Genomic DNA, 144,179 nt, shown 5'->3' on the forward strand with positions numbered 1-144,179 from the left:
TGTCTTTTATACTGATAACAAGTTCAAACAGGTGCCATTAATACAGGTAACAAGTGGAGGACAGAGGAGCCTCTTAAAGAAGAAGTTACAGGTCTGTGAGAGCCAGAAACCTTGCTTGTTTGTAGGTGACCAAATACTTATTTTCCACCATAATTTGCAAATAAATTCATAAAAAATCCTACCATGTGATTTTCTGGATTTTTTTTCCTCAATTTGTCTGTCATAGGTGACGTGTACCTATGATGAAAATTACAGGCCTCTTTCATCTTTTTAAGTGGGAGAACTTGCACAATTGGTGGCTGACTAAATACTTTTTTTCCCCACTGTAGGTGTTTTTAATGAAGGATGTCATTGTAAAATGTAATGTCCATTTTGTTCCCATACAGTTGCGGTTTGAAATGTCCATTTTTGAATCCGTTGTACGTACCATTTTGAGGTTTCATCAAGGTACACACCTTTTACCACTGGTATTTTGACAATTCTACCATCAATCAATCAATCAATGAAGTGGATCTATAAAGCCCTTTTTACATCAACAGATGTCACAAAGTGCTATGCAGAAACCCAGCCTAAAACCCCAAACGGCAAGCGATGCAGATGTAGAAACGCGGTGGCTAGGAAAAACTCCCTAGAAAGGCACAAACCTAGAGAACAACCAGGCTCTGAGGGGTGCCCAGTGCCCTTCTGCCTGTGCCGGGTGGAGATTACAACAGTACGTGGCCATTAAGGGCACATTTCTCTCCAAGATGTTCCAACGTTCATAGAAGACCAGCAGGGTCAAATAATAAGCACAGTGGTTGTAGAGGTTGCAACAGGTCAGTCAGTACAGTCGGTACATCAGGAGTAAATGTCACTTGGCTTTTCATAGGCGGCCATTTAGAGGTTGAAATAGCAGCAGGTGCGGTACAGATTTCTATTGGGAACTGTTGAAAAAAGGCGCACCTACAACATTAATGGGTTAAAGGAAAAATGACCAAAGTAATATACAGTGGGGAAAAAAAGTATTTAGTCAGCCACCAATTGTGCAAGTTCTCCCACTTAAAAAGATGAGAGAGGCCTGTAATTTTCATCATAGGTACACGTCAACTATGACAGACAAAATGAGATTTTTTTCTCCAGAAAATCACATTGTAGGATTTTTAATACATTTATTTGCAAATTATGGTGGAAAATAAGTATTTGGTCAATAACAAAAGTTTCTCAATACTTTGTTATATACCCTTTGTTGGCAATGACACAGGTCAAACATTTTCTGTAAGTCTTCACAAGGTTTTCACACACTGTTGCTGGTATTTTGGCCCATTCCTCCATGCAGATCTCCTCCAGAGCAGTGATGTTTTGGGGCTGTCGCTGGGCAACACGGACTTTCAACTCCCTCCAAAGATTTTCTATGGGGTTGAGATCTGGAGACTGGCTAGGCCACTCCAGGACCTTGAAATGCTTCTTACGAAGCCACTCCTTTGTTGCCCGGGCGGTGTGTTTGGGATCATTGTCATTGTCAAGACCCAGCCATGTTTCATCTTCAATGCCCTTGCTGATGGAAGGAGGTTTTCACTCAAAGTCTCACGATACATGGCCCCATTCATTCTTTCCTTTACACGGATCAGTCGTCCTGGTCCCTTTGCAGAAAAACAGCCCCAAAGCATGATGTTTCCACCCCCATGCTTCACAGTAGGTATGGTGTTCTTTGGATGCAACTCAGCATTCTTTGTCCTACAAACACGACGAGTTGAGTTTTTACCAAAAACTTCTATATTGGTTTCATCTGACAATATGACATTCTCCCAATCCTCTTCTGGATCATCCAAATGCACTCTAGCAAACTTCAGACGGGTCTGGACATGTACTGGCTTAAGCAGGGGGACACGTCTGGCACTGCAGGATTTGAGTCCCTGGCGGCGTAGTGTGTTACTGATGGTAGGCTTTGTTACTTTGGTCCCAGCTCTCTGCAGGTCATTCACTAAGTCCCCCGTGTGGTTCTGGGATTTTTGCTCACCGTTCTTGTGATCATTTTGACCCCACGGGGTGAGATCTTGCGTGGAGCCCCAGATCGAGGGAGATTATCAGTGGTCTTGTATGTCTTCCATTTCCTAATAATTTCTCCCACCGTTGATTTCTTCAAACCAAGCTGCTTACCTATTGCAGATTCAGTCTTCCCAGCCTGGTGCAGGTCTACAATTTTGTTTCTGGTGTCCTTTGACAGCTCTTTGGTCTTGGCCATAGTGGAGTTTGGAGTGTGACTGTTTGAGGTTGTGGACAGGTGTCTTTTATACTGATAACAAGTTCAAACAGGTGCCATTAATACAGGTAACGAGTGGAGGACAGAGGAGCCTCTTAAAGAAGAAGTTACAGGTCTGTGAGAGCCAGAAATCTTGCTTGTTCGTAGGTGACCAAATACTTATTTTCCACCATAATTTGCAAATAAATTCATTAAAAATCCTACAATGTGATTGTCTGGATATTTTTTTCTCAATTTGTCTGTCATAGTTGACATGTACCTATAATGAAAATTACAGGCCTCTCATCTTTTTAAGTGGGAGAACTTGCACAATTGGTGGCTGACTAAATACTTTTTTTCCCCACTGTAATAATAATAATATATAATATGCCATTTAGCAGACGCTTTTATCCAAAGCGACTTACAGTCATGCGTGCATACATTATTCGTTTTTTTTTGGTGTATGGGTGGTCCCGGGGATCGAACCCACTACCTTAGCGTTACAAGCGCCATGCTCTACCAGCTGAGCTACAGAGGACTGTAGGTGGCATCCATCAGCAGTGCTCGTGAACAGAGAAATGTTATAGGAACAAACGAGTAAAAGTGTTTAGATTATTGGGGTTGTTCAATGTTTTGGCATTGTAGTTTGAAAAATATCCCACAGTGCAAACACAAGCTATTTGAGCCTCCATTTCCGTAGGTATCCATGGTTACTATGAGAATATTTTGTTCCCCGTGACGTCTATGGGGTTGAAGCTCCATTGTATCTCTCGTAAGTAGTGGTTCTGCCCACAGAGATCCTATACTAGTTAGTGTTGTAGTTCCTATTTCTACGGTTTTGCCTACCTGCAGCAATCAGGATTTACCTGCAGTGTTGATTGCAAATCCGTAATTTCTCATCTCATAATAACAGATGTTTTGCAAACCGTTGATGTTTAAATAAATGGATTCCCGGTGTCCGGATACCTTTTCTCTTAAGGGATCTGATTGAGTGAATCCAAAGTAAAAAAATGTGAAAATTTTTCTGACTTGGTCTAAATACATAATAGGATGAATCATTCAGGTAAAATAACACAATGTCTATTTGAGTTGAATCAACGTAATATAATCATTTTTTACCTCTCATCTTTACTCTATGTATTGGACCACATCTAAACAACTTACTCAAGCTTATCTACTCATAAAAACAAGCAAAAAGATCTACTCAATAATACGACGTGTGCTTTTGTTGACTGTAATATCTTGAGTACATTCCACAAAGTCATTTTTTACAGTATATCTAAAGACACGTTTGTTGTGGTGATGCACTCTTTCTTTGACGTTGAACTTGCATTGAACAGACAAATCCATTTCGTTACAACCCTTTTGTAGTATGACTTAGGAATATTTGTTGATGATCCTAATGTCTATGCTTGAATAGTGATTGGTTGTTGGTGAAATATTGCTGAGAACCCATCGTTTCCTGGCCTTTTTTCACTATTGAGCAATTTTGAAACATTTGTTTTGCTATTGGATTCATAATGGTGACCTGGGACACGTAATTAGTGAAAACCAGAGTTCTGCAGTTGCCATTAAAGCGATCGAACCAAGTCATCCTAATAGGCTAGTATTAGCCTAAAGCAGGGTTTCCCAAACTCGGGGCACGTTTTGGGAATTTTTGCCCTAGCACTACACAGCTGCTTCAAATAATAAACTCATCATCATCAAGCTGGAGTATTAGAATCAGCTGTGGAGTGCTAGGGCAAAACGCAAAACGCGCACCCCTTGGGGACCCCAGGACCGCGTTTGGGAAACGCTGGCCTAAAGAGAAAATACTGAAAGGGAATCACCATGATGTGCAGTACCCACATTTAACCACAAGATGGCCTCCGTGCTCCACTGTAAAGTGTTGGCCTCTGCATGAGTCTCTCAGCAGCACTGCAACATGGGACTTTCAAAGTAAGTTGGCATGCAATGTTTTTTCTGGACTGCATGCAAGGCTATTATTACACACAACTAATAGTGTCAATTATTCATCTGAACACAAATGTTGTTACTATTCGGCCTATATTATCACTCGTTTCTTTTCCCCCTCCTTTGTAAAGCATTTTACTGTGCTACTATAGTTCAAAGGAAGTGGATGATAACAGATGGTTGTGTATATACACACACACACACACACACACACACAAACATTGAAGCTAGACTTCAGGCAACTAAAAGGTGCAATACGTAGCTTTTAGACGTGTTAGTGAACAACATACATGGTGGCTAATGTAGAGGTGCGTGTATACATGGAACAATTGTGCCTTTTTGATGGAAATATGGAGGGGGCTCTTAAAAGAGCCTTTGGGGGATTTTCGAGTTAAGGTCATCGTCATTTATGCGCGCTCTCCGCGAATACGGCGGGCCAGCTGAATGTCCTTGGGCATGATGGTCACCCGCTTGGCGTGGATGGCGCACAGGTTGGTGTCCTCGAACAGGCCGACCAGGTAAGCCTCGCTAGCCTCCTGCAGGGCCATCACGGCGGAGCTCTGGAAGCGCAGGTCGGTCTTGAAATCCTGGGCGATTTCTCTAACCAGGTGCTGGAAGGGCAGCTTGCGGATGAGTAGCTCAGTGGACTTCTGGTAACGACGGATCTCTCTCAGAGCCACGGTGCCGGGCCTGTAACGGGGAGGCTCTCCTGCGCGCAGCCTTGGCGGCGAGCTGCATCATGTATGCTTTGCCACGGGTGGATTTGCGAGCGGTTTGCTTGGTTCTGGCCATGGCGCTAGCTTCCTTCTTAGACAGTCGGAGTATAGCCTCGAAATGCCCATGTGAAATGTATAAAGCCGGCAGTGGCATCTGCTGATTGGACACCATCTCCCCACCACCCCGATTGGCCCGTTACGGAGGCCTCCTCTGGCGGCTATCGGAAGGGATGCTTTGCTTCTCTTTTTTTTGGACCGCGCGCCCAAAACAATACACTGCGCGCCCATAAAACACACTGTACGCCAAAAAACAATACACTTTGCGTGCGCCCGCAATAATACACTGCGCGCCCAAAACAATAGATCACTGCCGGCCTTTACACGCAATAATAGTCGCCAAAGTCAAGAGTGAAATCTTGTGTTATAATTTAATGCTAGCCTGCTATGGCAAACGAGGCCAATAGTAAACTGCGCGGATGCAACTGCACACTGCGCGCAGGCAAAAGCACAATGTGCGCGCAAAAGTACACTGCCGGCCCTTTATGCGCAATAATAGTCGCTGAAGTCAAGAGTGAAATCTTGTGTTATAATTTAATGCTAGCCTGCTATGGCAAACGAGGCCAATAGTACACTGCGCGGATGCAACTGCACACTGCGCGAAGGCAAAAGCACATTGTGCGCGCAAAAGTACACTGCCGGCCCTTTATGCGCAATAATAGTCGCTGAAGTCAAGAGTGAAATCTTATGTTCTAATCTAATGCCAGCCTGCTATGGCAAACGATGCCAATAGTCCACTGCGCGCAGGCATTAGGACACTGCCGCGCGATAATATTCGCCAAAGTCAAGAGTAAAATATTTTGTTCTAATCACCACATGTTCAGTAATGGCATTTCCCCCTTTATTCAAATTACAACCTCTCACTTTCAGTTATTTGAAATGAAATAATCTCTCAAATATCACTATATCTAAAACAAGCCATAGAAAGTTGGTTGCAATTTCAATTAAATCATCCAGAAACGACAGAACAAACTCAAATACACTAATAGGAGAAAATATATATTTATTGATATTGTATGTTGTATAGCCTTACTTGTTGGTATCTCAGACGATCAGAACCTTAATAATAATCACCATACTTACTTCACATAGCACGGACATATAGTAGACTACTGACACTCACTCCTATGGAATGGGTATGGGGACTGGACACGCCGGGACCCAGACCCTACTGTTGTCGATCGCACATATTAATGTCGTGTTCAGGGTGCTATCAGAGTTATCGGAAATACCTAGTTCCGACTGGGAAGTTTCACTTGAATGACCCTCCAAGTAGGAATTACAAGTGAGAAATAGTGAAAATGTTGTTGCCAATCTTATTGGTTTAAGAATTGTTCCGACTTCAAAACCACTTGAACACAATCATGTGGGAGTTACAACTTCCCATTTTCCACGAGAATGTGAAGTTGGCATAATACAGCATTCAAGTGCTAGTCGGTACTAGGAAACGGACATTTCTGACTTGCTAACTGGTTGAACGCGTTACAATAGCCTAAGTATATAATATGATTGACATAACCACAATAGAAAGGCCTTGGAAGTGCCATAAGTGAAAGCCGACATATTTCATTATTTTTACATTAACCTCTTTAACATGTATTAAATGAATAATGAAGAAAATTGTGTAATTTAGACTCTACGAAATATGAAATGCATTATGAAGAAAATCGTGTACTGTTGCCTACACGGAAAAGGGGCCTTTCTGACCAAAAGTGCACCAGTATCCCAAAGTATTAATCGAAATCAAGCATAGAAAACAGCGTTAGCATTAATAAAACAATATTTCCCACAAATTAAGTTGCACGTAAATGTGTGTATTTTCTCACAAATGATGTTCAGAAAATCTCAAACAGTACATAGGCATACAACTACAATGTTTGAAACATTATTAAATAAAGACAACATTTCTGTATATTCATAACGTTTAATTAGCCATAATAAAGAAAATAAAGAAAAATAGGCTATCCGTTTATGGTTGTTGTGTGTTAAATTGCTGTCTTTTCGCACGAATTAAGTAGCACATAAATTTGTGTCTTTTCACACAGAAACGCACGAAATCTGCTGAAATACATTATGCTACCTGTGGTTTTCTCGAGCACGGTTATATGTCAGACATTTAAACGGCGACGGATAGGGGAAAGCAAACCCCGTATTGAGTCAATACTGTCATCGATTGGTAAACATAATCCTTAACGTAAATATCCCAGGTTAGTACACAACGATTTTCCTTACAGTTAGTGAATAGATATATATATATATATATTTTTTATACTGGCCCCCCGTGGGAATCAAACCCAAAACCCTGGCATTGCAAACGCCATGCTCTATCAACTGAGCTACATCCCTGCCGGCCATTCCCTTCCCTACCCTGGACGACGCTGGGCCAATTGTGCGCCGCTCATGAGTCTCCAGGTCGCGGCTGGCTGCAACAGAGCCTGGATTCAAACCAGGATCTCTAGTGGCACAGTTAGCACTGCAAAGCAGTGCCTTAGACCACTGCGCCACTCAGGAGCTACAGCGGTAGGGGAGGGAATGGCCGGCAGGGAGGTAGCTCAGTTGGTAGAGAATGGCGTTTGCAACGCCAGGGTTGTGGGTTCGATTCCCACGGGGGTCAGTATGAAAAAAAAGAATAATGTATGCACTAACTGTAAGTCGCTCTGGATAAGAGCGTCTGCTAAATAATGTAAAATGTAAATGTTGTTCTGTCACCGTGGAGTTACACACATACACAGTTTATCGGCTGCCTCATTCTAGTTCTGCCTGGTAAAAAAAAGTATAAACGTTTGGAAATGTGTGTTACTTGTGCTTAGTTATTTATTATTATTATTTTATTTGATAAGTACTTGAATTTACCTGAATTATTTTAATTTCAGCTATTTTGTAATTCATTTTCATTTATTTTTATTAAAATGGATGAACTATAATTTGCCTAAAGATGATTATTTTGTATTTTTGTCTGTCTGATTGTTGTCTTGTGTTAAAAAATAAACTCAAGTATCTCAACAGTTACTCAGTACTTGAGTAGTTTTTTCACCAAGTACTTTTTTACTCTTACTCAAGTAATTATTTGGATGACTACTTTTTACTTTTACTTGAGTCATATTATTCTGAAGTAACAGTATTTTTACTTGAGTACAATTTTTGGCTACTCTACCCACATAAGCCAAGCTTACCTCCCGCCAGAGAGACACATCCTCAACCTCTGACTCTGAATGAATTCAACCGTGCTGAATACAGCAACGCATGCGCGGAGCCTTCCTGATTTGGCCATGCGACTTTGACTATTGTAGATAATCCATTTGGATTGATGCCTTTTATTTCAACGCCTCAGGCAAGTAAAACGTGCAATACGTAGCTTTTAGACAGGTTAGTTAACAACATACATGGTGAGAAATGTAGACGTGCGCGTATATAATAATAATATGCCATTTAGCAGACGCTTTTATCCAAAGCGATTTACAGTCATGTGCGCATACATGTTTACGTATGGGTGGTCCCAGGGATGGAACCCACTACCCTGGCGTTACAAGCGCCATGCTCTACCAATTGAGCTACAGAGGACCACGTATAAATAGATCAATTATGCCTTTTTGATGGAAATATTGAGGTGGGATTTTGGAGATCAGTTCATATTTTACGCGCGCTCTCTGCAAATAAGGCGGGCCAGCTCGATGTCCTAGGGCACGATATGCACCCTCTTTGCGTGGATGGCACACAGTTTGGTGTCCTCAAACAGACCGACCAGGTAAGCCTCGCTGGCCTCCTGCAGGGCCATCCTGGCGGAGCTCTGGAAGCGCAGGTCGGTCTTGAAGAACAGGGCGATTTTTCTCCCCAGGTGCTGGAAGGGCACATTGCGGATGAGCAGCTCAGTGGAGCTTTGGTAATGACGGATCTCTCTGAGACACGGTGCCGGGCCTGTAACGGGGAGGCTCTCCTGCGCGCAGCCTTGGCGGCGAGCTGCATCCTGTAGGCTTTGCCACGGGTGGATTTGCGAGCGGTTTGCTTGGTTCTGGCCATGGCGCTAGCTTCCTTCTTAGACAGTCGGAGTATAGCCTCGAAATGCCCATGTGAAATGTATAAAGCCGGCAGTGGCATCTGCTGATTGGACACCATCTCCCCACCACCCCGATTGGCCCGTTACGGAGGCCGCCTCTGTCGGCTATCAAAAGGGATGCTTTGCTTCTCTTTTTTTTTGACCGCGCACCCAAAACAGTACACTGCGCGCCCAAAACAATACACTGCGCGCCCATAAAACACACTGTACGGCAAAAAACAATACACTTTGCGTGCGCCCGCAATAATACAATTCGCACCCAAAACAATAGTTCACTGCCGGCCTTTACACGCAATAATAGTCGCCAAAGTCAAGAGTGAAATCTTGTGTTATAATTTAATGCTAGCCTGCTATGGCAAACGAGGCCAATAGTACACTGCGCGGATGCAACTGCACACTGCGCGCAGGCAAAAGCACAATGTGCGCGCAAAAGTACACTGCCGGCCCTTTATGCGCAATAATAGTCGCTGAAGTCAAGAGTGAAATCTTGTGTTATAATTTAATGCTAGCCTGCTATGGCAAACGAGGCCAATAGTACACTGCGCGGATGCAACTGCACACTGCGCGCAGGCAAAAGCACATTGTGCGCGCAAAAGTACACTGCCGGCCCTTTATGCGCAATAATAGTCGCTGAAGTCAAGAGTGAAATCTTATGTTCTAATCTAATGCCAGCCTGCTATGGCAAACGATGCCAATAGTCCACTGCGCGCAGGCATTAGGACACTGCCGCAGGATAATATTCGCCAAAGTCAAGAGTAAAATATTTTGTTCTAATCACCACATGTTCAGTAATGGCATTTCCCCCCTTTATTCAAATTACAACCTCTCACTTTCAGTTATTCGAAATGAAATAATCTCTCAAATATCACTATATCTAAAACAAGCCATAGAAAGTTGGTTGCAATTTCAATTAAATCATCCAGAAACGACAGAACAAACTCAAATACACTAATAGGAGAAAATATATATTTATTGATATTGTATGTTGTATAGCCTTACTTGTTGGTATCTCAGACGATCAGAACCTTAATAATAATCACCATACTTACTTCACATAGCACGGACATATAGTAGACTACTGACACTCACTCCTATGGAATGGGTATGGGGACTGGACACGCCGGGACCCAGACCCTACTGTTGTCGATCACACATATTAATGTCGTGTTCAGGGTGCTATCAGAGTTATCGGAAATACCTAGTTCCGACTGGGAAGTTTCACTTGAATGACCCTCCAAGTAGGAATTACAATTGAGAAATAGTGAAAATGTTGTTGCCAATCTTATTGGTTTAAGAATTGTTCCGACTTCAAAACCACTTGAACACAATCATGTGGGAGTTACAACTTCCCATTTTCCACGAGAATGTGAAGTTGGCATAATACAGCATTCAAGTGCTAGTCGGTACTAGGAAACGGACATTTCTGACTTGCTAACTGGTTGAGCAGCGTTACAATAGCCTAAGTATATAATATGATTGACATAACCACAATAGAAAGGCCTTGGAAGTGCCATAAGTGAAAGCCGACATATTTCATTATTTTTACATTAACCTCTTTAACATGTATTAAATGAATAATGAAGAAAATTGTGTAATTTAGACTCTACGAAATATGAAATGCATTATGAAGAAAATCGTGTACTGTTGTCTACACGGAAAAGGGGCCTTTCTGACCAAAAGTGCACCAGTATCCCAAAGTATTAATCGAAATCAAGCATAGAAAACAGCTTTAGCATTAATAAAACAATTTTTCCCACGAATTAAGTTGCACGTAAATGTGTGTATTTTCTCACAAATTATGTTCAGAAAATCTCAAACAGTACATAGGCATACAACTACAATGTTTGAAACATTATTAAATAAAGACAACATTTCTGTAAATTCATAACGTTTAATTAGCCATAATAAAGAAAATAAAGAAAAATAGGCTATCCGTTTATGGTTGTTGTGTGTTAAATTGCTGTCTTTTCGCACGAATTAAGTAGCACATAAATTAGTGTCTTTTCACACAGAAACGCACGAAATCTGCTGAAATACATTATGCTACCTGTGGTTTTCTCGAGCATGGTTATATGTCAGACATTTAAACGGCGACGGATAGGGGAAACTAAACCCCGTATTGAGTCAATACTGTCATCGATTGGTAAACATAATCCTTAACGTAAATATCCCAGGTTAGTACACAACGATTTTCCTTACAGTTAGTGAATAGATATATATATATATATATATTTTTTTATACTGGTCCCCCGTGGGAATCAAACCCACAACCCTGGCATAGCAAACGCCATGCTCTATCAACTGAGCTACATCCCTGCCGGCCATTCCCTTCCCTACCCTGGACGACGCTGGGCCAATTATGCACCGCTCATGAGTCTTCAGGTCGCGGCTGGCTGCAACAGAGCCTGGATTCAAACCAGGATCTCTAGTGGCACAGTTAGCACTGCAAAGCAGTGCCTTAGACCACTGCGCCACTCAGGAGCTACAGCGGTAAGGGAGGGAATGGCCGGCAGGGAGGTAGCTCAGTTGGTAGAGCATGGCGTTTGCAACGCCAGGGTTGTGGGTTCGATTCCCACGGGGGGCCAGTATGAAAAAAAAAGAATAATGTATGCACTAACTGTAAGTCGCTCTGGATAAGAGCGTCTGCTAAATAATGTAAAATGTAAATGTTGTTCTGTCACCGTGGAGTTACACACATACACAGGTTATGGGCTGCCTCATTCTAGTTCTGCCTGGTAAAAAAAAGTATAAACGTTTGGAAATGTGTGTTGCTTAGTTATTTATTATTATTATTTTATTTGATAAGTACTTGAATTTACCTGAATTATTTTAATTTAAGCTATTTTGTAATTCATTTTCATTTATTTTTATTAAAATGGATGAACTATAATTTGCCTAAAGATGATTATTTTGTATTTTTGTCTGTCTGATTGTTGTCTTGTGTTAAAAAATAAACTCAAGTATCTCAACAGTTACTCAGTACTTGAGTACTTTTTTACTCTTACTCAAGTAATTATTTGGATGACTACTTTTTACTTTTACTTGAGTCATATTATTCTGAAGTAACAGTATTTTTACTTGAGTACAATTTTTGGCTACTCTACCCACATAAGCCAAGCTTACCTCGCGCCAGAGAGACACATCCTCAACCTCTGACTCTGAATGCATTCAACCGTGCTGAATACAGCAACGCATGCGCGGAGCCTTCCTGATTTGGCCATGCGACTTTGACTATTGTAGATAATCCATTTGGATTGATGCCTTTTATTTCAACGCCTCAGGCAAGTAAAACGTGCAATAGGTAGATTTTAGACAGGTTAGTTAACAACATACATGGTGAGAAATGTAGACGTGCGCGTATATAATAATAATATGCCATTTAGCAGACGCTTTTATCCAAAGCGATTTACAGTCATGTGCGCATACTTGTTTACGTATGGGTGGTCCCAGGGATGGAACCCACTACCCTGGCGTTACAAGCGCCATGCTCTACCAATTGAGCTACAGAGGACCACTTATAAATAGATCAATTATGCCTTTTTGATGGAAATATTGAGGTGGGATTTTGGAGATCAGTTCATATTTTACGCGCGCTCTCTGCAAATAAGGCGGGCCAGCTCGATGTCCTAGGGCACGATATGCACCCTCTTTGCGTGGATGGCACACAGTTTGGTGTCCTCAAACAGACCGACCAGGTAAGCCTCGCTGGCCTACTGCAGGGCCATCACGGCGGAGCTCTGGAAGCGCAGGTCGGTCTTGAAGAACAGGGCGATTTTTCTCCCCAGGCGCTGGAAGGGCACATTGCGGATGAGCAGCTCAGTTGAGCTTTGGTAACGACGGATCTCTCTGAGACACGGTGCCGGGCCTGTAACGGGGAGGCTCTCCTGCGCGCAGCCTTGGCGGCGAGCTGCATCCTGTAGGCTTTGCCACGGGTGGATTTGCGAGCGGTTTGCTCTGTTCTGGCCATGGCGCTAGCTTCCTTCTTAGACAGTCGGAGTATAGCCTCGAAATGTCCATGTGAAATGTATAAAGCCGGCAGTGGCATCTGCTGATTGGACACCATCTCCCCACCACCCCGATTGGCCCGTTACGGAGGCCTCCTCTGTCCGCTATCGGAAGGGATGCTTTGCTTCTCTTTTTTTTTGACCGCGCACCCAAAACAGTACACTGCGCGCCCAAAACAATACACTGCGCTCCCATAAAACACACTGTACGCCAAAAAACAATACACTTTGCGTGCGCCCGCAATAATACACTGCGCGCCCAAAACAATAGATCACTGCCGGACTTTACACGCAATAATAGTCGCCAAAGTCAAGAGTGAAATCTTGTGTTATAATTTAATGCTAGCCTGCTATGGCAAACGAGGCCAATAGTACACTGCGCGGATGCAACTGCACACTGCGCGCAGGCAAAAGCACAATGTGCGCGCAAAAGTACACTGCCGGCCCTTTATGCGCAATAATAGTCGCTGAAGTCAAGAGTGAAATCTTGTGTTATAATTTAATGCTAGCCTGCTATGGCAAACGAGGCCAATAGTACACTGCGCGGATGCAACTGCACACTGCGCGCAGGCAAAAGCACAATGTGCGCGCAAAAGTACACTGCCGGCCCTTTATGCGCAATAATAGTCGCTGAAGTCAAGAGTGAAATCTTATGTTCTAATCTAATGCCAGCCTGCTATGGCAAACGATGCCAATAGTCCACTGCGCGCAGGCATTAGGACACTGCCGCGCGATAATATTCGCCAAGGTCAAGAGTGAAATCTTTTGTTCTAATCACCACATGTTCAGTAATGGCATTTCCCCCCTTTATTCAAATTACAACCTCTCACTTTCAGTTATTTGAAATGAAATAATCTCTCAAATATCACTATATCTAAAACAAGCCATAGAAAGTTGGTTGCAATTTCAATTAAATCATCCAGAAACGACAGAACAAACTCAAATACACTAATAGGAGAAAATATATATGTATTGATATTGTATGTTGTATAGCCTTACTTGTTGGTATCTCAGACGACCAGAACCTTAATAATAATCACCATACTTACTTCACATAGCACGGACATATAGTAGACTACTGACACTCACTCCTATGGAATGGGTATGGGGACTGGACACGCCGGGACCCAGACCCTACTGTTGTCGATCACACATATTAATGTCGTGTTCAGGGTGCTATCAGAGTTATCGGAAATACCTAGTTCCGACTGGGAAGTTTCACTTGAATGACCCTCCAAGTAGGAATTACAAGTGAGAAATAGTGAAAATGTTGTTGCCAATCTTATTGGTTTAAGAATTGTTCCGACTTCAAAACCAATTGAACACAATCATGTGGGAGTTACAACTTCCCATTTTCCACGAGAATGTGAAGTTGGCATAATACAGCATTCAAGTGCTAGTCGGTACCAAGAAACGGACATTTCTGACTTGCTAACTGGTTGAACGTGTTACAACAAGTGTATAATATGATTGACATAACCATAATAGAAAGGCCTTGGAAGTGCCATAAGTGAAAGCCGACATTTCATTATTTTTACATTAACCTCTTTAACATGTATTAAATGAATTATGAAGAAAATTGTGTAATTTAGACTCTACGAAATATGAAATGCATTATGAAGAAAATCGTGTACTGTTGCCTACACGGAAAAGGGGCCTTTCTGACCAAAAGTGCACCAGTATCCCAAAGTATTAAAGTATTAATCGAAATCAAGCATAGAAAACAGCGTTAACATTAATAAGGGTGGCAGGTAGCTTAGTGGGTAAGAGCGTTGTGCCAGTAACCGAAAGGTCGCTGGTTCTAGTCCCCGGGCCGACTAGGTGAAAAATCTGTCGATGTGCCCTTAAGCAACGCACTTAACCCTAAATGCTCCTGTAAGTCGCTCTGGATAAGAGCATCTGCTAAAATGTAAATGTAATTTTAAAAAAAATCCCACGTAAATGTGTGTATTTTCTCACAAATTATGTTCAGAAAATCTCAAACAGTACATAGGCATACAACTACAATGTTTGAAACATTATTAAATAAAGACAACATTTATGTATATTCACAACTATAATAAAGAAAAATAGGCTATCCGTTTATGCTTGTTGTGTGTAGCTTACTGGTTAAATTGGTGTCTTTTCGCACGAATTAAGTAGCACATAAATTCGTGTCTTTTCACACAGAAACGCACGAAATCTGCTGAAATACATTACGCTACCTGTGGCTTTCTCGAGCACGGTTATATGTCAGACATTTGAACGGCTACGGATAGCGGAAAGCAAACCCCGTATTGAGTCAATACTGTCATCTATTGGTAAACATAACCCTTAACGTAAATATCCCAGGTTAGTACACAACGATTTTCCTTGCATGTTTTGATAGGTCCTGCAGGACATCACCCCCTTCATCTTCCTGGAATAAAAAAATCACACACAAACACAGACATTCTTTCAATGTTGGGAACACATTTTACATAAACATTTAAATCAAGATGGATTACGAGATGCCCAGGCTGATGCGCAAAGGCAACTATGCCGAGCGTGTGGGTGCTGTCGCACCAGTCTACCTGGCTGCCGTGCTCGAGTGCCTGACTGCTGAGATCCTGGAGTTGGCCGGAGACATTGCCCGTGCAAACAAGAAGCCTCACATTACACTGATTAACTCTATAGTATTATCCCAGTTTACGGTCTTGCCTACACCTAGCGAACAGTTTTTTAATTGATATGAAAAATAAATATTCCATTTGATTTGGAACAGCAAGCCAGACAAAATTAAACGGGCCTATTTATAAAATGAATATCAATAGAGAGGACAGAATTGATTAAATATTTTAAGCTTGGACCTACCACTAAAAGCTTCAGTCATACAAAAGTTATACTTAAATCCGAACTGGTTCTCTAGAAATGTGTAAGACTGTCTCACCACGTTCAATAAATGGCATTTCCCCCCTTTATTCAGATTACAACCTCTCACTTTCAGTTATTTGAAATGAAATCAATTCTCAAATATCACTATATCTAAAACAAGCCATATAAAGTTGGATGCAATTTCAATTTAATCATCCAGAAACGACAGAACAAACTCAAATACACTAATAGAAAAATACATATGTCTTGATATTGGATAGCCTACTTGTTTGTATCTCAGACGACCAGAACCTTAATAATAATCACCATACTTACTTCACAAACAATAATTATACTAGCTGCCTGCACGTAGCACAGACATATCACTGTAAACCCGAATAAGTAAGCAGAACTTTAAGAAAGTGAGGCAATCCGTTGCCACAGTTCTTGAGTTCATAAACTCAAACATTTGAGTATATCATTGCTTATATATTTGGAGTTCATGATAAATGTAATTTTTAATTATAATTCAATTAAATTTACTGATTAAGCCAACTCAAACATTTTCAGTTTATGCTACTCAGAATATTTATTCATCTTTCTCATTGCAATATCTCAAGAGAACTTAATAATTTCAAGCATGAAAATGAAACATAAATATCCTGAGTTAACTTAACATTTATTCGTTTTTTCAATCAATCTTCTGATTACCCATAACTCAAAAACATAGACTTGTTACAACTCAAAATCATTTACCACCAAACTTAAAATATTTGTGGCAACTGATTGCCTTAAAAATAATAAGTACTCTTGACTTAAAGGTCAAACAAAAAAACATCATCTATTCAGATGTTTAGTATAAACTTTTCTTGCCCAGTCTTTTAGCAAAAAAATATGAAATAAAAAAACATTAATAAAAATAACAATTAACAAGTCTACTTCTGGGCATTTTGTTTATACTTTAAGATGAACTATGTAATAGTAGAACATATTCAAACTCAGAAAAGCTAAAATTACATTAAGAAAATATCATCATATCACAAATAGCTTATAAACTGTTAATACAACATTACCAGGACGGCATCAGCAAGTCTTGGGTGGTGACCAAACATTTGTTTAGAAAGATTATTTGCCCACACCTGTGCCTTTTAGCACAAAATGAAACAATCTATTTAATAATAATAGTAATATAACAATAATAGTAATACAAATAATTAAGAATTAAAAATATAATTAAATAAACAATTACAAAGGCACACTTTTGGCCATCTGGTTGTAAACTTGCAGTGCAGCAATATATAAACAAATTGCTTGTAAATTCTTCACAACTAAAACGGCTAAAATTTCAAAACGGTACATTAACATGTACAAAGGCAGTGTTTAGCCTTCCTTTGGCTATCTGGTTCAAATCTAGCAACTTCAGGGTGCACTGTATAGTTTTAGAAAATTAATTCAAACTCGAAAAGCAAAATTAATAATATTAATAAGACAATAAAAATTATTTAACCATTTCCATAACTGAATAAACATCCCATCCTCAGAAGAAAATAAAGTCCCTATAACACTGTTTCCAACTAGAAAGGTAGCTACTTTACTAAAGTAAAGTAGCCTGAAACTTTGAGGACAGTTTATTTATTTATGAAAATGTATCAATGAAGAGCTTTCCTTTCTGATAAAAATGTACTTCCCAAAGCTATATAGTACACCTTTTAAAAACAAAATGCCATAGTGTATAAATATGGAGGATATATTTATTTATAATTAAAATTGAAAGTCCAAAGAGAAAAAGAAGCATGATCAAATTAATAGTATTATTTTACTACGCTACTAGGAAAAATCATGCCATAATAAAATGTATGATGTAAAAGCTTAAAATGGAAATACTTCAATTAAAATCTAAAATATAATTGTTTTATTTTAGCCTTTCCCCTTTATAATTTTCAATTTGACATTTTATCTTTTGAATTTTACGTTTTACATTTGACATTGACATTTTCAGATTCACCTTTTACATTTTGATTTAAGCTTTTCATTTAGAAGTGACAGGTGTCAATTTAAATGAGGAGGCATGGCCCAACGGCTGGTGGGAGGGTCTGAAACGACTTCCAGCTGACAGTTGAAGCTTTGCATTTTAAATTTGACTTTTTAAATTTAATTATGGCATGATTTTTCCTAGTAGTGTAGTAAAATAATAATATTTTTAATTTGATCTCGCTTCGTTTTCCCTTTGGCCTTTCAATTTGAATTATGAATAAAAATATCCTCCATATATAAACACTTAATTCAACCCTGAATTTCAGTTTAACAACAATTAAATGTACATTAAAACGTACAAAGACAGTGTGTACTTTGTGCCATTTGGCTGAAAACCCGTTGAGTAGAGCAGCAACTTTAACATAAACAGTTGAACAGTATTCAACATGGACCTGACATGACATATTCTCATTATGGACTATGCTCTAACAGAGTGAGCCATCAGAATCCAAACACTCCTTTTTGGATCTTCAGTTACACATACAACATCAGCTCATTTTTAAGATTCTGCAGCTTGGGTGACAGGTTAGAGTCATCAAGACCAAGTAAGATTTTCTGTGTGAACTCAAAAGTGTTTGTCAGTCCCTTGGGATGGCTGAGATGTAGTGCATAAATCAGGCCGAACATTACCAGGAAGGCATCAGCAAGACTGGGGAGATTGACAACCGCATCACCCTCTAGGACGACAGAGACTCTCACTGGGTGGTAGTGAACTGGGCTTGTGGCATCATCACTGACTGTTGTAAGGAGGACCACTGATGCATCCCACAGGTCTGGCTCATCCATATCATCCTTTAAAAAATGAAAGGGAGAACATATACTAATCACATTTACTGAAACTATGGCTGTGGCAATTTTGATTACAGTTGGATGTAGGGGTGGAACGGTACATGTATTTGTATTGAACCGAAATGGTACGGGCGTCTCGGTACGGTACATGAATTTACACGGAGAATACACAGTATAAAAATAAATAAAACTTGAGTGCAAATTAATTAATGTAATGCGGAACTACTGTTAGACAAGCGGTTCTTTAGGGACACCTAATCTGTAGCCCTGCCCTTAGCTCTGAAGCTCCCGAGCCCCGCCTACATGTCGAGTCAGTCAGTCCAGTCCAAATGAAGAGTCCACATGAAGCGAACTAGTCCCTTCCAAATACAACCAAACACGGACGTAGCTGTATCCCTTCTCGCCTCGACCACAAATGGCCTCCAGGCCCGTTTGATTCGCTGTTTGCTCCGGTATTAGCTGTTAGCTTCGCCGTTAGCGTGTGAAGCTAACACCAAAACTCACATCATCCCCTGTCACCTGCAGCTGGCCTTCTGTAACGACGAGGACCCAACATCCGGGCGGTGCTACTCCCCAAGAAGACCGAGAATGCCGTCAAAGCCAAGTAAATTCACTACTGCGGCTTCAACTTGACTACTCAACCCCCAAAGGCTATTTAAGTGCCAACCAATTGAATGGGTGTATACACAAAGAACCAGACACCTGGATAGTTCCCGTTGAGGTTCCCCCCGGAAGAGAAATTGTTTCTGACTGCAACAGTGAGCCCTACAACATCTTAATTATATCAACCCCCCCTCCACTAAGCACCCCAGTTATTTTAGGGACACATATCACTTCTTAGAAAATATCAAACACATAGCTGTTCCCTCCCAAACATATACACATATATACAGTATCTCACAAAAGTGAGTACACCCCTCACATTTTTGTAAATATTTGAGTATATCTTTTCATGTGACAACACTGAAGAAATGACACTTTGCTACATTGTAGAGTAGTGAATGTACAGCTTGAATAACAGTGTACCTTTGCTGTCCCCTCAAAATAACTCAACACACAGCCATTAATGTCTAAACCGCTGGCAACAAAAGTGAGTACACCCCTAAGTGAAAATGTTCACTCGTTAGTGTTACAAGGTCTCAGGTGTGAATGGGGAGCAGGTGTGTTAAAATGTGGTGTCATCGCTCTCACACTCCCTCATACTGGTCACTGGAAGTTCAACATGGCACCTCATGGCAAAGAACTTTGAGGATCTGAAAAAAAGAATTGTTGCTCTACATAAAGATGGCCTGGGCTATAAGAAGATTGCCAAGACCCTGAAACTGAGCTGCAGCACGGTGGCCAAGACCATACAGCGGTTTAACAGGACAGGTTCCACTCAGAACAGGCCTCACCATGGTCGACCAAAGAAGTTGAGTGAACGTGCTCAGCGTCATATCCAGAGGTTGTCTTTGGGAAATAGACGTATGAGTGCTGCCAGCATTGCTGCAGCGGTTGAAGGGGTCGGGGTCAGCCTGTCAGTGCTCAGACCATACACTGCACCAAATTGGTCTGCATGGCTGTCGTCCCAGAAGGAAGCCTCTTCTAAAGATGATGCACAAGAAAGACCGCAAACAGTTTGCTGAAGACAAGCAGACTAAGGACATGGATTACTGGAACCATGTCCTGTGGTCTGATGAGACCAAGATAAACTTATTTGGTTCAGATAGTGTCAAGCGTGTGTGGCGGCAACCAGGTGAGGAGTACAAAGACAAGTGTCTTGCCTACAGTCAAACATGGTGGTGGGAGTGTCATGGTCTGGGGCTGCATGAGTGCTGCCGGCACTGGGGAGCTACAGTTCATTGAGGGAACCATTACTGCCAACATGTACTGTGACATACTGAAGCAGAGCATGATCCCCTCCCTTCGGAGACTGAGCCGCAGGGCAGTATTCCAACATGATAACGACCCCAAACACACCTCAAAGACGACCACTGCCTTGCTAAAGAAGCTGAGGGTAAAGGTGATGGACTGGCCAAGCATGTCTCCAGACCTAAACCCTATTGAGTATCTGTGGGGCATCCTCAAACGGAAGGTGAAGGAGTGCAAGGTCTCTAACATCCACCAGCTCCGTGATGTCGTCATGGCGGAGTGGAAGAGGACTCCAGTGGCAACCTGTGAAGCTCTGGTGAACTCCATGCCCAAGAGGGTTAAGGCAGTGCTGGAAAATGATGGTGGCCACACAAAATATTGACACTTTGGGCCCAATTTGGACATTTTCACTTAGGGGTGTACTCACTTTTGTTGCCAGCGATTTAGACATTAATGGCTGTGTGTTGTGTTATTTTGAGGGGACAGCAAATTTACACTGTTATACAAGCTGTACACTCAATACTTTACATTGTAGCAAAGTGTAATTTCTTCAGTGATGTCGCATGAAAAGATATACTCAAATATTTACAAAAATGTGAGGGGTGTACTCACTTTTGTGAGATACTGTGTGTGTGTGTGTGTGTGTGTGTGTATATATATATATATATATATATATATATATACACACACACACACAGTGGGGGAAAAAAAATATTTAGTCAGCCACCAACTGTGCAAGTTCTCCCACTTAAAAAGATGAGAGAGGCCTGTAATTTTCATCATAGGTCAACTATGACAGAGAAAATTAGAAGGAAAAAAAATCCAGAAAATCACATTGTAGGATTTTTAATGAATTTATTTGCAAATTATGGTGGAAAATAAGTATTTGGTCAATAACAAAAGTTACTCAATACTTTGTTATATACCCTTTGTTGGCAATGACACAGGTCAAACGTTTTCTGTAAGTCTTCACAAGGTTTTCACACACTGTTGCTGGTATTTTGGCCCATTCCTCCATGCAGATCTCCTGTAGAGCAGTGATGTTTTGGGGCTGTCGCTGGGCAACACGGACTTTCAACTCCCTCCAAAGATTTTCTATGGGGTTGAGATCTGGAGACTGGCTAGGCCACTCCAGGACCTTGAAATGCTTCTTACGAAGCCACTCCTTTGTTGCCCGGGCGGTGTGTTTGGGATCATTGTCATGCTGAAAGACCCAGCCACGTTTCATCTTCAATGCCCTTGCTGATGGAAGGAGGTTTTCACTCAAAATCTCACGATACATGGCCCCATTCATTCTTTCCTTTACACGGATCAGTCGTCCTGGTCCCTTTGCAGAAAAACAGCCCCAAAGCATGATGTTTCCACCCCCATGCTTCACAGTAGGTATGGTGTTCTTTGGATGCAACTCAGCATTCTTTGTCCTCCAAACACGACAAGTTGAGTTTTTACCAAAAAGTTATATTTTGGTTTCATCTGACCATATGACATTCTCCCAATCCTCTTCTGGATCATCCAAATGCACTCTAGCAAACTTCAGACGGGCCTGGACATGTACTGGCTTAAGCAGGGGGACACGTCTGGCACTGCAGGATTTGAGTCCCCGGCGGCGTAGTGTGTTACTGATGGTAGGCTTTGTTACTTTGGTCCCAGCTCTCTGCAGGTCATTCACTAGGTCCCCCGTGTGGTTCTGGGATTTTTGCTCACCGTTCTTGTGATCAGTTTGACCCCACGGGGTGAGATCTTGCGTGGAGCCCCAGATCGAGGGAGATTATCAGTGGTCTTGTATGTCTTCCATTTCATAATAATTGCTCCCACAGTTGATTTCTTCAAACCAAGCTGCTTACCTATTGCAGATTCAGTCTTCCCAGCCTGGTGCAGGTCTACAATTTTGTTTCTGGTTCCTTTGACAGCTCTTTGGTCTTGGCCATAGTGGAGTTTGGAGTGTGACTGTTTTGAGGTTGTGGACAGGTGTCTTTTATACTGATAACAAGTTCAAACAGGTGCCATTAATACAGGTAACGAGTGGAGGACAGGGGAGCCTCTTAAAGAAGAAGTTACAGGTCTGTGAGAGCCAGAAATCTTGCTTGTTTGTAGGTGACCAAATACTTATTTTCCACCATAATTTGCAAATAAATTCATAAAAAATCCTACAATGTGATTTTCTGGAAACAAATTTCTCAATTTGTCTGTCATAGTTGACGTGTATGATGAAAATTACAGATTTTTTTTTATCCACAGAGGGTTCTCCCCAACAAACTGGCAAAGTACACAGACTTACTAGAGAACCACAGAAAGCGTAAGTCCTCCTCTTCCAGTGATACTCTTGTGAAAAATGCAAAAATCACAGCCTTCGCTGCCGCAGGACGGGTAACACAAGCAACGCTTGACAAGCTGGTGCTACATTTTGTATGTGAGGCCAACCAACCATTTTCTGTGGTTGAGACGCCATCCTTCAAGACTTTGATAGAAACCTTGCAACCTCAAACAGTAATGACAAGGAAAACGTTATGCACAAGAATACAAGAAGCTGCAAAACACAAGAAGAGCATAATCATCAAAAAGCTGAGTGCTGTGAACTATGTTGCTACCACAACAGACTGCTGGTCTGCCAGACAACGTAGCTACTTAGGTGTCACCTGTCACTGGATAGACAACACCTCACTGGAGAGGCACTCCGCTGCATTGGCTTGTAGACCTGTCAAAGGCTCGCACACGTTTGATGTCCGTGCTGCTGCATTAGAGGAAATACATTCTGAGTACCACATCAGGGAAAAAGTGACCATGGCGACAACAGACAGTGGCTCAAACTTCCTGAAGGCCTTTCGATTATATGGTGAGGAGAAAAAGGAGGAAGCCATCAATGTACAAGAGGAGAGTGACTCCACCCTTGATGATGCAACAGAAGATCAGAGTGAGTCAGAGGTGGAGTGTCAAGATGTGTCTGCTATTCTGGATGACAACACAGGCCTTGAGTACCAACTTCCAAGGCACCAAAAGTGTGCATGCCATCTCCTCAATCTTATATCCACAGTTGATGCCACTGCTGCAGGAGGAGCTGCAAACGAAACCTACAAGAGGCTGTCTCGGACTGCTTTTGCAAAGTGTCATGCTCTTTGGAATAAAACCAGCAGGTCAACCATGGCTCATGAAACAGTGGAACGTGAATGCAAGCTGCTGTTTCTCCGACCCAATCAGACACGCTGGAGCTCCCTGTTCCTCGCTGTAGAAATGATTGTGCGCATTCACCGAGAGCAAGGAGAACAAGCAATTCGCAATGTCTGCACAGCATTAAAGATAAAGATGTAAGTTGACAAAATGTATATTTTGTTTTAAAAGAATAATAAAAAATAAATAAGCCTTGCTGATTAATGGGTGATTCCACTTGTCTCAAGTAACTAAGTTTTCTTTGCATGGTGGTGTGACAATTGTGGATGACTTGAATGAAATCATTTAACTAATTTATTTTATTTTTATTTATTTGTGCATTTAACATGTACAATGCATAATAAACACATTGTACCAGAAATAGCTATAAGTAATTTTTTTATCGTTACATCTTTTATAGGTTCAATCCAGCTGAAATTGGGTTTTTGGTCGAGTATGCTGCTGTGATGAAGCCTGTTGCCATGGTCCTTAATATCCTCCAAGGGGAATCATCTGTGCATATGGGCCTCCTGCTGCCAACACCTTACCAGTTGCGGGACAAGCTGAAGAGGTTGGAGTCAACTTGCAAAATGTGTACACCTCTTGTTCACGCCCTGCAGCAAGGGATCCAGAAACGTTTTGGAGACGTCATGAAAGAGCCTGAGCTGATTGCAGCAGCAATACTCCTACCAAGATTCAGAACATCCTGGACCACAGAGGAGAACATCTTAAATGCTGGTAAATATAATTGTTTATCAATTCAAATGTGAACCAGTAGACATTGACCTATATAACTCTGTATAATATTACTGTAATTTAGGATTATAGTGTGTCAGTGACAAACCACAGGGTGGCAATATAGTTAGAAGCTCAGGTAGCTTTTAATGTCAAACATCAGCAGCTTGACAGCCTATACAGTAGAAGGGTAAGAATAATGTGCAGACTTAATTCGTTTGAAAAACGATTTATCTTGCCCTAAAACCCACAGGCCTTGACTACATCAGAAATCACCTCAACACCGACTTGGATGATGTCACCAGCGCAAACAGCGGCCTCTCTGATGAAGACGACTTCTTTGCATCCATGGAGTTGGGAAAATCACAAGTAGGAGAGCTGGAGAGGTACCTTTCATGTCTGTCCCCTGCAGGTATGGATCTACTCCACACCTTTCCTCGCATCAAGAAGCTGTCACTCAAAGTCAACACAGGTCTTCCTGCATCTGCAGCCTGTGAGAGACTTTTCAGTCATGCAGGACTCCTGTTCACTGCTAAACGATCACAGCTTCACAGCAAGAACCTTGAGAGCCAGCTACTGTTGAAGCTTAATAGTGACATCACTGAGCGATTCTTTGGTGAAATAGTTTGTTTCTGCATGTTTTGACACACACAAACTCCCAGTGGGGCCTTCAATATAAAAGGGTTTTCATGTTACTGTGCCAAAGAGTTCCTGGAGTGTTGACTGAAGTCAACCAGTCAAAGGGCCAGTGTCAGCCTAAAGGTTAGAATATTGCCAAATCTGTTGTCTGTCTGTGGGAGTCTAGATGGGGGAAGCTGCTCCTCTCTCAGCTGCTTTTGAGCAAAGCGTGTAATCCCCTTAACTGTGTAATGGTTGTGCTAGAGAGCACAGAGCTATTAATGTATAACTCCATTGTAAAGACACATCATACATGCTTTATGCTGCTTATCTTGGGGGGGTTACAAGCGCCGTAGCTCAGCTGGTAGAGCACGGCGCTTGTAACGCCAAGGTAGTGGGTTCGATCCCCGGGACCACCCATACACAAAAAAAAATGTATACACGCATGACTGTAAGTCGCTTTGGATAAAAGCGTCTGCTAAATGGCATATTATTATTATTATTATTATTAAGTGTGACTTTTTTTTTGCTGACTTTTCTTGTTAGATATTGGAGCTGGAAGTAAACATAATGCCCCATCTACAACTACATCACTCTCCTCTGATGCCTTTTAGAGAACATGCATTCAGCTTAATTTGTGTTCTGGGATACTAGGCCTGCAATATTGTTTTATTTGGCCATCTATCATGGACTGGTGCTTTTTCAGTTGATGTGTATTGCTGCTCTTTTCCTCTGCTCAGTGAGATGTGCAGTGTGGCCTAATCACAGATCAGAGTATTAATTTCTAGGCACACAGAAAAAGGGCTGTTGCTTGCCATGCAATACAAAGGTACTGAGTAGGCCTAATCAACACCTATTGATTATTTTATGTTGACCGCTTCCTTCTGGTGTGCAGTTTTCTGTTCAGCATACCTGGTATGAAATGTTTGTGTTTCCTTCTGTTGTTCTGTCACTGTGGAGACACACACATACACAGTTTATGAGAGTTTATGGGCTGCCTCATTCTAGTTCTGCCTGGTAAAAAATAGTATAAAGGTTTGGAAATGTGTGTTACTTGTGCTTATTTTTTTATTATTATTATTTTATTTGATAAGTACTTGAATTTACGGAATTATTTTAATTTAAGCTATTTTGTAATTCATTTTAATTTATTTTATTGTTGGATGAACTATAATTTGCCTAAAGATGATTATTTTGTATTTTTGTCTGTCTGATTGTTGCCTTGTGTTAAAAAATAAACTCAAGTAACTCAACAGTTACTCAGTACTTGAGTAGTTTTTTCACCAAGTACTTTTTTTACTCTTACTCAAGTAATTATTTGGATGACTACTTTTACTTTTACTTGAGTCATATTTGTTATATCTAGCCTAGCTGTAGAAGAACGGACATCTGCACAGTTTCACATTGTACATCACTCTGTCGTTTAATGACATGTGCCACACATTCTGACAACCCATTCATCCGTAAAGCAGCACACTGTCGTAAACCATAACAACGTACAGTACGACGTACAGCACGTCGTACCATACATAACATTTCCCCCCCTTTCCAAAACCAGGGACTGGTACCATATATAAAATGTCCATAGGGCAAGAACCTAGAGTGATACCTGTAAGAAATAAACATTAACCCTTAAACGGATGGACTCTCCAAACTAGCCAGTTCAGTCCATTAACCTGGAGGTTGACTAAGACACCTAACGGAGCCTAAGAATGAAAAGAGGTTAGGTAGTCCCTCAGATAAGCAGGGCGAGTTCGTGCCCGCATAGGCCTTTCTTCATCCGCCACCGCTTGTGGATCTGGCCCTTGGGGAGCCCACAGAGGCTGGGGCTCGGGTGGTAGTGGTGGAGGAGGTCCATCCGGTGGCGTCTCTGGCCTGCATGTCTGTTTTGTGTGCCTTTGTGTTCCTCGAGGGGCAGGGACTTTTCTGAGGCGGCTGACGTGCCAGCGTGATCCATTGCTCATCATGAAATATGGCGGGCCCCAGTTGTCGACTGACCTGCAAGGGGTCCGACCTGAATGAGGGCATTTTGTTGCACTGCTGAGGCCGTCGGGCTCGGACCCAGTCTGACACTTGGATGATCGACAACTTCGAGCTAGTAGCAGGGGCCGAACGACACACTCACTTTCGCAAAGTGATTGTATTTTGAACAGTTCTTGCATATTTTCCCACGGGCTGGGCAGTTTGAAGCCCTTGAATTGTGAGAGCTAGCCCCACAGTTGCCACAGCTACTTCTGTTGGTTTGTCTGTGTGCCTGCTGCACGGGCATGCCGGTGTCTGTGTCCATGCAGCTATCGACGTGGGAGGGCGTGCGCAGCGCGTGATCGTTGTAGTGCGCCTGCTCGGGCTGAAGCTGCTGTGTGAGAATGGCTGGGGGCCGAGTGTATGCTGCAGAGCTGTCTGTTAGCATTGAAGAGCATTCCAACGCCGCTTCAACCTGGAGTGCTATTTAATAGCTCCATCTAGTTGTAAATTATCCGATTCCAAAAGCAGTTTCTCCCATGTCTTTTCACATAACGTCCCCTCTATCAACTGATCCCTGATGATCTCGTCCTGAAGTGTCCCGTAGTTACAAGAGCTAGCCAAATCCCTCAGATTTTCCACGTAGCTTTGAATGGACTCACCCGGCCGTTGGTGTCTCTTCCGTAGCTGGTAGCGTCGCTCTTTCCCGGCGAAGTGGTTGGAAATGTAGACGTGCGCGTATATAATAATAATATGCCATTTAGCAGACGCTTTTATCCAAAGCGATTTACAGTCATGTGCGCATACATGTTTACGTATGGGTGGTCCCAGGGATGGAGCCCACTACCCTGGCGTTACAAGCGCCATGCTCTAGCAATTGAGCTACAGAGGACCACGTATAAATAGATCAATTGTGCCTTTTTGATGGAAATATTGAGGTGGGATTTTGGAGATCAGTTCATAATTTACGCGCGCTCTCTGCAAATAAGGCGGGCCAGCTCGATGTCCTAGGGCACGATATGCACCCTCTTTGCGTGGATGGCACACAGTTTGGTGTCCTCAAACAGACCGACCAGGTAAGCCTCGCTGGCCTCCTGCAGGGCCATCACGGCGGAGCTCTGGAAGCGCAGGTCGGTCTTGAAGAACAGGGCGATTTTTCTCCCCATGCGCTGGAAGGGCACATTGCGGATGAGCAGCTCAGTGGAGCTTTGGTAACGACGGATCTCTCTGAGACACGGTGCCGGGCCTGTAACGGGGAGGCTCTCCTGCGCGCAGCCATGGCGGCGAGCTGCATCCTGTAGGCTTTGCCACGGGTGGATTTGCGAGCGGTTTGCTTGGTTCTGGCCATGGCGCTAGCTTCCTTCTTAGACAGTCGGAGTATAGCCTCGAAATGCCCATGTGAAATGTATAAAGCCGGCAGTGGCATCTGCTGATTGGACACCATCTCCCCACCACCCCGATTGGCCCGTTACGGAGGCCTCCTCTGGCGGCTATCGGAAGGGATGCTTTGCTTCTCTTTTTTTTTGACCGCGCACCCAAAACAGTACACTGCGCGCCCAAAACAATACACTGCGCGCCCATAAAACACACTGTACGCCAAAAAACAATACACTTTGCGTGCGCCCGCAATAATACACTGCGCGCCCAAAACAATAGATCACTGCCGGCCTTTACACGCAATAATTGTCGCCAAAGTCAAGAGTGAAATATTGTGTTATAATTTAATGCTAGCCTGCTATGGCAAACGAGGCCAATAGTACACTGCGCGGATGCAACTGCACACTGCGCGCAGGCAAAAGCACATTGTGCGCGCAAAAGTACACTGCCGGCCTTTTATGCGCAATAATAGTCGCTGAAGTCAAGAGTGAAATCTTATGTTCTAATCTAATGCCAGCCTGCTATGGCAAACGATGCCAATAGTCCACTGCGCGCAGGCATTAGGACACTGCCGGGCGATAATATTCGCCAAAGTCAAGAGTGAAATATTTTGTTCTAATCACCACATGTTCAGTAATGGCATTTCCCCCCTTTATTCAAATTCCAACCTCTCACTTTCAGTTATTTGAAATGAAATAATCTCTCAAATATCACTATATCTAAAACAAGCCATAGAAAGTTGGTTGCAATTTCAATTAAATCATCCAGAAACGACAGAACAAACTCAAATACACTAATAGGAGAAAATATATATTTATTGATATTGTATGTTGTATAGCCTTACTTGTTGGTATCTCAGACGACCAGAACCTTAATAATAATCACCATACTTACTTCACATAGCACGGACATATAGTAGACTACTGACACTCACTCCTATGGAATGGGTATGGGGACTGGACACGCCGGGACCCAGACCCTACTGTTGTCGATCACACATATTAATGTCGTGTTCTGGGTGCTATCAGAGTTATCGGAAATACCTAGTTCCTACTGGGAAGTTTCACTTGAATGACCCTCCAAGTAGGAATTACAAGTGAGAAATAGTGAAAATGTTGTTGCCAATCTTATTGGTTTAAGAATTGTTCCGACTTCAAAACCACTTGAACACAATCATGTGGGAGTTACAACTTCCCATTTTCCACGAGAATGTGAAGTTGGCATAATACAGCATTCAAGTGCTAGTCGGTACTAGGAAACGGACATTTCTGACTTGCTAACTGGTTTAACGCGTTACAATAGCCTAAGTATATAATATGATTGACATAACCACAATAGAAAGGCCTTGGAAGCCGACATGTTTCATTATTTTTACATTAACCTCTTTAACATGTATTAAATGAATAATGAAGAAATTTGTGTAATTTAGACTCTACGAAATATGAAATGCATTATGAAGAAAATCGTGTACTGTTGCCTACACGGAAAAGGGGCCTTTCTGACCAAAAGTGCACCAGTATCCCAAAGTATTAATCGAAATCAAGCATAGAAAACAGCGTTAGCATTAATAAAACAATTTTTCCCACGAAATAACTTGCACGTAAATGTGTGTATTTTCTCACAAATGATGTTCAGAAAATCTCAAACAGTACATAGGCATACAACTACAATGTTTGAAACATTATTAAATAAAGACAACATTTCTGTATATTCATAACGTTCAATTAGCCATAATAAAGAAAATAAAGAAAAATAGGCTATCCGTTTATGGTTGTTGTGTGTTGAATTGGTGTCTTTTCGCACGAATTTAGTAGCACATAAATTTGTGTCTTTTCACACAGAAACGCACGAAATCTGCTGAAAAACATTATGCTACCTGTGGTTTTCTCGAGCACGGTTATATGTCAGACATTTAAAAGGCGACGGATAGGGGAAAGCAAACCCCGTATTGAGTCAATACTGTCATCCATTGGTAAACATAATCCTTAACGTAAATTTCCCAGGTTAGTACACAACGATTTTCCTTACAGTTAGTGAATACATATATATTTTTTATAATGGCCACCCGTGGGAATCAAACCCACAACCCTGGCGTTGCAAACGCCATGCTCTATCAACTGAGCTACATCCCTGCCGGCCATTCCCTTCCCTACCCTGTACGAATTGTGAACCGCTCATGAGTCTCCAGGTCGCGGCAGGCTGCAACAGAGCCTGGATTCGAACCAGGATCTCTAGTGGCACAGTTAGCACTGCAAAGCAGTGCCTTAGACCACTGCGCCACTCAGGAGCTACAGCGGTAGGGGAGGGAATGGCCGGCAGGGAGGTAGCTCAGTTGGTAGAGCATGGCGTTTGCAACGCCAGGGTTGTGGGTTCGATTCCCACGGGGGGCCAGTATGAAAAAAAAGAAGAATAATGTATACACTAACTGTAAGTCGCTCTGGATAAGAGTGTCTCCTAAATCATGTAAAATGTAAATGTTGTTCAATCACCGTGGAATTACACACATACACAGTTTATGGGCTGCCTCATTCTAGTTCTGCCTAGTAAAAAAAAGTATAAACGTTTGGAAATGTGTGTTACTTGTGCTTAGTTATTTATTATTATTATTTTATTTGATAAGTACTTGAATTTACCTGAATTATTTTAATTTAAGCTATTTTGTAATTCATTTTCATTTATTTAATTAATTGGATGAACTATAATTTGCCTAAAGATGATTATTTTGTATTTTTGTCTGTCTGATTGTTGTCTTGTGTTAAAAAATAAACTCAAGTAACTCAACAGTTACTCAGTACTTGAGTAGTTTTTTCACCAAGTACTTTTTTTACTCTTACTCAAGTAATTATTTGGATGACTACATTTTACTTTTACTTGAGTCATATTATTCTGAAGTAAAAGTATTTTTACTTGAGTACAATTTTTGCCTACTCTACCCACCTCTGTATGTACAGTGGGGAGAACAAGTATTTGATATACTGCCGATTTTGCAGGTTTTCCTACTTACAGAGCATGTAGAGGTTAGTACACAACGATTTTCCTTACATGTTGTGCTAGGTCCTGCAGGACATCACCCCCTTCATCTTGCTGGAAAAAAAATAACACAAACACAGACATTCTTTCAATGTTGGGAACAAATTTTACATGAACATTTAAATCAAGATGGATTACGAGATGCCCAGCCTGATGCGCAAAGGCAACTATGCCGAGCGTGTGGGCGCTGTCGCACCAGTCTACCTGGCTGCCGTGCTCGAGTGCCTGACTGCTGAGATCCTGGAGTTGGTCGGAGACATTGCCCGTGCAAACAAGAAGCCTCACATCATTCCCCATTACCTACTCCCCAAGAAGACCGTCAAAGCCAAGTAAATTCGCTACTGCGGCTTCAACTTGACAACTCAACCTCCAAAGGCTATTTTAAGAGCCAACCAATTGAGTGGGTGTATACACAATTATGTCGACTATTTCTTACATACATTGCACTATATCATGTTCCCACATGAGGCCATGAATGAACAATAACACCTACTAGGCCTCGTTTGCCATAGCAGGCAAGCATTAGATTAGAACACAAGATTTCACTCTGGACTTTGGAGACTAATATTCCGCATAAAGGGCCGTCAGTGTGCTGTTGCGCGCGCACAGTGTGCTTTTGCCGGTGCGCAGTGTGTAGTTGTGTGCAGGCAGTGTACAATTGGCCTCGTTTGCCATAACAGGCTAGCATTAAAATACAACACAAGATTTCACTCTTGACTTTGACAACTATTATTGCGCGCAAAGGGCCAGCAGTGTGCTATTGTACGCACGCGCTTAGTGGACTATTGTTTTGGGCGCCCAGTGTATTGTGTTGGGCGCGCGGTCCTAAAAAAAAGAAGCAAAGCATCCCTTCCGATAGCCGACAGAGGAGGCCTCCGTAACGGGCCAATCGGGGTGGTGGGGAGATGGTGTCCAATCAGCAGATGCCACTGCCGGCTTTATACATTTCACATGGGCATTTCGAGGCTGTACTCCGACTGCAAATCCACCCTTGGCAAAGCCTACAGGAAGCAGCTCAACGCCAAGTCTGTGCGCAGGAGCGCCTCCCAGTTACAGGCCCGGCACCGTGTCTCAGAGAGATCCGTTGTTACCAAAGGGCCACTGAGCTGCTCATCCGCATTGTGCCCTTCCAGCGCCTGTGGAGAAAAATCGCCGACCTGCGCTTCCAGAGCTCCACTGTGATGGCCCTGCAGGAGGCTAGCGAGACTTACCTGGTCGGTCTGTTCGAGGACACCAAACTGTGTGCCATCCACGCAAAGAGGGTGACCATCGTGTCCTAGGACATCCAGCTGGCCCGCCTTATTTGCAGAGAACGCGCGTAAATTATGACTTGATCTCCAAAATCCCACCTCCATATTTCCATCAAAAAGGCACAATTGATATATTTATTCGTGGTCCTCTGTAGCTAAATTGGTAGAGCATGGCGCTTGTAACGCCAGGGTAGTGGGTTCGATCCCCGGGACGTAAAAATGTATGCGCACATGACTGTATGTCGCTTTGGATAAAAGCGTCTGTTAAATGGCTTATTATATACGCGCACCTCTACATTTCTCACCATGTATGTTGTTAACTAACCCGTCTAAAAGCTACGTATTGCACATTTTACTTGCCTGAGGCGTTGAAATAAAAGGCACCTGCTGGACCAGAAGTCATGTGGCCAACACTCTGCTTAAAATCATTAAGAGCTATAAGGAGTCCATCAACTAACTGGTCAGTCAAGTCATATAGGGAGGGATTTCATGGCCACCTGCTGGAGCAGAAGTAATGTTTGCCAACAATGGCCTTAAAATCATTAGGAGCTATAAGGAATAAGTCAACTCATCATTCAAGTAATATAGGGAGGGATCTTAGCACCACCTGCTGGATCAGAAGTACTCTTCACCGTAGGCTCAGAGAGCCATCATCTCTCACCCGGTGCAATTTTCATAAGTATGTGGTAAAAAAAAATACAACAACAGCTCATCATATAGGCAGTGGTTTCAAAACTCTAAGCACATGTTCAAGTAGAGCACACCAAATCATACAGGTACTTGTTCACCACACTGAATCAGTGTTTAATCTAGAAATACATGCTTCGCATTGCAATACATGTTCTTGTAAAGTCATTGCTTTCCACAATGCAATGCTCACATCACTTTCCGTGTGATATTGTTGTTCATTTGTTCAAATGTATTTGACTATGACCTAATCCGACTGCACTGAATTCATAATCACTTCACGGTTTGGTGTTAACCTACCGATTTTCAACTGCTTTGCCTACTGCAGATTAGGAACACTGTCATGAAAATGTATGGTTGGGAAGTCTAAAATGAGGGTAACTCCCCTTAAGGTAAATGTCTGTGTCTGAGTGGCAAAAAAACAACAATGTTTTATAACATATTAGATATGTGCATACTGGCTGTTCTTAGGCAAACGCATTTAGAAGGGAAAGAAGTGGAACCAATTAATACTTTTCTTGCTCTTCAATCAAAACAAAACCTTCACAAAGTGGTGCGTTTTGCCCCAAAATGACCCCTGAGCATTAGTGTGTTCTCATTTGTCAGTAATTGACCCTGACATACTCCCTTTAAATTGTAATATTTTACTCAAATATATCCTGTAATGTACTACTATTATGATGATGACTATTATGATTTTACTTCACGGTAAGTAGAGCAAAATGCTGATATTGACAAGATCAGAGACTCGTTCGTTCCTTTTTTCAAATTCCCCGACAGTAGATGGCGCTGATGAGCGCCACTGAACCATATGCGCTGCACCCCGTAGTTAGTGACAGAAGAAGAGATACTATTGCTGCGAAAGACAACAGGAGTTGAAACGGTCACTACCTCAAGAAGTCTGATAATAAGCTGAGCTGAGACTAGGTATGTAACAATGAAATGTCGTCCAATTGAGTACTCACTCTCTTAAACTTTAAATCTTGAAATACATTATTTGTTTGTGCGTGTGAACATGATTTAGTGTGGTGAATGTATTCCAAAGAATTTAACATAAATACAGGAAATGATGCGCAAAAATCAGCCGCTTTTGCAAGTCAAATCTATGCTGGACAAATGTGCATTATCGTAATGACAGTTTTTTGATTACATGTTTTGTCTGCGCATTTGTTGGGTCGTATGTGACGGATGGTTAGCGAGCTCTCGTTTGGCCATGTGTTACTAGCTAACGTAGCCTAGACTAGCTAGCTAGCTAACTTGTAGCTAATTTCCCCCTAACCTCTGACACTCTCTAGCGGTTGGAGGACTAAATCACCTCGAGCTCAACATTTTAAAATGGAACTGGAAAATAATGGTACGTTTTGCTGCTAACGACACCCTTCTAACTAGCTGACCACCGATTTTAAGTGCAATTTGTGTAAGTGAAGTTAGGTTTTGAGTGTTTTGAAAAAAGTGATATGTACACATTTTGTGGAACACGCTGCATATTGTAAAATTCGACTGCGCGACAGACCACACATCATTTAATATCCAACTTTTTACCTCTGAAATATAGCTAACGGATTTTCTAATGTTACTAGCTTAGTTGCTAAATGTTGATAGAACTGCTAAGACAGCAAAAAGGAAAGAAATTGTAAGCGTTAGATAATACATATCACGAAAACAGTAGAATGTTGTCAAGCTTTATCATATCAAAATTGGGAGTCCTCTGACGGAGGCCTTTTGCACAATCTGCAAAAATGTATTTGGAACTTTGAACCATTAACTTTTTGACACCTATCACTGTTGGTTATGTTTCATCTTACAACAGCTACATAGAGGTAGTATTTAGTCAAATTGTACAATGTATGCATCAATATTAAACTAATTGGGACACTAATTTTCATTACAGATAACATCAAACAAAAAACGTGGGTACACTTTCAGTTATTGTGAAAACTTTCATCACCTTTCAATGCCTTAGCTCTGAAATGTAAATGTTTATACATATTCAGATATCTTTCTAAAATGTGTATAGTATGCCAAGTTATTTATCTACATGTATTAACACCACAGCACGGAGAAAGTCAAGAGGAAGCAGTGGAGTGAGGTGGACATGTTCCATGCCATGGAGGACTGCGGGGCAGGGATGGCTATTCGCCAGGCTGCCAAGGTTAGGCATCTTTTGTTTTTAGGAGATTACCAGGTGACCCGTGGTTGTTGCAGTGGACCACCCACATTGCTTGCACCAGAGGATGAAAATTATCTGGTGCAGTACTGTATCTACTGCGCCAGCCATGGGTTCCCCTTCACCAGACAGAGGCTGATGAAATACGCCGACAAAATATGCAGGTATTTGGTGTTCTCTGTATTTATGTATGTAGACTGGTGGACTGACTGTTCTCAATGTGTGTGATGTAAATGTGGATGTGTATGATGATGCCAAAACAAACATTTTCATCCTGGATGGACAATTACAGTGGGGGAAAAAAGTATTTAGTCAGCCACCAATTGTGCAAGTTCTCCCACTTAAAAAGATGAGAGGCCTGTCATTTTCATCATAGGTACACGTCAACTATGACAGACAAATTGAGATTTTTTTTCTCCAGAAAATCACATTGTAGGATTTTTAATGAATTTATTTGCAAATTATGGTGGAAAATAAGTATTTGGTTCTTGTATTTCTGGTTCTCACAGACCTGTAACTTCTTCTTTAAGAGGCTCCTCTGTCCTCCACTCGTTACCTGTATTAATGGCACCTGTTTGAACTTGTTATCAGTATAAAAGACACCTGTCCACAACCTCAAACAGTCACACTCCAAACTCCACTATGGCCAAGACCAAAGAGCTGTCAAAGGACACCAGAAACAAAATTGTAGACCTGCACCAGGCTGGGAAGACTGAATCTGCAATAGGTAAGCAGCTTGTTTTGAAGAAATCAACTGTGGGAGCAATTATTAGGAAATGGAAGACATAGAAGACCACTGATAATCTCCCTCGATCTGGGGCTCCACGCAAGATCTCACCCCGTGGGGTCAAAATGATCACAAGAACGGTGAGCAAAAATCCCAGAACCACACGGGGGGACCTAGTGAATGACCTGCAGAGAGCTGGGACCAAAGTAACAAAGCCTACCATCAGTAACACACTACGCCGCCAGGGACTCAAATCCTGCAGTGCCAGATGTGTCCCCACCTTGTGAAGACTTACAGAAAACTTTTGACCTGTGTCATTGCCAACAAAGGGTATATAAAAGTATTGAGTAACTTTTGTAATTGACCAAATACTTTTTTTCCACCATAATTTGCAAATAAATTCATTAAAAATCCTACAATGTGATTTTCAGGATTTTTTTTCTCATTTTGTCTGTCATAGTTGACGTGTACCTATGATGAAAATTACAGGCCTCTCATCTTTTTAAGTGGGAGAACTTGCACAAATGGTGGCTGACTAAACACTTTTTCCCCCCACTGTATATATTCTATTCTATTGTAGGTTTCGGCACCCAGGGGAAACAATCCCGCCACTGGGGAAGCGGTGGTGGGAAATGTTCAGGAGGAGGCACATGATCCTGAGCATGAGGAGGCCGGACACCCAGGACAGGGTGAGTGCAGAGTGTGCCACACGTCCGACGATGGACACCTTCTTCGCTTCTTATGAGAAGCACTTGGAGGAGAGTGGGTTGAAGGAGAAACCCAGACAAATCTATAACTGCGATGAGTCTGGGTTTCGTAGCGACCAGAGCAGGCACAAAGTGCTGGCTCCCCGGGGCGCAAAACACGTGTACCAGCAGGCTCCTGGGACCAAGGAGCACATCACAGTGCTGGCCTGCTTCAACGCAGCTGGGGAGGACGTTTCCCGGTGGCCACTACACACTGGTAGCCCCCCCCCCAAGCCTTGGCTAGCAGTGGCTACATTGACAGGGACCTGTTCAGGAAGTGGTTTCTGCACTTCTTTAAGCATGCAGTGAAGGAGCGCCCTCTCCTTCTCCTCTTCAATGGGCACAAGAGCCACATGGACCCGGAGGTGCTCGCGGTGGCACTAAGGGAAGGGGTTATACTTCTTTGTCTTCCACCACACTGCACCCATGTCCTGCAGCCGCTGGACGTGGCACACTTTGGTCCTTTAAAGGCTGAGTTCTCCAAGGTAGCTGGAGACCTTAGCCATTTTGACCACTCCTACATGGTAAACAAATCAGAATTTGCCAGAGTATTCCGCTACCCGTACCAGCGATGCAAGGACATGCGCTATGTGGTGGAAGGGTTTAAGAAGTGTGGCCTCTTCCCTTTTTGACCCTTCAGCCATTGAAGGGTCCCGTTTAATGTTGTCTCGGTCCCTACTGAGTCCCACCACCGCCTCTCCTGGATCCAGCAGCACTGTGCCATCCATCAGCGCCTCCTCCCCAGCGACCACAGGAGGACCCTCAGCCCCATCTCCAGTCCCAGTCCCTGCTCCAGTCCCAGGCCTAGCTCTAGAAGAGCACCCCCTAATAGAGGGTGGGCTGATAGCGAAGGACCTGGGGCACATCCTTACTGTCCTGAAGTATCGGCTGGACCGATACAGAAGAGTCCCTGTGGTCGCCACGTGCCTCACCGGGGAGGAATACACGCGCCAGTGGCAGGAGAGGGGTGAGAAGGAGAGGGCAGAGGAGAAAGAGCGTCGGGCAGCCCTCAGAACACAGAGGGCACAGGAGAGGGCTGCCTGGATGAGACCATTGGCGCCATCGCCTCTGCAGGACCCCTGCTGGAACCACTCCTGACAGCTGTATCACCACTGCCAGTGCCTCCCAGTGTGCAACACCTGTAGGAGCCGCCGCAGTCCCCAGCTGCAGAAGGCCACGTGCCTACTCTCCCGGCCACACCGTCGTCGGCCCCTCAACCCCACCATTACAAACACCAGCTCCTCCAAGCCATCGTCGGCGGTTTTGTCCATCACCACCACGATGCACACCACCCACCCTGTCTGTCACCGCCAACACGGCCTCCTCTGGACCAACTGCCTCCTCAGTCTCCGCTGGTCACACCACCATAGCAGCCTCGTCTGGTGTCCCTGGCCCCCTGCAATTTGAATACTGCCACCTCCACAGGTAAACACGTTAAATTACGAACAAATGACTGTTTGTTATCTGTTTTATAAAAGAGCAATGTAAACAAAAAAATCTATCTTTACATATCTACAGTACATAGCACCAGCCCTCAAGTCATCTCCACCTCCTCCAAAACCTCTGCAGCTTCCTATCGATGTAAAAAAGTTGAAAAGGTTTTCATGAAACATGCTCTGTCTAACAGTACTTTTTCACAAACTGCAGCACAGAAAAGGAAGAGAAAAGCTCCACCGGTCACGCCACCCATGGCACCACTCTCAGGTACTTCATCTGTTTTTCTCTCTCTCTTTTATAAAAGAAGACCACCTGCTGTTCTCGCTGTGGGGAGCATGATCCGCCTGCAAGCTCCTCTCAGGAGTGTAGATCCGAGGTACCATGGTTGTGCTGTGACTTCTGTCTGCACTGGTTCCACTGCAGGTGTGTGCAGTGGGATCAAGAGGTAGCGGTGGAGCTGGATTATTTTTGTGATTTTTGTGACAATATAAGGATGGAGGTTGAGATTTAATTGTTTGTTTTGTTTGTGGTCATATGAAATTATTTATTCGTACAAATAAATAAATGTCTAAAATATATATATATATATACTGCTCAAAATAATAAAGGGAACACTTAAACAACACAATGTAACTCCAAGTCAATCACACTTCTGTGAAATCAAACTTTCCTTGTAGGAAGCAACACTGATTGACAATAAATGTCACATGCTGTTGTGCAAATGGAATAGACAACAGGTGGAAATGATAGGCAATTAGCAAGACACCCCCAATAAAGCACTGGTTCTGCAGGTGGTGACCACAGACCACTTCTCAGTTCCTATGCTTCCTGGCTGATGTTTTGGTCACTTTTGAATGCTGGCAGTGCTTTCACTCTAGTGGTAGCATGAAACGGAGTCTACAACCCACACAATTGGCTCAGGTAGTGCAGCTCATCCAGGATGGCACATCAATGCGAGCTGTGGCAAGAAGGTTTGCTGTGTCTGTCAACGTAGTGTCCAGAGCATTGAGGCGCTACCAGGAGACAGGCCAGTACATCAGGAGACGTGGAGGAGGCCGTAGGAGGGCAACAACCCAGCAGCAGGACCGCTACCTCCGCCTTTGTGCAAGGAGGAGCAGGAGGAGCACTGCCAGAGCCCTGCAAAATGACCTCCAGCAGGCCACAAATGTGCATGTGTCTGCTCAAACGGTCAGAAACAGACTCCATGAGGGTGGTATGAGGGCCTGACGTCCACAGGTGGGTGTTGTGCTTACAGCCCAACACCGTGCAGGACGTTTGGCATTCGCCAGAGAACACCAAGATTAGCAAATTCGCCACTGGCGCCCTGTGCTCTTCACAGATGAAAGCAGGTTCACACTGAGCACATGTGACAGACGTGACAGAGTCTGGAGATGCCGTGGAGAACGTTCTGCTGCCTGCAACATCCTCCAGCATGACCGGTTTGGCGGTGGGTCAGTCATGGTGTGGGGTGGCATTTCTTTGTGGGGCCGCACAGCCCTCCATGTGCTCGCCAGAGGTAGCCTGAATGCCATTAGGTACCGAGATGAGATCCTCAGACTCCTTGTGAGACCATATGCTGGTGCGGTTGGCCCTGGATTCCTCCTAATGCAAGACAATGCTAGACCTCATGTGGCTGGAGTGTGTCAGCAGTTCCTGCAAGAGGAAGGCATTGATGCTATGGACTGGCCCGCCCGTTCCCCAGACCTGAATCCAATTGAGCACATCTGGGACATCATGTCTCGCTCCTTCCACCAACGCCACATTGCACCACAGACTGTCCAGGAGTTGGCGGATGCTTTAGTCCAGGTCTGGGAGGAGATCCCTCAGGAGACCATCCGCCACCTCATCAGGAGCATGCCCAGGCGTTGTAGGGAGGTCATACAGGCACGTGGAGGCCACACACACTACTGAGCCTCATTTTGACTTGTTTTAAGGACATTACATCAAAGTTGGATCAGCCTGTAGTGTGGTTTTCCACTTTAATTTTGAGGGTGACTCCACATCCAGACCTCCATGGGTTGATACATTTGATTTCCATTGATAATTTTTGTGTGATTTTGTTGTCAGCACATTCAACTATGTAAAGAAAAAAGTATTTAATAAGATTATTTCATTCATTCAGATCTAGGATGTGTTATTTTAGTGTTCCCTTTATTTTTTTGAGCAGTGTATTGTGAAATTGTTAGATATTACTACACCCGCAATAACATCTGCTGAACACGTGTATGTGACCAATAACATTTGATTTGATTTGATTTAGACAGCTGTCAGTACAGAAGATTGCATCAGGCGCTACACAGGAAGTCGTTGGGTTGGCAGAGCTTAAAAGCGGAAGTGGACGTGCATAAACGGAACTAGGGTATAATCAGAAAACAATGTCTCTGGATTGTCCCTCAGCAGCTTTTGTTTGTGATGCTGTATAGCATGTTCAAAGTTATTTTCTGCTGGGAGATCAAATGGAATGGGCCAAGCTCCTGACATTGTTATTTTTTAGAATTTGAGCATTGATGGATGCAACTTTTTAAATAATGCACTTTTATAATGAAAATAAAGCTTTTAAAATGTGTAATTTAGTGAAATGAACACCACACATCAATTACAATGTCCAGAAAATCCTACCTCGCCTTTATGTGCTTTTTTGTTTGTTAGTTTGTTTGTTTCCTTTTCAATGACTTGTACTTTCTTTCCTTTAGAAATCCTCCAGAAATCCCCCATATTAATTCATTTTTCTGTTGGTTTTATCCTCTCTTTTTCCTCCTTCTCGTTGTCCTTATGTCCTAGTTTCTCAATCCTGCCCTTGTTGCTTCTTGCCAGATGATCAAGATGACTTAGTAGACTAGCTAGCTTTCAGAGCCAGGTTGATAAATCTCTCAAAATCTCTCAAAGAAAAAACATCTACTGATATCTCCAGATGTGGAGAACACAGCAATGCACATTTAGGTTCTTCCTCTTCTATGACATCATGGCGGTCCGCAAACCAACGTTTACAATGCATGCCTCCACCTACTGTGCTGGAATGTACGATCAATCATGATCTGCCCAATTCTGTACTACCATGAAAATAAAATTCTAAACCAAATAAATCCCTAACTTCTACCACAGCCTATCCCCCCCAAGAAACCCTCCCCAACCCCATTAAACTTTATTTATATCATGCTGAAACACTCCACCCTTAGGATTGTTCAGCATGTCAACAACAGTTACCCCAAATATTTATTTCGCCATCTCCACAATAACCTTCAACCTGGCTTTTCTCTAACATTGAAACTAAGAAACTTCAGCATCACTGATAAGCTTTCTCTTCTTTGACCCTCTTTCCTACTGATAAACCTTTTGGCCTCAATCACTCTGCCTCCCTTCACATTTTCTTTAATATCATCTGTGTACATAGATATTGGGACCCCAGTGATGACTCCTCTCAATCTAGCATAAGCACCAGGGACATGGCTTTTAATCTTCTTCTTATTAAGCTTTTCCATTTTCAGAATCTTCTCTTGCTGAGCCTGGCTACCACACAATATTAACAATCTACAATTTCCAATAAACCAAGCTAATTTAATTTCATCAAGCTCTTTCTCTACGGCATTAGTTAGTCGGATAGGGTGTAAGTGAGGCCCTGTGGTCTCATCAAACACTATCACCACTGTTGCTTCACCAACTTGTTCTCCATTTCCTCCATACTACTCACCACCATTTCCAACCTTTTGGTTTTCCCCTAGCATTACACAGCTGATTCAAATGATACAACTCATCATCAAGCTTTGATTATTTTAATCAGCTGTGTAGTGCGAGGGCAAAAACCAAAACGTGCCCCAGGACCGAGTTTGGGACACCCTGTTCTAGGGGGGGTCATTCCTAGTTTGCCGTGCCTTTTGGACCTCATAACGTTTGGGGAAAAAATTATATACATTTTTTAAATTATTTTAGTATTCTATCAGAAAAAGGACATGTTTGACTTTCAGAAAAATATATTGGTCAAGCTCAGGCACTTACTGTTTTTTTAGGTGCATTTTTCAACCTGTTAGGTGCATAATCCTAACAGTGTGGCAATTTTGAGACCAAATTAGCCATAGCTGTGAGTGAGCAAGATTTAGCTAGCATAATAATGAACACTTGAACAGGATTTTAACTTCTCTATCAAACATATTTTAACATTTGGATTATTTTTTTTAAAATCTCTAATTTAGCCTAACATGGTGGAAATGTATGAGTGGGACATACAGATTAACAACATGAAACATGGAAAAATAGATAAAACTGAGTGTTTATATGTATGTACCTTTGCACCATTGTTTTCCCACTAAAGATATTATGACACTTCCTGGATGTGGTGTCATTTTAGAAAGGGGTTATTTTCTAAAACAGAGAATTACAACAAACTAACAGTGTGGGAAGTGATATTGATAAGAGATAATTTAACTAGGACTATAAAATAATGAAGAAATTTATATTTTAAGGCTTATATATTTCTCTTGGAATTTGATGAATAACACCTGGGGACATGGCAAAAACGCCTACATCCACACACAAAAAAAGTGTTCAAAATGCATACAATTCCCTTTCATTATCCATATTTTTTTGTTTTTAAGGTAAAGGACACTGGATCTTCTATTTAAAGCCTTTTGGAATCCACATTTTACACCAATAGCACTTGCTTGTCCTTAAGGGTGTGTTCCTATATTCACTCTGGTGTGCCAGAGTGCGCTCTGGGCGTTCATAAATTGAGAGGGTTTTCAGATTGTTCGTTTGTAAATTCAGAGCGGTTCACTTTTGGAGTGTTCAGAGCCACACTGGACGCTCTGGCCAAGGAGTCGGTTTGATCCGTGCGTTCTGACCTCATAATGGCTGTCAAGCACCCAAGCTAACTGGCTAACTTGCTAGTTACTTCCAGACACAAATGAGAGAACAGCTCACTCTGATCATTTTACTCGCCCTAGCAGAGCTGGATAAGCTGTTTGCATGTTATTTAGAGCGTTGGTGACTATAACTGTGCTGCTGGCAACGATGTAATTGTTTTTTTTGCCGACGTTACTGACATCAGTTATTCTGCGCTCTGGCTAATTTACGAACGCATCCTAATTTATCATGAAAATTATTGTATTTTTTAGATTACTTTGGTTTATTTACGCAATATATTATTCATCAATCATCATTCAATGTCCTGCACACACAGATAATTCATGAACATGCTATTCGACTTTAGGTTCAACACTAGTGTATTTTGTCCTTACTAGGGAACCGTAGGCATTTGTCTTCACTCTCCACTACGATCTGCGGTTTGTGCTATCTGAGGTGAGATAAGCACCGGTGGGCAGCTTAGCAGTGTGAACTATGGAGCAGATAAATGATATCCAGGTCATTCCGTGCACCAGCTCCAAATATCTGAAACCATTCAGGGTGCACTATAGCCAGGTGAGTCCAACTAGCGTTATATCATCCAGTCTGAATTCCGGACACATTCATTTCTATTGCTAGTATCCCAACCCCCATTCATTTAGCCATTGCTTTATTGTGCAGCATCAACGGCGTAACCTTCATAAAAAAACGGTGCACCATATTTCAGTGATAATTATCGACTTTTCTATCTTTATTAAATGTGCATCGCCACTGCCACCGAAAATGTACTCTTAGCATAAAATGTAGATATTGTCTCAAGAGCACATGCTTTACATTAACGTTAGCTAGCTAGCAACCTAGCTAAGTAGCTGGCTAGCTTGCTGGAAATGTAGAACCTGATGCCTAGCTACAATATCTACATTTCTGTGGTTGTTGCAAGTTGAGTGCTAGCTTGCCAAGGCATGTGATGTCATACCTTGTTGAGATGTGTCAAAGGAGAGATGGCATTGCTAGTTTGATAGTGACTTTATGAGGTCAGATGTTGAGTTTCAGTATGAAAATGTATGCACTCACTAACTGTAAGTCGCTCTGGATAAGAGCGTCTGCTAAATGACTAAAATGTAAAAATGTTGAGCATTTGGGTGCTGTGCTGAATTTGCAAACCTATTTTACTTTCAGTGATATATTTGGATATAACCAGGGAACTCACACAAGTCCACTTATGAATGGAAACCACCAGTATTTTATGGTCTACAAATCATCTTATTGAATATTTAATCTAAAGGGCAGCTAACAATGTAACGTTAGCTAGCTAAATTCCCTCGGGGGATAAAATGCATGTTAGGATAGCTTTCTAGGTAGCTATATTAATTCCACTAGTAACTGTACTCTTAGGGTACAGTAGCTATTTGTTTGGAAGATGGATACACTTGAACTAATTACCAATAGCAATGTGATGTTCAAGATGACCGTATTTTTGTGGTTGATTGTATGTTCGTTGATTAGGCAATAGTTCTGTTCACATGCAAATAGGCGATGCATATTTGACTACTTATAATAACACAATTGGAACCAGGTGAAAAATAATAATAATTGGAACCAGATTTTGCAGTCGTTGCCATTCTTGAATTAGGCTGTTACCACTTTCTGGATCGAAAGTTATGCTCAGGTCAATCAATGACATGTAGGCTTCTAGAGTCTGGCCTATTGCCTCTCTCCTTTGACACTTTCCTTCTAGAAATGCGGAATTGTTCTGCTGTGATTTCTTTGGCAGTGAGACCCTTTGTGGCGGGCAACGTTTTATCACATTCAGTCAACCTTTCCTGAGATAATGACATTTCTCCTTCTGTGGATTTTATAAAGGGCATTACACGCTGTTTTGGCAGGAGGGCACCTGTAGATGTTTCAGTCCCAATAGTTCTCCCCCGTCTGGGCTTGTGGTCCTGGCATTTCTCAATATGCTGTAACGCTTCCTGTCATTGTGTAGAAGTGTTCTGCTTCTCAGACCCATTGTTGCTCTTTAGGTGTTTGAGTCATAGGCTTAATGACCACTGTTGAGCCCTATTGGTATGGCATTCCTGGTTTTCTTCCCTTTGCTTATAACAGTCATCCTTTGTGTTATAGCAGAGACTTGATACTTGAAGTAGGGTGTTAGGGGACAAAATGAAACTTTGGTTCTGGTGTTATACTTTGTATTGTTATATAGAAACTTCTCATGAACACAAACAACTTTTTATTTCACGAGGATAGGACTTACCATTGCTGAGATCTTATTTTCAAGTTATCGGAAAATATCAAAAGGTCGCGGACAGGTCAATGTTAATCCTAGTCAATCATTTCACCAAATCACCTGTCTGGATTCTTAAATTCAACACGTTTTGTCCAAATATCTCAAGATAGGGTGGTCATATTGTTATTAAATTCATTCAAATTAAAGTACAATTTAAATAAAAATGCTATATTATGCAAATTAGGCAGTCCTCTGTAGCTCAGCTGGTAGAGCACGGCGTTTGTAACGCCAAGGTAGTGGGTTCGATCCCCGGGACCACCCATACACAAAAATGTATGCACGCATGACTGTAAGTCGCTTTGGATAAAAGCGTCTGCTAAATGGCATATTATTATATTATTATATTATTATTATAATTACAAAAATGTAAGTGCAATAATTTGAGGTATTCATGCTTTATGCAAAACGGAGTTTGTAACAATTTATTAAATTAGAGATAAAAAAAAGTATGCAAATGATATACTTAATATGCTAATTAGTCTGTACGGAATAAAAAAAAAAAAAACATTAATTTAAAGTAAGGTGGTCTTATTATTAACACATTGATGAGTAAGGTGCCGCCCGTGTGTTCATGCGCGCACACACACACCAGGGGTAGTATCAGTGTACATATAATTGGCAGGGCTCTAGAAGCACCTTTTTTACAAGGAGCCCGTGGGTTTCCGTTAGCCGGTCATAACCGTCTTTTGGTCGTAAAAAGAAATAATAGAAAAGCAGATAAATAAAATTGGCACAAGCCAAGTGTCCGGTAGGAGGAGAAAAATCCCATTGTGAAATAATGCTTTTTAGCCTATTAAATGATGGAAATACCAGTTGATGTAAATACAATTGACCGGTTATGCTTATCGGTCTATGGGTTCATTTGCATAATTTAGTGGAATGAAATTGGCGTGTGTGTATATTCGTTATGTGTCTTATCAGACGCGCACAGCATACAGATACAGAGCCTTTGAGCAGAAAATCATTGCTCAACAATTCTAAATGCAATAGTGTGTTAAAATAGTTTTTTGTCCATGATTAAAAATAGCTGAGAACGAGAGACTGAAAAACAGCTTCTATCGCAAGGCCATCAGACTGTTAAATAGCCATCAATTGCCGGCTACCACCCGGTTACCCAACCCTGCACCTTAAAGGCTGCGCTATTTACATATACATGGAATCACTGGCCACTTTAATAATGGAACTCTAGTCACTTTAATCATGTTTACATACTGCTTTACTCATCTCATATGTACAGTTGAAGTCGGAAGTTTACATACACTAAGGTTGGAGTCATTAAAACTCGTTTTACAACCACTCCACAATTTTTTTTTTAACAAACTACAGTTTTGGCAAGTCGGTTAGGACATCTACTTTGTGCATGACACAAGTAATTTTTCCAACAATTGTTTACAGACAGATTATTTCACTTATAATTCACTGTATCACAATTCCAGTGGGTCAGAAGTTTACATACACTAAGTTGACTGTGCCTTTAAACAGCTTGGGAAATTCCAGAAAATTATGTCATGGCTTTAGAAGCTTCTGATAGGCTAATTGACATCATTTGAGTCAATTGGAGGTGTACCTGTGGATGTATTTCAAGGCCTACCTTCAATCTCAGTGCCTCTTTGCTTGACATCATGGGAAAATCAAAAGAAATCAGCCAAGACCTCAGGTAAATAACTGTAGGCCTCCACAAGTCTGGTTCCTCATTGGGAGCAACTTCCAAACGTCTGAACAACTTCCAAACATGTTCATCTGTACAAACAATAGTACGCAAGTATAAACACCATGGGACCAAGCAGCCGTCATACCGCTCAGGAAGGAGACACGTTCTGTCTCCTAGAGATGAACTTACTTTGGTGCGAAAAGTGTGAAGATGCTGGAGGAAACAGGTACAAAATTATCTATATCCACAGTAAAACGAGTCCTATATCGACATAACCTGAAAGGCCGCTCAGCAAGGAAGAAGCCACTGCTCCAAAACCGCCATAAAAAAGCCAGACTACGGTTTGCTACTGCACATGGGGACGAAGATCGTACTTTTTGGAGAAATGTCTTCTGGTCTGATGAAACAAAAATAGAACTGTTTGCCCATAATGACCATCGATATGTATGGAGGAAAAAGGGTGTGGCTTGCAAGCCGAAGAACACCATCCCAACCGTGAAGCACGGGGGTGGCAGCATCATGCTGTGGGGGTGCTTTGCTGCAGGAGGGACTGGTGCACTTCACAAAATAGATGGCATCACGAGGAAGGAAAATGATGTGGATATATTGAAGCAACATCTCAAGACATCAGTCAGGAAGTTAAAGCTTGGTCGCAAATGGGTCTTCCAAATGGACAATGGACCCCAAGCATACTTCCAAAGTTGTGGCAAAATGGTTTAAGGACAACAAAGTCAAGGTATTGGAGTGGCCATCACAAAGCCCTGACCTCAATCCAATAGAACATTTGTGGGTAGAACTGAAAAGGCGTGTGCGAGCAAGGAGGCCTACAAACCTGACTCAGTTACACCAGCTCTGTCAGGAGGAATGGGCCAAAATTCACCCAACTTATTATGGGAAGCTTGTGGAAGGCTACCTGAAACATTTGACCCAAGTTAAACAGTTTTAAAGGCAATGCTACCAACTACTAATTGAGTGTATGTAAACTTCTGACTTTACTAGGATTAAAATGTCAGGAATTGTGAAAAACTGAGTTTAAATGTATTTGGCTAAGGTGTATGTAAACTTCCGACTTCAACTGTATTTTTAGTTCTCAACAGGTAATTGAAACGCTCTTCCCATTTGCCATTCAAATGCATAGGTAACGAAAGGCAGGTTTCAGCGCATCACACACCACTTTGCAATGAGCTGGATGTTGTATGCATTTTGAAAACCATAGCAACTTAATTGTTTGAAACCTGAACGTTTTTAATACATATTATGAGGCATGTTTTACCTTGCTTCAAAGTAGTCTAGGCAAAATCCGACCATATCCGTGGAGGCAATTGTTTTATAAAAACGTCCATATGCCATTGAAACCAGTAGCCTATTTCTCTCATGTTCTATTGGTTTTTCAACTTTCTTTCATTATCCGGTAGTCAAATGCACATTCGCACGTAGCCTACTGCCTTGTGTGCATTGCTGCGCTAATATCAACCCTGGAGGACAAGAACACCAGCCTAAACGACACTGTTGAAAAAATTAAGTCTGATCGAAAAACTCGAACAACTTAAATACCAGGAAAATTACAGTGGGAGAAATATACTTTGGATCAGAGGGGTTCCCGAAATCCACATAAATACGGGAGATTGTGTGAAATACATTTTACGCAACCTATTTGATAACACACCGGAGGATGTTAACAACATGACCATCGAGAGAACACATCGGACACTGACGATACTGCGCCCAGGACCAGCCCCACACAAGCCCCGGCCTATCCTGGTGAAATTCTTACGATACACTGACAGGGAGAAGGTCCGGCTGAGCCAAAGAGCTTAGGACCTTTCACTGGAAAGGGACCAAGATGGAGTTTTTCCCTGACTTTTCCAAGGAGGTTCTGGACAAGAGATGCGGTCACGGAGGTGAGGCATATGTGCATGAAACGGGGACTGAAATACTCATTGCAATATCCCGCCGTGTTCTGGGTTACCGTGAGAGGATCACTACGTCGTTTCACAGACCCAAAGGAGGCAAAGAAGTGTGTCATGGACGTCAATGAGGCTGAACAAATTGAGTAGTGTGGTAGGCTATGGAAGATCCGCATGGTGGCAGTGGTTCATCACGGATGGACAACCATTTTTCTCTAAGGTGATCGAACCTCCCATGTTGTGAGTAACAGTCTCATTGAGTGTTTATGCTACGAATGCTGCCTATAATTTATCTTCCTGGTTTACAGTTGACATCATTATAGTACTAGATTAAACAGGAATATAGTCCAAGCATATAATTCTGTATTATGGTTATAGTGGGGATAAACATATATTATTTTAAGTTTTCACCCTAATAACAGCAATAGTGGGTCAATATAGGCCATAACAGGCGTGTTTGTGCCATACGTGATGGGCACCACCCAAAGTGTTAGTCAGCTTATTTTATTTTATCATTATTATGACCTATACCGTTCTCCCGTTTGTGTTTGACCTCAGTTTACATCCTTGTCTTTTGGAATTAGACCGTTCATGTATCAGTCTACATGAGAAAGGTAATCTCTTCTCTTTGCGGGAATAATGATCAGCCAAACAAAAACACTCAGACGTGATTAGGCTCCAAGAGACCCACCTGCTGGAAAAGGATGCTCCTAGGGTGGGAGACAGATGGTTGGGCAGTGCTTACCATAATACATTCAACCAAAAAAAAAGAGGTGTCCCTATTTTATTTTCCAAAAGTATACAAGTGGAAAAAGAGTTTAAGGACAAAGCGGGACGAATCTGGATTTTACTTGTAAAGATTTCAGGACAAAACATAATATTGGGAAATATTTATGCTCCAAATGAGGAGGACCCAGACTTCTTCCTCAACTTAACAAAATAATACTGGATTTCGGTGATTTTCGTCTGGTACTAGGGGGGGATTATAATCAGGTCCCTGATGCTTTTTTAGGTAAATCCAAAACGGGTCTAACCAGGACCTCAAAAACTCAAGAAGCAATTAAAACACTGTGTAAAGATGCTGGTCTTTATGATATATAGAGATTGATCAACCCAACCGCTCGTGATTACGCATTATTTTCAAATAGGCACACTGTTTATTCACGCATCGACTACTTTCTGATCTCACACTCTCATAGATAAAGTGGGTGCTTGCATTGTGGGCACGTTAGCTATGACAGATCATGCTTCCATTGATCTGACTGTTGGAATTGGAGCAGAAAGATAATTTTTTTTAAAAAAAAGACAGTGCGAAACAGGTACATGTCTGGGAAGCTTTTAAAGCTTACATACGCGGAGTAATGATACAACAATCAGCTACTCTTAAGAAACTAGATAAATTGATAAACTTGAAACAGAGCTCAAAACGCTGGAGAGGGAATATTGGTCCAATTCTAACACGAGCTGAATACTTTATTCAGTAAAAAAGCTGAATATTCACTGTACAGACTGAAGCAGAGATGGTACAAATCAGGTGAAAAGGCAGGAAAACTGTTGGCCAGTCAATTGAAATCTAAACAGATCTGCAAGTAGGTGGAATCTGAAATAAGACAGGCAAGCTTATTACCAATCATAAAGAAATTAACAATATATTTCGAGACTATCAGTAGCTTTATACTTCAGACGGTCCTTTAGATATGCAGAAAGCAGAGGCATTCTTTCAGAATTTTAACCTTCCTAAACTAACAGAGGAAGACAGGAATTGACCGAAACTGTAAGACAAGCACCAAGTGGTAAAACTGCAGGGTTGGATGGGATACCCAGTGATTTCTATAAAAGGTTTGCAGAGCAGCTTAGCCTAGAAATATTGAAAACATTTAACACATCGATTGACACAGGTGAGCGCCCACCTTCTATGAGTGATGCAGTAATCACCCTAATCCTCAAAAAGGGAAAGGATCCCCATGAGTGTGGGAGCTACTGTCCAATTTCTTTGATAAATTGTGATGGAAAATTCTTTACAAAACTTCTGGCTATGAGGGTAAATCATATCATTAAGAAAATCATAAATCCAGACCAGGTGTGATTTGTAAAAGGCAGAACTTCATCTGATAATCTTAGACGCCTATTGCATGTCATCTGGAAGGCAAAATATTTGGATACTTCAGTGGCAGCCTTATTTCTATTTTTTTATTTTTTTTTATTTCACCTTTATTTAACCAGGTAAGCCAGTTGAGAACAGGTTCTCATTTACAACTGCGACCTGGCCAAGACAAAGCAAAGTAGTGCAACAAAAACAACAACAACACAGAGTTACATATGGGGTAAAAAAAAACATAAAGTCAGAAATACAACAGAAAATATATATACAGTGTGTGCAAATGTAGCAAGTTATGGAGGTAAGGCAATAAATAGGCTATAGTGCAGAATAATTACAATAGTATTAACACTGGAATGCTAGATGTGCAAGAGATTATGTGCAAATAGAGATACTGGGGTGCAAAAGAGCAAATTAAATAACAATATAGGGATGAGGTAGTTGGGTGGGCTAATTTCAGATGGGCTGTGTACAGGTGCAGTGATCGGTAAGGTGCTCTGACAACTGATGCTTAAAGTTATTGAGGGAGATAAGAGTCTCCAGCTTCAGAGATTTTTGCAATTCGTTCCAGTCATTGGCAGCAGAGAACTGGAAGGAATGGCGGCCAAAGGAGGTGTTGGCTTTGGGAATGACCAGTGAGATATACCTGCTGGAGCGCAGACTACGGGTGGGTGCTGCTATGGTGACCAATGAGCTAAGATAAGGCGGGGATTTGCCTAGCAGTGATTTATAGATGGCCTGGAGCCAGTGGGTTTGACGACGAACATGTAGTGAGGACCAGCCAACAAGAGCGTACAGGTCACAGTGGTGGGTAGTGTATGGGGCTTTGGAGACAAAACGGATGGCACTGTGATAGACTACATCCAATTTGCTGAGTAGAGTGTTGGAGGCTATTTTATAAATGACATCGCCGAAGTCAAGGATCGGTAGGATAGTCAGTTTTACGAGGGCATGTTTGGCAGCATGAGTGAAGGAGGCTTTGTTGCGAAATAGGAAGCCGATTCTAGATTTAACTTTGGATTGGAGATTCTTTATGTGAGTCTGGAAGTTGAGTTTACAGTCTAACCAGACACCTAGATATTTGTAGTTGTCCACATACTCTAGGTCAGACCCGTCGAGAGTGGTGATTCTAGTCGGGGTGGGCGGGTGCTAGCAGCGTTCGATTGAAAAGCATGCATTTAGTTTTACTAGTGTTTAAGAGCAGTTGAAGGCTACTGAAGGATTGTTGTATGGCATTGAAGCTCGTTTGGAGGTTTGTTAACACAGTGTCCAATGAAGGGCCAGATGTATACAAAATGGTGTCGTCTGCGTAGAGGTGGATCTGAGAGTCACCAGCAGCAAGAGCGACATCATTGATATACACGGAGAAAAGTGTCGGCCCAAGAATTGAACCCTGTGGCACCCCTAGATGCAGATAAAGCCTTTGATATGGTGGGCTGGGACTACCTGCATTATACTATAAATACATTTGGATTTGGACAGGGCTTTCAGAATATTATTAAATTTATGTACAACGACCCCAAACCCATAGTAGTCACTAACGGACTACGATAATCTTAATTTTCTGTAGGACGAGGCACGAGACAAGGTGACTGTCTCTCGCCCCTCCTATTTCTTATAGCATTCGAATCATTAGCCGAAGCCATTAGGCTGCATCAGTCAATCAAAGGGGTTAATATGGGAGGTAAGGAGAATAAACGACTGCTTTATGCAGACGACATATTACTATTCATGTCAGATCCCCAACTATCCATACCGCCTTTACCGGACCTAGTAAATGCATTCTCAGAGATATCGGGCTATAAAGTAAACTGGACCAAATCTGAAGTAATGCCCCTGTCAAAACATTGTCTGAGAAATGACCTCCTCAGCTGGAGGTTTCAATGGGTCCCTAAAAACTTGAGGTACCTGGGGATCGCTTTAAATCCTGGTCTAGAGAACATGATTTCTGAAAACCTTGACCCACTACTGAACAAAATTCAACTCCAGTTTAAGAGCTTGGATAAGCTACAAATCTCATTATGGGGTATGATACAGGTTATAAAGATGGTCATAGCATCTAAACTGAATTACGTTATCAGCATGTTACCACTATCCATACCTGTCTATACTTTTAAATCCATGGACAAAATTATTACTGTGTTTGTTTGGGCTGGTAAAAGGGCCAGGATGAAACTAGCGTGATTACAGGCAAAGACTGAGAAGGGAGGAATAAAGCTCCTTAACATGCAATTATATCAAGAAGCCTTTGTAGCTGCCCAAATAGGCTCTCTCTTTGTTGAGAACTCGACTAGGCCAATTTGGGTGGACATAGAAGAGGAATTTAATGCCCCATTCGGAGCATCATGGGCGGCAGGTAGCTTAGTGGTTAAGAGCGTTGTACCAGTAACTGAAAGGTCGCTGGTTCTAATCCCCAAGCCGACTAGGTGAAAAATCTGTCGATGTGCCCTTGAGCAAGGCACTTAACCCTAATTGCTCCTGTAAGTCGCTCTGGATAAGAGCGTCTGCTAAATGACCAATTTATAATTTATTTTTATTATCAGATTATTTGAGTCAACAAAAGGTGGGACTGCAGAATCCAATAATGTCCCATACTAAAATGATATGGAGCCAGATTCATAAGAGAGAGAGATCTTCACCTTTCTTGACAAGGTCTGCTTCGTTATGGAACAACCCTAAATTGAAAATAGGGGGACACATGGTTTTCTGGAAAGATTGGTATAAAAGGGGGATGAAGAACATTGGTTGTCTGTATCAAGAAAACACTTTTACCTCTTTTGAAGAACTAAGGTCCAAGTGTAATTGACTGAAACAATACTTTTGGAGGCATCTCCAGCTTAGAGATTGTATTTTTAAGGTAGGACAAAACAACAACAAATTCCCAGTACATTCCGATATAAGTGTTAAGATAGAAATCCTATGCAAATTATCACATACCGCAGGGCTTTTATATAGCCACCTTTTATAGGTGCATTTAATGGAACTTGTAAGGGCCTCAAGGCCTATATGGGAAAAAGACTTGGAGGTAACATTTGGAGAGGAGGAATGGAATATAATAGTACAACAGATGCTCCTCCCTATGAGAGATGCCCTGTCCAAGCTGATTCAATTTAAAGTGTTCAATAGGATTTATTGGACTCCCCTGAGGTTGAGATAGAATCCAACCTATGCTGGCGATGTCAGTCAAATACAGGTGACATGATCCATATGTTCTGTAACTGTCCAAGCTTGCATACCTTTTGGCAGAAGGTAATGGAAAATATTGGGGATATTCTGGGTACCACTAAACTAGCAAATCTTACTGAATATCACTTAGGATATTGATAGACTGAGAAGCTCATGTTTAAACTGGCTAAAAGTTGCTCTAACCACAGCCAAAAATAGTAATATTGAGACACTGGAGGGAGAAGGACCCTCCCTCATATAAGGAATGGTATGTAGCCTTGGCAGAAACCGCTTCATATTAAATATTGATTTATGGTAAACTCGATACCTTTTCTGACATCTGGGGACATTTTCTCTCAGAGATAGAAAGTGAAAACAACATGTAATGGTCTGATAGACTACAGACATACATAGACGACTGGTAGGGGTAGTTTTTGTTTGTTTAGTTTTTAGTTGTGGGTGAAAATGAAACGTTTGTTTCCTTTTCCATCTTTATTGTGTGTGCGGTGCACTCGGGGGGTGTTCATGCCCCTTGACTATTTCTGCATTTTGTTGCATTGCAGCCTTGTTCTAGAATGGAGTAGGTTGTTTTATATTTGGACCGTTATGGAGTGGGGCTGTGGCGTGAGGGTCTCTGTGCTTTCCGGGTGCACTGTATATTCGTCTCAAGTTATTGTTTAATGCCAAATGTAATTCAATTGCATTGTTGTTATATCGTGAAAGGAAACTATAATTACAAAAAAAATAAGAAATAGTTTATCAACATTTTAAGCTAATTGTTCTGGTCTTTTGCATCAGATTAATTGCTTTAAAAAAAATATGTAGCCTATGCCTACTGGTTGTATGAATTTGGGATCTATCGTCTCACAACTGTCCCAGAGTCTGTTTGGGCTATTTCTTTCTCGACAAGCTGACCAATAGAATAGTTAAACTTTTCTACTATGGGGGATAGTAGATTGACATACAGTGGGGAGAACAAGTATTTGATACACTGCCGATTTTGCAGGTTTTCCTACTTACAAAGCATGTAGAGGTCTGTAATTTTTATCATAGATACACTTCAACTGTGAGAGACGGAATCTAAAACAAAAATCCAGAAAATCACATTGTATGATTTTTAAGTAATTAATTTGCATTTTATTGCATGACATACAGTGGGTGAGAAAAGTATTTAGTCAGCCACCAATTGTGCAAGGTCTCCCACTTAAAAAGGTGAGAGAGGCCTGTAATTTTCATCATAGGTACACGTCAACTATGACAGACAAATTGAGAATTTTTTTTCCAGAAAATCACATTGTAGGATCTTTAATGAATTTATTTGCAAATTATGGTGGAAAATAAGTATTTGGTCACCTACAAACAAGCAAGATTTCTGGCTCTCACAGACCTGTAACTTCTTCTTTGAGGCTCCTCTGTCCTCCACTCGTTACCTGTATTAATGGCACCTGTTTGAACTTGTTATCAGTATAAAAGACACCTGTCCACAACCTCAAACAGTCACACTCCAAACTCCACTATGGCCAAGACCAAAGAGCTGTCAAAGGACACCAGAAACAAAATTGTAGACCTGCACCAGGCTGGGAAGACTGAATCTGCAATAGGTAAGCAGCTTGGTTTGAAGAAATCAACTGTGGGAGCAATTATTAGGAAATGGAAGACATACAAGACCCTCGATCTGGGGCTCCACGCAAGATCTCACCCCGTGGGGTCAAAATGATCACAAGAACGGTGAGCAAAAATCCCAGAACCACACGGGGGGACCTAGTGAATGACCTGCAGAGAACTGGGACCAAAGTAACAAAGCCTACCATCAGTAACACACTACGCCGCCAGGGACTCAAATCCTGCAGTGCCAGACGTGTACCCCTGCTTAAGCCAGTACATGTCCAGGCCCGTCTGAAGTTTGCTAGAGTGCATTTGGATGATCCAGAAGAGGATTGGGAGAATGTCATATGGTCAGATGAAACCAAAATATAACTTTTTGGTAAAAACTCAACTCGTCGTGTTTGGAGGACAAAGAATGCTGAGTTGCATCCAAAGAACACCATACCTACTGTGAAGCATGGGGGTGGAAACATAATTCTTTGGAGCTCTTTTTCTGTAAAGGGACCAGGACGACTGATCCGTGTAAAGGAAAGAATGAATGGGGCCATGTATCGTGAGATTTTGAGTGAAAACCTCCTTCCATCAGCAAGGGCATTGAAGATGAAATGTGGCTGGGTCTTTCAGCATGACAATGATCCCAAACACACCGCCCGGCAACGAAGGAGTGGCTTCGTAAGAAGCATTTCAAGGTCCTGGAGTGGCCTAGCCAGTCTCCAGATCTCAACCCCATAGAAAATCTTTGGAGGGAGTTGAAAGTCCGTGTTGCCCAGCGACAGCCCCAAAACATCACTGCTCTAGAGGAGATCTGCATGGAGGAATGGGCCAAAATACCTGCAACAGTGTGTGAAAACCTTGTGAAGACATACAGAAAACGTTTGACCTGTGTCATTGCCAAAAAAGGGTATATAACAAAGTATTGAGAAATTTTTGTTATTGACCAAATACTTATTTTCCACCATAATTTGCAAATAAATTCATAAAAAATCCTAGAATGTGATTTTCTGGATTTCTCTTTCTCATTTTGTCTGTCATAGTTGACGTGTACCTATGATGAAATGTACAGGCCTCTCATCTTTTTAAGTGGGAGAACTTGCACAATTGGTGGCTGACTAAATACTTTTTTCCCCCCACTGTAAGTATTGCAGATTCTGTCTTCCCAGCCTGGTGCAGGTCTACAATTTTGTTTCTGGTGTCCTTTGACAGCTCTTTGGTCTTGGCCATAGTGGAGTTTGGAGTGTGACTGTTTGAGGTTGTGGACAGGTGTCTTTTATACTGATAACAAGTTCAAACAGGTGCCATTAATACAGGTAACGAGTGGAGGACAGAGGAGCCTCTTAAAGAAGAAGTTACAGGTCTTTGAGAGCCAGAAATCTTGCTTGTTTGTAGGTGACCAAATACTTATTCTCCACCATAATTTGCAAATAAATTCATAAAAAATCCTACAATGTGAATTTCTGGATTTTATTTCTTCTCAATTTGTCTGTCACAGTTGACGTGTACCTATGATGAAAATTACAGGCCTCTCATCTTTTTAAGTGGGAGAACTTGCACAATTGGTGGCTGACTAAATACTTTTTTCCCCACTGTATATACACACACAGTGGGGAGAACAAGTATTTGATACACTGCCGATTTTGCAGGTTTTCCTACTTACAAAGCATCTAGAGGTCTGTAATTGTTATCATAGGTACACTTCAACTGTGAGAGACGGAATCTAAAACAAAAATCCAGAAAATCACATTGTATGATTTTTAAGTAATTCATTTGCATTTTATTGCATGACATAAGTATTTGATACATCAGAAAAGCAGAACTTAATATTTGGTACAGAAACCTTTGTTTGCAATTACAGAGATCATATGTTTCCTGTAGGGCTTGACCAGGTTTGCACACACTGCAGCAGGGATTTTGGCCCACTCCTCCATACAGACCTTCTCCAGATCCTTCAGGTTTCGGGGCTGTTGCTGGGCAATATGGACTTTCAGCTCCCTCCAAAGATGTTCTATTGGGTTCAGGTCTGGAGACTGGCTAGGCCACTCCAGGACCTTGAGATGCCACTCCTTCGTTGCCCTGGCTGTGTGTTTCGGGTCGTTGTCATGCTGGAAGACCCAGCCATGACCCATCTTCAATGCTCTTACTGAGGGAAGGAGGTTGTTGGCCAAGATCTCGCGATAGATGGCCCCATCCATCCTCCCCTCAATACGGTGCAGTCGTCCTGTCCCCTTTGCAGAAAAGCATCCCCAAAGAATGATGTTTCCACCTCCATGCTTCACGGTTGGGATGGTGTTCTTGGGGTTGTACTCATCCTTCTTCTTCCTCCAAACACGGTGAGTGGAGTTTAGACCAAAAAGCTCTATTTTTGTCTCATCAGACCACATGACCTTCTCCCATTCCTCCTCTGGATCATCCAGATGGTCATTGGCAAACTTCAGACGGGCCTGGACATGCGCTGGCTTGAGCAGGGGGACCTTGCGTGCGCTGCAGGATTTTAATCCATGACGGCGTAGTGTGTTACTAATGGTTTTCTTTGAGACTGTGGTCCCAGCTCTCTTCAGGTCATTGACCAGGTCCTGCCGTGTAGTTCTGGGCTGATCCCTCACCTTCCTCATGATCATTGATGCCCCACGAGGTGAGATCTTGCATGGAGCCCCAGACCGAGGGTGATTGACCGTCATCTTGAACTTCTTCCATTTTCTAATAATTGCGCCAACAGTTGTTGCCTTCTCACCAAGCTGCTTGCCTATTGTCCTGTAGCCCATCCCATCCTCGTGGAGGTCTACAATTGTATCCCTGATGTCCTTACACAGCTCTCTGGTCTTGGCCATTGTGGAGAGGTTGGAGTCTGTTTGATTGAGTATGTGGACAGGTGTCTTTTATACAGGTAACGAGTTCAAACAGGTGCAGTTAATAAAGGTAATGTGTGGAGAACAGGAGGGCTTCTTAAATAAAAACTAACAGGTTTGTGAGAGCCGGAATTCTTACTGGTTGGTAAGTGATCAAATACTTATGTCATGCAATAAAATGCAAATTAATTACTTAAAAATCATACAATGTGATTTTCTGGATTTTTGTTTTAGATTCCGTCTCTCACAGTTGAAGTGTACCTATGATAAAAATTACAGACCTCTACATGCTTTGTAAGTAGGAAAACCTGCAAAATCTGCAGTGTATCAAATACTTGTTCTCCCCACTGTAGGTGGCGTGTCCATAAGGTTGGGGAAGCGTTCCCTAAGTAAATTGAATTAAATTGCCCAAATTATATAGCCTACTGCTGTCTATACATAAATAAATAATCATTTAAAATAGACTACTGAAGCATGATTTAGACACAGAGGATCATTAGCTTCCCCTAGCCTTAAAAAAAAGGAAGGAAAGGCAGCACGCATGAAAATACCAAATAGATGATTGTTGAGTTGTGACTTTCAGTGAAAAGTAGAGGCCCAGCCAGGCATATTGCAATATTTCAAAATTAAATCACGGGAAAGCAAATGGCTGTTGCTGTAAAGAGAAGACAATGAAAAGACCCATCTGTCTTTCAGTTACCAAAATTCTTAACGTAATTGAGCGAACAACAGTAGGCCTATAGCTTATCTTATTGGCACCAGTGGAGAGCATCGACCATATCCCCGGTGAATGCGCACTGCACATATTCAGTCTTTATCATTGTTGGGTCAGTACCACTTACCACCTCCTCCAGTTTAGATGGATGTCATATTCTATATGTGTCTTCCCTTCTCATAGGCCTATTATATGGACAACGTTGTTTTTATTGATCTGTTTGTCATTGTCAGCAGAGTAGGCTACCTTGTAATTTGTCGTAGTAAAAAATACTTGTCTGATCTAGCCTATAGCCCGGGCCTCTACGATATAAGCACTCAGCCATGCATTGAACGGTCTTTGCACTGAACAAGTAAAATGGTCGCACTGTAGAACCTTGATTGGGATTACATAATAATGAACAAAAAGCAGGGTTACTATTTACCAATTTGTAACTGTTAGGCTGTGTATATATAACAAATATGTTGTATTCAGTAGCCAACTGATTAGGCCACAAGTTTAGCTTCGTTTTTTTTTTTACCCCTTTCTCTCGCCAATTTCGTGTTATCCAATTCTCCCATTGCTGTAATTGCCGCCAAACCCTCCCCTAACCTGGACGACGCTGGGCCAATTGTGCGCCGCCCAATGGGTCTCCCGGTCGCGGCCGGCTGCGAAAGAGCCTGGACTCGAACCAGGATCTCTAGTGGCACAGCTAGCACTGTGATGCAGTGCCTTAGACCACTGCGCCACTCGGGAGGCCCACAGTGTAGCCTAGGTTGCGCACTCTGCAAACAACGTGTCCACTCCTACAATGACAACGGTAAGACTGTAATAATAATAATAATAATATATTGAAGAAGGGGAAACATCCATCAGGCCCGAGCGGCGTCCAGCCACAGGAGTTGAGAACGAGAAAGTTCAAATGTGCGTTTTCTCCATAAATTTGTGCAGAATTTAGATTTGCTTGCTAAGCATAGCCACCTTAATCCCGTAATCCTCCGCTAGCAAACAATTGCCGCATTGGAACTCCAGATTGTCAATATTGTCCCGGACAAGAGCATAATAAACACAGCTTCTACAGCGCTGGAAATATTTGTTAGTTATTCTATTTCTTTGATGCATTAACGTTACACCACACACACGATCTCTAGCCAGCTGACAGCATCCGTACTGAATTGTCAAAAGCCACACACCCTCTTTTTCCAGTTGAGCGCACACACAGCGTTGCCACCTCGTTAATAAATAAGTACCTTCAGAATGTATTCATACCCCTTGACTTATTCCACATTTTGTCTTGTTACAGCCTGATTAAATAATGTAGATTTTTTTTTTCTCACACATCTACACGCAATACCCAATAATGACAAAGTGAAAACATGTTTTTAGACATTTCATACTACAGTGCCTTGCATAAGTATTCACCCCCCTTTTCCACATTTTGTTGTGTTTTTAGTGCTCCCTTGTGTACTAAGACGGTAATACCGTAAATCCCGGGATGAGAGAAGGCCGGTATGACTATGAAAATCTGGATACCGCCCAATCCTAGTTAATGGATGATTTGATATCCATCCGAGCCCACCGACGTGTAGTCAACTAACTAAATCCTAACACAATTCTTTCAGAATGTTTCAGAATGTGAATGTCATTCATGTTTTGTGTTTTTGTGTCGTTCACAGAATGGGACAAAGAAATCGTGGGACTTCATGCGAACTCATGACAGGTGAGCTTCTATCTGCCATTGACCCGTTTCATTGTTGGTAAGAGAAACTCAGTGCCAGAGGTTGGGTTTACTCACATGCACACACAAACGCACACTCTTCACTTGTTCCACCACCTCATCGCCCTCGCTGTCAGCTGAGAGGAGTCCCTAAAGTTGAAGACTTTCAAAACCCCACATGGCTCCCCACTGTCACTCACCATACCCTTCACTTTGACATGCTACCTAGTAAACTAACAAAATACAATATTGATGGCATTTCCATGAACTTGGTAAAGTCCAGACCATTTCTCCCTTCAGTCAGTGTAAGCTCTAGGCATTTCTTGTGGAAATTTAAAATCTGAGGTATGAGTTGACACTATTGTAACCACTTTATTTGGGTTGGTCTAGAATGACACATTGTCCCATCGTCCTGTCCAAACATTATTGATATACGATATTATTCACCATTTTTTTTATTGGTAGGGCTATGTTTCTCTTGTCCATAAAATACTCGGATATCAGTTATATTAGGCTACCTTTTAAAAATGTATATTATAGCCGTGTAAAGTGTAAGCCAGTGGTCACCAACCTTTTCTGAGTCAAGATCACTTTCGCAGTCAAAAAGCAAGCCGAGATCTACCGCTCACAATGGTTTGTGCAGTAGGCCTAATACATTATCACAGCATATTTGCTATATGCCTGGCCTGCCAATATTGTTCTTCTCAGAGCATATTATATTTCAAAACCCGAGCTTTGATTAAAAAATAGATCAGTTGATGTAGCAGTTGTGAGGCACAACTGAGCATACATTTTATTTTACTGGACTGATGGTACCTGCATCTGATGGTCATAGTGCTTTCAAGACAACTGGGATCTGGGACAAAACAAGGTCAAATCATGACGTGAGTGATCTTCTGGTCATTTGGATGACCGTTCAAAACTGTTTTTCCCCAGTCGGATCTCAGTTGTTTTGAACACGCCATTAGTCTCAGCGGAGGGAGGGAGAGAGCAGCAGAGGGTCCACCTCTCACGGTCCCTGCTTTCTCCTTCCTTTCCTCCGGGGAGACTGACCAGAGAGAGGGGACACTGTCTTCCACCTGATTGGGAAACTCAGGTCGCACCACATCTGCCTCATGAACAAATTCATGTTTTTCCTATGACCAGAGAAAGTGAAATATTCCTCGATATTAAAATAGACACGACGAGCTGCTAATAATAATAAAAACGCAGGACTATCGATAGACTTGGCTACTCATTCATTGCAGCGCCAGTGGAAGTAGGGAAAAATGTGTTTTAGTTTTGTAATAGTGTTGAATAAAAACGGTGTTGACAGTGCTGAATAAAAACAGCAGCTCTTTGCTGTATTCTTTGACAGTCTCTCTGGTCAAGGTTTTAAAAGTTAGGAATCTCACGTAGGCTAGTATAACATTTTGCCGTGGCAGGGATTGTGGAAACTGTAGACACGGTGATTTGAGCTATCCGATTGGCCAGCGCAGTAGGCACACTCGATTTAGCCACAGATCTCCTGGTCCGCTGGGTAGGCGGAGTTAGCCTTTTCAAACAAATGAAATTGTAAAAAATTGTAAAACTTTGTCTTCCCGGTACGCAGGGCTTCTGAATCAAGTGCACCAACCACCAACAGCGCAATGTGAAGAAGAAAAAAAAAGGACCACAAGTCTTTATCGTTGGCTTTTCTACAGAAATGTTTGGTGATCGACTAGGATTGCCTTGAAGATAGCGATCGACCGGTTGGTGACCACTGGTGTAGGCTATTGTTATTTCATCTTGATCATCTGGGTAAGCGCATTTGCAACATTCTTTCTTCCATTAGGCTACTTTCCGACCGTGTCATACTAAAAAAAATAACAAGTGACGGGATTTCACTATAGTATAGTCTGCCTTGCGCTAAATCTGGAAAATATACGATGGCTGACTTGGTGGGAAAGAGAACGATGGCTGACTTGGTGGGAAGGAAAACGATGACTGACTTGGTGCCAGAAACTTTGAGCTGGACCTAATGGTTCCTAATTGCACTTTTTTGATTTGATTTTAATGTAGCCTATATTCAAATCCAGGTGCATCTTATTTGAAAGACATAGCCTGTCAAACCTTGAAAGACTTATTTGCAATTGTTTTATTTTAGTTTTGCACTAATTTTGGTAATTTTGTACTTATTCTGTTTAGGCTAGTCAGTATCTGGTCAGTATCTGGTGTCACCACCATTTGCCTCATGCAGCGTGACACATCCTTCCAAAGATAATTTATCTTCATTCAACACAGACTGGTCACACGCTGCTCGTTCACGCTGCTCGTTCTGTGGGTAAGAGAATGCTTCTACCACGGTCTCTCCCAAGCGTCTTCGACCGGTGTTTTGACTTACTGGCCCGCATACTGCTTGTATCCACAGCACTAACTTGCGAGTTGGTAATCTCCCGCTCGTTTAGTAAAGTGCAGCCAGGATCCATACAGTGAGAAAGATCTCCGCCTTCTCTCTGTTTATCGTACTGGTGCATGTGTGATCAAGTTTGTGTTACTTGTGTGTGTTTTCTATTTCACTGGCGGAGCTTGTTTTCGTGAGGTGGTGTGGGTTGTGTTCACTCATTTTCGCTCACAACAAGCTTGCAGCAGGGCTAATACTAGACAGAAAAACGCTGCAGAGCTCAATGTGGAAGTGGAATATATATCAAGCACTATACTCCATGAACTACTTGATCAACAAAAATAGTTCAATCAAGATCTAATAGATCTGCAGGAAAATAACTTAGTCCTTCCTGCAACTCTTTATGGATTCTACCAACAAAAGGGTTGATGATCTGTTTAAGGATGTAATGGAATTTAAAAACAGTTTGGCGTTTACGCAGTCAGAGGTGGAGGAGGTAAAGGGCACGAATACCACCAGCATTCAAAACCATGTCTGAGGATTTTGCAATTTTCCAAACAAGCACTCTTCCAAAGGAGACTGAAACTTGGCATGACACAGAAGTCAAGGCCAAGAAACTCCTGGCAGATCAACTCAAACTGAACCCTAAACTCATGGAGATGGAGAGGCCGCATAGGAATGGCCCTTTCTTCCCTGATGGACGGCCCAGATCTATAGTGGTGTAACTGCTCAAGTTCAAAGACAGGGATGAGATTCTCAGAAGAGCCAACGAAGACTTCTCAGAAAAGGTACGCCTCAAAAGAAAGGAACTGCTGCCACGATTAATTGAAGAACAAAAAAAGGCAACATCGCATGCCTGAAGTATAATCATCTGGTCGTTCCCCTCCCCCTCAGGTAGGCCTATGGCAAGTGACTCCACTATTGTCCACGCACATTTACTCTACTTTGTTCATGTTTCAGCTAACCTCATGACCAAAAACACACATTGCTCTAAATGTCATAACCCTCTGAAGTCGTCAGTAGTGTTATGTGGACTGTGTCAATGTGCGTTTCATAGGAAGTGCACCCCTATTGATATGGTTGTATTGGACATGAGGCATGCAGTTTTATGTTTTTGTTCCACTCTGGATGATTCCGACTATGTATCTCTCTTAGTTGGGCAGGATAAACCCAGATAACATGGTATTTAACCCATTTAGTTATTAATGAAGCGAATGATAAATATAATCATTGTGTTGATCCAGATTCAAATTTCCAGAAATGTAACAGAAGTATCACTTGTGATTACTATAATGTTAAGCAATTTAACAACCTGTATAGCAGTTTATCTAATTCCAAGACGAGCTTATTTTCCACCTTTCAGTTGAACGTTCGCAGTCTTCCTAAAAATCATGACCACCTTGTTCATTATCTGTCTTCTCTCAGTCATGAATTTTCCATTGTTGCCCTTTCAGAAACACGGTTGACTGAAGAGACAACCATGCTTTATGACACGTCTTCTTATAATGCTGTTCACCACTGTAGAATGTCAAGAGTGGGAGGAGGAGTGTCCATTTTTGTTCATAAATGTTTTCAATTATTTGTTAGAGAGGACCTCACACTTACATCTGATAACATTGATGTTGAATCTCTTTTCATATAAATTCCATTGATATCCTTGCATCATTGGATTTGATTAATAATGAAGATACCATTTGTTTTCTATTGGGTGATTACAACATAAATGTATTTAAAAGTGAGAACCACTCACTGACATCATATTTTTTGAATACTTTAAACTAAAGCTATCTGTATCCCCTCATCTACAGTGGGGAAAAAAAGTATTTAGTCAGCCACCAATTGTGCAAGTTCTCCCACTTAAAAAGATGAGAGGCCTGTAATTTTCATCATAGGTACACGTCAACTATGACAGACAAATTGAGGAAAGAAAATCCAGAAAATCACATTGTAGGATTTTTTATGAATTTATTTGCAAATTATGATGGAAAATAAGTATTTGGTCACCTACAAACAAGCAAGATTTCTGGCTCTCACAGACCTGTTACTTCTTCTTTAAGAGGCTCCTCTGTCCTCCACTCGTTACCTGTATTAATGGCACCTGTTTGAACTTGTTATCAGTATAAAAGACACCTGTCCACAACCTCAAACAGTCACACTCCAAACTCCACTATGGCCAAGACCAAAGAGCTGTCAAAGGACACCAGAAACAAAATTGTAGACCTGCACCAGGCTGGGAAGACTGAATATGCAATAGGTAAGCAGCTTGGTTTGAAGAAATCAACTGTGGGAGCAATTATTAGGAAATGGAAGACATACAAGACCACTGATAATCTCCCTCGATCTGTGGCTTCACGCAAGATCTCACCCCGTGGGGTCAAAATGATCACAAGAACGGTGAGCAAAAATCCCAGAACCACACAGGGGGACGTGTCCCCCTGCTTAAGACAGTAATGCTAGAGTGCATTTGGATGATCCAGAAGAGGATTGGGAGAATGTCATATGGTCAGATGAAACCAAAATAGAACTTTTTGGTAAAAACTCAACTCGTTGTGTTTGGAGGACAAAGAATGCTGAGTTGCATCCAAAGAACACCATATCTACTGTGAAGCATGGGGGTGGAAACATCATGCTTTGGGGCTGTTTTTCTGCAAAGGGACCAGGACGACTGATCTGTGTAAAGGAAAGAATGAATGGGGCCATGTATCGTTAGATTTTGAGTGAAAACCTCCTTCCATCAGCAAGGGCATTGAAGATGAAACGTGGCTGGGTCTTTCAGCATGACAATGATCCCAAACACACCGCCCGGGCAACGAAGGAGTGGCTTCGTAAGAAGCATTTCAAGGTCCTGGAGTGGCCTAGCCAGTCTCCAGATCTCAACCCCATAGAAAATCTTTGGAGGGAGTTGAAAGTCCGTGTTGCCCAGCGACAGCCCCAAAACATCACTGCTCTAGAGGAGATCTGCATGGAGGAATGGGCCAAAATACCAGCAACAGTATGTGAAAACCTTGTGAAGACTTACAGAAAACGTTTGACCTGTGTTATTGCCAACAAAGGGTATATAACAAAGTATTGAGAAACTTTTGTTATTGACCAAATACTTATTTTCCACCATAATTTGCAAATAAATTCATTAAAAATCCTACAATGTGATTTTCTGGATTTTCTTTTCTCATTTTGTCTGTCATAGTTGACATGTACCTTTGATGAAAATTACAGGCCTCTCTCATCTTTTTAAGTGGGAGAACTTGCACAATTGGTGGCTGACTAAATACTTGTTTCCCCCACTGTATAAGCCCACGAGTGACCAGTTCATCTGCCACCCTTATTGATAATAATTGTACAAATTATTTGAATAATGTGGCTAATACATGTATACTTCATACTGACATTTCTGTCCACTTTCCAATTTTCCACTTATTTTTGGCAGCTGGAAATGAATAGATGGGAATGATTAATAGCATTAAATGTAGAATATTTTACAAAAGTAATTGTGAGCTGTGGTAAATGGTGGGGTGTTGGGTTTGAGCGCACAGAGATGGACACAGAGACAGGGAGATTCTGGTCAGAAAACACACCTTTACTGGGCAACATAAAATAATCATAACAAAATAACTTGGGGTTGACTCGGTCCTTCTTCTGGGCCGCCTCCTCATATTCGGTTCCATGTCCCGGGTGCTTCATTCCCGTCTGTAGGCTCACTCCCTGCCTCTCTTTTTCTCCCCCGTGGTGTGCCACGGTACTCCATTTATGTGGCCTGCATGGCTGGTTGGCACTCTCCCCTAATTGGTGCCATCAACGTCGGGGTGCCCAGCCCGGGTACTCCCTGCAGAGGTAGCCAATGTCGCGGAACATACCTCCCCTCTATCACCCTCGGGGTAGACCTCCCGGGATATCACAGAGCACTTTAAGATGTTGATTGATGATATTTCATGGGGAAATGTTTATAATCAGGCCGATTTGGAGTCTGCTTTTTCACGTATTTCACCACTGCTTTCCCTTAGTTAAACCACGTAAGAGAGCAGCAGAAGGGTTCTGTAAACCTTGTTTTACAAGCAGTCAAAAAAATCCTCAGTTTAAAAAAAACAAGTTGTTTAAAAAGTTTATCACATCTCTCACCCCTGAATTCTGCAAATTACAAAAAGTTTGAGAACAAATTTACTCACCTACTTCGGATATCCCCCAAAATAAATGTTACTAACAAATTCCAAGAATCCTTAAATAATATAAAGTCAACTTGGAAAATCATCAATCAACTGTTCCATCTCAATTTATTTTTGGAAATGTTCCTGATATTATTTCATCAACTTTTTTGTTTATGTGGGTTCCTCTCTGTCAAAGAAAATTGATAATACTGATGGAAATCCCTTCAGTTTGATCCTCCTGATGTAATTGAGGTGATGGAGGTAATTGGTAACTTAAAGATATCAGCAGCAGGTCATGATGAGATTGCATCTTTGGTGAAATCAGTGTCTTGCTCGATTACTGAGCCTCTAACGTACAGTAGATCTTCACCAAATCTATGCAAACTGTTATTGTTCCTAAAGATTAGAAATTGCCAAAGTTATCCCCCTCTATAAATCTGGGGATCCAATATATTTAACAAATTATCGCCCAATATCTCTACAACCATGTTTTTCTGAAATTCTAGAAAAATTGGTGTATAAGAGAATGTTTAAACATTTACATCAACACTGTATTCTATTTGTGCACCAATATGGTTTTCGTAAAAACTACTCCACAGATATGGCTCTTTTGCAACTTGTGGATAAAATCTTTACAGCCCTTAACATCAATGAATACGCACCTGGCATCTTTTTAGATTTATCCAAAGCATTTGACACGGTTGATCATGAAATATTACTTTCTAAATTGCATTATTACAGTTTTCATGATTATACGTATAATTGGTTGTATAGTTATGTTTATGATAGAGAGCAATTTGTTTATGCAAATGACGGAGCATCTACCAGGGCCAAGATATCCTGTGGTGTGCCAAAGGGTTCGATAATTGGACCTTTGTTATTCCTATTCTATGGTATATCAATGACCTTGCTTCTGTGTCTTCTACTGTATTTCCCATTCTCTTTGCTCATGATACCAATTTGATTTTATCAAAGAATTTAGATTCACTAATTAATGAAGTCAATTCAGGTATGGCCACATTTTCTGAATGGTTCTAGATAAACAAATTATCTTTAAATGTAAAAGAAAAATCAAACTTTATTGTATTCAACAATAAGAAATATTGTAAAAAAAAAATAAAAGGTGGGAATGAAATGGAACAAGTCACATCCACTAGATTCCTCTGAGTTCTAATTGATGAAAAGTTATCCTGGAAAGATCATATTCAGTTTGTCTATAGCAAAGTGATGAAATCTGTTGGTATCATCAGAAAGATTAGTGGTTTGGTTCATCAGGCTTGCTTCCTAACTCTATACTATAGTTTAATTTACCCATATCTCATTTAATGTAATATTGTCTGGGCCAGTACATATGCCTCCTACCTACACAAATTACTCATCATACAAAATAAATTTGCAAGGCTAGCCACTTCCTCTAATTACCTGGCTCCATCTGCACCTTTTGTTTAAGAAACTATCTTGTCTATTTACGACAATGTAGGCCAGTTATGCACTTTCATCTACAAATACTCATACCTCCCAGACAGTTTACCTAAACCCTTCAATGGATTCTTCCAGGTTAATTCTGAAATCCATCTATATAACACAAGACACTGCGATAACCTTCACCCTCCCCACTGCCGCACCTCACGTAGTCAATTCTCTATCAGATACAGAGGTACCATACTCTGGAATTCTTATCTTCACATTGCCAAAACCTCATCATTTGTTTAGGCTATTCGCAAACAACTTTCTGAGATGGAAATCCGTTAGGCCTATAGATTTTTTTGATGGTTGATCATGAAAGAGTAGGCTATGCCTAGGCCAACAAGTCACATTCAAATCGAATGGGGATTAGGGGAAATTTTTAGATTTTAAAACAATAAATCAGACAACGGAGTGTCCACTGCAAAAGGCCCATGATCATCCGACATTGGAGAGGAAAAAAAACACATTCGGCTCTATCTGACATTTTGTGCTGCTTTGGTGCTGCCCACTCTTTCTACAATCTACATTGTTCCCTTGCCTTATGTTAATAGTCTAACAAATACATGTGTATTTAAAGTTTTGGCTATGGCAAATAAGGATTAGGCCATTTGGCATGTCGCCCTGCTGTGTGCTCACTGCACTGTGCTGTTGTGCGCTGCCAGACTCCAGAGGTGCAGTGAAATTCAAATATGCTAAACCATCGTTTGTGACAACACGATGCTGTCACCTTCGATGATGGCTGCCAAACATCGTCGATAAATGATGCAATCGTAAAATTGCCCAACCCTACATATATATATATTATATAGCAGAGTAAAGTCACTTCAGTCCATTGACCACAGATTTGATAATGTGCTGTCAGTTACTTATGCATGTCTTTGCTTAATTTAACAGTCTGAATAAATGGATGGACAGCACATGGTAAAACTGCCTACTGTGGGTAAACAAGTCTGTGTGATCCACATTACCAGCTCGCAGTACTGAGGAAGCTAGAAGCTAGACTCCCACCAAAAAAGCTTTAATTCACCAAATAAGAATCACCTTTGTGGGCCCCGATATAGGACAAATCACGACTTCCTTCTTGTCTGTCGTTGACCCTTCAAGGAAGCAATCACCTCTCATAGAATGACCACTCTATGAGTTGCCAAAATACATTGACATTCCAGTTGAAACAAAGTGGTCGTAATTGTGGACCTATTACACTGTTTTACAATGACTATAAAATATTGAGGAACGACGAGGCCAGTGGAAGAAAAATATTGCAACGTGCTGTCAACCCCCATCGCAATGTGCCCTTGGTAGGTGTGGAGCTAGGGTCTCAGCACAAAGGGGTGGTAACGAGGGGCCCTTCTGTACAAATCATTTAAAAAAATATATTTTTTTAATTTAAATTATTATACAAAATTCTTGCAACCAATAGAATGTTATTTATATGGGGGATACAATCTTCCCAGCTCTGCAGATTTTGCTGCGAAGAGACAGAATCATTAGATCATTTGTTTTGGAACTGTCCATTTGTAGCTTGTTTTTGGTCACAGGTCCAGGAATGGCTGAAGGATTGCAATATTTACCTGGAGCTAACCCTGCAGATAGCACTACTGGGTGATCTGAAAAGTCATAGTCAATCGATCAATAATATAATAATACTTTTAGCAAAAAAAAAAAATTTCAATTTACAATCTGTAGAAACAAGGGTTCAGAACTTTTGTGAAACATCACAGTACAGTTGAGAAATATGGCAAGTAGAAATCCAATATGGATGGTGTTTAGAGATAGATGGGAGGGGTTGAATGGAGCTGAAGGTTGGGACTAATAACAACAAAATAACTCTTGTAAAACATACTGTGTCCATAATAAGTATATAGGTTGAGAACTTTTGTGAAAAAGAGCACAGTTTGGGGGATATGGCAGTTAGAGGCAAACCGGATGGACATCATGAAAATGATCAGAGAAGTTGAGGGTTTCTCGCTCCTTGCGTTTTAGCACACCTGATTTGTACTTTCTATCAGTTTTTTGCCAGAACATAACTTAGCTAGCTAGCTAGACATGACCTGACCTGACAATGTTGAGCTTGTGCAACAGACAGGGTAGGCTACACGTTAATCATATATAATAATAATAATATGCCACTTAGCAGACGCTTTTATCCAAATCGACTTAGTCATTCGCGCATACATTTTTGTGTATGGGTGGTCCCGGGGATCGAACCCACTACCCTGGCGTTACAAGCGCCGTGCTCTACCAGCTGAGCTACAGAGAACCACTGACAGGCCGGGTAATTTCTTATATTGAAAAACATTGAAAAGGCTTGGCTTAATTTCCGAATAATTTCATGTTTTATTGGTACTGTATGAAGTAGGGTATAAGTAATACTTTTGAAGAACCTGGTCCCACCCCCACCAGTAGCGCAGCCACAAGTCCCAGGTCAAGGGGCCCCTCAAAGGGCTATAGTGACAGACAGCTAGCTGTACATATGCTTTATAAAATAAGGGCAAATTAAGGGAAAAACCAGCTCAGACCAATTCCAGGATTTCATAAAAATCATGTAATATATTATACATCAATTTCAGCATGATTTATAGTGTTAAATAATGTTTTTCCTTAGTTTATTCAGGTATATCATCGTTTACAAATGTTTTTCTTAAATACATCTCCAGGAGGGGGGCCCTGCGTGGGACCAGGCACATGACAGCCTGCTTGGAGTTTGCCAAAAGGCACCTAAAGGATTTTCTGGGCTGATGAAACCAAGATTGAACTCTTTGGCCTGAATGCCAAGATACACATCTGGACGAAACCTGGCACCATCATGCTGTGGGGATGTTTTTCAGCGGCAGGCACTGGGAGACTAGTCAGGATCGAGGAAAAGATGAACGGAGCAAAGTACAGAGAGGTCCTTGATGAAAACCTGCTCCAGAGCGCTCAGGACCTCAGACTGGGACGAAGGTTCACCTTCCAACAGGACAACGACCCTAAGCACACAGCCAAGACAACACAGGAGTGGCTTCGGGACAAGTCTCTGAATATCCTTGAGTGGCCCAGCAAGAGCCCAGACAAACATCTCTGGAGAGACCTGAAAATAGCTGTGCAGCGCTTGAGAGGATATGCAGAGAAGAATGGGAGAAACTCCCCAAATACAGGTGTGCCAAGCTTGTAGCGTCATACCCAAGAAGATTCAAGGCTGTAATCGCTGCCAAAGGTGCTTCAACAAAGTACTGAGTAAAGGGTCTGAATACTTATGTAAAAAGGTATTTGTTTTTTAATTTTTAATACATTTGCAAAAAAATATAAACTTGTTTTTCCTTTGTCGTTATGGGGTATTGTGTGTAGATTGATGAGGGGGAAAAAACTATTTCATCCATTTTGGAATAAGGCTGTAATGTAACAATGTGGAAAAAGTAAAGGGTTCTGAATACTTTCCGAATACACTGTGTGTGTACAGTGGGGAAAACAAGTATTTAGTTAGCCACCAATTGTGCAAGTTCTCCCACTTTAAAAGATGAGAGAGGCCTGTAATTTTCATCATAGGTACACGTCAATTATGACAGACAAAATGAGAAAAAATAATCCAGAAAATCACATTGTAGGATTTTTAATGAATTTATTTGCAAGTTATGGTGGAAAATAAGTATTTGGTCAATAACAAAAGTTTCTCAATACTTTGTTATATACCTTTGCTGGCAATGACACAGGTCAAAAGTTTTCTGTAAGTCTTCACAAGGTTTTCACACACTGTTGCTGGTATTTTGGCCCATTCCTCCATGCAGATCTCCTCTAGAGCAGTGATGTTTTGGGGCTGTCGCTGGGCAACACGGACTTTCAACTCCCTCCAAAGATTTTCTATGGGGTTGAGATCTGGAGACTGGCTAGGCCACTCCAGGACCTTGAAATGCTTCTTACGAAGCCACTCCTTCGTTGCCTGGGCGGTGTGTTTGGGATCATTGTCATGCTGAAAGAACCAGCCATGTTTCATCTTCAATGCCCTTGCTGATGGAAGGAGGTTTTCACTCAAAATCTCACAATACATGGCCTCATTCATTCTTTCCTTTACACGGATCAGTCGTCCTGGTCCCTTTGCAGAAAAACAGCCCCAAAGCATGATGTTTCCACCCCCATGCTTCACAGTAGATATGGTGTTCTTTGGATGCAACTCAGCATTCTTTGTCCTCCAAACACGACGAGTTGAGTTTTTACCAAAAAGTTATATTTTGGTTTCATCTGACCATATAAAATTCTCCCAATCCTCTTCTGGATCATCCAAATGCACTCTAGCAAACTTCAGACGGGCCTGGACATGTACTGGCTTAAGCAGGGGGACACGTCTGGCACTGCAGGATTTGAGTCCCTGGCGGCGTAGTGTGTTACTGATGGTAGGCTTTGTTACTTTGGTCCCAGCTCTCTGCAGGTCATTCACTAGGTCCCCCCGTGTGGTTCTGGGATTTTTGCTCACCGTTCTTGTGATCATTTTGACCCCACGGGGTGAGATCTTGCATGGAGCCCCAGATCGAGGGTTATCAGTGGTCTTGTATGTCTTCCATTTCCTAATAATTGCTCCCACAGTTGAATTCTTCAAACCAAGCTGCTTACCTATTGCAGATTCAGTCCTCCCAGCCTGGTGCAGGTCTACAATTTTGTTTCTGGTGTCCTTTGACAGCTCTTTGGTCTTGGCCATAGTGGAGTTTGGAGTGTGACTGTTTGAGGTAGTGGACAGGTGTCTTTTATACTGATAACAAGTTCAAACAGGTGCCATTAATACAGGTAACGAGTGGAGGACAGAGGAGCCTCTTAAAGAATAAGTTACAGGTCTGTGAGAGCCAGAAATCTTGCTTGTTTGTAGGTGACCAAATACTTATTTTCCACCATAATTGGCAAATAAATTCATTAAAAATCCTACAATGTAATTTTCTGGATTTTTTTTCTTCTAAATTTTTCTGTCATAGTTGACGTGTACCTATGATGAAAATTACAGGCCTCTCATCTTTTTAAGTGGGAGAACATGCACAATTGGTGGCTGACTAAATACTTTTTTCCCCCACTGTATATACACACACACAGTGGGGAGAACAAGTATTTGATACAGTGACGATTTTGGAGGTTTTCCTACTTACAAAGCATGTAGAGGTCTGTAATTTTTATCATAGGTACACTTCAACTGTGAGAGACCGAATCTAAAACAAAAATCCAGAAAATAACATTGTGTGATTTTTAAGTAATTCATTTGCATTTTGTTTGATACATCAGTAAAGCAGAACTTAATATTTGGTACAGAAACCTTTGTTTGCAATTACAGAGATCATACGTTTCCTGTAGGTCTTGACCAGGTTTGCACACACTGCAGCAGGGATTTTTGCCCACTCCTCCACCTTCTCCAGATCCTTCAGGTTTCGGGGCTGTCGCTGGGCAATACGGACTTTCAGCTCCCTCCAAAGATTTTCTGTTTGGTTTCAGGTCTGGAGACTGGCTAGGCCGCTCCAGGACCTTGAGATGCTTCTTAGGGAGCCACTCCTTAGTTGACTGGCTGTGTGTTTCTGGTCGTTGTCATGCTGGAAGACCCAGCCATGACCCATCTTCAATGCTCTTACTGAGGGAAGGAGGTTGTTGGCCAAGATCTCGCGATAGATGGGCCCCATCTATCCTCCCCTCAATACGGTGCAGTCGTCCTGTCCCCTTTGCAGAAAAGTATCCCCAAATAATGATGTTTCCACCTCCATGCTTCACAGTTGGGATGGTGTTCTTGGGGTTGTACTCATCCTTCTTCTTCCTCCAAACACGGCGAGTGGAGTTTAGACGATAAAGCTCTATTTTTGTCTCATCAGACCACATGACCTTCTCCCATTTCTCCTCTGGATCATCCAGATGGTCATTGGCAAACTTCAGACGGGCCTGTACATGCGCTGGCTTGAGCAGGGGGACCTTGCGTGCGCTGCAGGATTTTTATCCATGACGGCGTAGTGTGTTGCAAATGGTTTTCTTTGAGACTGTGGTCCCAGCTCTCTTCAGGTCATTGACCAGGTTCTGCCGTTTAGTTCTGTGCTGATCCCTCACGTTCCTCATGATCATTGATGCCCCACGAGGTGAGATCTTGCATGGAGCCCCAGACCGAGGATGATTGACTGTCATCTTGAACTTCTTCCATTTTCTAATAATTGTGCCAACAGTTGTTGCCTTCTCACCAAGCTGCTTGCCTATTGTCCTGTAGCTCATCCCAGCCTTGTGCAGGTCTACAATTGTATCCCTGATGTCCTTACACAGCTCTCTGGTCTTGGCCATTGTGGAGAGGTTGGAGTCTGTTTGATTGAGTGTGTGGACAGGTGTCTTTTATACAGGTAACGAGTTCAAACAGGTGCAGTTAATACAGGTAATGAGTGGAGAACAGGAGGGCTTCTTAAAGAAAAACTAACAGGTCTATGAGAGCCGGAATTCCTACTGGTTGGTAGGTGATCAAATACGTATGTCATGCAATAAAATGCAAATTAATTACTTAAAAATCATACAATGGGATTTTCTGGATTTTTGTTTTAGATTCCGTCTCTCACAGTTGAAGTGTACCTATGATAAAAAATTACAGACCTTTACATGCTTTGTAAGTAGGAAAACCTGCAAAATCGGCAGTGTATCAAATACTTGTTCTCCCCACTGTGTATATATAGGGAAAGGGGGATACCTAGTCAGTTGTACAACTGAATACATTCTACTGAAATGTGTCTTCCACATTTAACCCAACCACTCTGAATCAGAGAGGTGCGAGGGGCTGCCTTAATCGACATCCACGTCATCGGCGCCCAGGGAATAGTGGGTTAGCTGCCTTGCGCAGTGCCTTAGACCACTCCTGAGTGGCGTAGTGGTCTAAGGCACTGCACCGCAGTGCTAACTGTGCCACTAGAGATCCTGGTTCGAATCCAGGCTCTGTCTCAGCCGGCCGCGACCGGGAGACTTGGGCGGCGCACAATTGGCCCAGCGTCGTCCAGGGTAGGGGAGGGAATGGCCGGCAGGGATGTAGCTCAGTTGATAGAGCATGGCGTTTGCAACGCCAGGGTTGTGGGTTCGATTCCCACGGGGGACCAGTATAAAAAAATATGTATTCACTTAACTGTAAGTCGCTCTGGATAAGAGTGTCTGCTAAATGACTAAAATTTAAAAATGTAATTAACAACACCTGCTCTTTCCATGACAGACTGACCAGGTTAATCTGAAGCTATGATTCCTTACGGATGTCACTTGTTAAATCCACTTCAATCAGTGTAGATGGAGGATTTTAAGCCTTGAGACAATTGCCATTCAGAGGGTGAATGGGCAAGACAAAATATGTAAATGCCTTTGAACGGGGTATGGTAGTAGGTGCCAGGTGCACTGGTTTGTGTCATCAACTGCAAAGCTGCTGGATTTTTCACGCTCAACAGTTTCCTGTGTGTATCAAGAATGGTCCACCACCCAAAGGACATCCAGCCAACTTGACACAACTGTGGGAAGCATTGGAGTCAACATGGGCTAGCAACCCTGTGGAACGCTTTTCGAGTTCATGCCCCGACGAATTGAAGCCGTTCTGAGGGCAAAAGGGTGGGGGTGCAACTCAATATTAGGAAGGTGTTCCTGATGTTTGGTATACTCAGTATATGTGTATACTCAGTGTAGAAAAAAGTTTAGAATTTAGGCTGTATTTTTTACTACACTAACATATGGAATTGTTTTTAAATGGTTGTAACATGGATTAGTTAGCTCTTTGATTTTGAATTTTAGGAGCCTTTTAGGTATTAAAATAAATAAATAAATAATAATTTGATAAAATATTGAATTTAGCCTTTACTACTATTGCCCATAGAAACGCATTGAATAACACATTCATAAGTGGCAAATAAGACAGTCAAAAAATAAATGATAAGGAATAAGGTTTTGAAGTGTCTCTCCTATATCTAGGAGATATAAGAAAGCTCAGGAAATATACACTGCTCAAAAAAATAAAGGGAACACTAAAATAACACATCCTAGATCTGAATGAATGAAATAATCTTATTAAATACTTTTTTCTTTACATAGTTGAATGTGCTGACAACAAAATCACACAACAATTATCAATGGAAATCAAATGTATCAACCCATGGAGGTCTGGATTTGGAATCACCCTCAAAATTAAAGTGGAAAACCACACTACAGGCTGATCCAACTTTGATGTAATGTCCTTAAAACAAGTCAAAATGAGGCTCAGTAGTGTGTGTGGCCTCCACGTGCCTGTATGACCTCCCTACAATGCCTGGGCATGCTCCTGATGAGGTGGCGGATGGTCTCCTGAAGGATCTCCTCCCAGACCTGGACTAAAGCATCCGCCAACTCCTGGACAGTCTGTGGTGCAACGTGGCGTTGGTGGATGGAGCGAGACATGATGTCCCAGATGTGCTCAATTGGATTCAGGTCTGGGGAACGGGCAGGCCAGTCCATAGCATCAATGCCTTCCTCTTGCAGGAACTGCTGACACACACCAGCCACATGAGGTCTAGCATTGTCTTACATTAGGAGGAACCCAGGGCCAACCGCACCAGCATATGGTCTCACAAGGGGTCTGAGGATCTCATCTTGGTACCTAATGGCAGTCAGGCTACCTCTGGCGAGCACATGGAGGGCTGTGCGGCCCCCCAAAGAAATGCCACCCCACACCATGACTGACCCACCGCCAATCCGGTCATGCTGGAGGATGTTGCAGGCAGCAGAACGTTCTCCACGGCGTCTCCAGACTCTGTCACGTCTGTCACGTGCTCAGTGTGAACCTGCTTTCATCTGTGAAGAGCACAGGGCGCCAGTGGCGAATTTGCTAATCTTGGTGTTCTCTGGCAAATGCCAAACGTCCTGCACGGTGTTGGGCTGTAAGCACAACCCCCACCTGTGGACGTTGGGCTCTCATACCACCCTCATGGAGTCTGTTTCTGACCGTTTGAGCAGACACATGCACATTTGTGGCCTTCTGGAGGTCATTTTGCAGGGCTCTGGCAGTGCTCCTCCTGCTCCTCCTTGCACAAAGGCGGAGGTAGCAGTCCTGCTGCTGGGTTGTTACCCTCCTACGGCCTCCTCCACGTCTCCTGATGTACTGGCCTGTCTCCTGGTAGAGCATCCATGCTCTGGACACTACGCTGACAGACACAGCAAACCTTCTTGCCACAGCTCGCATTGATGTGCCATCCTGGATGAGCTGCACTACCTGAGCCACTTGTGTGGGTTGTAGACTCCGTCTCATGCTACCACTAGAGTGAAAGCACCGCCAGCATTCAAAAGTGACCAAAACATCAGCCAGGAAGCATAGGAACTGAGAAGTGGTCTGTGGTCACCAACTGCAAAACCAGTCTTTTATTGGGGGTGTCTTGCTAATTGCCTATAATTTCCACCTGTTGTCTATTCCATTTGCACAACAGCATGTGAAATGTATTGTCAATCAGTGTTGCTTCCTAAGTGGACAGTTTGATTTCACAGAAGTGTGATTGACTTGGAGTTACATTGTGTTGTTTAAGTGTTCCCTTTATTATTTGGAGCTGTGTATATATATATATGTCACGAGAATTTATATCTCTAATTAATCAAACTTAATGCTCTAAATAATTCCCAGAGGGTGTAAATTCTCTGGTTTAATCATGAATTAATCAAAGGTCCGCAACCAGCAAGAATGATCCGTATTTTTAATCATGGAGAGCTCTGACGCCAAAAAACACACATACAGCTATTATACCCCTTGAAACACAAAGGCCCTTTGCTCCGCCCACCTTTAAACCGTTTCTTAGTCCCCTTCACCCTGGAATGCTTTCTCAACAGTTTCTAACTCCTCCCCCTCCGTTAGTGGGTTGACACTACATTATAACTCTAACACCGTTCACACATTTATACTGTATTTGGGGTGAAATCCTTTAGTCATTATTCTTAAAATACAAATGAATCTATCAATCCACCCCTTTGACTAAATGTTTTCACATTCAGGATAAATGTATTTACAAGCATGATTAATCTCAGAGATTACGTCAGAACTAATAAACATTTCATCCAATGGCGGTCTTTCAGGGTCAAAATCCTCGTCATCCACCAAGCCTGGAGGATCGTTTTTCACATTCCCCTGGTTAGAGTCCGGAGTCGGTCCATCTCTCATCATTGTTGAGATACTGCATTTCACCAACGCCTTACTCACCAATCCTCGGACACAAGGAACAAGACAACAACCACATAATACAAGAATACCCATACAAACACTGACCGCCCCTAAGATGGTGGCTGCTATGGTTTTCCGTTTACCAAACATTTCATCAAACCACCCTATCCACGATGTACTAACTTCTGAGTTCTCAGTTCATTCTTCACTTAGTGCAGTTCATTCTGTAAGAGCTTTTTTTTTTAAGTATTTTGTCCTCTCCTTCGTATATTATTTAATCCTACCACTAGCCTCTTCCCCCCTCTTGACACATGGTTCTGCTCATGTGTCAATATTACCACCTACCTAAACAATAACTTAGGTAATATTGGTAATTTATCATCCAATTGCCATCCCTTATTTATTTTTGAGACTGTCCCTTGCTTCTTTATTGCTCCTCCCACTTCCTTTGTCTTTTATGGCGGCTAAATTCGACTTTCATTCAGTTCAGAATCAATAGTAATCCAATCAATCAATCTCTTATCTTGTAAAAACACTCATGTTTAGTTCAAACTCTGTTCTACCCCGGCTCTCCCGGGCTTGACCTGAAGACTGATGGTTGGACATGACAGGTCCATACTTAAATCTTTCAAACCTAACACAAACCCCCCTTCATGCTGTAATCAATCAAGAAGATAGCAAAGGAGAGACAGGTTTTTAGCCTGAACTCTGCTCAACCCTTCACAATGTTTGAAGAGAGACAAAAGACAGCCATGGATTGAAGTAAGAGGAAGCACTTCGACCCTAGGTCACCTAAGTCTTCTGCCTAGCAACAAATAATTTAAAAAACTCTATGTTCGTGATTAACCCAGTTATATCTAACTAAAGAAACTCCCTCATCACCATCTTTAAATCACGACCAATGTCATATATCCCTCTTTACTCTCTACCATTTGGGTAAAATCACTGTTATATGTAGGAAAAGCTAAGACTGTTTGGGAAGTGAGCAACTTTTTTCTATTCATAAATTGTTCTTCCTCAGAGTTCTGCCATTGCCTTCCCATAGATAAGATGACTTAATTTACCAGTATGCAGTACATAATGGAGTACCCAAGCTTTACAGCAGTCTATCATTCCCAAAAAGCTCATCATTCTTCATCTATTTCTGGACAGCTAGTCCCTATCTTAAATGATCCTATCCAGCTTCCTATTATTACTATCTTCCTGATCTTATTACTAAATCAGTGATCTAGGCAATAGCTGTTTCACATTAGATTGTGCCTTCCTCTGATTACTGCAGCTCATTGCATTAATTTAGTTTCAAATACCAACTTGTTGTTTATTAAAGCATAATAAAAATGAAATGTAAATGACAACATTTGATAATATCTCAACTTACTTCTATCCCGTAAAAGTAATCCAAGATTAGTACAATTGACTAGCAACAGGTATTTTTCATTCAGGGAAAGCTCTCCCTCTTCTGTTATTTTAATGTTTCAAATCCTATTATTACCAAATTATAATCTTCTTCACACTTTTCACAGCACTATAAATTACCCTCAATTTGATCAAATAAACCATCCCAAAGTCCTCTTCTCATGCCCCCAGAACCACCAGTGTGGATGACCAATCAACACCAGAAAGTCAAAACAGAGCCCAGAGGCCATTGAAATCACCCAACAAACCGTTCTATCCCACAGCATAGTAAACACCACCTATGAACTGTTGAAAATCCCCTAAATTCAACATAACAACCCTTTATAAACATCATACTAGGTGTGTTGTTTTTTATTTGAAAAACCCAATTGAAAAACAACAATCAAAGATAGCCAGGCCCCACTTAATTTGGTAGCTCCCTTTTACGACCTAAATACTGCCTAACTTCACTACTGCTCCCCCTAGCCCTTGGCAACATTCCAATGAGATAAGCTAATCTTTTTCTCCTGGATATACATTTTGTCAACCTTCAATTACCATCAGTATTCTAAAGATGGTAAGTACACACAAAACATGATACAGATATCCCCAGTCCTAACTCATCAATAATCGTTTGTATCAATCTAATTCCTCATAACTAATCTCACAATGATTATTGAACCCCTAAATCTGCTCCATGTGATCTCATCTCAAATGATCCATTATCAATTATTTTACCAACACCATAGGAAAATCTGTCTCCCCTTCTATTGTTCCTTTCGCCCCTGTTAATGTCATATTTCATTCATTAGCCAATACAATCACATACTCTGTGTAAGTAAGACATTATATTTTATCCCAGGCATTCCCTTAACATAATGCTATAGGAGACTTCCAGCAATCCTGGAAGACACTATATAATACCATCTTTCATTAAGTTCACTACACCTTCTAATATAACCCTATAACCCATTTCTATTAATTTAATCATTGCAACCTGTTGCATTGATGTTTTTAAAATATAAACCTATTGTTTAATAACTTATAACCAATGTTTATTCAATCCATCATCCTAATAGTAAAAACGATATCCCATTGTTCACGTAACGAAACCAAATTATCGTTTTAGAATTCACCACTTATTTTCATACACCACTGGTGTTACCCAACCTATACAATAAAGTAATAACCATTTGAATTTATCAAAGCACTTCCTTCCAGTCAAGTATTTAGACCTCTACTTGAAATCTTACAGCTCAATCTAACTTGCTGGACTGTCTCTATTTTTTCCCGCTAACCAGAGCCATAAATTATTCTCCTTTGTCCTCAACTCAATTTTCACAGCTCTATCGCCATTTCAGTTCGCTATTCAATTTCTTTAACTGTTCTCTCTGATTCGGCCCTAGTTAATAAAACAAATACTTGATATCGTTGATAAGCATACATTTAATGATATTCCTATCATCTGAACTATGTACTGTCTCTCACCCCTCCCCCCTGCTCCTTCCTACACAACAGGGGAGGCGCAGGGACCTGCCCTAATCATCTTCCTTCTTAGGAAATAATGTCATTCGTACCTGTAACATATTTTCATAGACCTATCTAGAATACCTCTAAAGCTATCTAATTCAACTTTTAATACACATAAAAACTCTCTCTCCCTTCACCCATTCCCTATTGAATAAGTGAGTCTTTCTATTTAACCCCAACCACGCTACAAATCTTCCATTCAACATCAACAAACCAAATACTCAGTAGTATCCGGTTACCATTCATACCAGCCGTTGAATTCACTCATACACACAGATTTCACCTTATGCCATTGAAATTCCCAACAAAACATAATAGTTCAATGGAACCCTCTATTGGCTCTCTACTATTTATACATTACTTCTATAACCACATTAGTTATGGTCCGATTACCCATTAAACCTTATCACATAATCAAACAACGGCACAACCTTAAACCCATATGGGGCGGCAGGTAGCCCAGTAACCAAGAGCACCGTGTCAGCAACCAAGAGGTCGCCGGTTCCAATCCCTGAGCCGACCAGGCGAAAAAATCTGCCGATGTGCCCCAGAGCAAGGCACCCAACCCCAATTGCTCCTGCAAGTCGCTCTGGACAAGAGCGTCTGCTAAATGACCAAAAATGCAAATGTTAATATTCTCTACTTTCTCACCCATGACGTACGTCTACGTTTGGGTGAGAAAGTTGATACGTATATATCGTTAGAAATGTATAGGTACCTCTCAAATAATCGCTTTGTGGTGTTTTTAGCCAATTCTTAATCGACACAAATCACTTCTTCAAACATTTTACCCGTGGAACCAAAAAATAGACTGTCATTTCCCGGACATTGCCCTTTCCCTTAGCTCTGCAGGCGCGATGGTTATGACCTGTTTTGTTACAGTATTTACACGGGGCCTTACACTCTCTAGCAAAATTCTCTAGTCTTTCCTGACTCTCCAAAAGCCATACTCTCGCTGTGTCTAGCCCCTCCCCTCGCTGTTTCTTCAAATCGGTTCCACAGTTTAGCCTCTAATTTCTCCACATCGAGATGCCCAATAAATCCATACCTCTTCTCCCAAATGGATCCATAAAACATATTTCTTCGATCCCCTTAATATAATGCTATATCTTTCATCCCCCGTTAATTCTCGGACCTCTTTAGAATATTTATTTCCCATGGTGGAAAAATAAGAAATCCCCCCGTTTAGTAATAATTCAATCCAGAATTATTTTCCTGGGACTTGTTATTTGGTGCGACTCTTGAGCCGATGTTTATGATCTGCTTTTGTAATTAACCATTTAAATTATCCAACCCATAACCCAGAGTTTTTTTAAAAACACCAGTTTCATGAAACGCAACCTTTTTTTTCTCACGCGACCTATTTTAGTCCCTTCCTTGAAACAATTATCACGTATTTCGATGGATCATTAGGTCTCACACGTCTTGACTTGTTTAATGTATCTATCTCACACAATGATAATTATCTCCCTTCCTGTTTAAATTGTAAACACTGTACCCCGTACAATCTCAATATTAACTAGTTTATTTTGGTGATGGCCATTCACCTTGAGTCATTTCAGACCCCCTTCCTCCCTTTTAATTATCTTATGAGATTTTGGTAACTATTCTCTGCCCTCCACAATAATTACTATTCTCATACAAGTTCAAATAATTACACCAAAATCCATGAATAAAAATTACTGACCTTCTCCTTGTAGTTCGGATTTAAATGCTTTTTAAATCTCGTTAACGTCTTTATCGTTCATAAGATTCATCACCGGCCTGTTTATAACCTTAACGTCGAAGGCCAGGTCTATTCTATACGGATGCTGTCATCCGCCCGTGCACGGTTTTCGGTGTCCTCAGAACGATAAAGATGCAATTTGAGATCCTGCTCGAAGGACCATTTGTCACGAGAATTTATATCTCTAATTAATCAAACTTAATGCTCTGAATAATTCCCAGAGGGTGTAAATTCTCTGGTTTAATCATGAATTAAACAAAGGTCCGCAACCAGCAAGAATGATCTGTATTTTTAATCATGGAGAGCTCTGGCGCCAAAAAACATACAAACAGCTATTATACCCCTTGACACACAAAGGCACTTTGCTACACCCACCTTTAAACCGTTTCTTAGTCCCCTTCACCCTGGAATGCTTTCTCAACAGTTTCTAACTCCTCCCCCTCTGTTAGTGGGTTGACACTACATTATAACTCTAACACCGTTCACACATTTATACTGTAAATGGGGTGAAATCCTTTAGTCATTATTCGTAAAATACAAATTAATCTGTCAATATATATATATATATATATATACAGTGAGGGAAAAAAGTATTTGAGCCCCTGCTGATTTTGGGGTCAAATACTTATTTCCCTCATTAAAATTCAAATCAATTCATAACATTTTTGACATGCGTTTTTCTGGATTTTGTTGTTGTTATTCTGTCTCTCACTGTTCAAATAAACCTACCATTAAAATTATAGACTGATCATGTCTTTGTCAGTGGGCAAACATACAAAATCAGCAGGGGATCAAATACTTTTTTCCCTCACTGTATATATATATATATTTTACACATACTTAACCCCTTGTTTTTGTTGGCACAAAACTACCTCCGTACTTCCATTCATTTGTATGGGTTGCCTTCAGACGAGTTCCGTGACACTTGTGGTAGTCCTAGAGCTAAAGCGTTTGGACTCTACAGACGTTTTCGGGAGAATACCGATTTTTGCGATGTCTCATGGTCTGACAAACACCATTGTAGCTCGGCCACCTTCCACCGCAGATGCGGTGGATTGAGACGCAGCCCATGCTATCTTAAACTGATGGATTTTTATGGGGATTTTTTTATTATGTTACTTAGATTGACACACGGTGCATCAATAGACTCTTAAGGATTAAACACTATTATTGTAACCTGGAGACCCTCCACTCAGCATAGTGACCTACAAATACATTTGTTACAAAAACAGCCCAGCGTCAATAAGATAAACGCAAATCAGAAGCCATACCTCAATGACATTATATACCATACTGTTATCAAAGCAGCTCATTCTCAGTGGGTATTTGAATAGGTCGGGGATCAATCAAAGTTAGCTTTTATGCTAACTCTGACCTAACTGCTTAGCTAAGTTAACGGATTAGCATGCTATCTCCTTTGTTTGCCTTGCCGGCGATAGCCTAGCTACCGGTATATGCTACAGTATGTGGCTTGCGGTCCTGTCATATCCCTCTGTTACAATCCCATTTTTCAGAGAGGCCCTTAAAGCACATGTGTCAAACTCATGGCCCGCGGGCTGGATCCGGCCTATAAATCCGGCCCGTGGGTGGTTTGAGTTGGAGGTCTTCACAGATCCACCTGTACTCGATTAACCGAGACCCAATCCAGGACCCAGAATTCTAAATAATGTCACGGGTCTGGGTCGGATCTGAAATCATTGTCTGGGGTATGTGTCATTTTAACTGACTTGTCCGGAAGGACCCGTATAGATCCGAATGTGACTGCTGCAGTAGAACGAGAGAGAAATCGTATAATTTTCACGATAGTGGCGCGTGTAGCTTGTTATTGGCCAATCCTAAATCATCAAAGTGGTAAGACACTACGGTCATAGAGCCTCCGTTTGTGGCGAAAGTTAGGAGATATCTAATCAATGGAAGATGGCATTAAAACGACAGAATTCAAAGTTCAAGGAGAAGGATAGGCTACAACGACCAAGAGACAACAGGTAGGCTGCTTCTTAATATTCTGAATGGAGTTGTTGTTATTTGTAACTGTAGGAAGAGAGAGCGCATGCAGCCTCAATTAGCTTAGCTAGCTAGCTGTCTTAACTAGCTTCTCAAGGTTTGATGCAGTCAAGACAGGTACTACGTAATCACAGATGATAAATAACCTAGCTATGGCAGCTATTAGTCTACTACAGCGCGAGTCAGCTTGGTTGATTGCAGTCTCTCCCGCAGTCCTCCCAGTGTCACTCGCTCACAGTAGCACGGCCCGTCCCCCGCCTGCTAGATCGGCACCTCTCTCTCTCTCTCTTCCTCGCGCTTTATCAGCTCCGGTTAATAAAGTAGCTTAGAAATTTACTTTTCTGCTGCTTCCCTCACTTGGATCGGACCGGGTCTGGATCCAAACAGGTCTATACGGAATGGGTCTAGTTGTCCATTCGGAATGGGTCTCTATATTTAAAAAGTAATTCATGCATATCGGGGGTGGGAAAGCCCCAGGTCCATTTCGTAACGGGTCCAACTTTTTGTACCCGTGAAAATGCATGTCATACAGTGCCTTCAAAAGGTATTCACACCTTGTTACAGCCTGAATTTAAAATGGAATAAATTTTTTTTTTCACTGGCCTAAACACAATACCCTATAATGTCAAAGTGGAATTATGTTTTTCTAATTTTTTACTAATTAATCAAAAATGAGAAGCGGAAATGTCTTGAGTCAATAAGTTTTCAACCCCTTTGTTATGGCAAGCCTAAATAAGTTCAGGAGTAAAAATGTGCTCAACAAGTCACATAATACTGTAAGTTGCATGGACTCACTCGGTGTGCAATAATAGTATTTTACATGATTTTTGAATGACTACCTCATCTCTGTACCCCACATATACAATTATATGTAAGGTCCCTCAGTCGAGCAGTGAATTTCAAACACAGATTCAACCACAAAGACCAGGGAGGTTTTCCAATACCTCGCAAAGAAGGGGCACTTATTAAGCAGACATTGAATATCCCTTTGAGCATGGTGAAGTTATTAATTACACTTTGGATGGTGTATCAATACACCCAGTCACTACAAAGATACAGGCGTCATTCCTAACTCAGTTGCCGGAGAGGAAGGAAACCGCTCAGGGATTTCAACATGAGGCCAATGGTGACTTTAAAACAGATTAATGGCTGTGATGGGAGAAAATTGAGGATCGATCAACAACATTGTAGTTACTCAAAACCTATTTGACTGTGAAAAGAAAGAAGTCTGTAAAAAAATATTCCAAGACATGCATCCTGTTTTTGCCATAAGGCATAAGGTAAAACTGCAAAAATTAAACTATGTCCTGAATACAAAGCCTTATGGCAAATCCAACACAACACATCACTGAGTACCATACTTCATATTTTCAAGCATGGTGGTGGCTGCATAATGCTATGGGTATGCTTGTCATTGGCAAGGACTAGGGAGTTTTTTGGGGGATAAAAATAAATGGAATAGAGCTAAGCACAGGCAAAATCTTAGAGAAAAACCTGCTTCAGTCTGCTTTCCAACAGACACCGGCAGACAATAACCTAAAATATAAGGCCAAATATACACTGGAGTTGCTTACCAAGATGACATGGAGTGGCCTATTTACAGTTTTGACTTAAATCGGCTTGAAAGATCTATAGCAAGACTTAAAAATGATTGTCTAGCAATGATCATCAACCAACTTGACAGAGCTTGAAGATTTTTTAAAAAGAATAATGTGCAAATATTGTACAATCCAGTTGTGCAATGCTCTTAGAGACTTACCCAGAAAGACTCACAGCTGTAATTGCTGCCAAAGGTGATTCTAACATGTATTGATTAAAGGGTGTGAATAGTTATGTAAATGACATTTCTGTATTTCATTGTCAATACATTTGCAAAAATGTATAAAAATGTATAAAAACATGTATTAACTTTGTCATTATGGGGTGTTGTGTGTAGATGGTTGAAAAAAAAAAAGGATTTTAATCCATTTTTTATTCAGGCTGTAACGCAACAAAATGTGGAATAAGTCAAGGGGTATGAATACTTTCTGAAGGCACTGTAAATGCTATCGGAAAAATAATCATTTGGTTGTGTATATAAAGGTCTTGGGTAACAGAATGCGTGATTATTTTTTTCTCCAAAGATCACAATAGCATTTTCATTAGTTTGTTACTTTAGGTTATCTGCTGCCATGTGCTTACGTGTGGAGCGCATGGAACAGCAGTTATTCTGGGAGAAAGTGGTATTTTGAAATAGAGCTAATCTATAACAAATGTTGAGTTTATTTGGCAAAGGTAAGTGTTTTGGAAACCTCGGAATCTGCTCTTTCCCCCGTGGGAAACGAACCCACAACCCTGGCGTTGCAAACGCCATGCTCTACCAACTGAGCTACATCCCTGCCGGCCATTCCCTCCCCTACCCAAGACGACGCTGGGCCAATTGTGCGCCGCCCCATGGGTCTCCCGGTCGCGGCCGGCCACGACAGAGCCTGGATTCGAACCAGGATCTCTAGTGGCACAGCAGTGCCTTAGACCACTGCACCACTCATCCCAGAAACCCTGGACCCACTCCAATTCACATACCGCTCCAACAGATCCACAGATGACACTATCTTTATTACAGTCCACACTACCCTTTCCCACTTGGACAAAAGGAACACTTAAGTGAGAATGCTGTTGACTCATTGACTACATCTCAGCGTTCAACACCATAGTGCCCTCCAAGCTCATCACTAAGCTAAGGACCCTGGGACTGAACACCTCAATCTGCAACTGGATCCTGGACTTCCTGACGGGACGCTCCCAGGTGGTGAGGGTAGGCAACAACACATCCACCACGCTGACCACCAACACGGGGGCCCTCAGGAGTGCGTGCTTAGTCCCCTCCTGTACTCCGTGGCCGTGCATGACTCCAACACCATCATTAAGTTTGCAGACAACACTACAGTGGTAGGCCTGATCACCGACAAAGATGAGACAGCCTATAGGGTTGAGGTCAGAGACCTGGCAGTGTGGTGCCAGGACAACCTCTCTCTCAAAGTCGGCAAGACGAGCTGATTGTGGACTACAGGAAACGGAGGGCCGAGCACGCCCCCATTCACATTGACAGGGCTGTAGTGAAGCGGGTTGAGAGCTTCAAGTTCCTCGGTGTCCACATCACTAAGGATCTATGATGGTCCAAACACACCAACATAGTCGTGAAGAGGACACGACAATGCCTCTTCCCCCTCAGGAGCCTGAAAATATTTGGTATGGGCCCTCAGATCCTTAAAAATGATATCGCTGCACCATTGAGGGCATCTTGACTGGCTGCATCACCGCTTGTTATGGCAACTGCTTGGCATCCGACCGCAAGGCGCTACAGAGGGTAGTGCTGACGGCCCACTACATCACTGGAGCCGAGCTCCCTGGCATCGATGACCTCTATGCCATGCGGTGTCAGAGGAAGGCCTTAAGAATTGTCAGACTCCAGCCACCCAAGTCAGACTGTTCTGTCTGCTACCGCACGGAAAACAGTACCAATGCACCAAGTCTGGAACCAACAGGATCCTGAACAGCTTCTACCCCGAAGCCATAATACTGCTAAATAGTTAGTCCGGGTAGCTATTTGGTTAACTATTTAACTCTCTGCATTGACCCTTTTTGCACTAACCCTTTTGACTCATCACATACGCTGCTGCTACTGTTTACTTACCATCGGTCACTTTATTCGTAGTTATACAGTACCAGTCAAAAGTTTGGACACACCTACTCATTCCAGTTTTTTTTTTTTTTTTTTACTATTTTCTACATTGTAGAATAATAATGAAGACATCAAAACTATGAAATAACACATATATAATAATGTGGTAACCAAAAGAGTGTTAAACAAATTCTTCAAAGTAGCCACCCTTGATGACAGCTTTGCACACTCTTGGTATTCTCTCAACCAGCTTCATGAGGTAGTCACCTGGAATGCATTTCAATTAATAGGTGTGCCTTCTTAAAAGTTAATTTGTGGAATTTCTTTCCTTCTTAATGCGTTTGATCCAATCAGTTGTGTTGTGACAAGGTAGGGGTGGTATACATGGACATGGTAAAAGACCAACTCCATATTATGGCAAGAACAGCTCAAATAAACAAAGGGAAACGACAGTCTATCATTACTTTAAGACATGAAGGTCAGTCAATCCGGAAAATTTCAAGAACTTTGAATGGTTCTTTAAGTGCAGTCGCAAAAACCATCAAGCGCTATGATGAAACTGGCTCTTATGAGGACCGCCACGGGAAAGGAAGACCCAGAGTTACCTCTGCTGCAAAGGATAAGTTCATTAGAGTTACCAGCCTTAGAAATTGCAGCCCAAATAAATGCTTCACAGAGTTCAAGTAACAGACATAGCTCAACATCAACTGCTCAGAGGAGACTGTGTGAATCAGGCCATTATGGTCAAATTGCTGCAAAGAAACCACTACTAAAGGACACCAATAATAAGAAGAGACTTGCTTGGGCCAAGAAACACCAGCAATAGACATTAGACTGGTGGACATCTGTCCTTTGGTCTGATAAGTCCAAATTTGAGATTTTTGTTTCCAACTGCCGTGTCATTGTGAGGTGAACGGATGGTCTCTGCATCAGTGGTTCCCACCGTGAAGCATGGAGGAGGAGCTGTGATGGTGTGGGGGTGCTTTGCTGTTGACACTGTCAGTGATTTATTTAGAATTCAAGGCACACTTAACCAGCATGGCTACCACAGAATTCTGCAGCGATATGCCACCCCATCTGGTTTGGGCTTAGTGGGACTATCATTTGTTTTTCAACAGGACAATGACCCAAGCTGAGTAAGGGGTGTTTGACCAAGAAATAGAGTGATGGAGTGCTGCATCAGATGACCTGGCCTCCACAATCACCTGACCTCAACCAAATTGAGATGGTTTGGGATGAGTTGGACCGCAGAGTGAAGGAAAAGCAGCCAACAAGTGCTCAGCATATGTGGGAACTCCTTCAAAACTGTTGGAAAAGCATTCCAGGTTAAGCTGGTTGAGAGAATGCCAAGAGTGTGCAAAGCTGTCATCAAGGCAAAGGGTGGCTACTTTGAAGAATCTAAAATATAACATTTTATTTTAATCTGTTTAACACTTTTTTGGTTACTACATAATTCCATAAGTGTTATTTCATAGTTTTGATGTCTTCAATATTATTCTACAATGTAGAAAATTGTTAAAAAAAGAAAAACCCTTGAATGAGTAGGTGTGTCCAAACTTTTGACTGGTACTGTATGTACATATCTACCTCAATTACCTCGTACCCCTGAACATCGACTCGGTACTGGTACCCCTTGTATATAGCAAAGTTATCGTTTTGTATCTATATTGAACAAAAATATAAATGCAAAATGCAACAATTTTTCTGAGTTGCAGTTCATATAAGAACATCTGTCAATTTAAATAAATAAATTAGGCCCTAATCTATGGATTTCACATGACTGGCAGAAGGGCATAGTCATGGGTGGGCCTGGGAGGTCATAGGCACACCCACTGGGGAGCCAGGTCCATCCAATCAGAATGAGTTGTCCCCCACAAATTATTACAGACATAAATACTCTTCCGTTTCATCAGCTGTCCGGGTGGTTGGTCTTAGACGATCCCGCAGGTGGAGATGCCAGATGTGGTGGTCCTGGGCTGGCGTGATTACATGTCGTCTGCAGTTGTGAGGCCGGTTGGACATACTGCCAAATTCTCTAAAACGACGTTGGAGGCTTATGGTAGAGAAATGAACATTCAATCATCTGGCAACAGTTCTGGTGGACATTCCTGCAGTCCGCATGCCAATTGCACGCTCCCTCAAAACTTGAGACATCTGTGTCATTGCACATTTTAGTGGCCTTTTATTGTCCCCATCACAAAGTGCACGTGTGTAATGCTGTTTAATCAGCTTCTTGATATTTCACACCTGTCAGGTGGATGGATTATCTTGGCAAAGGAGAAATGCTCACTAACAGGGATGTAAACAAATTTGTGCACAAAATATGAGAAATAAGGTTTTTGTGCATATGGAACATTTCTGGGGTCTTTTATTTCAAAAATGGGACCAACACTTTACATGATGCGTTTATATTTTTGTTCAGTATAGTTTAGAATTGAGGACTATCCATGGACCTATATTACACTGTCAAAATATATGGCTTGCGTTTATGTATCGCAGTTATGGTATGAAATGACTTTTCATTTTGTGGGGTTAACGCTCAACAATATCATCAACACAACAGGGCGACTTCCTGCTTACAGATGTATTTTGTTGTTGATTTCTGTAAAAGCAGGAAATTGTCGCACTGTGTATGATGATGTCATATTGCCAAGTCATGTAGTATAGTTAATTTTGTTTATTAACAATATTATTTTGAATCGATAAAGCTTCTCACTTTTGCTTGTCCCCCGAAAAATTATTAATGAAGCAAACTGAATGAACTCCTTTTCTCTACTCCCTCTTTTCTTTCCAGTGTTTCAGTGCTGATCTTCAACACAACCTCGCACTGCTTCATCTTGGTCAAGCAGTTCCGCCCAGGTAAAACCCCCTACTTCATTTCTCCTCGACCAATCAAATCATGTTTCCTCCATAAGAACAGCTAGGAGTTCACATTCCTTTTCATATTTTCATAATTATTAGACAATGAAGATGGACAGGAAAGTAAGGCGGAGAAAGTGTGTTAGAAGGGCGTGGGTCAGAACCCACCACAACCTTTCTTCATCCCTGTCGGGAAACGCTGCTGTTGCACCGCCCCGTCGAGGCTTTAAAAGCCATGTGTCATCCCGTGGCACACTGCCCCGTTCCATTCCAGCTGCTAGCACCTACCTCCAGCCACCTTTACCCCTGTGGTGTTCACCAGGGTTCAGGTCAATTTTGTATTTATTATGGATCCCCATTAGCTGCTGCCGTTGAGAAATTAAGCACTTTATATATCTAGTCCCCCCATTTTGAAGATGTCATAAGTATTTGGACAAATTCACTTAGTGTATTAAAGTAGTCAAAAGTTTAGTATTTGGTACCATTGTATTTATTAGTGATCCCCATTAGCAGCTACTCTTTCTGGGGTTAACACATTAAAGCACTTCCATTACATATACAGTGGTGTGAAAAAGTGTTTGCCCCCTTCCTGATTTCTTATTTATTTGCATGTTTGTCACACTTAAATGTTTCAGATCATCAAACAAATGTAAATATTAGTCAAAGATAACACAAGTAAACACAAAATGCAGTTTTGAAATGAAGGTTGTTATTATTAAGGGAAAAAGAAATCCAAACCCACATGGCCCTGTGTGAAAAAGTGATTGCCCCCTACAACCTAATAACTGGTTGGGCCACCCTTAGCAGCAACAACTGCAATCAAGCGTTTGCGATAACTTGCAATGAGTCTTTTACAGCGCTGTGGAGGAATTTCTGCCCACTCATCTTTGCAGAATTGTTGTAATTCAGTCACTTTGGAGGGTTTTCAAGCATGAACTGCCTTTTTAAGGTCATGCCACAGCATCTCAATAGGATTCAGGTCAGGACTTTGACTAGGCCACTCCAAAGTCTTCATTTTGTTTTTCTTCAGCCATTCAGAGGTGGACTTGCTGGTGTGTTTTGGATCATTGTCCTGCTGCAGAACCCAAGTTCGCTTCAGCTTGAGGTCACGAACAGATGGCCGGACATTCTCCTTCAGGATTTTTTGGTAGACAGCAGAATTCATGGTTCCATTTATCACAGCAAGTCTTTCAGGTCCTGGAGCAGCAAAACAGGCCCAGACCATCACACTACCACCACCATATTTTACTGTTGGTATGATGTTCTTTTTCTGAAATGCGGTGGTACTTTTATGGCAGATGTAATGGGACACACACACCTTCCGAAAAGTTCAACTTTTGTCTCGTCAGTCCACAGAGTATTTTCCCAAAGGTCTTGGGGATCATCAAGATGTTTTCTGGAAAAAATGAGACGAGCCTTAATGTTATTTTTGCTCAGCAGTGGTTTTTGTCTTGTAATTCTGCCATGCAGGCCATTTTTGCCTAGTCTCTTTCTTATGGTGGAGTGATGAACACTGACCTTAACTGAGGCAAGTGAGGCCTGCAGCTCTTTGGATGTTGTTGTGGGGTCTTTTGTGACCTCTTGGATGAGTCGTCACTGCGCTCTTGGGGTGATTTTGCTCGGCCGGCCACTCCTGGGAAGGTTCACCACTGTTCCATGTTTTCGCCATTTGTGGATAATGGCTCTCACTGTGGTTCGCTGGAGTCAAAGCTTTAGAAATGGCTTTATAACCTTTTCCAGACTGATGGATCTCAATTACTTTCTTTCTCATTTGTTCCTGAATTTCTTTGGATCTCGGCATGATGTCTAGCTTTTGAGGATCTTTTGGTCTACTTCACTTTGTCAGGCAGGTCCTATTTAATTGATTCCTTGATTGAGAACAGGTGTGGCAGTAATCAGGCCTGGGTGTGGCTAGAGGAATTGAACTCGGGTGTGATAAACCACAGTTGAGTTGTGTTATAACAGGGGGGGCAAACACTTTTTCACACAGGGCCATGTAGGTTTGGATTTTGTTTTCCCTTAATAATAACAACCTTCATTTCAAAACTGCATTTTGCGTTTACTTGTGTTATCTTTGACTAATATTTACATTTGTTTGATGATCTGAAACATTTAAGTGTGACAAACATGCAAACAAATAACAAATCAGGAAGGGGGTAAACACTTTTTCACACCACTGTAAAACAAAAGATAAGAGTACATTATATAACATTATTACACCACTACATATCTACAATACAAAATGTACAATACAAAATGTATAATACCACCATACAACAATATTACAATGTATGCGTATGCGTGTGTCTGTACCTTCTGTGTGTCTCTTCACAGTCCCTGCTGTGATTATAAAGGTTAATTTTTGCCTGTTTTTTTAAAATCTGATTCTACTGCTTGCATCAGTTACCTGTTGTGGAATAGTGTTCCATGTAGTCATGGCTCTATGTAGTACTGTGCACCTCCCATAGTCTGTTCTGGACTTCGGGATTGTGGGGTATGCATTGGTATCCGAACTGTGTGCTAGTAGTTTAAACAGACAGCTCGGTACATTCAGCTTGTCAATACTTCTTACAAAAACAAGTAGTGATGACGTCAATCTCTCTTCCACTTTGAGCCATGAGAGATTGACATGCATATCATTAATGTTAGCTCTCCGTGTACTTTTAAGGGTCAGCCGTGCTGCCCTGTTCTGAGCCAACTGCAATTTTCCTAAGTCCCTCTTTGTGGCACCTGACCACACTACTGAACAGTAGTCCAGGTGTGACAAAACTAGGGCCTGTATGACCTGCCTTGTTGATAGTGTTGTTAAGAAGGCAGAGCAGGGCTTTATTATGGACAGACATTCCATGGCTACATCAAGCTTGTGACTTTACAAAGTTGTTGGATGCATTTACAGCTTTTTTTGGTTGCGTTTTGGATTATGTTTTGCCTGATAGGAAGTGAACAATTTATTGTCATTTTGGAGTCACGTTTATTGTAAGTAAGAATAGAAGATGTTTCTGAACATGTCTACATTAATGTGGATGCAACAATGATTATGGATAATCATGAATGAATTGTGAATGATAAAAAGCTAGAGGGACAAAGATCATACCCCCCCCTAATCTCCCCTGTTATTGTTAATGGTGAGAGGTTAGCATATTTTGTTGTAGCCTCTTTTAACTTTCTCACTCATCATTATTCATTTTAAGAAATGTTCTATTTAGAAGTGTTCCGAAACATCTTATCTATTCACTTAGAAAGCAAGTTACTCCAGTCTTTATTCACCATTCAGTTACTATTGGGCAAAACATAATCCGTAACACAAGCAAAACAAGCTGCAAATACATCCAACGAGTGTGTAGAGTCACAAGCTTGATGTAATCATTGGATGCTAGGAATATGGGACCAAATACTAAACTTTGGACTACTTTAATATACTAAGTGATTTTTATAATAATAATAATAATAATATGCCATTTAGCATTTTTGTCCAAATAGTGAAGACATCTTCAAACGGGGGGACTAGATATATAAAGTGCTTTCATTTCTAAACGGTAAAACATATGTATGAAAATACCCTAAATTAAGGTGACATTCTGTACTGTCGCCTCAAATGAAACATTTGATCCCAAATGCTGAAGTATAGAGAATGTATTTATTTATTTCAGTGTCCCCCTATTTTTAGCGGTCTCTTATTACGGTGTTGACTTCCACCAACAGGTCACTATAGTGTAACACATGTTGCTATCTCGCTCTTCCCCACTCACTCTCACCGTCTCCCCGCTTCCTCTCACTCTCTCTTCCTCTCACTCTCTCTTCCTCTCACTCTCTCTCACTCTCTCTTCCTCTCACTCTCTCCCCCTCTCACTCTCTCCCCCTCTCACTCTCTCTTCCTCTCACTCTCTCCCCCTCTCACTCTCTCCCTCCCTCCACCCTCTCGCCTCCTGTAGCCGTGTACATGTGTGAGTGGGAGAGGACCAAGGCACCTGAGCCAGCCGAGCAGGCAGCGGCGGTGGAGGAGGAAGAGGGGACTGTGGCTGTAGCCACTGCTGCCTCAGAGACTCCCATCGGCGAGACTCCCCAGGAGGAGGCTGCTGCTACGGCTGGGGGCGTTGAGACCCCTCAGCCCACGGGCTCGGCGGGTATGACCTACGAGCTGTGCGCAGGCCTGGTGGACAAGGCCGACCTGTCGCTGGAGGAGATTGCCAGGCAGGAGGTGCTGGAGGAGTGCGGCTACGATGTGCCAGTCTCGAAGCTGCGGAGGATCACCTCATACAGGTGTGTGTGTGTGTGTGCGCGCGCACGTATGGCTCCGGGCTGAAGTTTCCCCTAGGTACAAATCTAGGAGTAGCTTCCCCTCCCGCAATCCTAACCGTAACCATTAGCGGGGAAAATGCAAAACTGACCCAAGATCAGCGTCTAGCTCCACACACGCACCCATAGCTTCATACAGACACACATGCATACAAGCACACACACACAAACTGTCGGGAATAATTGATTTGCTCAAGGTGTGTAAAATGCTGAACCCAAAGATGAGGCGAACGACTTCTATATTTAAAGGTTTAATAGACAAACAATAGACGGACATATGCATATGGGGAGATTGCTACGAACATCTCAGAGGAATGTGTCTATCTGCCAACCTCTTCAAGGGCAGGCTTATCTGTTCGTTCTCCAAGTGTTCCGGGCCCCTGGTTAAAACATTAAATCAGAGCTGAGACCACTCAGGTCAAAGTAGGCTATACATTTGAACATCTCAATTGCTTGGGAGTAACTCTGTCTGGATTACTGTTAAGGGCCCGGATATCAAGTTAGTTCCTTCAGAAAGTATTCACACCCCTTGACTTTTTCCACATTTTGTTGTTAGACTAAATTTTTAATGGATTACATTGAGATTTTTTGTCACTGGCTTACACACAATACACCATAATGTCAAAGTTGAATTATGTTTTAAAAAATTGATAAATTAATTAAGAATGAAAAGCTGAAATGTCTTGTCAATAAGTATTCAACCCCTTTGTTATGGCAAGCCTAAATACGTTCAGGAGTAAAAATGTGCTTAACAAGTCATATAATAAGTTGCATGGACTCACCCTGTGTTGAACATATTTTTGAATGACTACCCCACACATACAATTACACTACATGACCAAAAGTATGTGGACACCTGCTCGTCGAACATCTCATTCCAAAATCATGGGCATTAATATGGAGTTGGTCCCCCCTTTGCTGCTATAACAGCCTCCACTCTTCTGGGAATGCTTTCCACTAGATGTTGGAACATTGCTGTAGGGACTTGCTTCCATTCAGCCACGAGCATTAGTGAGGTCGGGCACTGATGTTGGGCGATTAGGCCTGGCTCGCAGTTGGTGTTCCAATTAATTCCAAAGGTGTTAGATGGGGTTGAGGTCAGGGCTCTGTGCAGGCCAGTGAAGTTCTTCCACATCGATCTTGACAAACCATTTCTGTATGACCTTGCTTTGTGCACGGGGGTATTGTCATGCTGAAACAGGAAAGGGCCTTCCCCAAATTGTTGCCACAAAGTTTGAAGCACAGAATTGTCTAAAATGTCATTGTATTCAGTAGCGTTAAGATTTCCCTTCACTGGAACTAAGGGGCCTAGCCCGAACCATGAAAAACAGCCCCAGACCATTATTCCTCCTCCCCCAAACTTTACAGTTGGCACTATGCCATTCGGGCAGGTAGCGTTCTCCTGGCATCCGCCAAACCCAGATTCACCATATGGTGAAGCGTGATTCATCACTCCAGAGAACGTGTTTCCACTGCTCCAGAGTCCAATGGCAGCAAGCTTTGCACCACTCCAGCTGATGTTTGGCATTGCGCATTGTAATTTTAGGCTTGTGTGCGGCTGCTTGGCCATGGAAACCCATTTCATGAAGCTCCCGACGAACAGTTCTTGTATTGACATTTCTTCCAGAGGCAGTTTGGAACTCGGTAGTGAGTGTTGCAACCAAGGACAGATGATTTTTATGCGCTACGCACTTCAGCACTCGCCGGCCCCGTTCTGTGCGCTTGTGCAGCCTACCACTTCGTGACTGAGCAGTTGTTGCTCCTAGATGTTTCCACTTCACAATAACAGCACTTACAGTTGACCGGGGCAGATCTAGCAGGGCAGAAATTTGACGAACTGACTTGTTGGAAAGGTGGCATCCTATGATGGTGCCACATTGAAAGGCACTGAGCTGTTCAGTAAGGCCATTCTACTGCCAATGTTTGTCTATGGAGATTGCATGGCTGTGTGCTACATTTTATATATACCTGTCAGCAACGGGTGCGGCTGGAATAGCTGAATCTACTAATTTGAAGGGGTGACCACATACGTTTGTATACAGTTGAAGTCGGAAGTTTACATACACTTAGGTTGGAGTCATTTAAAACTAATTTTTCAACCACTCCACAAATTTCTTGTTAAGAAACTATAGTTTTGGCAAGTCGGTTAGGACATCTACTTTGTGCATGACACAAGTAATTTTTCCAACAATTGTTTACGGACAGATTATTTCACTTATAATTCACTATCACAATTCCAGTGGGTCAGAAGTTTACATACACTAAGTTGACTGTGCCTTTTAAACAGCTTGGACAATTCCAGAAAAGTATGTCATGGCTTTAGAAGCTTCTGATAGGCTAATTTACATAATTTGAGTCAATTGGAGGTTTACCTGTGGATTTATTTCAAGGCCTACTTTCAAACTCAGTGCCTCTTTGCTTGATATCATGGGAAAATCAAAAGAAATCAGCCAAGACCTCAGAAAAAAAATGGTAGACCTCCACAAGTCTGGTTCATCCTTGGGAGCAATTTCCAAACGCCTGAAGGTACCACGTTCATCTGTACAAACAATAGTTTGCAAGTAGAAACACCATGGGACCACGCAGCCGTCATACCGCTCAGGAAGGAGACGCGTTCTGTCTCCTAGAGATGAACGTACCTTAGTGTGAAAAGTGCAAATCAATCCCAGAACAACAGCAAAGGACCTTGTGAAGATGCTGGAGGAAACAGGTACAAAAGTATCTGTATCCACAGTAAAATGAGTCCTATATCGACATTTACATTTTACATTTACATTTACGTCATTTAGCAGACGCTCTTATCCAGAGCGACATACAAATTGGTGCATTCACCTCATAGCCAGTGGGATAACCACTTTACAATGTGTATTTTTATTTTTTATTTTTTGGGGTGGAGTAGGGGGTAGAAGGATTACTTTATCCTATCCCAGGTATTCCTTAAAGAGGTGGGGTTTCAAGTGTCTCCGGAAGGTGGTGAGTGACTCCGCTGACCTGGCGTCGTGAGGGAGCTTGTTCCACCATTGGGGTGCCAGAGCAGCGAACAGTTTTGACTTGGCTGAGCGGGAACTGTGCTTCCGCAGAGGTAGGGGGGCCAGCAGGCCAGAGGTGGATGAACGCAATGCCCTCGTTTTGGTGTAGGGACTGATCAGAGCCTGAAGGTACGGAGGTGCCGTTCCCCTCACAGCTCCGTAGGCAAGCACCCATGGTCTTGTAGCAGATGCGAGCTTCAACTGGAAGCCAGTGGAGTGTGCGGAGGAGCGGGGTGATGTGAGAGAACTTGGGAAGGTTGAACACCAGACAGGCTGCAGCATTCTGGATGAGTTCTAGGGGTTTAATGGGACAGGCAGGGAGCCCAGCCAACAGCGAGTTGCAGTAATCCAGACGGGAGATGACAAGTGCCTGGATTAGGACCTGTGCCGCTTCCTGTGTAAGGCAGGGTCGTACTCTCCGAATGTTGTAGAGCATGAACCTACAGGATCGGGTCACTGCCTTGATGTTAGCGGAGAACGACAGGGAGTTGTCCAGGGTCACGCCAAGGCTCTTTGCACTCTGGGAGGAGGACACACGGAGTTGTCAACCGTGATGGCGAGATCATTGAACGGGCAGTTCTTCCCCGGGAGGAAGAGCAGCTCCGTCTTGCCGAGGTTCAGCTTGAGGTGGTGATCCGTCATCCACACTGATATGTCTGCCAGACATGCAGAGATGCGATTCGCCACCTGGTTATTAGAAGATTAGTTGTGTGTCGTCAGCGTAGCAATGATAGGAGAGGCAATGTGAGGATATGACAGAGCCAAGTGACTTGGTGTATAGCGAGAATAGGAGATGGCCTAGAACTGAGCCCTGGGGGACACCAGTGGTGAGAGCACGTGGTGCGTAGACAGATTCTCACCACGCCACTTGGTAGGAGCGACCTGTCAGGTAGGACGCAATCCAAGAGTGAGCCGCGCCGGAGATGCCCAACTCGGAGAGGGTGGAGAGGAGGATCTGATGGTTCACAGTATCAAAGGCAGCAGACAGGTCTAGAAGGACAAGAGCAGAGGAGAGAGAGTTAGCTTTAGCAGTGCGGAGAGCCTTCGTGACACAGAGAAGAGCAGTCTCAGTTGAATGACCAGTCTTGAAACCTGACTGGTTTGGATCAAGAAGGTCATTCTGAGAGAGATAGCAAGAGAGTTGGCTAAAGACGGCACGCTCAATAGTTTTGGAGAGAAAAGAAAGAAGGGATACTAGTCTGTAGTTGTTGACATCGGAGGGATCGAGTGTAGGTTTTTTGAGAAGGGGTGCAACTCTCGCTCTCTTGAAGACGGAAGGGACATAGCCAGCGGTCAAGGATGAGTTGATGAGCGAGGTGAGGTAAGGGAGAAGGTCTCCGGAAATGGTCTGGAGAAGAGAGGAGGGGATAGGGTCAAGTGTGCAGGTTGTTGGGCGGCCGGCCGTCACAAGTCGCAAGATTTCATCTGGAGAGAGAGGGGAGAAAGAAGTCAAAGCATAGGGTAGGGCAGTGTGAGCAGGACCAGCAGTGTAATTTGACTTAACAAACGAGGATCGGATGTCGTCAACCTTCTTTTGAAAATGGTTGACGAAGTCATTCACAGAGAGGGGGGAGGGGGAGAAGGATTCAGCAGGGAGGAGAAGGTGGCAAAGAGCTTCCTAGGGTTAGAGGCAGATGCTTGGAATTTAGAGTGGTAGAAAGTGGCTTTAGCAGCAGAAACAGAGGAAGAAAATGTAGAGAGGAGGGAGTAAAAAGATGCCAGGTCCGCAGGGAGTCTAGTTTTCCTCCATTTCCACTCGGCTGCCCGGAGCCCTGTTCTGTGAGCTCGCAATGAGTCGTCAAGCCACGGAGCAGGAGGGGAGGACTGAGCCGGCCGGGAGGATAGGGGACATAGAGAGTCAAATGATGCAGAAAAGGAGGAGAGGAGGGTTGAGGAGGCAGAATCAGGAGATTGGAGGGAGAAGGATTGAGCAGAGGGAAGAGATGATAGGATGGAAGAGGAGAGAGTAGTGGGAGAGAGAGAGCAAAGGTTGCGACGGCGCATTACCATCTGAGTAGGGGCAGAGTGAGTAGTGTTGGAGGAGAGCAAGAGAGAAAAGGATACAAAGTAGTGGTCGGAGACATGGAGGGGAGTTGCAGTGAGATTAGTAGAAGAACAGCATCTAGTAAAGATGAGGTCAAGCATATTGCCTGCCTTGTGAGTAGGGGGGGACGGTGAGAGGGTGAGGTCAAAAGAGGAGAGGAGTGGAAAGAAGGAGGCAGAGAGAAATGAGTCAAAGGTAGACGTAGGGAGGTTAAAGTCACCCAGAACTGTGAGGGGTGAGCCATCCTCAAGAAAGGAACTTATCAAGGCGTCAAGCTCATTGATGAACTCTCCAAGGGAACCTGGAGGGCGATAAATGATAAGGATGTTAAGCTTGAATGGGCTAGTAACTGTGACAGCATGGAATTCAAATGAGGAGATAGACAGATGGGTCAGGGGAAAAGAGAGAATGTCCACTTGGGAGAGATGAGGATTCCTGTGCCACCACCCCGCTGACCAGATGCTCTCGGGGTATGCGAGAACACATGGTCAGACATAACCTGAAAGGCCACTCAGCAAGGAAGAAGCCACTGCTCCTAAACCGCCATAAAAAAAGCCAGACTACGGTTTGCAACTGCACATGGGGACATAGATCGTACTTTTTGGAGAAATGTCCTCTGGTCTGATGAAACAAAACTAGAACTATTTGGCCATAATGACCATCGTTATGTTTGGAGGAAAAAGGGGGTCGCTTGCAAGCCGAAGAACACCATCCCAACCGTGAAACACGGGGGTGCCAGCATCATGCTGTGGGGGTGCTTTGCTGCAGGAGGGACTGGTGCACTTCACAAAATAGATGGCATCATGAGGAAGGAAAATGATGTGGATATATTGAAGCAACATCTCAAGACATCAGTCAGGAAGTTAAAGCTTGGTCGCAAATGGTCTTCCAAATGGACAATGACCCTAAGCATACTTCCAAAGTTGTGGCCATCACAAAGCCCTGACCTCAATCCTATAGAAAATGTGTGGGCAGAACTGAAAAAGCGTGTGCGAGCAAGGAGGCCTACAAACCTGACTCAGTTACACCAGCTCTGTCAGGAGGAATGGGCCAAAATTCACCCAACTTATTGTGGGAAGCTTGTGGAAGACTACCCGAAATGTTTGACCCAAGTTAAACAATTTAAAGGCAATGCTACCAAATACTAATTGAGTGTATGTAAACTTCTGACCCACTGGGAATGTGATGAAAGAAATAAAAGCTTAAATAAATCATTCTCTCTACTATTATTCTGACATTTCCTACTCATTGAAGGTTTTTTTTTTTTTTTTTTTTTAAAGTTCTACATTGTAGAAAATAGTGAAGACATCCAAACTATGAAATAATAACACATATGGAATCGTATAGTAACCAAAAAAGTGTTAAATAAATCGAAATATATTTTTTATATTTGAGATTCTTCAAAGTAGCCACCCTTTGCCTTGATGACAGCTTTGCACACTATTGGCATTCTCTCAACCAGCTTCACCTGGAATGCTTTTCCAACCGTCTTGAAAGAGTTCCCTCATATGCTGAGCACTTGTTGGCTGCTTTTCCTTCGCTCTGCGGTCCGACTCATCCCAAACCATTTCAATTGAGTTGAGGTCGGGGGATTGTGGAGGCCAGGTCATCTGATGCAGCACTCCATCACTCTCCTTCTTGGTCAAATAGCTCTTACACAGCCTGGAGGTGTGTTGGGTCATTGTCCTGTTGAAAAACAAATGATAGTCCCACTAAGCCCAAACCAGATGGGATGGCATATCGCTGCAGAATGCTGTGGTAGCCATGCTGGTTATGTGTGCCTTGAATTCTAAATAAATCAGACAGTGTCACCAGCAAAGCACCCCCACACTATAACACCACCTCCTCCATGCTTTACGGTGGAAAATACACATGCAGAGATCATCCGTTCACCCACACCGCGTCTCACAAAGCCATGACGGCTGGAACAAAAAATCTCCAATTTGGACTCCAGACCAAAGGACACATTTCCACCGGTCTAATGTCCAATTCTCGTGTTTCTTGGCCCAAGCAAGTCTCTTCTTCTTATTGGTTTCCTTTAGTAGTGGTTTCTTTGCAGCAATTCGACCATGAAAGCCTGATTCACACATTCTCCTCTGAACAGTTGATGTTGAGATGTGTCTGTTACTTGAACTCTGTGAAGCATTTATTTGGGCTGCAATTTCTGAGGCTGGTAACTCTAATGAACTTATGCTCTGCAGCAGAGGTAACTCTGGGTCTTCCATTCCTGTGGCAGTCCTCATGAGAGCCCGTTTCATCGTAGCGCTTGATGGTTTTTGCGACTGCATTTGAAGAAATGTTAAAAGTTCTTGAAATTTTCCGTGTTGACTGACCTTCATGTCTTAAAGTAATGATTGACAGTTGTTTCTCTTTGCTTATTTGAGATGTTCTTGCCATAATATGGACTTGGTATTTTACCAAATAGGGCTATCTTCTGTACAGTGAGATCCCCTGCTTATTTTGTATGTTTGCCCACTGACAAAGACAAGATCAGTCTATAATTTTAATGGTAGGTTTATTTGAACAGTGAGAGACAGAATAACAACAACAAAAATCCAGAAAAACGCATGTCAAAAATGTTATAAATTGATTTGCATTTTAATGAGGGAAATAAGTATTTGACCCCTCTGCAAAACATTACTTAGTACTTGGTGGCAAAACCCTTTGAGAGTGTGCTCCTAATCTCAGCTCGTTACCTGTATAAAAGACATCTGGGATCCAAAATCTTTCTGATAGAGAGGGGTCAAATACTTATTTCCCTCATTAAAATGCAAATCAATTTATAACATTTTTGACATGCGTTTTTCTGGATTTTTGTTGTTGTTATTCTGTCTCTCACTGTTCAAATAAACCTACCATTAAAATTATAGACTGATCTTTTCTTTGTCAGTGGGCAAACGTACAAAATCAGCAGGGGATCCAATACTTTTTTCCCCTCACTGTATAACTCTTCTCCCCCCCTTCCCCCCACAAATTAACTTTTAACAAGGCACACCTGTTAATTGAAATGCATTCCAGGTGACTATCTCATGAAGCTGGTTGAGAGAATGCCAAGAGTGTGCAAAGCTGTCATCAAGGCAAAGGGTGGCTAATTTGAAGAATCTCAAATATAAAATATATTTTTATTTGTTTAACACTTTTTTGGTTACTACATGATTCCATATGTATTATATCATAGTTTTGATGTCTTCACTATTATTCTACAATGTAGAAAATAGTAAAAATATAGAAAAACCCTTGAATGAGTAGGTGTGTCTAAACTTTTGACTGGTACTGTATGTGTATAGATAGATTGATTGATTGATTCGGAAAGTGATCCCTGACTTGAACCCGATCGAACATCTCTGGATAGACCTGAAAATAGCTGTGCAGCGACGCTCCCCATCCAACCTGTCTTTTCTACTTGCCTGAACTCAAGTTGGTCATGTGGTTAATACAGAAGGTATCCATGCAGATCCAGCCAAAGTTGCAGCAGGACAGGAGTTCCCAATTCCCACATCCATGAAGGCTGTTCAGCTCTTCTTGGGTATGGCTGGATGGTACCACAGATTTGTGCCTGACTTTCAAAGGTTGCCAAACTACTCAACCACCGTAAGAAGAAGCGGGTGAAGTTCCAATGGACTCCTGAATGCCAGAGCGCATTTGAAGCACTCAAAAACTGTCTCACCACTCCTCCAGTGCTTGGACATCCTAACCTGAATGCTCATTTTATACTGTACACAGATGCAAGTCAAACAGGACTCAGAGCAGTCTTGGCTCAACAAACAGGACCTGGACAGAAGAAGTTCTTGCCTATGCAAATCGAACCCTTAATTCTGCCGAGAGGAATTATTCAACGACTGAATGGGAGTGTCTCGCTGTGGTCTGGGCTCTGGAGAAATGGAGCTACTACTTCACTGTTGTCACAGACCACGCTGCTCTGCAGTGGGTTCTGCCATCAGGCAAGATCAACAGCCATGTCACTCGCTGGTCTATCAGACTCCAGAGGTTTGACTTCGTCATTGAGTATCGCAAAGGAAAACTGAATGTTGTACCAGATGCCCCCTCTCGGATTACAGAGACCACCAAGGTCTGGCCTCCATTGTGTAGCACTTACACTACAGCTAACTGTCTGGATGATTGTTTCCATCTGGTTGATGAGTGTCTCGAGAGCACAGCAGAATGATGCCGCCATCATGGAGATCCACAAGAGTCTGTCTGAAGAAGACTCGAAGAGCCGCTTCAGTGAGAAGTTCAGCATAATTCAGGATAAAGTGTATAGAAAAACTTGGAGGAAATGAAACACTGCACCCATTACCGTGTCTACATGCCCTCTACATTGACTGACCAGATGATCCAAGTTTATCATGACAACCCCATGAGTGGCCATCTTGGAGTCTTCAAAACCTACTGAAGATTGCAGGAGGTGGTGTACCTGCCAGGCATGTGGGTCGATACCAAAAACTTTGTACAGCAGTGTGAAGTATGCCAGAAATACAAACCAGACATTGGCAGACCTGCCGGGAGAGATGTTTCCACTTCGCCAAGCCACTGTATCTGCCATTGCTCTAATCCTGCAAAGGGAGGTCTTTACCTGATTCGGGATTCCAGACCAAATTCTCTCTGACAGAGGTCCGCAGTTCAGCTCAGGAATCTATAAAGAGCTCTGTACCTACTGGGGGTAGTTGCCAAGCTGACCACGGCCGACCGTCCTCAGAACAACCTGACTGAGAGGATAAACCGCACCCTGAAGGGGATGATTGCTTCGTTCTTGGGGGATCAGCACAAAAGGTGGGATCAGCATCTTCCTGAGTTTCACTTTGCACTGAACTCTGCGGTCAAGGAGACTTCGGGGGTCACTCCCGCCGAACTCCACCTGGGAAGGTCCGATGGACAGAGCATTTGATGCAGTCCACCACCACCATACCTTGCTAGCCAGATTGGAGGCCAGTAGAATCAAAGCCAAACAACGACCGCTCAGAAACTGACAAACAACATAGACGAGACGTGTGTTTTCCCACCCAAGTCTCGTGTCTGGGTCCGTTCTCATCTGTCAAAGGCGTCCGAAGAGTTTGTGTGGTGCAGCAGTTGGGGCCGGTGAACTACATGGTCTCTTTGGAGAACACTGGGGAAGATGTCAGGATGGTGCATGTTGTTGACCTAAAACCCTACTACCCTACGGCAGAAGAGCTGGATCGCAGGCAAAAGCAACACCTGCAGGAACTCTTCTTGGAGGACCCTGATGATGAGGACTTCCCTGGTTTTGTGTAGTATGAAAGCCCTGATATTAGGCTACCTTGCTCAGTGCACTACTGGTCATCAATGGATGATTGGATTCCTCCCTGATGGCAAAACAAGGGCCAGACAAACGGAATGGTCTGTGTGTGTGGTTTAGGCTGTAAGCTGGGACAATTGAATCCTGAGTAGTGAAAATTAAAAATTAAAATACTTTTTTTTGTAACACTAACCAGGATTCCATCCAACCTTTTTATACGAGTAAAAGTACATGTCGGATAAAACATTTCACGACAGGCCTGATGGAAACAGCACATTTGTCTGTGAACTTTCCAAATGTCGACAAAACAAAATACGTTAGACAAGATGGGATCTTTTTCTCTGTAAAATTATGCAAGAAATGGCGGTGGAAACCCCTTTATGTGCAAATATTGATAATAACATATCAAAGTAAACTTGGAGTCACGCGATGATCTGTTGTGTGGTCCTCCCACTACAACTCGGGAAAGCATGCAGTTTATTAGGCTACAGATGAAATTATTTATGAACTTCAAAGGTTGGTGAAAGTACAAGGTGATGAGCTTGATGCTAATTTCCAATAAATATCGAGGGTCTTATTCTGGTGACATGATGATTGATGCTTGGCTGCCGTTTGACAAATAAAAGTAATCTCACTCTTATCCATAATAATCTCATCATGTAGGTAGCCTACCCTCAATGTATCTGCGAGCTGTTGACTAGAGTGCAAGTACCAAGTGGGCACATTTGCTATACACTGAGTATACAAAACATTAAGAACACCTTCTCTTTCCATGACACAGACTGACCAGGTGAAAGATGTGATCCCTTATTGATGTCACTTGTTAAATCCACTTCAATCCGTGTAGATCAAATCAAATTTTATTTGCCACATGCGCACATGCTTACTTACAAGCCCTTAACCAACAATGCAGTGTAAAAAAAAAAAAAAAGCTAATAATTAAAGAGCAGCAGTAAAGTAAAATAACAGTAGGGAGGCTATATACAGGGGGGTACCGGTACAGAGTCAATGTGTGGGGGCACTGGTTAGTCGAGGTAGTTGAGGTAATATGTACATGTGGGTAGAGTTAACGTGACTATGCATAGATAATAAACAGAGTAGCAGTAGCGTAAAAGAGGGGGTGGGGGGGCAATGCAAATATTCCGGGTAGCCATGATTAGCTGTTCAGGAGTCTTATGGCTTGGGGGTAGAAGCTGCCTTTTGGACCTAGACTTTTGCGCTCCGGTACCGCTTGCCGTGCGGTAGCAGAGAGAACAGTCTATGACTAGGGTGGCTGGAGTTTTTGACAATTTTTAGGGCCTTCCTCTGACACCGCCTGGTTTAGAGGTCCTGGATGGCAGGAAGCACACATAATAGTACAATTGGTTAGAGGGCTGTAAAACGTCAGCCATCTTCTCCGGCGCCATTATAAAACAAGATGAAGGGGAGGAGAAAGGTTAAAGAAGGATTTTTAAGCCTTGAGACATGGATTGTGTATGTGTGCCATTCAGAGGGTGAATTTGGGCAAGACAAAATATTTAAGTGCCTTTGAATGGGGTAAGGTAGTAGGTGCCAGGCTCACCGGTTTGTGTCAAGAACTGCAACGCTGCTGGGTTTTTTACGCTCAACAGTTTCCTGTGTGTATCAAGAATGGTCCACCACCCAAAGGACATTCAGCCAACTTGACACAACTGTGGGAAGCATTGGAGTCAACATGGGCCAGCATCCCTGTGGAACGCTTTCAACACCTTGTAGAGTCAATGCCCCAACGAATTGAGGCTGTTCTGAGGGCAAAAGGGATATTAGTTTGCTATACTCGGTGTGTACCTCAACATTTGTTGTGACAAAACCATCAGTAGAGTTGAAAATGCGATGGACACCAATTTGATGGAAACAAATCTCTGGTGGGAAAATGCGCATATTGTTTTTATGCAGATTTTGGTATATTGGCATGAAAATCTGTCGCCTATTAGATGGAAACTTAGCTATTGATTTACCACGTTTTACACTTTTTATTGCATTGCTGACACTGTTCTCTATCCACGCATTATGAAAGTTGACCTGCCCCTAAACCAATATACTACTGTTTTCTGTGCCGTCGCATTGGATAGGAAGGAGTGACAAACGGTTAAAATGTCAAAGAAAGTAGGGGTAATTCTTACAGTTGCGGTAAGAAGAAACATTTTGTTGGAGGGTTATTGTTGTCGGAAGGGCTTGTGACCTAGCTGTGCATGCTCCTCTGGGTTTCCAGTCAACTTGTCCGTCACAATAAAATGTTCCAGAACCCATTGCTAATGCTGTTTCTGATCAAACTTCATTTTATTGTATCAATTCCACTGCTATTTGATTGGAAATGATATGGTTCTGGAGAATTCGTCCCAGACCCTGGTAAATTTAAACTGATGTGCTATCTTTGGTAGCAGCAGCAATGGCTGTTGGAACACTTGGATCCCAACCAGGGTCTGTAGTGAATTTTCCCCTAGGTGCAGATCTAGGATCAGTTTCCCTCCCCCAGATCAGCGTCTAGGGGCAACTTCACCCTACACCTCCCACCCAACCTTTACAGGACGATTTTCTGGATTCTTCAATCATGATTAAGGGACATTACTTGGCCCCTAGCTGTGGGCTCTTTTTAGCTGCCTGTGGATGGTGTTTTGATATGACTGTCATGTGGGGAGAATTTAGGAATCTAAGTGTAGAGGGGAAGCATGTCATGGGGATCCTCTAGCCCCAGAGAGGATCATCATCTCCCTATAGACACACACTACACACACCACTCACCTCCGCCCCCTCTCCACCAGCTCCACGCTGGTGTTGTTTCACCTGGGATTGTCATGGCGATCTCTCAAAAGCTTTGGCATTGGCTTGGGAAAATGTAGCTGAATAACGTTGATGTGTGAAATACTAAACAGGCGATCATAGGCTAACATGCCCGTCACCTGACCTTTGACCTCGTGTGTGTCTGTCACCTCTCTCTCGGCAGGTCCGGCGTAGGCGTGACGGGAGCCAAGCAGACCATGTTCTACGCCGAGGTGTCGGACGAGAACCGCGTGGGCGAGGGCGGTGGCGCGCCTGAGGAGGGTGAGCTGATCGAAGTGGTCAAGGTGCCCCTCCACGAGGCCATGACCTTCGCCTACGACGAGAGCATCCCCAAGACCATGGGCGTCATCTTCAGCTTCATCTGGTTCCACAACAACATGTCGCCCAAGTACAAGATCTCCACCAACGTGTAACCCACCCAACCCTGTCCCTGCACACTTGAGCCTGAGGTAGAAGTTGCAGTTAACAACAGATCTGGGATCAGAAGAGCCTAACCCCAGGCCTAATCTTGACCAACAGGGATATGGAGAAAAATATCTGACCCTGTGTCAGTGGTTAGAGACAACTTCAATCTACTCCCAACACCTTTGCCTCTACCCATTTCCATATAAAATGGCCCCATGGCGACCATTTTTGTCTCGTTACTAACCGTGTTCTTTTTCGGGGGTTTGTCTAATTTTCCTTTCTTTTTACATGGTCTTAATTACTTTTCCTCTAAAACTTGCCATATGCACTTTTTGTTTGTATTACGTTTTCCTCACAGAGAGGCCACGAAGATGGCTACATCGCTCTTGTTCAGAGCTGCTCGCCTGCCGTTGAGTTGATCATGTTCCAGGAATGCAAAAATGTTGTTGCTTACTCAGTGCCAGGGCTTATCACATACGACGGTCGTTGCTGAGTCTGTTAAGTTACCACAGCTGGTCCAGGCACGCCTTGCTTACTTTCCCAGCCAAGCACTAACACACCTAATTCAACAAATTAATGACTTGATGATCAGGTGAGTAACTGCTGGGCTAGAAAAAAATGTTTTATCCCATTTTGGGTCCCCCAGGTCCAGGACTGGGAGACAATTCTCTAAGCAATACTTTGATCGTTTGATAGCTGGTTGTTCGATCGTGGGCTAGAAACAAATCAACATTTCATTTTGCATAGGCGATTAGATATGTTGTAAGCATTGCATTGAATCCAGGGATGTCACTACAGTAGTGTGTGCTCTGAGGTCACAAGAAATTGTATGTTCGATAGAGGCTTCTTTTAACTACCACAGGAATATCACCTACCTCTACACTGATGAGCTTTATTTCAGTTACTAATGTTGTCACAGTACCACAATACTCTGTATCGCAATACTCAGAGGTATAGCAATATTGTGATACTACAATACTCATCACAATACTACGATAATTCTGAGTATCGTGATACTGAGCATTGTTATAACACTAGTAACCACCATAGGATTAATCGTGATATTGTGAGAACCCTCTGGTGGACAATTGCTCTCACACTTATACATGCGTGTTAGCGGGAAGGCTTCACCGATATTGGCTGAGAACAAGAGCGTTTTTATATACATCTCAGACAGTGGTGAGTTTTTTCCTAATGAAGGAAGGGGATGACGAGCCCCTATGGGCCTCCGTAGAATGGAGCAGAGTCAAACTGAGTTTTGTTTTGGGAAATTGAAAAGCTAGCTTTTAACATGTCGGAGGAAGTTTAGCATGCGACTTAACCCAGATTCCTGGAATAGCACCCTGAGCCCTTAGTGCTGTGTTTTGTGATCCCTTTTTGTTTTTTAACCTGACGCGGGGGGAAAGGTGGAAAGAGTTTTGTTGATACCAGCACTGTCTGTGAGGCTCGAAGGAAAATGGTTGCTCTTTTTAACTTGTGAAGCTGAGAGACATGGCCCAACAGTTAGACAGACCCCCCTCTCCCCAATGACTGTTTTGGCCAGACCTTTTCAAAACACCCCCATTTCCACAGAACTTGACAACAGCAGCTATCCAAGACTATGGTGGTTTGAAACTAGGGTTGCAAAACGTTCCCAGGTTTTTCAGAATTCCCGGATGGAGGATTCTCAGCTGGAGGATTCCCTCCTCGATGATTCCCTCCAGTTTTACTATAAATCTTTCAAGCGGGATTTCTGAAAAACCTAGGAACTTTGGGAAAGCACTTGCTTAACATCTTAGGTCGAAACAGTTTTCCGCCCTTGAAGAGGTGACATTCAGGGATCACCATTCTGCACCATCTTAGCCATAGGCTTTTTAACCCTTGTGCTGATGACAAAGATGTAGAAACATTTCTATACAGTTTGCCAATATCATGAACTGTCAAAGTCCTAAATGCTGAATTGACAAAACTTCTCAAGAAAAAACTTTATTTTGGCAACATATTAATGTGTGGATTCATGTCCCCTTCCAAATAAACTTGGTAAAGATCAGTGGTAATATACTGAACAAAAAATAAACGCAGCATGCAATATTTTCAAAGATTGTACTGAGTTACAGTTCATATAAGGAAATCAGTCACTTGTAATTAATTCATTAAGCCCTAATCTATGGGTTTCACATGACTGGGAATACAGATATGCATCTGCTGGTCATAGATACCTTAAAAAAAAAAAGTAGGGGTGTGGATCAGAAAACCAGTCAGTATCTGGTGTGACCACCATTTGCCTCATGCAGCGCGACATCTCCTTAGCATAGAGTTGATCAGGCTGTTGATTGTGGCCTGTGGCATGTTGTCCCACTCTTCAATGGTTGTGCGAAGTTGGGGGATATTTTTCGGAAACTGGAACACGCTGTCGTGCACGTTGATCCAGAGCATCCCAAATATGCTCAATGGGTGACATGTCTGGTGAGTATGCGGGCCATGGACAAATTGGGACATTTTCAGCTTCCAGGAATTGTACAGTCGTGGTCAAAAGTTGAGAATTACACAAATACTAATTTTCACAAAGTCTGCTGCCTCAGTTTTGATGATGGCAATTTGCATATACTCCAGAATGTCATGAAGAGTGATCAGATGAATTAAAATTAATTGCAAAGTCCCTCTTTGCCATGAAAATGAACTTAATCCCAAAAAAACAGTTCCACTGCATTTCAGCCCTGCCACAAAAGGACCAGCTGCCATCATGTCAGTGATTCTCTCGTTAACACATTTGAGAGTGTTGACGAGGACAAGGCTGGAGATCACTCTGTCATGCTGATTGAGTTAGAATAACAGACTGGAAGCTTTAAAAGGAGGGTGGTGCTTGAAATCATTGTTCTTCCTCTGTTAACCATGGTTACCTGCAAGGAAACACGTGCCGTCATCATTGCTTTGCACAAAAAGGGCTTCACAGGCAAGGATATTGCTGCTAGTAAGATTGCACCTACAGTGAGGGAAAAAAGTATTTGATCCCCTGCTGATTTTGTACGTTTGCCCACTGACAAAGAAATGATCAGTCTATAATTTTAATGATAGGTTTATTTGAACAGTGAGAGACAGAATAACAACAAAAAAATCCAGAAAAACGCATGTCAAAAATGTTATCAATTGATTTGCATTTTAATGAGGGAAATAAGTATTTGACCCCCTCTCAATCAGAAATATTTCTCGCTCCCAGGTGTCTTTTATACAGGTAACGAGCTGAGATTAGGAGCACACTCTTAAAGGGAGTGCTCCTAATCTCAGTTTGTTACATGTATAAAAGACACCTGTCCACAGAAGCAAGCAATCAATCAGATTCCAAACTCTCCACCATGGCCAAGACCAAAGAGCTCTCCAAGGATGTCAGGGACAAGATTATAGACCTACACAAGGCTGGAATGGGCTACAAGACCATCGCCAAGCAGCTTGGTGAGAAGGTGACAACAGTTGGTGCGATTGTTCGCAAATGGAAGAAACACAAAAGAACTGTCAATCTCCCTCGGCCTGGGGCTCCATGCAAGATCTCACCTCGTGGAGTTGCAATGATCATGAGAACGGTGAGGAAAGTCCAAAACTACACAGGAGGATCTTGTCAATGATCTCAAGGCAGCTGGGACCATAGTCACCAAGAAAACAATTGGTAACACACTTTGCCGTGAAGGACTGAAATCCTGCAGCGCCCGCAAGGTCCCCCTGCTCAAGAAAGCACATATACATGCCCGTCTGAAGTTTGCCAATGAACATCTGAATGATTCAGAGGAGAACTGGGTGCAAGTGTTGTGGTCAGATGAGACAAAAATGGAGCTCTTTGGCATCAACTCAACTCGCCGTGTTTGGAGGAGGAGGAATGCTGCCTATGACCCCAAGAACACCATCCCCACCGTCAAACATGGAGGTGGAAACATTATGCTTTGGGGGTGTTTTTCTGCTAAGGGGACAGGACAACTTCACCGCATCAAAGGGACGATGGACGGGGCCATGTACCGTCAAATCTTGGGTGAGAACCTCCTTCCCTCAACCAGGGCATTGAAAATGGGTCGTGGATGGGTATTCCAGCATGACAATGACCCAAAACACACGGCCAAGGCAACAAATGAGTGGCTCAATAAGTAGCACATTAAGGTCCTGGAGTGGCCTAGCCAGTCTCCAGACTTTAATCCCATAGAAAATCTGTGGAGGGAGCTGAAGGTTCAAGTTGCCGAACGTCAGCCTCGAAACCTTAATGACTTGGAGAAGATCTGCAAAGAGGAGTGGGACAAAATCCCTCCTGAGATTTGTGCAAACCTGGTGGCCAACTACAAGAAACATCTGACCTCTGTGATTGCCAACAAGGGTTTTGCCACCAAGTACTAAGTCATGTTTTGCAGAGGCCCTCATTAAAATGCAAATCAATTTATAACATTTTTGACATGCGTTTTTCTGGATTTTTTTGTTGTTATTCTGTCTCTCACTGTTCAAATAAACCTACCATTAAAATTATAGACTGATAATTTATTTGTCAGTGGGCAAACGTACAAAATCAGCAGGGGATCAAATACTTTTTTCCCTCACTGTAAATCACCCATTTATCGGATCATCAAGAACTTCAAGGAGAGAGGTGCAATTGTTGTGAAGAAGGCGTCAGGGCGCCCAAGAAAGTCCAGCAAGCGCCAGGACCGTTTCCTAAAGTTGATTCAGCTGCGGGATCGGGGTATCACCAGTGCAGAGCTTTCTCAGGAATGGCAGCAGGCAGGTGTGAGTGCATCTGCACGCACAGTGAGGCGAAGACTTTTGGAGGATGTCCCGGTGTCAAGAAGGGCAGCAAAGAAGCCACTTCTCTACCAGAAAAACATCAGGGACAGACTGATATTCTGCAAAAGGTACAGGGATTGGACTGCTGAGGACTGGGGTAGTCATTTTCTCTGATGAATCCCCTTTCCGATTGTTTGAGGCATCCGGAAAACACCTTGTCCGGAGAAGACAAGATGAGCGCTACCATCAGTCCTGTGTCATGCCAACAGTAAAGCATCCTGAGACATTACATCATTTACATTTTAGTCATTTAGCAGACGCTCTTATCCAGAGCGACTTACAGTTAGTGAATACATTTTTTTTTAAAATACTGGCCCCCCGTGGGAAACGAACCCACAACCCTGGCGTTGCAAACGCCATGCTCTATCAACTGAGCTACATCCCTGCCGGCCATTCCCTCCCCTACCCTGGACGACGCTGAGCCAATTGTGCGCCGCCCATGAGTCTCCCGGTCGTGGCCGGCTGCGACAGAGCCTGGATTCGAACCAGGATCTAGTGGCACAGTTAGCACTGCGATGCAGTGCCTTAGACCACTGCGTAGACCACTGCCATTCATGTGTGGGGTTGCTTCTCAGCCAAGGGAGTGGGCTCACTCACAATTTTGCCTAAGAACACAGCCATGAATAAAGAATGGTACCAACACATCCTCCGAAAGCAACTTCTCCCAACCATCCAAGAACAGTTTGGTGACGACCAATGCCTTTTCCAGCATGATGGAGCACCTTGCCATAAGGCAAAAGTGATAACTAAGTGGCTCGGGGAACAAAACATCGACATTGTGGGTCCATTGCCAGGAAACTCCCCAGACCTTAATCCCATTGAGAACTTGTGGTCGATCCTCAAGAGGCGGGTGGACAAACAAAAACCCACAAATTCTGACAAACTCCAAGCATTGATTATGCAAGAATGGGCTGCCATCAGTCAGGATGTTGCCCAGAAGTTAATTGACAGCATGCCAGGGCGGATTGCAGAGGTCTTGAAAAAGAAGGGTCAACACTGCAAATATTGACTCTTTGCATAAACTTAATGTAATTGTCAATAAAAGCCTTTGACACTTATGGAATGCTTGTAATTATACTTCAGTGTACCATAGTAACATCTGACAAAAATATATCATAACACTGAAGCAGCGAACTTTGTGAAGACCAATACTTGTCATTCTCAAAACGTTTGACCACGACTGTATACAGATCCTTGCAATATGAGGCCGATATGAGGGTGATGTCTGCGGATGAATGGTATGACAATGGGCCTCTAGGATCTCGTCATGATATCTCTTATGCATTCGAATTGCCATCGATAAAATGCAATTGTGTTTGTTGTCCGTAGCTTATGCCTGCCCATACTATAACCCCACCGCCACCAAGGGGCACTCTGTTCACAACATTGACATCAGCAAACCGCTTGCCCACACGACGCCATACACGTGGTCTGCGGTTGTGAGGCCGGTTGGACGTACTGCCAAATTCTCTAAAACGACGTTGGAGGCAGCTTATGGTAGAGAAATTAACTGTAAATTCTCTGGCAACGCCTCAGATGGACATTCCTGCAGTCAGCATGCCAATTGCATGCTCCCTCAAAACTGGAGACATCTGTGGCATTGTGTTGTGTGACAAAACTGCACATTTTAGTGGCCTTTTATTGTCCCCAGCACAAGGTGCACCTGTGTAATGATCATGCTGTTTAATCAGCTTCTTGATATGCCACACCTGTCAGATGGATGGATTATCTTGGCAAAGGAGAAATGCTCTCTAACAAGGATGTAAACAAATATTTGTGCTCAAAATGTGAGAGAAATACGTTTTTTGTGCGTATGGAACATTTCTGGGATCTTTTATTTCAGCTCATGGAACATGGGACCAGCACTTTACATGTTGCGTTTATATTTTTGTTCTGTGTATATATGTATATACAGTACCAGTCAAAAGTTTGGACACACCTACTCATTCAAGGGTTTTTCTTAATTTTTTACTATTTTCTACATTGTAGAATAATAGTGAAGACATCAAAACTATGAAATAACACATGGAATCATGTTGTCACCAAAAAGGTGTTAAACAAATCAAAATATTTGAGATTCTTCAAAGGAGCTACCCTTTGCATTGATGACCGCTTTGCACACTCTTGGCATTCTCTCAACCAGCTTCATGAGGTAGTAACCAATTGAATGCATTTCAATGAACAGGTGTGCCTTGTTAAAAGTTAATTTGTGGAATTTCTTTCTTAGCTATAGATATACATTGCATTCGGAAAGTATTCAGACCCCTTTTACTTTTTCCACATTTTGTTACGTTACAGCCTTATTCTAAAATTGTTGTTGTTTTTTCTCATCAATCTATACACAATACTCCATAATAACAAAGCATAAACAGGTTTTTATAAATGTTTGCAAATGTATAAGAAATTAAAACTGAAATATTACATTTACATAAGTATTCAGACCCTTTACTCAGTACTTTGTTGAAGCACCTTTGGGAGAGATTACAGCATTGACTCTTCTTGGGTATGACGCTACAAGCTTGGCAGACCTGTATTTGGGGATTTTCTCCCATTCTTCTCTGCAGATCCTCTCAAGCTCCGTCAGGTTGGATGGGGAGCGTCGCTGCACAGCTATTTTCAGGTCTCTCCAGAGATGTTCGATCGGGTTCAAGTCTGGGCTCTGGCTGGGCCACTCAAGGACATTCAGAGACTTGTCCCGAAGCCACTCCTGCGTTGTGTTGGCTGCTTAGGGTCATTGTCCTGTTGGAAGGTGAACCTTCGCCCCAGTCTGAGGTCCTGAGCGTTCTGGAGCAGGTTTTCATCAAGGATCTCTCTGTACTTTGCTCCGTTCATCTTTGCCTCGATCCTGACTAGTCTCCCTGCCGCTGAAAAATATCCCCACACCATGATGCTGCCACCACCATGCTTCACCATAGGGATGGTGCCAGGTTTCCTCCAGATGGTCCCAGGTTTCCTGCTCTTGGCATTCAGGCCAATGAGTTCAATCTTGGTTTGATCAGACCAGAGAATCTTGTTTCTCATGGTCTGAGAGTCCTTTAGGTGCCTTTTTGGCAAACTCCAAGCGGGATGTCATGTGCCTTTTACTGAGGAGTGGCTTCCGTCTGGCCACTCTACCATAAAGGCCTAATTTGTGGAGTGCTGCAGAGATGGTTGTCCTTCTGGAAGGTTCTCCCATCTCCACAGAGGAACTCTGTAGCTCTGTCAGAGTGACCATTGGGTTCTTGGTCACCTCTCTGACCAAGGCCCTTCTCCCCCGATTGCTCAGTTTGGCCGGGCGGCCAGCTCTAGGAAGAGTCTTGGTGGTTCCAAACTTCTTCCATTTAAGAATGATGGAGGCCACTGTGTTCTTGGGTCCTTCAATGCTGCAGAAATGTTTTGGTACCCTTCCCCAGATATGTGCCTCGACACAATCCTGTTTCGGAGCTCTACGGACAATTCCTTCAACCTGATGGCTTAGTTTTTGCTCTGACATGCACTGTCAACTGTGGTTCCTTATATAGACAGGTGTGTGCCTTTCCAAATCATGTCCAATCAATTGAATATACCACAGGTGGACTCCAATCAAGTTGTAGAAACATCTCAAGGATGATCAATGGAAACAGGATTCAGCTGAGCTGAATTTAGTCTCATAGCAAAGGGTCTGAATACTTATATAAATAAGATATATATATTTTTAATTTGTAGTACATTTGCAAAATTTGTCATTATGGGGTATTGTGTGCAGATTGATGAGGAAATGTTTTTATTGAATACATTTTAGAATAAGGCTGTAACGTAACAAAGTGGAAAAAGTGAAGGGGTCTGAATACTTTCTGAATGCACTGTATGTATAGATGATTTATAAAGCCAGGCACATTCAACAGGTAGGCAATTGATTATAGACCTAATTAAGTTGGAGTTTGCTCTCTCCTCACTTTTCTTAGACAAGGCAAGGGCTGTTTTCTTGTCTCCTAACTCCGCTGCTGCCTCCACCGCATTGTTTGCAACACCAATATGCTGGTTAACTTTGCTATTATGCACATAGCAACATGGTCTAGGAAAAGGTGCAATGATGCTTCAGAACCGCGGACAGCGACTGCTGTCCAAAGCGGGAGAAAGTGCATTTGTTATAAAATAATATACTTTTTATTGGTGTTGCACCATTGTTCTTACAAAATATAACAATATATTTATTTCAGTAGCACGTCTTAGAGTGATGGACTGTGCCATCCCCACAGCCTCCACAATGGAGTAGTCCACTTAGACAGGCGCAAATCAGACAGGTGTTTTGTACACCATAATTATTTTTTTGCTACTGCTCGACTAAAGAAATCTCGGTCGACCAACAGCCTATCGAACAAATACTCGACCATTCGACTAAATGGGGTCAGCCCTAATCCGCATATAGATGAAATTAAACAATTTTAACATATTGACCAATAGCATTTATATAAATAGTGAAAAGAACAGTTCCTAGTATCGACCCCTGCGGAACACCTTTATGTGTTTCAAGAAATTCGGACTTAACCCCATCAATCACGATGACCTGAGTTCTGTCACTAAGAAAATATGAAACCATGAACAGGCATCAGAGCTCAAGCCTATTGAGGACAACTTATTCAATAACATAGCATGATCAACAGTATTAAATGCTTTTGACAGGTCCACAAACAAAGCAGCACATTTCATTTTAGTGTCTAAAGCATTGACAAGATCATTAACAGCTAAAGTGATTGCTGTAATAGTGCTATGACCAGGCCTAAACCCTGATTGGTTTACATTCACAATACGTTTCACAGATAAAAAATAGCAAAGTTGTACATTTACCAAGGACTCAAGAATCTTAGCTAGACAAGGAAGCCTTGAAATTGGGTGCTAATTATTAGGATCACTACTATCCCTGCCCTTAGGGAGTGGCAGCACAAGAGCTGATTTCCATACTACCATACAATATTTCCTGATAACAATGTTAAATAAAAAATGTGGGTTATTGAGCCAACAATGATGGGCGCTGCACACTTAAATGATTTGATATTGAGATAACGACGGCTACATTGGACCTTTAACTAGGGGTGTTTGCCTTACCATAACATTGTAGAGGCGGGTGACTTGGTCAAATTCCTCTCAACCTCAAAAGGACTGGACTGCTGTCTTCCAGCGCCAAGGCAGGCCCTTTTCCCCTGAGCATGGAGTTTTCCCAAACTTCCTCTCTATTTGGAATCTTAAGTATCAGGATTGCATGGTTTTTGCTGCAATGGCTTGAATTTTTTACCAAGAAAAAAGATGACCCTATACTCATGGTAGTTAGTTAGATAGTTTTACACTTTACACAAAGTAGCTGAGCAGACACATTTTTCTCGCTCTTGGAGGTTTTAACGTGTGAATTTTGCTCTTCCTTTGCTCCGCTGATTGAATCATGCTAAGTATTTGTGAAGTGAAGTTGGGTTAGGCTTTGAAGGCTAAAAGAGAATTAGAATTATATAACGTTATTGTCCATTAAGTTTGCAAAAATGGAAAATGTGCTTTGGCGCTATTGGCATTGAAAGGATAAAAAAAATTAAAACATAGCTACTTTAAAAGGCTAAAAATGCAAATTACACACACTGAGCATTTCCATGTCAGTTCACCATAGACTTATTGAGGATTGTCACTGCAGAGGGATGAAGGATTCTTTTGGTAAAACACCTTTTTTTGGGCGAGTGGCACCTTTAATCGCTGACCGGGAGGCAGCATGTGGAAGGGTGTGTGCAGTGGGTGGGTGTTGTCGTTGTAGACCTGGAGTGCTTTCCTTTATAGTGTTCTGAGTGAAGAGATCTGGGATTTGTGGCTGTTCGCTGCCAAATATTTTACTGGCCTGATTTAACAACTTGAGCCAGTTTGCTCCTGTTCCTGACCGAGAGGAGATGTTGAAGGTGACAACACTCGATCAGGGATCTGTATACCATGTTCAGTGTGTCTGTGTGTGTGCTTGCATTAAAACCTCTTAGCTTCCTTAGTAGGAAGGGACGCTGCCTTGCCTTCTTGTAGATTAGGTCATTGTTTTCCTGAAAGCTAAGTTTGTCTAAAATTGTCCCCAGGCATTTAAAATGTGAGACTTGGTCCACTTCCTGTCCTTTCATGGTGACATGATGGAGATCTGCTATTCCCCAGCTTTCCTCCAAGGCATAGTTATTCAGTCTTGGTTACATTGAGGTCAAGGAAGTGATTGTCAAACCAAGCTACGAAGCAGTCAATTAATTGGGAGTAGCTTGAGCCGGACTTGCCCTCCAGGCAAGCAACCAGGGCCATGTCATCTGCATATTTGATGAGGGTGAGGTTGCTGTTGTTGCATGCCATTCCATTGGTGTATATTGAGGACAGGAGAGGTGACATGACACAACCTTGTGGGACCCCTGTATTCAGTACAAGGTGATCAGATAGGGTGTCTTTAACGCTGACCCTCTGAGGTCGCTCCCTCAGGAACTCTGATCCACAGCATCAGGCCCGAGTTTACAGTGCCTTCAGAAAGTATTCACACCCCTTGACGTTTTCCACATTTAGTTGTGTTACAGCCTGAATTTAAAATTGATTAAATTGAGTTTTTTTGTCACTGGTCTACACACAATACCACGTAATGTCAATTTTTAAATTAAAAATGGAAAGCTGGAATGTCTTGTCAATACAGTATTCAACCCCTTTGTTATGGCAAGCCTAGATAAGTTTAGGAGTAACACTTTGCTTAACAAGTTACATAATAAGTTGCATGGACTCACTCTGTGTTTAACATTAATTTTTTAATGACTACTTCATTTCTGTACCCCACACATACAATTATCTGTACATTCCCTCAGTCGAGCAGTGAATTTCAAACAGATTCATCCACAAAGACCAGGGAGGTTTTCCAATGCCTCGCGAAGAAGAGCACTAGTTGGTAGATGGGGGAAAAAATACATTGAATATCCCTTTGAGCATGGTGAAGTTATTAATTACACTTTGGATGTATCAATACACCCAGTCACTACAAAGATACAGGTGTCCTTGCTAACTCCGTTGCCGGAGAGGAAGGAAACCGCTCATGGATTTCACCATGCCAATGGTGACTTTAAAACAGTTACAGAATTGAATGGCTGTGATAGGTGAAAACTGATGATGGATCAACAACATTGTAGTTACTCCACAATACTAACCTTAATGACAGAGTGAAAAGAAGGATACTTGTACATAAAAGTAATACTGCAAAACATGTACAAAGCAATTAATATTTTTACCTGAATACGAAGTGTTACGTTTGGGGCAAATCCAATAGAACACATTACTGAGTACCTCTCTCCATATTTTCCAGCATAGTGGTGGCTGCATCATGTTATGGTATGCTTGTAATCGTTAAGGACTGGGGAGTTTTTCAGGATAAAAATGAAAAGGAATGGAGCTAATCACAGGCAAAATCCTAGAGGAAAACCTGATTACGTCTACTTTCCACCAGACACTAGGAAATGAATTCACATTTCAGCAGGACAATAACCTAAAACACAAGGCGAAATCTACACTTGAGTTGCTTACCAAGAAGACTGTGAATGTTCCTGAGTGGCCGAGTTATCGTTTTGATTTAAATCTACTTGAAAATGGTTGTCTAGCAATGATCAACATGATCAACGTGATCAACCAATTTGACAGAGCTTGAAGATTTTTTAAAAAGTATAATGGCCAATGTTGCACAATCCAGGTGTGGAAAGCTCTTAGAGACTTACCCAGAAAGCCTCACAGCTGTAATCGCTGCCAAAGGTGCTTCTACAAAGTATTGACTCAGGGGTGTGAATACTTATTTAAATTAGATATTTCTGTATTTCATTTTCAATAAATTTGCAAAAAATTCTAAAAACATGTTTTCACTTTGTCATTATGGGGTATTGTGTGTAGATGGGTGAGAAAAAAATTAATGTAATCCATTTTGAATTCAGGCTGTAACAACAACATTTGGAATTAGTCAAGGGGTATGAATACTTTCTGAATGCACTGTTGGTCACAAAGGCATTTCAGTAGCAGGTGAGGTTGCACTGTGTTAAAGGCTGAGGAGAACTTCATTAATAAGATCCTGACATATCATCGTCTCACCTTAGGTGGCGTCACTCCTACGTGATGCTCGTCCCTCAACCGATCAGTCTTGTAGAACATGGAACTCACCTAAAAAAAATGAGAACTAACGCTAGTTCCTAATTCTTAAAGTCACTCCACTCTCGGCTGTGATGGACTGGCTACTACGGCAAACCATGTTCGATCAGCTGAGCCAGAATCTCACCAAAATCTGTCCAAAATAAGCCAAATACGTTTCTATGGGCTTATTTTGGACCTAAGCTTGTCGCCTGCCTTCCCACCTTTGGGACAACGACTCCCATTGTTAGGCCGGAGACATGGGCATCTCGTCATTGCATCTCATAGTGCAAGCTTGTTTGAATGGCCATACAGCAGCTAGTTTGCCAGCTTGTTGATGAAGTTGTACACCAAAGTTATGGGACTGTTCTACGAAATCAGCATGTAGCTGGCACTGTGCCTCGCTACTTTGTAACATTTGGCCAAAGCGATAACGTCGCAGACAGCAGTCTGCTGTGCTGTAGAACTTGGCGCACTAATCACAGCAGAACAGATATCATGAAAACGAGTTTGTGCATTAGCTAGAACCTCACTACGCTAGCTAGCTAGAGTGAGTATTCAGCATTGTGTGTTAACTGCCGTTGTAAGCATCCCTGCCTTTCGTTTCATATGGATTGATTTGAGACTGGTTCAGCCAGCAAGCAGACACAATTTTTTTTGCACATTGAATTTCATGAATACTGATTCTACCACCACAAAGCACCTTAGCTAGATGTAGAATTGGGTGGTGAAGACTTGCTCATGAAAAAAAGTCTTAGCTACAGGTTTATAGATTTTGGTAAGATTAACTCTGACGCTTTTGAGGATGAAAGTGGACAATGTCACCTTGGTTACATTTTCTAATGTTAGGACATTAGGACAATATTGTAGCCGGATTTCTTCTTAGCTGTCCCATGAGTGTTTGCGAGTTGTCAGACAGATCAGTGCCGACGGCCGTCGCGCTATCTGACGTGAGACAATGCCTGACATGTTAACTTTGTCAAGATGGGAGTAGACTTTATCCAGGAGAGTCCGTGTGGCATCTTCTACACCCAGGTTTGCCTAATAAACAAACTGAAGAGGGTCTATGAGCTTGTCTGTTTGCACAGTTAGTTCTTTGACAACCAGTCTTTCCATGCACTTGCTGAGTAGTGCAGTCAGGGCAATAGGTCTACAATCATTGAGGGATTTGTGATGTGGTATCTTAGGCACAGGAATTATAGTAGACACCTTCCAGTAGGGAAAGCTTGTGTTTAGAATCCAGTCCAAAGGCTATTCTCTTGATATTAAGACAGAGTTTTAGTTCTTTGTTAACCCATGTTTTGTTGTCTGGGAAAATTCTAACATTTCGTTTTGATGATAGAATCAACACAGGAGTTAACACAGCAGGTTATAGTGTCCCAATAGCAATTATTGGTTTAGGGAACAGACAGGGTCATTTAAGAAATACAACCCATTCAGTTGCTTCAAAGCAGCCTCTTAATTCCTTTACAGAGTAATTTGAGGGTTATCTGGGAACTATTGTAACGAAGTTGTCTTAATCATTACAGTTTCTCCCTTAAATCTATTACCCCAGACTTAAACACGCTGTCCCCTCTGCCTTTGTCCCTATGAGACAATATTTTATTTGATATCTGCCTACATTCAAATCCAGGTGAGTTATATTTTTGTAGATTAATTGACCGTGCATAGTCCCTGCTGAGACAAAATCTAAAGTGAGAATTCGACCGAAAGTAGTTGTGTTGGTGCTTACCTCTCCTACCCTTTGGATGGTCTGGATTTGTACAACTATAACTGGGATGTGTTTACGGACTGATAGTCTGTATACGTTTACATGGCAGTACATTGGTGCCTAATGTTGTCATAAGGTGTCAAACCCTTTCATCAATGTCCATGGAAGGAAGCCATGCCATGAATTAAAAGGCCCAATTTGTAATTTTAACAGCCTAGTCACTTTTTTTGGAAAGCGGAAAAGTAGTAATAATAATAATATGCCATTTAGCAGATGCTTTTATTCAAAGCGACTTAGTCATGCGTGCATACATTATTATTTTTTGTGTATGGGTGGTCCCGGGGATCAAACCCACTACCTTGGCGTTACAAGCACCGTGCTCTACCAGCTGAGCTACAGTGGACCACAAAAATAATCCCTCTCAAGTTCATAGACAGCTACAGATAGAAGGATTGACAGTCCGTTAGAACAACATGATCGTTCTAAAAAATATTTTAAAGCTATGCATTGTTTACAACAAAGATAAGTCATGGAGTAATACAACGGTAGATTTGGGGCAATGACAGAGGAAGACAGTTTTACCAAGGTGGGTACACATCATTAATCGAAGTGACCACTGAAAGACGGCATTTTACAGATTGCGCCTGTAATCCTGAAACCTAAGCCATCAATAATTTTTGGTGAAGATCCCAAATTTGTTTAAAAAGCTGCCAGCACGGAAGTAAGGTCTCTCAGTCATGCCTATGCCAGATACTACCATAATAACACTATGCGACGATTCTACCTCCTTCACCACGTCGCATTAATTCACTCCATCAATGTAGGGCATATACAGTGAGGGAAAAAAGTATTTGATCCCCTGCTGATTTTGTACGTTTGCCCACTGACAAAGAAATGATCAGTCTATAATTTTAATGGTAGGTTTATTTGAACAGTGAGAGACAGAATAACAACAACAAAATCCAGAAAAACGCATGTCAAAAATGTTATAAATTGATTTGCATTTTAATGAGGGAAATAAGTATTTGACCCCCTCTCAATCAGAAAAATGTCTGGCTCCCAGGTGTCTTTTATACAGGTAACGAGCTGAGATTAGGAGCACACTCTTAAAGGGAGTGCTCCTAATCTCAGCTTGTTACCTGTATAAAAGACACCTGTCCACAGAAGCAATCAATCAATCAGATTCCAAACTCTCCACCATGGCCAAGACCAAAGAGCTCTCTAAGAATGTCAGGGACAAGATTATAGACCTACACAAGGCTGGAATGGGCTACAAGACCATCGCCAAGCAGCTTGGTGACAACAGTTGGTGCGATTATTCGCAAATGGAAGAAACACAAAAGAACTGTCAATCTCCCTCGGCCTGGGGCTCCATGCAAGATCTCACCTCGTGGAGTTGCAATGACCATGAGAACGGTGAGGAATCATCCCAAAACTACACGGGAGGATCTTGTCAATGATCTCAAGGCAGCTGGGACCATAGTCACCAAGAAAACAATTGGTTACACACTATGCCGTGAAGGACTGAAATCCTGCAGCGCCCGCAAGGTCCCCCTGCTCAAGAAAGCACATATACAGGGCCTTCTGAAGTTTGCCAATGAACATCTAAATGATTCAGAGGAGAACTGGGTGAAAGTGTTGTGGTCAGATGAGACCAAAATGGAGCTCTTTGGCATTAACTCAACTCGCCGTGTTTGGAGGAGGAGGAATGCTGCCTATGACCCCAAGAACACCATCCCCACCGTCAAACATGGAGGTGAAACATTATGCTTTGGGGGTGTTTTTCTGCTAAGGGGACAGGACAACTTCACCGCATCAAAGGGATGATGGACGGGGCCATGTACCGTCAAATCTTGGGTGAGAACCTCCTTCCCTCAGCCAGGGCATTGAAAATGGGTCGTGGATGGGTATTCCAGCATGACAATGACCCAAAACACACGGCCAAGGCAACAAAGGAGTGGCTCAAGAAGTAGCACATTAAGGTCCTGGAGTGGCCTAGCCAGTCTCCAGACCAGCTCCCTCCACAGATTTTCTATGGGATTAAGAAGGTTCAAGTTGCCAAACGTCAGCCTCGAAACCTTAATGACTTGGAGAAGATCTGCAAAGAGGAGTGGGACAAAATCCCTCCTGAGATTTGTGCAAACCTGGTGGCCAACTACAAGAAACATCTGACCTCTGTGATTGCCAACAAGGGTTTTGCCACCAAGTACTAAGTCATGTTTTGCAGAGGCACTCATTAAAATGCAAATCAATTTATAACAGTATGTGGACACCTGCTCGTCGAACATCTCATTCCAAAATCATGGGCATTAATATGGAGTTGGTCCCGCCTTTGCTGCTATAACAGCCCCCACTCTTCTGGGAAGGCTTTTCACTAGATGTTGGAACATTGCTGCGGGGACTTTCTTCCATTCAGCCACAAGAGCATTAGTGAGGTGGGGCACTGATATTGTGTGATTAGGTCTGGCTCGCAGTCGGCGTTCCAATTCATACCAAAGGTGTTCGATGGGGTTGAGGTCAGGGTGTATTGTCATGCTGAAAAAGGAAAGGGCCTTCCCCAAACTGTTGCCACAAAGTTGGGAGCACAGAATCGTCTAGAATGTCATTGTATGCTGTAGCGTTAAGATTTCCCTTCACTGGAACTAAGGGGCCTAGCCCGAACCATGAAAAACATCCCCAGAGTGTTATTCCTCATCCACCAAACTTTACAGTTGGCACTATGCATTTGGGCAGGTAGTGTTCACCTGGCATCCGCCAAACCCAGATTCGTCCGTCGGACTGCCAGATGGTGAAGCGTGATTCATCACTCCAGAGAACGCGTTTCCAATGTTCCAGAGTCCAACTGCGGCGAGCTTGACACCACTCCAGCCGACACTTGGCATTGCACAATGTGATCTTAGGCTTGTGTGCGGCTGCTCGGCCATGGAAACCCATTTCATGAAGTTCCCGACAAACAGTTATTGTATTGAAGTTGCTTCCAGAAGCAGTTTGGAACTCGGTAGTGAGTGTTGCAACCGAGGACAGGCGATTTTTATGCACTGCGCGCTTCAGCACTCGGCAGTCTCGTTCTGTGAGCTTGTGTGGCCTACCACTTCTGGGCTGAGCCGCTGTTGCTCCTAGACATTTCCTCTTCACAATAACAGCACTTACGGGGGGCCAGTATGGAAAAAAAAGATATAATAATGTATGCACTCACTAACTGTAAGTCGCTCTGGATAAGAGCGTCTGCTAAAATGACAACAACATGTTTTTTTTTTTTATGTAAATCTCCAAACCTCTTTGTGGTCGTCTGTAGCTCAATTGGTAGAGCATGGCGCTTGTAACGCCAGGGTAGTGGGTTCGATCCCCGGGACCACCCATATGTAAAATGTATGCGCACATGACTGTAAGTCGCTTTGGATAAAAGCGTCTGCTAAATGGCTTATTATTATTATTATTATTATTATTATTATTATTATTATTATTACAGTTGACCGGGGCAGCTCTAGCAGGGCAGAAATTTGACAAACTGACTTGTTGGAAAGGTGGCATCCTATGACGGTGCCACGTTGAAAGTCACTGAGCTCTTCAGTAAGGCCATTCTACTGCCAATGTTTGTCTATGGAGATTGCATGGCTGTGTGCTTGATTTTATACCCCTGTCAGCAACAGGTGTGGCTGAAATAGCCAGATCCACTAATTTGAAGGGGTGCCGACATACATTTTTGTATATACAGTACCAGTCAAAAGTTTGGACACACCTACTCATTCCAGGGTTTTTCTTTATTTTTACTTTTTTCTACATTGTAGAGTAATAGTGAAGACATCAAAACAAAGAAATAACACATATGGAATCATTTAGTAACCAGAAAAGTGTTAAACAAATCAAAATATATTTGAGATTTGAGATTTTTCAAAGTTGCTACCCTTTGCCTTGATGACAGCTTTGCACACTCTTGGCATTCTCTCGACCAGCTTCATGAGGTAGTCACCTGGAATGCATTTCAATTAACAGGTGTGCCTTGTTAAAAGTTAATTTGTGGAAATTATTTCCTTCTTAATGCATTTGAGTCAATCAGTTGTGTTGTGACAAGGTAGGGGTGGTATACAGAAGATAGCCCTATTTGGTAAAAGACCAAGTCCATATTATGTCAAGAACAGCTCAAATAAGCAAAGAGAAACGACAGTCCATCATTACTTTAACACATGGTCAGTCAATACGTAAAATTTAAGAACTTTGAAAGTTTCTTCAAGTGCAGTCGCAAAAACCATCAAGCGCTATGATGAAACTAGCTCTCATGAGGACCGCCACAGAATGGAAGACCCAGAGTTACCTCTGCTGCAAAGGATAAGTTCATTAGAGTTACCAGCCTCAGAAATTGCAGCCCAAATAAATGCTTCACAGACACATCTCAACATCAACTGTTCAGAGGAGACTGCATGAATCAGGCCTTCATGGTCGAATTGCTGCAAGGAATCCACTTCTAAAGGACACCAATAAGAAGAAGAGACTTGCTTGGGCCAAGAAACACGAGCAATGGACATTAGACCGGTGGAAATCTGTCCTTTGGTCTGATGAGTCCAAATGTGACATTTTTGGTTCCAACCGCCATGTCTTTGTGAGACATAGAGTAGGTGAACTGATGATCTCCGCATGTGTGGTTCCCACCGTGAACCATGGAGGAGGAGGTGTGATGGGGAAAATACATATTTTTCATTTTATTTTACTATTCCAATGCTTCTTGCACAATTACAAAAGACTAGTATGTCCAGTATCCATTACAAGGAACGAGGTCGTGAAAATATCTGTTGCTTATGTTCTCAAGAAAGGGGGTTTTCATTGTAATATCTATTTAGCCTCTGATTATTTTAGTTTATGCATTATTTTAATTGTCAGTCAATTGTGAATGTTGTATGTTTTACACTGAATTTGTGTTTTCGTTGCATTGATTCTCTGAGAAATTATATCGACGAAGTTAAGTGTCAATGTTATAATTTTTTCTGCTTTATTTGGAGTTGAATATTCAATGTGCTATGTGTTGTTTTGAGTAATATTTAAGGTTTTATATTTTTTACTTGATTTCATAAAAATATAAAACCTATGGCACATGGTGCAAATATATATATATTTAAATATTATATTTTGCATGTGCACTAACTGTTTCATTGAACTGCATTAAGTGTAAATAAAAGAGGGTTGATGCCTGAGATCATGCATTTTGTCCAAATGTCATTTAATTCCTTTGGTTAACTGTATGAGTCCTTGAAAAGGAAACTCTTTCCACAACTTTTTACAAAAGTAACATGCACAACAGTGAATATTCACACTCAATACCCTTCCACCCTGCAACTACACGTAGGTTTAAACAGGGAAGCCAGGGAAAGTTAAGCTGTGTGGAAAGTTGACATGATTATGGTAGAAGTATGGTATAACATGAGTATGGTAGAGAATTTGAGAATGGTTTTAACATGAGTATAGGGCTTTGACGTTAATTGAATAACCTTTTAACGGTTATGGATGAAGACGGTCATGAAAATAAAATAACCGCTAAAACCATTTAAAATAGGCCTGCTTTCATTTTAGGATTTTTTTTTTTTTTTTTTATTAATGTGACGTGCAAAGAAAACATCCCATTCTAAATCTTTCTTCTTATTATTTGGAACGCTACTCCTACACCGTTAAAGCTAGAAACGCCATTCAAACTTGAAAATGTGCAGATCAGTCTGAAATAGTGTGCTTGTATAAGACTTTTGATATCTTGTATACTTTTTAAGTTATTAATTTGTTTGTCCTTTTTATCCTCCATCCGCTTTTATGGCATTTCCTCAACATTCTAAAGGCCCCATTGTGACATCACTTCCAACATTCCATTCACTGTAAATGCAATGATGCAACTTTTGACACAAATCAGCTGCTTTGACCACTTGGCCAACAACTTAGACAAAAAGTTAAAGCATATGAAATCTTCGTCTACTTCTCTGCTATTCAAATCTGGAAAAGGAACATAATATATTGTACAGATCTAGCGATACAGCTGTTTTAGTAACCGCATCAACTTTTCATCTCAATTTTTGCAAACTGCCGTTTTGACCACTTTCCGAACAAGTTAGACAAAAACTTAAAGCATATGACATCTTTCTCTACTTCTCTGCTTTTCAAATAAAAAATCTGAAAGGTTATCTACTACCAATAAAAAGTTACAGCTGTTTGTCAGAGTTTAAAGTGCCAAACAGTAGCTAGCTAACATCAGCTAACAGCTCTCTCATGTCTCAACATTGAGCAGCCCAAACGGAGCCGTTACTATAGATACTCACAGACGCAGAGGAGCACATGTGGTAGCTTAGGCAAAAATTATGAGTGAAGAGTGACCACAATTACTGACCACAACCAAACAACTACTGACCACAGAACTGCTGACCACAACAGAACTACAGACCATAACTCCTGACCACATCTAATGACCAAAACTACTGACCATGACTGACCACACTACTACTGAACCACACAACTACTGACCACAGCTAAACAACTACTGACCATAATTACTGACCACTACTGACCACAGCTACTGACCACAACCACACATCTACTGACCACAATCAGACTACTGACCTAAACCACACAACTACTGACCAGACAACTACTGAACCACAGAACTACTGACCACTACTGACCACAACTACTGACTGCAACCACACAACTACTGACCACGATTGACCACACAACTACTAAACCACACAACTAATGACCACAACTACTGACCACAACCACAAAACTACTGACCACAATTACTGACTACAATTACTTACCACAACTACTGAAAACAGCTACTGACCACAACCATACAACTACTATCCACATCTAATGACCACAATTACTAACCACAACCACTGACCACAAAAACATAACTACTGACCAGACAACAACTATTGAACCACACAACTACTTACCAAAACTACTGACCGCAACTAATGACCACAACCACAACTACTGACCACAACCACACTTACTGATCACAACCAAACAACTACTGACCACAAACACTGACCACAACACAACTACAGACCATAACTCCTGACCACAACTACTGACCACATCTAATGACCAAAACTACTGACCACGACAGACCACACTACTACTAAACCAAACAACTACTGACCACAACCACACAACTATTGACCACAACCACACAACTACTGACCAAAATTACTGACCACATAACTACTGACCACAAACACTGACCACAACACAACTACAGACCATAACTCCTGACCACAACTACTGACCACATCTAATGACCAACAATACTGACCACTACTGACCTAAACTACTGACCACGACAGACCACACTACTACTGAACCAAACAACTACTGACCACAACCACACAACGACTGACCACAACCACACAACTGCTGACCACAATTACTGACCACATCTAATGACCATAACCACACAACGACTGACCACAACCACAACTACTAACCAGACAGCTACTGACCACAACTACTGAACCGCAGAACCACTGACCACTACTGACCACAACTACTGACCACGATTGACCACACAACTACTGACCACTACTGACCACAACTACTCATCACAGCTACTGACCACAACCATACAATTACTAACCACATCTAATGACCATAACCACACAACCACTGACCACAACTACTGACCAGACAACTACTGACCACAACTACTGAACCACAGAACTACTGACCACTACTGACCAGAAATGCTGGCCACAACCACAAAACTACTGACCACAACTACTGACCACATCTAATGACCATAACAACACAACTACTGACCACAACCACAACTACTGACCAGACAGCTACTGACCACAACTACTGAACCACATAACTACTGAACCACAACTACTGACCGCAACCACACAACTACTGACCACGATTGACCACACAACTACTGACCACTACTGACCACAACTACTCATCACAGCTACTGACCACAACCATACAACTACTATCCACATCTAATGACCACAATTACTGACCACAACCGCTGACCACAATTACTGATCACAACCACACAACTACTGACCACAACCACAAATATACTGACCAGACAACTACTGAACCACACAACTACTGACCACTATTGAACACTACTACTGACCACATCTACTGACTACAACCACTCAACTACTGACCACAATCATACTACTGACCACAACTACTGAACCACACACCTACTTACCAAAACCACTGACCACTACTGATCACAACTACTCACCATAACTACTGACCACAACTACTGATGACAACCACAGAACTACTGACCAGACAACTACTGACCACAACTACTGAACCACAGAACTACTTAGCAAAACTACTGACCACAACTACTGACCACAACCACACAACTACTGACCACGATTGAACATACAACTACTGAACCACACAACTAATGACCACAACTACTGACCACAACATAACTACAGACCATAACTCCTGACCACAACTACTGACATCTAATGACCAAAACTACTGACCACGACTGACCACACTACTACTGAACCACACAACTACTGACCACAACTACAAAACTACTGACCACAACTACTGACCACAACTACTGACCACAACCATACAACTACTAACCACATCTAATGACCACTACTGACCACAACCACAACACTACTGACCACAATTACTGACCACTACTGACCACAGCTACTGACCGAAGCTTAGAGAGGATCTCATGTTAGATACTGTTGAAGTAATATGACTACAGGTTCATCTGCCTCCCCTTAAGCCCATTCTGGTGGGAAGTTGCTATAGACCACCAATTGCTAACAATCAATATCTGGATAACGTGGGAAATGCTTGATAATGTATGTGATATCAATAGAGAGGTATATTTTCTGGGTGATTTAAATATTGACTGGCTTTCATCAGTCTGCCCACTCAAGAGAAAGCTTCAAACTGTAATTATTGCCTGCAACCTGGTTCAGGTTATCAGTCAACCTACCAGGGTAGTTAAAAAAAATAATAGGATAATAGCGGACGATATTGCCACTCCTATTTGTCATATCTTCAATTTAAGCCTACTAGAAAGTGTGTGCCCTCAGGCCTGGAGGGAAGCAAAAGTTATTCCCCTACCTAAGCATAGTAAAGCCCCCTTTACTGGCTCAAATAGCTGACCAATCAGCCTGTTACCAACCCTTTGTAAACTTTTGGCAGAAATGGTGTTTGACGAGATACAATGCTATTTTACAGTAAACAAATTGACAACAGACTTTCAGCACGTTTGTAGGGAAGGACATTCAACAAGCACAGCACTTACAGAAATGACTGATGATTGGCTGAGAGAAATTGATGATAAAAAGATTGTGGGGGCTGTTTTATTATACTTCAGTGCGGCTTTTGACATTATCGATCACAGTCTGTTGCCGGAAAAAAAAATGTGTTATGGCTTTACACCCCCTGCTATATTGTGGATAAAGAGTTACCTGCCTAACAGAACACAGAGGGTGTTCTTTAATGGAAGCCTCTCCAACATAATCCAGGTAGAATCAGGAATTTCCCAGGGCAGCTGTCTAGGCCCCTTACTTTTTTCAATCTTTACTAACGACATGCCACTGGCTTTGATTAGCGTGTCTATGTACGCGGACGACTCAACACTCAACACTACACTATACTTCAGCTACCACAGCGACTGAAATGACTGCAACACTTAACAAAGACCTGCAGTTAGTTTCAGAATGGGTGGCAAGGAATAAGTTAGTCCTAAATATTTCAAAAACTAAACTCATTGTATTTGGGACAAATCATTCACTAAACCCTAAACCTCAACAAAATCCTGTAATGAATAATGTGGTAATTGAGACTAAACTGCTTGGAGTAACCCTGGATTGTAAACTGTTATGGTCAAAACATGTTGATACAACAGTAGCTAGGCTGGGGAGAAGTCTGTCCATAATAAAGCGCTGCTCTGCATTCTTAACAGCAACAAGGCAGGTTCTACAGGCCCTAGTTTTGTCGCACCTGGACTACTGTTCAGTCATGTGGTCAGGTGCCAAAAAGAGGGACTTAGGAAAATTACATTTGGCTCAGAACAGGGCAGCACGGCTGGCCCTTGGATGTACACAGAGAGCTAACATTAATAATATGCATGTCAATCTCTCCTGGCTCAAAGTGGAGGAGAGATTGACTTCATCACTACTTGTATTTGTGAGAGGTTTTGACATGCATACCCCACAAGACATGCCACCAGAGGTCTCTTCACAGTCCCCATGTCCAGAACAGACTATGGGAGGCGCACAGTACTACATAGAGCCATGACTACATATAACTCTATTCCACATCAAGTAACTCATGCAAGCAGTAAAATTTGACTTAAAAACTGATAAAAATACATCTTATGGAACGGCGGGGACTGTGAAGCAACACAAACATAGGCACAGACACATGCATACACACACACGATAACATACGCACTATACACACGTACACATGGACTTTGTGTTGTAAATATGTGGTAGTAGAGTAGGGGCCTGAGGGCATACACTTAATATGTTGTGAAATCTATTGTAATGTACTGTAATGTTTTAAATTTGTTATAACTGCCTTAATTTAGCTGGACCCCAGGAAGAGTAGCTGCTGCCTTGGCTATCCATAATGAATACAAATACAACTACTAACCACATCTAATAACCTCAATTACTGACCAAAACCCCTGACCACAATTACTGATCACAACCACAAAACTACTGACCACAACCACACAACTACTGACCAGACAACTACTGACCACAACTACTGAACCACACAACTACTTACCAAAACTAATGACCACAACTATTGACCACACAACTACTGAACCACACAACTAATGGCCACAACCACACAACTACTGACCACACAACTACTGACCACAACCACACAACTACTGACCACACAACTACCTACCACACAACTACTGACCAGACAACTACTGACCACATCTACTGAACCACAAAACTACTTACCAAAACGTCTGACCACTACTGACCACAACTACTGACCACAACCACACAACTACTGAACCACACAACTAATGACCACAACTACACAACTACTGACCACGATTGACCACACAACTACTGACCACAACCACACAACTACTGAACCACACAACTAATGACCACGACCACACAACTACTGACCACGATTGACCACACAACTACTGAAACACACAACTAATGACCACAACTACTAACCACATCTAATGACCACAATTACTGATCACAGCCACATAACTACTGACCACAACCACACAACTACTGAACCACACAACTAATGACCACAACCACACAACTACTGATCACAATGACTGACCACACAACTACTGAACCACACAACTATTGACCACAACCACAACTACTGACCACATCTACTGACCACAACCACACAATTACTGACCAGAACTACTAAACAACAATTACTGACCACAACTGAGAAACTACTGACCACTACTGAACACTACTACTGACCACATCTACTAACCACAACCACACAACTACTGACCACAACCACTCAACTGACGACAACTACTGACCACAAAACTACTCAACCACACAACTACTATACCACAACTACTGAACCACAACTACTGCCCAAAAATTCTGAACCACACAACTAATGACCACAACCACACAACTACGGACCACAACTACTGACCACTTCTACTGACCACAACTGCTGACCACAACTACTGAGCACATCCACACAACTACTGGCCACAACCACACAACTACTGAACTACAACTACTGACCACAAATTCTGGACCACACAACTAATGACCACAACCACACAACTACGGACCACGACTACTGACCACTTCTACTGACCACAACTGCTGACCACAACTACTGAGCACATCCACACAACTACTGGCCACAACCACACAACTTCTGACCACAAGTACTGAACCATATACCTACTTACCAAAACTACTGATCACTACTGACCACAACTACTGACCACAACTACTGAGCACAACTACTGATCATACAAATACTGAACCACACAACTAATGACCACAACCACACAACTACTGACCACAAATACTGAACTACGCAACTAATGACCACAACCACACAACTACTGACCACAACTACTGATCACCTACTGAACTACACAACTACTGAACCACACATCTAATGACCACAACCACACAACTACTGACCACAACTACTGATCACAAGCACAAAACTACTGACCACATCTGAATATTTGTGGCGAACAACTCTATAAGTCCATAAAACATTTTAGAACTATGTCACGTTGTTATTTGAAACCCACTTTTGTATACTGAATCGGTCTTATTATTGTTTCACGCGATTGTTGCCCAGTATTTAAAATGTTATAATTATCTTACGTGGAAAAAACATTTATATCCAGAAGCTAAAATGGAATGGCAAGTAGTTTACATGTCCACGGCAGACCTAAATCGGTATAATTTGGAAAATAAAAGAAAAAGAAAGTGAAAGAATGGAATGATAAGCATTGGAAGACCCTCAGGTTGCGGGAAAACCATACAGGAACAGAAAGGGAGTTGGAAAGTGGGAAAAACACCACCCAAAAAGGTACATTGAAGAACCGTATATGAAACATAACATTAACAGTGTAGCTCGCGAACGCTGTTCACTAACATTAGCAAAGCAATCTGATCAAAATCTGTGATTATGACATCTTACTGAAACGAATACCCTTTGTATCAAGTAATGATTTAGTTAGCTAGCTTTATGTATCAACCAGTAATCAAATCTATTATGTGTTTATGTCGATATTGTATTATAGTCAGTGAACTAAGATCATACTTTCGGTTTGACGGTAGGGCCAAGTGTGTGTGGATACGTGCTCGAGGGAGTGTACCAAGCTTATGGAGGAGAGAAAACTGCAGCTCTTCGCATACTTTTATGCTGTCTCGTATGAGATGCGGCAAGCCATGACTCTTTCTGGCTTAGATCAGGTGAGAGATATGCCTGAACTATTTTGTCATTGCCTCGACAGTACTAAGCAACACTATAGCATATGTTACTGTAAGTTATTTTAAAGATGCGCTGTGTTGATCCATGTTCCACATTTTAAACTTGGGCACTTTAGGTTTTGCAACCAGGCAGTTGACTACTTATCTATTATACATACCTACTAATTGAATTAGTTTAAACCTACAAATTTAATAGAGTAAATGTGGGGAAGTGTATTTCAATAGCCTCTATACCTAGGCTACTAACACACTCCATCATTCTCACGATGGAGTTGGTTACGGAAGACACAAAGCATAGGGAGTTCTGAATAGTTTTCATGTATAATTTGTCAGTCATCATGCTATTGTTTGTTTGATTGTTGATGGGTGCTCACCTGCAATTAGTGCATTACCCCACCATGTGCCTACACAGTGCCCACTCATCTTACACTGTATAGCCTAACAAGGGTTGTGTCACACAGTTGATTTGTTCATTTACCTATATGGTCTTATTCAGGCAACACTACCAGCGGGTGCAGCTCCCTTTTAACTCTACGTATCATCACTTGCTACGTCATTTCCTGTCACGAACTCCTGTCACGAACTCGGATACTTCCTGTGCCTCAACCTGTTGTTTCGGCCTGTTGTTTCCTAAGTAATTTTTTGTTTTATTTTGTTCATAAGTGTTTGTGTCAACACCTGCTACCAACTAGCCAGCTAGCTAGCTAGCTAGCTAGGTTGCAATGGAGCCCGCTTTGCCTGGAATAGCTAACAAATGTTTCCAGCGTTGTAGAAGCTGTGTTTATTATGCTCTTATCCGGGACAATATTGTCAATCCAGTGCTCCAATGCGGCAATTGTTTGCTTGCGTAGGATTACAGGAATTGAGGTTGCTATCCTTAGCAAGCAGATTTAAATTCTGCGTGAACTTATGGGGAAAATGCTAATTGGAACTTTCTCAAATTGGAACGCCGCTTAGGCCTGATGGATGTATCCCCACCTTGTCATCTGTCCCTATCCGAATGGCCTGTGCTACCTGGAACTTGCCTGCCGAGGAAGGCATCTCCATCTGCTTCTCCTCCTCCATCTTGTAGAACAGCAAGAGGATTGTTACAATCAGCGCTGGTCCCATGTCACAAGTCGTGGAAACCGAAGGCAGCGGCATGTAGTGTCTGCAAGAGGTTCGTAGCAGATTGACATAAGGAATAGTTTTGCTGCACTGGTGCCTGATCTACCTGCGCCTTCATTGCTGGGATTGCCTGTGTCTGCTATGTCTGTGCTGACTCCAACTACGCTGACTCCAGCAGCGTCTTTGTCATCGAGTTTGGCTCCTTTCCCTCTCTCTGGATCTGACGGGGCACTGCCTGCTGTGGGAGGTCTGGACCTTTCGCCACGAGCAGTGGACGTATGCTATCCTGCTTCTCATGGGCCCATGAAAGGTTCAACAAATTGTGTGAGGGGTAGGAATGGGCGGATTTCTCCATCCCCTTCTCCGGCCGTTATATTGGGCAGTTCAATGGTGAGAACTGTCTCAGTCCCTGGAGCAAAAATGTGCTATCCAGGAGCACGAGTACAGGACATCAATAAGTAACTCCCAAACATTTTAAACAATTGCAGCTCTGTGGGTGTAACATTTACTGACAATTTTGATATCTTCTGGAAACAAAGCTTGTTTTATAAGGAGGATGGGATCCACCCAATTTATTTGGGTTCCTGGATCCTTTCACAGCATTATAAGACTGCGTTGAGACAATGACTTATCAATAACCCAAGCCCAGCTCAGTTAATCCCTATAATTGTGTTGCTGAGTTGCCATAATGCTTCAGCAAATGTACATTATCCCAGGGGCGTTTGAAGACACAATGTAAGTAACCTAATTTATGTCCCTCTAACTGCCCTGAATACTCTGCTGATCCTACAGCTATTGTATGCAGTAATTATGTGCCTATGAACCAGAGTTATACTGTTAGCAATGTGTGCCCTAGTAAAAAGTCCAATGTGTGCAGCTCACCCTCCACTAACATAAATAACATGAGCATGTCTACTTCTGCTAAGCTTCCTAGTAAAGTGATAAAAACAATCAAGCATCTCAGAAAAGTGTTAAAAATAGCCCACATTAACATACAGTGCATTCGAAAAGTATTCAGATCCCTTGACTTTTCCACATTTTGTTATGTTACAGCCTTATTTAAAAATGGATTAAATTACTTTTTTCTCTCATCAATGTGCACACAATACCCCATAATTACAAAGCAAAAACAGGTTTTTAGAAATGTTTGCAAATGTATAAGAAAATTAAAACAGATATCTTAAGTATTCAGACCCTTTGCTATGAGCTCAGGTGTGCATCCTGTTTCCATTGATCATCCTTGAGATGTTTCTACAACTTGATTGGAGTCCACCTGTGGTAAATTCAATTGATTGGACATGATTTGGAAAGGCACACACCTGTCTATATAAGGTCCCACAGTTGACAGTGCATGTCAGAGCAAAAACCAAGCCATGAGGTCGTAGAGTTCCAAGACAGGATTGTGTCAAGGCACAGATCTGGTGAAGGTTACCTAAAAATGTCTGCAGCATTGAAGGTCCCCAAGAACACAGTGGCCTCCATCATTCTTAAATGGAAGAAGTTTGGAACCACCAAAACTCTTCCTAGAGCTGGCCGCCCAGCCAAACTGAGCAATCAGGTGAGAAGGGCCTTGGTCAGGGAGGTGACCAAGAACCTGATGATCACTCTGACAGAGCTCCAGAGTTCCTCTGTGGAGATGGGAGAACCTTCCAAAAGGACAACCATCTCTGCAGCACTCCACCAATCAGGCCTTTATGGTAGAGTGGCCAGACAGAATCCACTCTTCAGTAAAAGGCACATGATAGCCCTCTTGGAGCTTGCCAAAAGGCAGATAAAGGACTCTCAGACCATGAGAAACCAGATTCTCTGGTCTGATGAAACCAAGATTGAACTCTTTGGCCTGAATGCCACGTCTGGAGGAAACCTGGCACCATCCCTACGGTGAAGCATGGTGGTGGCAGCATATTGCTGTGGGGATGTTTTTCCGTGGCAGAGACTGGGAGACTAGTCAGGATCAAGGGAAAGATGAACGGAGCAAAGTACAGAGAGATCCTTGATGAAAACCTGCTCCAGAGCGCTCAGAACCTCAGACTGGGGCGAAGGTTCACCTTCCAACAGGACAATGACCCTAAGCACACAGCCAAGACAACACAGGAGTGGCTTCAGGACAAGTCTCTGAATGTCCTTGAGTGACCCAGCCAGAGCTCGGACTTGAATCCGATTGAACATCTCTGGAGAGACCAGAAAAGAGTTGTGCGGCGACGCTCCCCATCCAAGCTGACAGCTTGAGATGATCTGCAGAGAAGAATGGGAGAAACTCCCCAAATACAGGTGTGCCTAGCTTGTAGCGTCATACCCAAGAAGACTCGAGGCTGTAATCGCTGCCATAGGTGCTTCAACAAAGTACTGAATAAAGGGTCTGAATACTTATGTAAGTAAATGCAAACATTTCAAAAAATCTATTTTTGCTTTGCCATTATGGGATATCGTGTGTAGATTGATGAGGGGGGAAAAACAATTTAATCCGTTGTGGATAAAGTCAAGGGGTCTGAATACTTTCCAAATGCAATGTAGATCTGTCATTCTCATTGAAAGCAAGTCTAAGAAGCGGTAGATCTGTTCTATGTCTGCTATTTCTATGCTTCCTGTTCTTAAGATTTTGTTTTTGTCTTTTACTTTCAGTTTTGTACACCAGATTCAAACAGCGGAAAATACAATATTTTTGGTCATGCAAAATATATTTCGCAGCGGTTTAGATCGTACAATGATTCTCTACACTATCCTTGCTTGTTTGGTCACATAAACTGAAATTAGGTGAATTGTTCGAATTTTAGCAACCAGGAAATGGCAGAGCGATTTCTGTATAGTACATCTTACATTTTTTATAATAAGCCTCATAGATTAATCCAATGTTTTATTGTATCTTTGTCAGTGCCATACATAGTAGGTGTCATTATTAGACGCTGGATCTTGTTAGTGTTGACAGGCTCCATCATTTCCATGGTAGCCTTTGCCACAGAAATATTATAGTTTATGTGATTGTTAGTCTAGCCAAGGGTCATGAAGATGCATTCGTGTGATTTGGGGTGACTGCTATATCTCCCTGTTGCTTTGCTAGACCCGAATCACCTTGGGTCCATGTCCAGGGTTGGGTAGGTTACTTTCTAATTGTAATCAGTTACTAGTTACCTGACCAAAATTGTAATCAGTAATGCAATTTTTGGATTACAAACTCAGTAACATAATCTGATTACGTAAAATTACTTTTGGATTACTTTCCCCTTAACACTCGTGGGAATACACCTATATGGATAGGGCTGAATTGAAAAGTTTCTTACAGGAGAAATACACTGCTCAAAAAAATAAAGGGAACACTAAAATAACACATCCTAGATCTGAATAAATGAAATAATCTCATTAAATACTTTTTTCTTTACATAGTTGAATGTGCTGACAACAAAATCACACAAAAATTATCAATGGAAATCAAATGTATCAACCCATGGAGGTCTGGATTTGGAGTCACCCTCAAAATTAAAGTGGAAAACCACACTACAGGCTGATCCAACTTTGATGTAATGCCCTTAAAACAAGTCAAAATTAGGCTCAGTAGTGTGTGTGGCCTCCACGTGCCTGTATGACCTCCCTACAATGCCTGCCGTTCTCCACGGCATCTCCAGACTCTGTCACGTCTGTCACATGTGCTCAGTGTGAACCTGCTTTCATCTGTGAAGAGCACAGGGCGCCAGTGGCGAATTTGCCAATCTTGGTGTTCTCTGGCAAATGCCAAACGTCCTGCACAGTTTTGGGCTGTAAGCACAACCCCCACCTGTGGACGTCGGGCCCTCATACCACCCTCATGGATTCTGTTTCTGACCGTTTGAGCAGACACATGCACATTTGTGGCCTGCTGGAGGTCATTTTGCAGGGCTCTGGCAGAGCTCCTCCTGCTCCTCCTTGCACAAAGGCGGAGGTAGCAGTCCTGCTGCTGGGTTGTTGCCCTCCTACGGCCTCCTCCACATCTCCTGGTGTACTGGCCTGTCTCCTGGTAGCGCCTCCATGCTCTGGACACAGCAAACCTTCTTGCCACAGCTCGCATTGATGTGCCATCCCGGATGAGCTGCACTACCTGAGCCACTTGTGTGGGTTGTAGACTCCGTCTCATGCTACCACTAGAGTGAAAGCACCGCCAGCATTCAAAAGTTACCAAAACATCAGCCAGGAAGCATAGGAACTGAGAAGTGGTCTGTGGTCACCTCCTGCAAAACCAGTCCTTTATTGGGGGTGTCTTGCTAATTGCCTATTATTTCCACCTGTTGTCTATTCCATTTGCACAACAGCATGTGAAATGTATTGTCAATCAGTGTTGCTTCCTACGTGGAAAGTTTGATTTCACAGAAGTGTGATTGACTTGGAGTTACATTGTGTTGTTTAAGTGTTCCCTTTATTTTTTTGAGCAGTGTATGAAAAGCATATGCATAGCAATTGAAAGGGAACAGTTTGGAGATTATGGGAAAGTTATTAGACCAAAGGTGAGGACACAACAGTTCACCTGATACAAGACTGAATCCAAACATCACACTGTCGGTTGATTTTTATATGCATTTTACATTTACTATACTTTTTGCTGCAGTTGTTGATAACGAAATCTGAAAATACTCAGGTGGGCATCATTTGAAAGCCTGTTCTATTGCCAACATGACTTGCTAAATTATAAAATACGATATTACGGTATTAGGCTTACACAATGCAATCCCGGGAAATTGATCATTTTGGTTGGCATAGAAGGGAGTCATGAGTGCATTCAGGTGTGTGTGCCTCGCCAAATTTTGTTCACATTAGACAAACAGGCTCATTCTGTTCAGAACAACCCAGGGTTTTGTGCCATGTCATCTTGTAACTATACATCAAACATAGTGATCATAAATGTTGAAACTGTATATGACATGAGTTTTATGATATGAAAATTTGAAGTGCACATTTGGACTCATGGGTGTTTGGCTTGCTTAAATTACATCAAAGTGGTATATATTATAATCCTCAATGTTTCATATTTAAATAATGCTGAGTGATTAACCAAAATATGTTTTTTGGGGGGGTTATTAAACAAATAATTGACAGAAGTCGGTTCAATTACTTGAATTCCATTAATTTTTTATTTTTTGGGGAGCCCAACGCGTCGTTTCTTTAGAGAGAAATCAAATCATTCACGAGAGAAATGACGTCACGAACTATATGGGACGCTGGGCTGAAGGGAGTT

General features: G+C 42.3%; 1 protein-coding gene, 1 long non-coding RNA gene and 5 pseudogenes across 2 annotated transcripts; 3 read left to right on the forward strand and 4 right to left on the reverse strand.

Annotated features, from left to right (window-relative positions):
* Positions 1–4,578: 4,578 nt before the first annotated feature.
* On the reverse strand, positions 4,579–4,963 carry LOC121549353 (annotated as a pseudogene).
* Positions 4,964–8,578: 3,615 nt separating this feature from the next.
* On the reverse strand, positions 8,579–8,961 carry LOC121548455 (annotated as a pseudogene).
* Positions 8,962–12,582: 3,621 nt separating this feature from the next.
* Positions 12,583–12,965, reverse strand: LOC121549197 (annotated as a pseudogene).
* Positions 12,966–27,932: 14,967 nt separating this feature from the next.
* LOC121549196 lies at positions 27,933–28,315 on the reverse strand (annotated as a pseudogene).
* Positions 28,316–32,325: 4,010 nt separating this feature from the next.
* On the forward strand, positions 32,326–32,696 carry LOC121549194 (annotated as a pseudogene).
* A 5,920-nt stretch (positions 32,697–38,616) lies between these two features.
* LOC123484603 lies at positions 38,617–40,954 on the forward strand. The gene is made up of 2 exons (XR_006658596.1): positions 38,617–38,655; positions 40,649–40,954. It is a non-coding gene; the product is annotated as an uncharacterized LOC123484603 (long non-coding RNA).
* A 2,362-nt stretch (positions 40,955–43,316) lies between these two features.
* On the forward strand, positions 43,317–112,392 carry LOC121549344 (uridine diphosphate glucose pyrophosphatase NUDT14-like). Its single transcript, XM_045215101.1, has 6 exons — positions 43,317–43,394; positions 43,623–43,800; positions 61,154–61,197; positions 92,393–92,457; positions 96,390–96,717; positions 110,043–112,392. Exons 2-6 carry the CDS (start codon positions 43,720–43,722, stop codon positions 110,290–110,292), a joined length of 768 nt encoding a protein of 255 aa, XP_045071036.1. The 5' UTR covers positions 43,317–43,394; positions 43,623–43,719; the 3' UTR covers positions 110,293–112,392.
* Positions 112,393–144,179: the final 31,787 nt, after the last annotated feature.

This window comes from Coregonus clupeaformis, unplaced genomic scaffold (genome assembly GCF_020615455.1).
Source record: "Coregonus clupeaformis isolate EN_2021a unplaced genomic scaffold, ASM2061545v1 scaf0367, whole genome shotgun sequence".
In the NCBI taxonomy this organism is placed as follows: Eukaryota; Metazoa; Chordata; class Actinopteri; order Salmoniformes; family Salmonidae; genus Coregonus; species Coregonus clupeaformis.

What these genes read in the sequence shown, in the direction of transcription:
- LOC121549344 (XM_045215101.1), top strand. Translation starts at nt 43,720, where the DNA reads ATGGAGCAGATAAATGATATCCAGGTCATTCCGTGCACCAGCTCCAAA. An exon ending in TTCATGCGAACTCATGACAG is followed by an intron (nt 61,198 to 92,392) that starts GTGAGCTTCTAT and finishes TTTTCTTTCCAG; the next exon opens with TGTTTCAGTGCTGATCTTCA. An exon ending in CGGAGGATCACCTCATACAG is followed by an intron (nt 96,718 to 110,042) that starts GTGTGTGTGTGT and finishes CTCTCTCGGCAG; the next exon opens with GTCCGGCGTAGGCGTGACGG.